The sequence below is a fragment of the Herpailurus yagouaroundi genome, unplaced genomic scaffold (genome assembly GCF_014898765.1).
Source record: "Herpailurus yagouaroundi ecotype Mexico unplaced genomic scaffold, PumYag 197, whole genome shotgun sequence".
Taxonomy (NCBI): Eukaryota; Metazoa; Chordata; class Mammalia; order Carnivora; family Felidae; genus Herpailurus; species Herpailurus yagouaroundi.
Genome location: NW_024412428.1, coordinates 21,109,233 through 21,233,225, shown reverse-complemented (window position 1 = coordinate 21,233,225; position 123,993 = coordinate 21,109,233). Strand labels below are relative to the sequence as shown.

General features: G+C 38.0%; 1 protein-coding gene and 1 long non-coding RNA gene across 2 annotated transcripts in view; both read right to left on the bottom strand.

The window, feature by feature from the left end:
- Positions 1 to 4,977: 4,977 nt before the first annotated feature.
- Positions 4,978 to 106,688, bottom strand: KPNA3 (karyopherin subunit alpha 3). Its single transcript, XM_040448361.1, has 17 exons — positions 106,396 to 106,688; positions 55,577 to 55,621; positions 39,278 to 39,367; positions 39,059 to 39,088; positions 38,920 to 38,972; positions 38,692 to 38,787; positions 35,694 to 35,779; positions 32,397 to 32,483; positions 31,864 to 32,033; positions 30,496 to 30,540; positions 16,221 to 16,352; positions 15,118 to 15,246; positions 12,454 to 12,558; positions 12,286 to 12,357; positions 11,972 to 12,134; positions 10,081 to 10,175; positions 4,978 to 8,353 (listed from the first exon to the last, which is right to left on the bottom strand). Exons 1-17 carry the CDS (start codon positions 106,462 to 106,464, stop codon positions 8,255 to 8,257), a joined length of 1,566 nt encoding a protein of 521 aa, XP_040304295.1. The 5' UTR covers positions 106,465 to 106,688; the 3' UTR covers positions 4,978 to 8,254.
- Positions 106,689 to 122,037: 15,349 nt separating this feature from the next.
- The window catches only part of LOC121012681 (uncharacterized), a 4,462-nt gene continuing 2,506 nt past the window's right edge, over positions 122,038 to 123,993 (bottom strand). The window contains exons 2-3 of the long non-coding RNA XR_005782225.1: positions 123,067 to 123,145; positions 122,038 to 122,347 (exon numbers count right to left, since the gene is read on the bottom strand). This is a non-coding gene — a long non-coding RNA (uncharacterized LOC121012681). The remainder of the gene's footprint in view (positions 122,348 to 123,066; positions 123,146 to 123,993) is intronic.

Below are 123,993 nucleotides of genomic sequence, written 5' to 3'. Positions count from 1 at the left end.
ATGTTTTCCTAGTTAACAAACAGGAAAACAGCCTCATACAAAGTAACTTGTCTAAGGACTCTCAGTGATAGCAGAAGCCAGAACCCATGACTGCATCTGAGGCCTTTGTGTTCTGACCCTGCACGCTGAATTCTTAGAAGGCAATTATAGCCCTCCTCTAATGAAGTGCCACTTTGTCCTGATCACATTAACCTTTTCTCTCTGCTTTTGCTAGCATCTTGTTTGCTTTTAACCTTCTCCCCTCTCCCTTCCTTAGGCCTCTGTTACTTAGAGACTTAGCACTGGAGAAAGGTGTCAGAGTTTAAAAAGACTTTAACTCCTGTTGACCAACCCTGTCTTTTCACTTTTGGATAGCCAGATAAAATACAGATGACCAGATAAACTTGAGTTTCAGATTAAAAAAAAAAAAAAAGAATGTTTAAATACTTAAAGTATCACTAGGGTACCTATGCTAAAAAATTATTCTTGTTTTCAAAGAGGACATTATGCTCAGTGAGATTAAGTCAGTCACAAAAACAGGACGAGTGTTATGATGTCATTTATATCTGGTATCTAAAGTAGTCATATTGCTAGATACAGAAAATAGAAGTTGCCAGAGGCTTGGGGGAGAATGAAAAAGGGGAGTTGTTTAATGGCTAGAGTTCAGTTTTGCCAAGATGAAAAAGTTATGGAGTATGGTTGCACAAAGATGTGAATATACTTAACACTGCTGAACTGTACACTTGAAAATGGTTAAGATGGTAGGGGCACCCGGGTGGCTCAGTCAGTTAAACATCCGACTTGGGCTCAGGTCACGATCTCGCGGTTTGTGGGTTCCAGCCCCACATGGGGCTCTGTGCTGACAGTTCAGAGCCTGGAGGCTGCTTCAGATTCTGAGTCTCCCTCTGTCTCTGCCCCTCCCCCACTCAGACTCTGTCTCTCTTTCTCAAAAATAAACATTAAAAAAATGGTTAAGATGGTAAATTTTATGTTGTGTGTATTTTACCACAATTTAAAAATATGATTTCTGGCACTGAGCACCTTTCTCCCCTAGTCATTCCTTGTATAATGTTTCATATAGCAGCTAACACCAGATAAATTATCTAATTTATTTACACACTTATTGCTAGTCTCTTGCCACTCAAGTATAAGCTCCACACGGCCAGGGACTGCAGGTATCCCTGGCACCTGTCAGAGTCTGGGATATAATAGCTGCTCAATTAAGTAAGTGCTGACTGAAGAAGAGAGTATGGTCCATCCTGTCACCTATGCTTTGGATTCTCTCTTGTAACTTAGAAAACTGACGATCACTCTTCTCATGTATATTCAGCAACTTTCTCAATTGGATTTCCCCTACCAATTTCCCCACTCATCCTTCAATGACCCTGACCTCCCCTTCAGAGCAAAATAAAAACCTGATCAATGTCTCCATACTGTGTCTCTACTCCTCAGTCCTTCCTAGTTTCCACCCTCATTGCCTCAGTGATCCAGCTCTAAGGTGATTGGTGACCTCCCTTATCACTAACCCAAAGGACATTTTCTGTCCTTGCTTTACTTGACTTCTCTACAGCATCAGTGGGCACCAGAATCTCTTTTCCCTCCGTTTTCTGAGGAAACACACAGCATTTTCTTTTTACCTCCCTATCCATACCTTCTGTTCCTTTTGCAAGCTCATCCTCCACTACATGCCCATTAACTCCACAGCACTGCCCTGATCCGTGTTTTCCTTCCAAATGCTGGACCCAGGCAGTCTCATCCTCACCCCCTGCACTAATAACCACCCAAACAGGCAGAGGGTTCAAATCTCTAGCTTAGCTCTCTCCTCTAAGCTCCAGACCAGTATTTCCAATTGCCCTACTTGACAATCATTTAGATGTCTCAACATAACCCAAACTGAACTCATCACCCTCTGTTCGCTATGTCTCAGTGTTCCCTATCTTGTGTTAACTTCCACTCATCAGTTATTGCAACTCAGAAACCTAGAAATCATCCTTGACACTTCCTGCTCCCCAAACTCCAGATCTAAGGCATCACCAACTCCTGTCTATTTTAGCTGCTGAGTATCTCTTGATCCCATCCACTTCATGGACCAAGTTGTTGAGCCTCTCTTGCCTCAGTGCTTCACACTCACTAATGTGACCTCTACACATCACTAACCCCAAGTACGTTTCCTGTCCTTACCTTACTAGGCAATGATTATTACACACGATTCTTCTGTCATCACTCTGTAATGATAATGTGTAATAATAACGATAATGAGTAGTGATTTCCCATTTCTCTTATAATGACTTACCAGCTGTGGGGACTGGCCCTTACCTATCTCTTTAGCCTCTCCCATGCCCCTAGTAATCCTGCTCCCCATCCTCATTTTTGTTCTAGTTATACCTGCTTTCTTTCACTCCCTTTAACTCGCCATGGTGCTTCCTGTATGCCTGAAGACATTGAAAGGACACATATAAATACAGTCTGATGAGGAAAAACTGGGCTGAAATTGGAAATATGGCACTTACACATTTTTTTAAAGTTTACTTATTTTGAGAGAGAGAAAGAGCATGAGCAGGTGGGGGTGCAGAGGGGGAGAGAGAGAAACCTAAGCAGGCTCTGTGCTGTCGGTGCAGAGCCCAGCGTGGGGCTCGATCTCACGACTGTGAGATCATGACCTGAGTTGAAATCAAGAGTTGGACCCTTAACCGAATGAGCCACCCAGGTGCCCCAGCACTTACAAATTCTCATATTTAGGTTTGGAAGTATAAATGCCAACCTACTGAGTCAAAGAGAGCTGATGACAAGGGGAGCTGAGGCTGTTACTTGATGATGTCTAATTATGATGAAGCTGGCAAAATAGAGAATATCTCCACAATAACAGAATTAAGTATCCAGGGGCACCTGGGTGTCTCTGTCAGTTGAGCGTCGGACTCTTGAGTTCAGCTCAGGTCATGATCTTGCGGTTTGTGAGTTCAAGCCCCGCCTCAGCTCTGTGCTAATGGTGCAGACCCTGCTTGGGATTCTGTCTCTCCTTCTCTCTGTTCTTCTGCTTGTGCTCTCTCTCTCTCAAAATAAATAAACTCAAAAAAATTTAGAATTAAGTGTCCAGATAATGGAATGTTCCTATTCCACTGTACCCACAAACTAGTCACATCACAGTGTATTATTGGGGTCTTTGGGATGCACCATGTGACAGGAACCAGTTCCCAGAGTGGCTCTGTAAGCTGTTGCTTGGAATGCATGGGGTGTTCAGGTTGAGGAAGGCAACTGTTGAGAGCAGAGCTGCCTCTTCTGCTAACTAGGAGTAACAGAAAGTTTATTTATAAAGATGGTCATTTACGAGAGGCGCCGTTGGTTCAGTATTAAGAAAAGAGTTGGTAGCAAGTAATGCTACTCGACAGAGTAGAACAGGCTCACTTAGTGTTTCATCATTGCTTCTCCAACTCTCTGATTCCTACTCTTGACGCAATGTTTCCATAAAATGGCCTGCCTCAAAAATCTGATTTTATCTTTAAAACGTTATGCAAAATGTGTCCTTTACTCTGTAACGCTTAGGCTTGTATTACCATAAAACTGCTCTACTTATCATCAAGTAAAACTGCTGTCCCGTGAAGATATGCCTTGTTTGTCTTGTGCAATCACACATTACCTGGCAGAAGGCCACATTTATTTGGGCACCAGAGTTTGAAAAAAGAGATTTACTCGAGAAGGTAGATAGCAGTTTTGTTAGGGTATGGAAGAGGGATGTTGTAGAAGTTCCCTGCAGGGAATACATCCTTTGTAGCATGACTCAACGATAGTTCCGCTGCTTTGATCGTTTTGAATAAACTTGTAAGCTTCCTGATGGGGCCAGTCTCTCACAATGCTTCAAAGAAATGCTTTTCAGAATTATGTATGCTGTGATTTTCTGGTCCAACCCAGCTTTCCTAGAGGACTTAACTATCTCAACTAAAAATGTCTGAAAAACACTGCTACAAAGCAGTGTTGAGAAAACTGTGGGCAATCAACACATTTGCTTTATTTCACACACCTTGTTTTTTTAGCCACAGGATAAATTCAAGGTTAGTAGTTCCTCCATCTTCCCATTTCTCTGTTGCATAAGTCCTATGCAACAGATGGGGCTTAGTATTACCAGGAGTTCCTACAGATGGGTGACAGTGCTGACTCTGATCTCTCCTAAAATGGAGAATGAAGAAAAGGCATGTATTTGTCTCCCCATCTGACACACCTGAGCAAAGTCTAGGACTGTTTATACAACAAAAAGGCATGCTTTAGGCTGTCTCCCTTGAGTGGGGAAGTTTTCTACAGAAATTAATTCAGAGCAGTGGTTTGCACCTGGGCAAATTTGGCCCCCAGGGAACACGCGGCCATTCCTGGAGGCACTTTTGGTTGTCATGACTGGGTAGCATAGAGGTACTTAGTGGGTAGAGCCTAAAGATGTTGGTCAACATCCTGTAACGCACAGGACAGCCCCCAATAGAGCATTAGCCAACCTACGATGTCAATACTGCAGGGTTTGAGAAACCCTAATTTAGGTCAAAGTGAGTGAGTGAGGGGTTTCATGGGCAAATAAGGAGGCTAAGGAGGTGAACAGGCTACATTCTCACGTCCCTTTTCCCAAACACTTCCTTTCAGTATAGTACTGAGCGCCATCTGTACATCTAGGTAGATAAACACGTACACCCCTATTGCGATATAGACGTTTTTGAGAATCATTCTACCACTGATTTTTAGCTATGTAACGAAGTACAAAATTTATACAAAGAGTTCCTCTAGACATACGAGTGGTGGGTTACACAGAGCACTCGCTGGGTTATAGACCTTAAGACTTACAGCCTAATGTACAGAAATTATATTTCCTTTCTCCGAATAGATTAAGATCCCCCAGTACAACTAGAGTCAACAAAAATTCAGAACCATCACTGTAAGACAACTGACATTCATGAATTTTCACTTGCAATAATTAAATAATGAATCCCCGAAAAAGGACAACTGTTCTGAAGGAAATCTTGGCACGGTTACATAGAAGTACTATCACATTTATTTACTTGTACACTGACTTCTTTCAAAAATAATTTGAAGTGGCATTATACTAAAGTAAAAATATTTGTATACTCAAAAGTTCGGTTGCTCTTTTGTTCTTTTAATTAATCCAAGATTTCACTTAGAGCCACCACCTTGATCTCACAGGTTAAAATTTTCCAGTTTACTTCAATTACTATCTTCCACAGTTACTTGTTTTCAAGGATTAGACAGGCCATAAAGTGTGATTTTGTCGTTGTGGTTTCATGAGAGTCACAAGCACACCATTTTCTCACCAGGCCTTTCTAAGTCATGGTATTTGAACCTGAGGTATGCGCAGAGAATGCCACAGGACGATGATGAAAGCAGAGGCTCGAGGGACGCCAAGCACTGCCGGGGACACCAGAAGCCGGGAAGAGACAAAGAGGGGCCTCCCAAGAGCCCACGGACACAGCGCGTTGCACCCGGCAGCTTGATTTCCGACTTCCGGCCTCCGAAACCGTGCAACCAAAGGTTTCTGTTGTTTTAAGCCACCTGTTCTGCTGTACCGTGTGGAAGCTCTGGAAATTAATAAAGATTTAGGTATTTCTTATTTGTCATAAAATACTCTTAAGTCGAGCACTGCTATTGTCCTAGTTTGTTAGAGTGGAAGAGAGATACTAAAATACAACGAAAGAGTAATTCATGATTTGCCTCCACTGTAGTTGATGTTTGAAAAATAGTTCCAAATTTAAATTTAACCACGCAGAAAACAAAACTAGGAAATTAAGAAACTTTTAGAAATAAGTTCTTCAATGTTTTATCGGATTTGATAGCAGCTTTTTTTTATTGGTTACAAAACCTAAGCCCATATACAAAATTAGGAACACATTTAGATGCCTCTTTTGAAAGAACGTTTTAGTCTTTTTTAACTGAGTTTAAAAAAAATAAAAACAATGCGATTTTCAACACTGTTCTGAAAACTTAAAAGTGCAGCAAATATACTTAGTTTCCTTTGTCTAAGAAATGGTGCAATTCCAATTCCAAACTGATAAGGTCACAACAAATTGAATCAAGCAAATGCATACATATGTCTGCACTACTTGATGCTAATGTTCACTTATGTTAGTTTGCACTTAAAACACAAGAGGAAATCGGAATCGGCACAGTAGAGGCCTGATTTAATCTCAATGTGTGCAAAATTTAAAAGGTAACTGTCAGTAAGTAGGATGGAGAGTCCAGAAGAAACTAAACCAGGAGGGGTACAATTCACAATATCAAGAAGATTTGGACTTTAAGGGTTTCACCGAAGTTTGTGACCTTAATTGGCTTTGACTTTGTTATTCCTACTTTTAGTGAACACCACACAGTTTCAGAAATTTAGACTACAGTGTCTGAACAGGATGCAGTTACCATATGAAGCTTTAACTCAAAATTTGGATAAAGAAAAAAAGGCACAATGAACTTCAACTCAATTTTATGTGCACAAGAGTTGAAAAATCTGAGCCACCTTAAAGAGAAATTGATTCTAAAATTTATAAAACCTATAAATAATCAGAGGCCAAACCACTATATTAAAACAGATTCTCTAGCAAGTAAAAATCTTGCAGTTTAAACATACGCTTGTATCCATTTTGGATACAAGACAAAACTCACTCTTTAAAGTGGCTCCACCTTGGCAGATACATGTATTTGTAATGAATGCACACCTGCTATGTGTTGTTTATCAGTGAAAACACCCCAGCTGATTCACAAAGCTCTGATGGCATCGGTCTCATCTTCATCACAGTAAATACACCCCCATCGGATAACTACGTTAGTTTAGATTTTCTATCCCTTCACATCAACGCATTGGGAAATCATACCCAGTAAACAATAGCAACAAAACCATTTCTGTGACAGCACAAATCATTCAGTTTAAACATGTTCAAATCCATATTCTTTCATTAATAACTGGGTCAGATGACAATTTACCAAAAGCAATGACTTTACATAGTAATACCAGATTTTGCTTCAAGATCACTGCAAATCAGGTTTATGTCAAATAACTGCAGATTATTCCTCTACACAGATCCTTGACTGAATCTTTTAATATGTGAATATGCTTTTAGAGTAGGATCTGAATTAACTTTCCCAATACTCAAAGAATGAAGTTGTATAACACTTCTAAATAGTTGCTGGTTTGTTGCCAACCACATTATCAAAAGCACTGGTTACTAAGTAAAAAATATTTTAAGACTAAATTACAGTAAACATGAAGGCTCCACAGTTTAAACCCAATATAAATCAACCATATCCAATTATCAATTTAAAACAAAAAATATTAACTCCTGAAAGCTGAAAGCAAGATTTTTTTTTTTTTTTTTAAACATCACCAATCGGTACGTTAGACCTTTGCTTTTTGTTGTTGTTTTTTATTTGTTTTTTTCTTTGTAGTCAGGGACTCTTGCTTTCAACTTAAACAGAAGTTCAAGTCCGTAACAGGTTGCAGCTCAGGTAAAATACCATGCACAGCATTTGATTACTTCAAAACAGCAGGAACACACAGGCTGAAGTGAGTGGTCAAATAGGGCTTGCTGTTCTCAAAAATTAGGTATAATGGCGAAAGCATTACCATCCATAGCTAAAGTTCTTCCTCCAACCCTGGCTTCTGAGGCAGATAATAAACACATCAATTACTGGTAGATGAAGCACAGTTTTTTTAAAACTTAACTGTTTAATCAATAACCAAGTTTCTTTTTTTAAGTTCCTTTTTTTGTGTGTCAGTTCCACCAATGAAAATCATTTGGCTTGTACTTTAAAATCTATTCTTCCACATAAAGAATATGAAAATATGTTTGTGGAGGACAATGATGGAGGCTCAGATCAGACTGCACCTCTTTAAAGTCTTCCAACGTGTATATGCATCATACCGAAGTGTCTTGATCCACAGCGCACCATTTTCCAAAGGAGTATCAAGTGGGCAGCTGACATGCCACCACTATGGAATATTCTAAACTGGAACTGCAGTTGTCAGCGTGTGGCACCAGGGAACAGGGAAAAATAGGGTAGTCGAGATTGTTAAGGAGAATTCTAAAACAGTTCAGGAAATCATGCATATGCATTTACAGTCCATGTGATAGTAACTTTTGGCAACTGCAAAGTGACTGAGACATGGCTTGCTTTTAGAAGCATCAAAACGAAGAGGCATGTGTGTTTTGGAGCCTTTTGTTGTTCTTCTTCTTGTCATTTGGTAGCCATCTGGTGGTGCTTCGTATTGAATTGGGGAAGATGCTGCACTCAACTGAACTTAAAAATTAAATTCTTTTGTTTGAAGGTTGGCTGTTGGGTCAAAATTGTAAGTACCTCCTTGTGTTGCTTCAGGAATCAGGCTAGGATCTTCATCAATCTATAAAAAGCAAAACAAAAAAAAGGCCTTTGTTAAGATACTACATGTTATGGTATAAGCAGAACTTACTTCTTACAAGAGAATTCTGTACGGATGTTGTAATCGTTCTATATGATGTTTTAATCGATAAATTAAAATATTTAAGTAAATCAGTAACATTAAGAAACTTAACAATTTAATTAAACTGAACACACATTTCAAAATTGTTTTAAGTTCTTTTCTTTTTTTTTTTTAACCCCCTCCCCTGTCCCTGCCCCATTCTTAAGTTTCTGTATCTGTAGATTTATTTTACCTGTTTGAACACACGTACTTTCTTTCGTTTTGTGATGTTTATTTTGAGAGAGAGATCACGTGTGTGGATGAGCTGGGGAGGGGCAGAGAGGGAAGAGAAAGAATCCCAAACAGGCTCCGCACTGTCAGCACAGAGCTTGATGCGGGGCTTGAACTCACGAACCATGAGATCATGACCTGAGCCAAACTCAAGAGTTGGCCGCCCAACTGACTGAGCTACCCAGGTGCCCTTGAACACACATCATTTCTGTAACTGCAGTTGACCCTTGAACAACACGAGCTAGGGGCACCAATCCCACCCCCTGCAGAGTCAAAAATCTGAGTACAACTTCTGACTCCCAAAAACTTTACTAATAACTTACCATTGACTGGAAGCCTTACCAATTACATAAACAGTTGATTAGCACATATTTTGTATGTCATATGTATTATATACTTATTATTACAATGAAGTAGGCTAGAAAAATGAAAATGTTACTAAGAAAATCATAAGGAAGAGAAAACACATTTATAGTACTACACTGTATTGAAAAAAATCTGCGTATAAGTGGGCCCATGTGGTTCAAACCCTTGTTCAAGAGTCAACTGTACTATTTTTTCCCATTTAACAGATTACAAATATAACAAAAAGTGGGTTTTTGTTTGTTTGTTTGTTTGTTTATTTATTTATTTTTAAGTAATCTCTATGCCCAATGTGGGGCTCAAACTCCTAAGCCCAAGATCAAGAGTCACATGCTTTACACCGACTAAGCCAGCCAGGTGCCTCTCAGAGAACTGTTCATACATTTTTTACCTTATAATGAAGTTTCAAACATAGTATTTAATAAAACTGATTGAGGGGTGCCTGGGTGGCTCAGTAGGTTAAGCATCCAACTCTCGATTTTGGTTTAGGTCATGGTCTCACAAATTTGCGAGACTAAGGTCCGTTGGGATTCTGTCTCTCTCCCCCTCCCCTGCTCTCTCAAAATAAAAAGACTTAAAAGAAAAAAATAAAAGAAACTGATTGATGGAAAACAATCACTAATTTTTTAAAATTTAGATTATTAAAAATAAGTGGAAAATGCCACCTCAAAAGTATCTGATAGAAATAGAGGGGTGTCTGGGTGGCTCGGTCGGTTGAGCAACCAACTCGTGATTTCAGCTCAGGTCATGATCTCACGGTTCATCAGTTCAAGCCCTGCACTGGGCTCTACGCATTGGATGGTACAGAGCCTGCTTGGGATTCTCTGTGTCCCACTCTCTCTCTGCCTCTCTCTGCCCCTCCTCAGCTTGCGCATGTGCTCACATTCTCTCTCTCTCAAAAATAAACAACAAAAAAAACAACCAAATACAGTATATACTTGTCATATTAATGATAAAAAAATTCTCAGTGAACTTAACAGTATGTGTAGGTTTTAATGTACATGTAGGCATACCATACTTTAATGGATACTTACATCATCACCAGAGAAATATTGATCTATGATTTCAAATGCTAATTTATATATGTCTTCATTTTCATGTTGCTGTAAAACTTCGATTTTCTCCAAACCTGATAAAAACAAAAAATCAAATAATCAAATGGACATGAATAAAAACTGTGTTCATTCTAGTCATGGAAAATCCTAAAGAACTCGCAACACCCTCCCACCACACCCCGAAAATGACAGTTTGTCTAAAACACAGATAAAACTCTGAGCTGCTCTGATTGGAGGACCAGCATCCCACTAATTTCTTCCTCTCTAGAAACCCTTGACCCCAAGGGTTATCTGACAGATGAGGAAGCTATCGTATAGAGATGTAAAGGGGTTTATTTTAGGTTGAGTGGCAAGTTAGTGACAGAACTTGAACTGAGATCTCCCCAGGCTGCTTTAGTGGAATCGTACTATCTCATATAGTAATTTTTATCTTTCCTTTTGTTTTCAAAATGCTATTACTTTTATATAACAACAAAAACATGTTTTCAGAAACTTCATGATTAACTGATATAAATAGAAGACAAAGCTTTAAATTTTGAAATAATTTCTTTGAAGAAAAAAACAAAGAGGGTGCTTATATCCTATAGCCACAATGAAATTGAAAAATAAGTTTTCAGAACTGTAGAATGTCTTCATTTACATTCCCAATATATTTACTCCATGCATCAGATGCACAAGTCTATAACTTTAAATCCTTAACAATATTCTTCCTTGAAATATCTTTTTAGCTAGGTTATTTTGAAATAGTTGCATTTTTTTTCTTTTTAACAGCAATATAAAAAACCAGAAAAATGGGAATATAAGTGTCACAGATAATGGATGTAGAGTTCTTCACAAAATTATAAAATACTAAGTAAACGTGTATCCTAATTGTGAGTATACTTCCCAGAGACCGAAGCAACTATATTGATTAAAGCTGAAGAGTAACAATTCTGCAGCTCAAACTTTCTGGGGTAAGTTCTGAATTAGACTACAATGCTAATTTCAAATTATCTCAAAATATCTTAAAACCAGAATGAGCAGTGAATTAAGAGTATGAGGATCTACTTCCATGGCCATAGACAAAACTTAACATCTCTAGGATAATTTCTTCTTGTTATTAAGAAGATACTTCCAGTCTGAATATTTTATGATGTGACTACATTTACTTTCTCTTAAAAAAAAAAATGAAAGGGGTAATATAACTGTACATAATAGTCAATAAAATATACAAAATAAAACATGACAATAAGGTTTGGGCAACTTAGTACATACTGAACAGGTATCCTTAAAATATGCCTCATATATCATTATCAGAGAAATATTTAATATTTCAAATAAGTTTTTTTATTAAAATTTCAAAGTAACTTCTGTGGTAATAACTTCAGCAGACAGCTCTAGCAATCACAAGACTGAAATAAAATACCTAGATGACTCCAAAATCATTAACCTTTCCAACAACATGGAATAGTATTTCACAAAGTAAGATCTATAGAATAACGTATCAGGTATAATGTGAAGAAAGTGTTTCACTGTCAAGGATTCTAAGAAATTCTGGATTAAATGAAGCTTATAACTTTCTCTATCATAGCAGTTCCCAAGCTTTTGCTCTCGCGCACTGTGACTTCAAGAGGAGTGTTCATGTCACCTAAAAGGCAATGTGACCCTCTAGGAAGGTCACAGAATGACCTTCACAACCAGTTTTCCCCAAGTACGGACTGATGCCTGCTGGAAAACCCTCATGTAATGCTAACTGGTGAATACAGGACAGCAGCATACTTTGATGATGGAGCAGTGTTTCCTGACAGTTTTCTTTCTACTTAGTTGCCTTGAAAGGAACTGATCTTTCAGCATTCCACTGCTCAACTATTTTTCTTCAATGCACTCTTACCTCCACATTCTTCTATTATTTCAGCTATTGTGCTTGCTTCATCACCAGCCATGATCAGAATGTTTTTCAGACCATCTAGAACCACCTGAACAACTTGAGAATCTTTTACAGACAGTAAATTACAGAATGGTGGTATTACATTCTGCTGTACAAGGTACTCAACCTAGGCAACAAGAGAAAAATGTTTATTTATATAATTATCTTTTACCCAAAAAGAACACACTACAGGGATTATGAACAACCAGCAGCTCCTACACATAAAAGAGTAGTGTACTTTCCGATATTAACAATCCTAACAGTTTTTCCAAACTTACCTGATCTTTTCTGCCACTTATCGTTAAGTTGCTAATTGCCCAGGCAGCTTCTTTTTGTGTTCCAAAGTCTCCCTGAAGGTTAAAAAAGAAATGATTGTATGAATTCTTTATTAAAAAATCTTGGTTATAATATGTTAATGTACACTATAAACTCACAATATGACTGACCTTAGCAAGCTGATGAATAATCATAGGAATTAACCCGGCGTCTATTACAGCTTGAACTTGTTGCTGGTTGCCTGCTGTTATGTTGGAAAGGAACCACACTGCTTCCTATAATTGAACAAAATACAGGGTACCTTTGTTTGAAAGATTAGTTTTAATGCATTTATATTTTTATTTTTATGTAGTTTACATAAACTATAACAAAATCACTTGAGTTGCATTAGGGAAATGCATCTAAAAAGCAATGAGATGACACAGAATGTCTCATTTTAAACCCGTTATAAGGAAACTTCCATCCATAACATGTGGGCCCACTAACCTTGCACTGATCCACCCAATAAAACATATGCCTACATCACCCAGGAACTACTTTATTTTATTTATTTTTTAATGTTTATTTATTTATTTTGAGAGAGAGTGAGAATCCCAAGCAGGCTCCGTGCTGTCAGCACACAGCCCAACACGGGGCTTGATCATACAAACTGTGAGATCATAACTTGAGCCAAAATCAAGAGTCAGATCTTTAATCAAGCCACCCAGATGTCCCTAGGCACTATTGTAGACAATGGTAATATGGCAGTGAACAAAAGAGACAAAAAAATCTTTACTCATGCAGCTTACATTTTTTGGTGCTTAAGCTCCCTCTAAAAGATAATGATAGGGGCGCCTGGGTGGCGCAGTCGGTTAAGCGTCCGACTTCAGCCAGGTCACGATCTCGCGGTCTGGGAGTTCGAGCCCCGCGTCGGGCTCTGGGCTGATGGCTCAGAGCCTGGAGCCTGTTTCCGATTCTGTGTCTCCCTCTCTCTCTGCCCCTCCCCCGTTCATGCTCTGTCTCTCTCTGTCCCAAAAATAAATAAAAATCGTTGAAAAAAAAATAAAAAAAAATAAATAAAAGATAATGATATAAATAAGTAAGAGACTCAATTTCCTAAAAGTTTGTTAAAACTATTTCTAAGAAAGGAGAATTGCTTTCTTGTAAAAATATTTACTTGCAAGATATATTTAGAAATTAAGTGTCCAATTATCTGGGATGGGTCTATATAACAAATTTTGCTGTAACCTTTAAGGATTTACAAGTCACAAACACGCAGGTCTACTGCAATTTTAGTGTCAAGTGCTGTCTCTTCTTCCTCTTCTACAGTGAAAAAAGTTAACTGTAAATTTATTTTGCCCAATTGTGGGAAGAGGTTAACAACTGGTAAGTCAGTGTTCACTCTACCATTCTTACAAATTTCTTGTAGGTTTGAAACGTTTTAAACTAATATGCTGAGGGAATAAACCCAAGTTTGATTCTACCTTGAGGGTCCCATGATGATCCCAAGTCCAAGTAACACAAATGCTCAAGGTGAAAAACTTCTAAGGAGACTAAATGGCTGCTGAGGCTGAGTAAACATCTATGTGAACCCTTTGTCCCCCATGATACCTTCACTCAGAGCATATTGGTCACATGCCAGAACTTCTCTACACCCACTTCTGTCCGGCTTCCTCACTTCTCAGCTCTGTTTCCAATTATGGAATACATTTAGCTATAAAAATCCCAAATTATTGAAATTTCTACAGTAAAAGTAACTGGCCCAGAGGCTAAAAGACTCTGGCTTCTTTCCCTTCACTGGAGCAAATGCATTCATAAAATGCACTTTTTCGACAACATACTTTTCTGTAACAATCCAACTGTCAAATTATAGTTGAGCAACTATATAAATACAGCTATGACACAGAAGAAATGATCAGTTCTGCTGGTTTGGGGGATGGTGGCATTTCAGGCAGATAAAACTACATGCAACTAAATGCGAATCAAATCCATGAGACATCATTTCACACCTACTAGAGTGGCTATAATAATTTTAAAAAAGGAACTGGAACCCTCATACAGTGCTTGTGGGAACGTAAAGTGGTACAGCCACTATGGAAAACAATTTGGCAGCTCCTCAAACAGCTAAACACAGAATTACCATACGACTGGGCAGTTCTACTCCTAGATATATGCCCAAAGGAACTGAAAGCTGTGACTCAAATGGACATCTGCATGCCGATGTTCACTGCAACATTATTCACAACAGCCACCAGTAGAAAAACTCCAAGTGTCCACCAACAAATGACTGGATAAACAAAATGTGGTATGTATGTACTATGGAATATTTATTCAGCTATAAAAGGAAATGAAGTTCTGACACATGCTCCAACATGGATGAACCTTAAAAATTGTATGCAATGTGAAATAAGGCAGATACAAAGAGACTGAAGTACTTAAGTATATTTAACAATTAATAATAAGTTTGTATCTAAAGTTGAAATTTTAAAAAAGACTTTTTTGATCCTTCAATTTAGGCACTGCATCTTTTGGTCCAATCTAATTTCATAGGGAGATTAAATTATGATCTGTTTATAAAAGATACCAGCCATCCAGCGAGAGATTTTGTATGGATTCTCACTTCATGGCTACTAATTTACCGATCCTTGCTACTACCCAATTTATTTAAATAAAAACACTGGTTATAACAAAATAACACTTGTAACAAAATAACTGCAGAGGTGATAGGAAATAATTCTCATCATAACTACAGTGCTTGTGAAGAAAATTATGATCAAACAAACAGCAACAGAAAACAAGGGGACAGTTTATACAGACAGAAAGAAATGCACCAATGAGGCTATTATGTGCCTTACCTTATTTATCTTCTCTTTGGGGTGTGATAAGAGATTGGGGAAGTGTGACAGGACATCACAGTTGAGAACAACCTGGGTCTGCTCATCGGTGCCAGTCACTATGTTGCCAACTGCTCTGAGTGCTGCTGTCTGGGGTGGGGATAAAATACTTTCTATACATTTATTTGTTTATGAGGAAACTGACTCTATAGTTTTCATAATCCTGAGAAAACGTAAAAATGCAAGGGGTGAATGATTAGCACTTACTGTATTCTTAGGCAAAGTACTATGTAGAACTGAGAGGCAATTTTGAATTTTAAACAATAGTCATAAAAAATGGAACTACAGAACTATGGAACTACAGAAAAATGTGTGAAAAACTATCGAAAAAATTTTTCAAAAAATTTAAAAAAAAGAAAAATTAACAGGTAAAGGTTCATTTTAACAGCAGCTATTTCTAATCTATTACTAAATGAGTAGCACAGAAATATTTTAATAAAGGCCTGGAATGGGCACACATTTCCATCTAGAAAGTCACTTTGGTAGAAGTGGAATAATCATCTATCAGCCACCCACACCTAACTAAAGTGAGGAGAAATGAGAGAGGAAAAAAATGCAGTTAGGATGCTGTTCTAATTATTTGGACAGAAAAAAAAATGAGTCTTGAACTAAATCAGTGGCTCTAGATACTTAAGGAGTAGACAGATTCATAAGCTATATAATAAGAATTAACAGAGCTTTGTAAATGGAGGGGAAAAGAAAGGAGGAATCAAGATTTGAAGCTTGGACCATGTGGTCTACTGAAAGGAGATATAGAAAGAGGAGCAGGTTTGGGGAAGAAGACGATACACTTTTTGTCTGGTTAAAATGGCAATAGAATGCTTTAAAGGAGTTCTCAGAGGAGACGTCTAAGGGCTCAAGGACAACTGGGTACTAGGAGTCTGAAACTGTGAAGAATCTGGGTGAGATAAAGATTTGGAAACCAACAAAATCAGGTTCAGTAAAACAGAGGAGAAATATGGAAGATATGTACATATGGACCGAACTGAACCCGGGTTGTTCAAGTTAACAGGTTATAGCAAACACAATTTTAAACAAGTTAGAAAAAATTTTTAAATACTTACTTGGACTTTCACTTCCTGGTGGCTCAAAAGGGGCACAAGAAATGGCACAACCCCTGAATCAATAACCATCTGTATCTGCTCATTACCTCCATCTGTCAGGTATGACAGAGCCCAAACAGTATCTACGAGAATCTACAGGAAGTAAAAAAGAATTACAATTCAGTTATTTTTTTGAATGCTTAAAATACATAACTCAGAGGTGGTAACGTAAGAAGTAATTAAACTATGTTTTAGCTTGGTGGCAAAAGTATCTGCTTACTTGATAAATCTACTAAGCAGCAGAGTACTCTCTCAATGCCTACCTCAGATCAATCACTCTTTACAAAAATGAGACATGGAAGTGTGAGACAACTTCTACCCCAACTTATGCATTTATATATCAGATAAATGAATTTAAAAACAAGCAGAAAAGTTGTTCTCTCTGCCCCGCAAACTGAGTACCTAATAATCACAAGGAAACACTTTATATACAGAACAAGACCATATACCAAGCTGCTTCAAGTCTAGAAGAGCCCAAAAAGATCACCTGTCTATACCAGTGGTTTTCATACATGTTTAGCAATATAATTACTTGTTTAGGCTATTAAAATAAACAGATAAAAGAATTAAGTTGGCATTTTAACCTTAGGAAATTATTTGCAAAGCCCTTGAAAAAGGTCCCCAAATGAAGAGCACAGAACATAAACCATGACCCATAGCCATCTGATTTTGCAAATAACAAAAAACAAAAGAACGACTCAGGTTTATTGACTCTTTCAAAGTCAAAGAGGTTATATGTAAGCACAGATCTTATCTCATGTGAAATCCAGAGATGTTTCTTACTAAGGTATGCAAATTAAAGACATTCTGTTGCTTTTAAAATAATGCCACCAGGGGCACCTGGATGACTCAGGTGGTTAAGCATCCAGCTCGATTTCTGATCCCCAGGGTTGTGAGATCAAGCGCTGAGTAGGGCTCTGCACTGAGCATGGAGCCTGCTTAAGATTCTCTCTCTCCCCTCCCCTGTCCTCCCCCATCCCACACCCTCCACTACTCACACTCATACTCTAAAATAAAAACTAAAAATAAAATAATGCCATCTGAATTAAGTCCATCTACATATCTTTCAAGAAGTATATAGATCAATAAAAAGAGCAAATAAAACCACATTTAACCCACACCTTCAGCATTACTAGAAGTCAGAGACTACAAATTTCAAATTACCTGTAAGAAGAGAAAAAATTAAAGTCTAGCTTTTGTCTGGACCTCCTGCCCCAGGCCTGTGTAAGATTTCAAAGAAGAGGAGTGGTAAGGAGAGTTAAGTGTTTAAAACTACCCCATATTAGTGGGACAGAGACCATGTGGCCCCAAAAGCCTACAATATATACTATCTGTCCTTTTCAGAAAAAGCTGCTGACACCTTCTTCGTTAGATGATGAGCTTCATTCAACTAAGAGATGCTTGAGGAAATAGATCATTACAGATCACAAACAAAAGTGGAAGTAAGAGTAGAAGAAAAACTTATAAATGGTATTTATTCTGAAAAAACAGAAATATTGCAACTTCAAGAATGGGACAGAAGGAAGTTGTGCATGAGAGCCGAGCCCACCTACCATCCCACCCCAGCACTAAGGCCTCCCTACTAAAGGGTATCTGCAGACGTGGTGTGTGTGAACAAAGCCTGTCTACTGCCCAGTGTGGCAATAGCAGGTAACAAGACTTAAATAGAACTTGTAGTCACATAACAGAACACCCAAAATGTGCAGGCTTACAAGTGAAAACAACTTGTCATACCAGTAACATCTCAAACTCAAAAGGGAAAAGACAGTCAACAGATGTCAATGCTGAGATGACAGAGATATTGAAATTCTCTGACAAAGATTTGAAAGTAACTATCATAAAAATACTTCAGCAAACAATTGTGAACATATTTAAAACAACTAAATATAGGAAATCTCAGCAAAGAAACACGCCATAAAGAAGAACCAAACAAATTTTTAAAAAAAGTTTTTGTTTATTTTGAGAGAAAAGAGAGAAAGTACGAGCAGGGGAGGACAGAAAAAGAGGGGAGAGTGAGAATCCCAAGCAGGCTCTGCGTTTCTAGTGCAGAGCCCAACATGAGGTTCAAACTCCCGAGATCATGACTTGAGCCACAGTCAGAGACTTAACCAACTGATCCACCCTCGTGTGCCCCAAACAGAACATTTTAAACTAAAAAATTCAGTAATCCAAATTTAAAACTCACTGGAAATACTCCCTAGTGAAATGGAGAAAGAAAAAAAACAATCAACAAACTCAAAGATCAATACAAATCATCCAATCTGTGTAACAGGAAAACAAACATCAAAAAAGATTGCAAAGAGGGGGCTCCTGGGTGGCTCAGTCAGCTAAGGCTAAGTGTCTGAGTCTTTGTTTCAGCTCAGGTCATGATCTCAGGGGTGGTCGGGTGGTCACTGTGGAATCGAGTCCAGCGTCAGCCTCTCTGTCTCTGCCCTTCCCCCACTAGTGCTCTGTCTTTCTCAAAATAAATAAATATTTAAAAAAGATTGCATAAAACCAATGGAGATACCACCTCACACCAGTCACAGTGGCTAAAATTTACAACTCAGGAAACAACAGACGTTGGTGAGGATGTGGAGAAAGGGGAACCCTCTTGCACTGTTGGTGGGAATGCAAACTGGTGCAGCCGCTCTGGAAAACAGTATAGAGGTTCCTCAAAAAATTAAAAATAGAACTACCCTACGACCCAGCAATAGTACTACTAGGAATTTATCCAAAGGGTACAGGAGTGCTGATTCACAGGGGCCCATGTACCCCAATGTTTATAGCAGTACTTTCAACAACAAATCATGGAAAGAGCCCATATGTCCATCAACTGATGAATGGATAAAGAAGATGTGGTTTATATAGACAATGGAATACTACTTGGCAATGAGAAAGAATGAAATCTTGCCATTTGCAACAGTGTGAATGGAAATGGAGGGTATTATGCTAAGTGAAATATGTCAGTCAAAGAAAGACAAGTATCGTATGTTTTCACTCATATGTGGAACTTGAGAAACTTAACAGAAGACCATGGGGAAGGGAGGGAGAAAAAACAGTTTCAAACAGAGAGGGAGGCAAACCATAAGAGACTCTTTAATACAGAAAACAAACCATAAAGGTCGATAGTGGGGGAGAGGGGAAAACGGGTGATGGGCATTGAGGAGGGCACCTGTTGGGATGAGCACTAGGTGTTGTATGTAATCAGTGAATCACGGGAATTGATTCCTGAAACCAAGAGCATAATGTATACACTCTATGTTAGTTAACTTGACAATAATGTAAATAAAAAAAAAAAAAATCACAGGGGCGCCTGGGTGGCTCAGTTGGTTAAGAATCCGACTTCAGGTCATGATCTCGCAGTCTGTGAGTTTGAGTCCCGCGTTGGGCTCTGTGCTGACAGCTCAGAGCCTGGAGCCTGTTTCGGATTCTATGTCTCCCTCTCTCTGACCCTCCCCCGTTCATGCTCTGTCTCTCTCTGTCTCAAAAATAAATGTTAAAAAAAATTTTTTTAAATCACAAAGAAATACAGAGAGTTTCAGAGATCTGTAGAACAATAACAGAAGATCTAACATTTCTGTCATCAGAGTCGCAGAAGGAGAGTGAAGCTGAAAAAATATTTTAAGAAATAATGGCAGAAAATATCCTAAATTTGGCAAAAGACATGAGCCTAAAGATTCAAAAATGGGAGGATGAGGCAAGACAACAGAGAAAACAGAATAAGCTCATCAATTATTGTATAGGTATTAGATACTAGTCAAAAAATACTATCTGCCAAACCAGATAGTAAAAGAAAAGGGCATTATAAAAGGTATAAATAAAAAGGTAATATTAGAACAAAATGAACCTTCCTAAATAACAAAATAAATGAAAAAAAAAGCACACCAAATAAAAAATAAAACACACACAAAATATCATACAAAATGTGACTGAGCTAAAACCAAACATATCAAACAATGTGAACAAGCTTAACTCACCTATAAACCAGAAAAAGGTTCTTAAATTGGCTCCCAAAACAGAACCGAACTCTCTGCTGTATACAAGAGACACAACTAAAATTAAGTAATTCAACAAGGCTAAAAATTAAAAGAATGAGAAAAAAGAATGTTTACACCAAGTAAACATTCAGAAAACAGAGACTATAATCATGTTAGTAGACCAGAACTTAGGCTAAAAAGCATTACAAAGAACAAATAATGCTGCTTTATAAAGCTAAATCCTACAATTTACAGTAAAGACATAACAGTTATAAAATCTACCCACCAAATAACCCTGCAAACACAATTACAAAGCAGAAACTAAAAGGATGCGAGACAAAAATATAAGAATAAATGAGTAATGTATTTTCACACACGACAGATTTTCAGTATGAGAGAAGTAGATAAAAAATGAGGACACAGATCTTATGAATATATATTGAAATTTATACCTTGCTAATAGATAATATAACATGCATATGGAGCATAAAAATCATGTTAGTTCCAAAGAAAACATCAATAAATTACATAAAGCAGAAATACTATAAAACTATTCCAATACAAAAAGTTAGATAGACATTAATAAAATAAAAACCAAAAAGACTTCTGTTATGGAAATTTAAGAGCCATATAACAAACAACACTTGGATGAAAGAGAAAATACCAAAAAAACTAAATTTTGAAAAAATTACAAGGAAAACACCACATACTAGAAAATAATGGATGTATGTAAAGCAGTGATCAAAGGAAAGTTCATATTCCTACAAATTTACATAACACAACTAAAAGGATGCAAATAAATAAATCCCAAATCAAGAGCTAGAAAAAGAACAGTAAATAGTACATGGAAGTAGAGTTGAAATCTAGATGAAATGAGTAACTTCTTAGGGCAATAGTTAATAAAAACTGATCTCGGAAGACACAGAGAGCTTAAGCAAGTCAATTTCCATAGCAAAGACAGAGAAAATTATCAAGGAACTAACCCCACAAAGTACGAAGACTCAAAAATTTCAAGGGCAAAACTACCAAGTCTTCAAAGATGGGAGAGCCCCCAATGCTATATATATTGTTTCAGAGCATAAAAAATAAAGGAAGCACAATGTTAATACCTAAACTTTACAAAAGCAATAAAAATATAATATTAATACCTAATAAAGATAGCATAAAGTAAAACCACAGACCCAGTATCACTTATGTGAATACTGGTGCAAAAATTCTCAATAAAACATTAGCAAATACGATCCAATACTACACTAAGAAAACAATATATGATAATCAAGTGGAATTATTTAAGAAATAAAAAGAAGGTTCAATTTTAGAAATATCATTTAGATGTTAGATTAATAGAGTTAAGAAAAATCCTGATTATCTCCACAGTCACTGAAAAATTAAACACCCATTCTTAAATTTTTTTTTAATGTTTATTTTTGAGAGAGAGAAGAGAGACTGCGCACGTACATGTGAGTGGGGGAGGGGTAGAGACAGAGCTGGAGACACAGAATCCGAAGCAGGCTCCAGGTTCTGAGCTCAAAGTGGGGCTCGAACTCACGAAGTGTGAGATCATGACCTGAGCCGAAGTCAGTCGCCCAACCGACTGAGCCACGCAGGTGCCCCTAAACACTCATTCTTGATGTCAACACTCAAAATAGGATTTTATGGATATTTCCTTAACATAATAAAAAATTTATTAACTCAGGAAAAGGATTTAGATTCAACAAAAGATTGATAAATCTGATTACATAAAAAATAAGTCTGCATGGCAAAATGTATCAAAGACAAAAAAAAAAGACAAATTAGGAGAATATCTGAAATAATGTTATCACAAAGAGCTAATATCCTTAATATATACAGAACTTTTAAAACCTAAGACAAAAAGACCAAAAATCTGATAGAAAAGCAGGCAATAAATACAAACAGGCTACTTACAAAGACATAAAAATGGCCCTTATATATACAACATAATGTCCAACTTCACTAATTAAAAAAAAGAAAGAAAGAAACAAGTGCAAATTAGGGGCACCTGGGTGGCTCAGCTGGTTAAGCACCCAACTTCAGCTCAGGTCACGATCTCACATTTTGTGAGTTTGGGCCCCACATCAAGCTCTGTGCTGATAGCTCAAAACCTGGAGCCTGCTTCAGATTCCCTGTCTCTCTCTCTCTCTCTCTCTGCACCTCCCCTGCACCCATTCTGTCTGTCTGTCTCTCAAAAATAAGCATTAAAATTTTTTTTTAAAAAAAGAAATGCAAATTAAAACTGACATACATGGGAATGCAAGCTGGTGCAGCCACTCTGGAAAACAGTATGGAGGTTCCTCAAAAAGCTAAAAATAGAACTACCCTACGACCCAGCAATTGCTCTACTAGGCATTTATCCAAGGGATACAGGTGTGATGTTTCGAAGGGACACATGCACCCCCATGTTTATAGCAGCACTATCAACAGTAGCCAAAGTATGGAAAGAGCCTAAATGTCCATCAACTGATGAATGGATAAAGAAATTGTGGTTTATATACACAATGGAGTACTACGTGGCAATGAGAAAGAATGAAATATGGCCCTTTGTAGCAATGTGGATGGAACTGGAGAGTGTGATGCTAAGTGAAATAAGTCATACAGAGAAAGACAGATACCATATGTGTTCACTCTCATGTGGATCCTGAGAAACTTAACAGAAACCCATGGGGGAGGGGAAGGGAAAAAAAAAAAGGGTTAGAGCAGGAGAGAGCCAAAGCATAAGAGACTCTTAAAAACTGAGACAAACTGAGGGTTGATGGGGAGTGGGAGGGAGATGAGGGTGGGTGATGGGTATTGAAGAGGGCATCTTTTGGGATGAGCACTGGGTGTTGTATGGAAACCAATTCGACAATAAATTTCATCTATTAAAAAAAAAAAATAGCCAAAGTATGGAAAGAGCCCAAATGTCCATCGAGGGATGAATGGATAAAGAAGATGTGATACATTGGGGCGCCTGGGTGGCGCAGTCGGTTAAGCGTCCGACTTCAGCCAGGTCACGATCTCGCCGTCCATGAGTTCAAGCCCCGCATCAGGCTCTGGGCTGATGGCTCAGAACCTGGAGCCTGTTTCACATTCTGTGTCTCCCTCTCTCTCTGCCCCTCTCCCGTTCATGCTCTGTCTCTCTCTGTCCCAAAAATAAATAAACGTTGGAAAAAAAAAAATTTAAAAATTAAAAAAAAAAAAGATGTGATATATATATATATATATATATACACACACACACATACATACATACACACACACACACATATATATATATATATACACACACACACATATACACACACACAATGGAGTATTACTCGGCAATCAAAAAGAATGAAATCTTGCCATCTGCAACTACGTGGATGGAACTGGAGGGTATTACGCTAAGTGAAATTAGAGAAAGACAAAAATCATATGACTTCACTCATGAGGACTTTAAGAGACAAAACAGATGAATGTAAGGGAAGGGAAATAAAAATAATATAAAAACAGGGAGGGGGACAAAACATTTTTCTTAAATATGGAGAACAAACTGAAGGTTACTGGAGGGGTTGTGGGAGGGGGGATGGGCTAAATGGGTAAGGGGCACTAAGATATCTACTCCTGAAATCATTGTTGCACTATATGCTAACTAATTTGGATGTAAATTTTAAAAAATAAAAAATAACTTAAAAAAAACCTGACATACAGTTTTTTTACCCATCAGATAGGCAAAATTTTTAAATGTGATAACATATGCTATTGGCAAGGCTATGGAGAAAGTCACTTTCATATGGGTGCTGCTGGAAATACAAAATGGCACAGTCTCTAAGACAAGGAGTTTGGGCAGTATGTAAGAAAATTACAATGCATTCATTCTTTGGCCTAGCAATCCCGCTTCTAGGGATTTACTCAAGGGTATTCCAATAATATGAAAATACACAAGAATATTTACTGCTACGTTATTTATATTTGAAAATTCAGGAAACAGCCTAAATACCTATCCATAATAGTGTGTCTGAATAAACCATGTTCACAAAACAATACTAGTTGAGTTGGTCTGTGTTTTAGGAGGCTGCTAAATAAAATGTAACCTCCCCCCCCCCTCATGTGGCACCCACTACTAGCAGAAAACCACCTTTTTCTACTATACAGAGGTTTAGAAAAATGAAATATTTAAGGCTTCTAAACTGAGGTCAGTGAATAATTTTCAGTGGATCTCCATGACAGTATCTTAAAAACTGGTGGGTTCAGCTAAGTTTTAGGCCTCCTGAAACTGCAGTATCTACTCTCTTTAATTTTGTTTAGTAATATACTGGGTCTTCACTGAAAATTTCATTTGAAAAAAGCTCTAAAAACTTTTAAATTCATAGCACACAATTATCAGGCCATTCTAGCTTCTTCTGTTTTCATCAAAATTTGCTTTTCTCATCTCCATTATCAGGCTAACAGCTGCTCTATGTTTCTGATGTTTATAATTTTACCTTTTGTTAACTCTTCCCATTTGAACTGCTTCTGCTCTTTTATACCTTATCCTTCTGCTATTCTTTTATTCTTTTTTCTTGGGTTTCCCCTTTTCTTGATTTCTATGCCAGGCTACCTGGATCTTACAGCTATTAATAGTCAATGAGTGTACTCTTTTCCTTCTAGCTAATAATCTGATTAATGATGTTCCAACAAAGTCTTCAGCAACCCTGGTGTACTTTAATTATTTTCCACTATTCATTTCTGTTTTTCTCTGCTACAAAGCTTTAAAAGTTTTTTACTTCAGCCAATATTTCAGGTACTTAAAGACTTCCAGGAAGCTCATCTCTAGACACACAACAGAAAGCACAAATGCACCCATGCAAAAGACTGACAACTCTACATGGTTAATGTTCTGAAGAAACAATCTTCTTGAAAACTAGTATATGAGTCAAAGGGCAATCTCTTGCAACACAAAGTCTTCCAACAAGAATATGTTCAGCTCAAAGACCTTCAATGGTCTCCACTCCAATAAATGTGCTAACAAATCATGTCCTGCTAGGTACTGTTACTAAAAATGCTATTAACATATATAGCATTTCCTAGAAGATTAGACGTCTGTGGAATATCTATGAAATGTCAACTTGACACATGCTTCAGAGACAACTAGAGCTGAGTGGAGTTACAAGAGTATACTTACATTTAATCCCTATATGCAATAAAGGGTAACTTAGGAGGCCCGAGGTACTCACATTCTATACATTCCAAAGAAAGGACTGGCCCTTGATCAGCAACTTTGAGATAACCTCTGAGTTCTTGGATTATACTGCCTAATGATGTTGTGTACCTCAGATCTTGGGCAAATAAATAGCTATATAACAATGTGATTTTATGTGAGTACCTCTTTTAGTTTGCTTGAGGTTGTGGGACACACTTGTATCAGTTTGACCTCTGGAAGAGGGTGAAGCCTGAGGTAAGGGCCATTATGCGGGATGTCCATGCCTTTGGGACTGACTCCCAATAAATACCTGCAGACCAAAGTTCAGGAGGTTCCTGGTTAGCAGTATTTCATGTGTTCATATGTGTCACACATGACTGCTGGGAAAATAAAGCACTGTCCTTATAACTCTACTGGGAGAAATAACTGGAAGCTTGCATCTGGTTCCTCCTAAACTCTGCCCTCTGTGCCTTTTGCCTTTGTTGATTTTAATCTTGTGAAATAATAGGAAATATATATTTATATACACATATATATGTGTATATATATATACATATGCGCGCACACACACACACACACACACACACACACACACACACATATGATATGAGTAGTGTATTTATATATAGGTGTCTGTCTGATTCCTGGCACAGAAGTCCTAAAACCCGGTAGTTTTTAAAGTGATAAGAGTACTAGGAGCTTCTCTTGTTCTAGTATTTGCCTTTGACCCTGTCTCTAACACAGAGCTCCTAAACTCTTATAAGCTCCTAAGTGGTAAGAGCACTAGAAACATCTTTTGTTCTACTGAGGCGACTCTGAGTGGGTGCTGGTTGCCAGAAAGACCAAGCCCTAATCAGAAGTTTTGGAGTTTTCAACTCCATGCCTCATCCTCTGGAGAGGGGAGAAGGGCTGGAAATAGAGTTAATAATTGATCATGCCTACATGAGGAAACCTCCATAAAAATTCCAATAGGACAGAGTTCAGTGAGCTTCCAGGTAGGTAAACATGTCCCCACCAGAAGGGTGGTGGACCCTACCTCCACGAGGACAGAGCTCCTGCCCTCAGGGCCCTCCTAGACCTTGCCCTATGTATCTCTCTATCTGGCTGTTCATCTGTATTCTTTATCATCTCCTTTAATAAGCTGGCAATTAAAGTGTTACCCTGGCTTCTGTGAGCCACTCTGACAAATTTGTCTAATTGAACCCAAGGAAGGGGACTTGTCGGAACTTCCAATCTATAGCCAGCCATCATAAGCACAGGTGATAACCTGGGCTTGCAACTGGCATCTGAAGGGTGCGTGTGTTGGGGTAATCTGGAAGAACTGAGCACTTAACCTGTGGGACCTGACACTCTCTCCAGATAGACCATGTCACAATCAAATTAAATTGCAGGAAACCCATCTGGTGTCAGAGACTTGCCTGTTGTTGTGGGGAAAACTCCTACACATCTGGTGACCAGAAGTGTCAAGAAGTAAAGTGTTCTGTGTGAGTAATAAAGGAGACACACAGAGGATAAACACACAGCCAGGAAGAACTAGGTCGTTCCCTATGTAGGGAGGAAAAAACTGAGTTTTTCCTAAATGGATCTGTATCCTTTTGTGGTAATAAACTATAAGCAAAGCAGCTTTTCAGTGATTCTTTCCGTAAATTCACTGAGCCTGAGGGTGGTCTCCGGGATCCCTGACACACTTATCATCAAGTGTCACTAACAATCAAGTCTCTACACATAACCCATCTGCTACAACTGATTAATTTTATTTGTACTAGCAGTAAAAGAAGCTAGATTTATATCAAATGTTAGGGAACACTAAAAATTGTCTAGGCATGTCAAGCCATGAACAACTTCAAAAAGGGCAGGAAAACCAAATGCTACAGAATCGCTGCAACTGCAAATTAACTTTAAGAAGCATAATAGCCAGAAAGCAATAAACACAGACTAACCTGAATCAGTCCAGATTTCTTCTGTAGTCCTAAGGGTGAATATTTAGTTTTTCTTCTAATGTCCACACCCCAACCCAGTTTTTCCAGCATTCTCACTAATAAATTAAGTCATTCCGGCTGTTTCATTCCTCTGCCTGCTACTATTCTTGTTTTCTGTTGTGCCCTATACCCTAAAACCCAAATTAGAAAGCTGGATATTATCCCTGACTTCCTCTTTTCTTACCACCCACGTCAAACCCAGCAAGTTATCATCGAAAAAATTTTCAAGTCTTCTCTTGTCTTCCTAATGTCTGAGCTCTAACACAGGTGCTAATTTTCTCTCATCCATACTACAAAATCACCATTGATTTGTCTTTCCAACCTTACTTTCCCCTAAACTCTACACTCCACTTAATGGTATGAATCATCAATCCAGAACACAAATTAGACCATTATTCTATGGTCTGCCATCAGCTACATAAAAAGGATATATGGCTCTTAAGGTATACGAGATGCTGTGTGATCCAGAAACTGCTAGATTTCTGCCATATTTCCCCCCAACCTTTGCTTTATACTTATTCTTCGATCTCTCTAGTTTTAACAACTCCTTTCCTGGCTCTTTTTCTCTTGCTGCCATTGCTTAAGTGTAGAGAGTTTCTTAGAATTGAATTTTTAGCCCTTTTTCCATATTTTCATGAATCCCTTAAATACGGACAAGTCTCAAATCTGTATTGCGTTTTCCTATTTGGACTACTGCTATGGATGAACAACATGGTTCAAGTAAACCAGAATCAATGTGTCTGCCCTACGATAAACTCATTACCTTCCTCTACTAGTCTCATTCCTTTTGCTTTTTACTCCTTCTGATAGTTATGGCATTATTATCCATGAGGATTGCTAAATTAGAAAACAGTAATTTTTACTTTTCCTTCACTTTGATCCTTTCCTCTCGAAGTCCTACTTATTTTATCTCTTAACGCTCAAATTTTCCCTCTCTTAGCCATTACTGTCTCTAGCTCAGGCCTTCATCAACTTCTTTAGACTTACTATGATAGCAAAATAGGCCTACTTAACATTCATACTTTCCCCAGTCCAAACCTTGCATACCTTTTCTAAGTTATTTGACCATAACAGATATGAGCACATCATTTCTGTTTAAAAATCTTCAAGGACTCAAAAAAAAAAAAAAAAAAAAATTTAAGGCACGCCTGGGTGGCTCAGTCGGGTGGGCGTCCAACTTTGGCTCAGGTCATGTTCTCATGGTTTGTGGTTCGAGCCCCACATTGGGCTCTGTGCTGACAGCTCAGAGCCTGGAGCCTGCTTCTGATTCTGTGTCTCCCTCTCTCTGGCCCTCCCCTGCTCACGCTCTGTTTCACTCTCTCTCAAAAAAAACAAAACATTAAAAAAAAAAATCTTCAAGGACTCTGCACTGATTACAAGATAAAGCCAAACTCCTTAACACAGGATTCAAAACCCTGCAACTTAACTCCCCAGCAAATGTGCTGGGTTATTAATTACCTGTGTTCTCCAAACGTCCTAAGTATTCTCTTAAGTCTTTAATATTTTTCTCCTCATATACCGGAAATGACTTTTCAACTTGACAAAATACTACTCATTTTCCATCTGTATATCATTAGACAGATTAGTTACTTAGATATCTGCCTCTTACCACATTTGTAAGAGAGAGAAGTTTCACTTAATTTTTATGATATTTTGGACTATGTCACAAATGGACAGTTACTTTAGCTGCAAAAGTATTCCATCCTAAGAGCTTAAAGTTCTAAAATGAACTAGAGAAATGTGGTGCAACATTAGCATAGATGTATCTTCTTCACCCCAATGACAAATTACACACATAATTCTGGCATACACACATTCATATTATGTATGTATGTAAACAAACACAGAATTATAAAAACACAAACACGTAACAAATCAGAAAGAGATCTTAGCTGAAACAAGAGATGTCAAATCAACTAGATGAACACTAGAATCAATACCAGATTCACTGAAATTTATTCATTATATTACCCCATGGAAGAGTAACATTTTGCATTACTACATTAAGGAGAGTTTTCAGATTATCTAATAAAAAAATCTGCCAGAATATATATAGGAAATTCTTAAGTAAATCTCAGTAATGACCAAATCATCTAAAAATACCTTTGCATTTAAAATTATACTTGATATTCTTCAATACTATACCTCCAAAGGTTTGGGTCTTCAACACTGTACCTCCAACTGTCTCCTGGGAGACAGTGTGGTTTCAAAGAAACCACACAAGATCTGCCATCAGAAGATCTCAGTTGTGTATATCAACTTTGATCCTTATTAGCCCTGCAACTTTGGATAAGTCACTTAATCTTTCCCTGAGGCCCAGTTTTTTACTCAGTAAAATGGTGACAATATCTATTCTATCATAAGATTAAATGAAGGGCGCCTGGGTAGCTCAGTGGGTTAAAGGTCTGACTCTTGATTTCAGCTCAGGGCATGATCTCATGGTCTGTGGGATCGAGCCCCATGTCAAGCTCTGTGCTAACAGTGAGGAGCCTGCTTGGGATTCTCTCTCTTCCTCTCTCTGCCCCTCCCTGGCTCACGCTCTCTAAATAAATAAATAGACAGACAAACATTAACAAAAACAAAACAAAACAAAAAGAACCAAATGAGATTTAAAGAAATATAGAGGTGCTTTCTAAATTTTTTTAAATGTTTATTTATTTTTGAGAGAGAGCATAAGTGGGGGAGGGGCAGAGAGAGAGGGACACACAGAATTTGAAGCAGGCTCCAGGTTCTGAGCTGTCAGCACAGAGCCTGCTGCACGGTTCAAACTCACAAACTGCAAGACCATGCCCTGAGCCGAAGTCAGACGCTCAACCGACTAAGCCACCTAGGCACCCCATGAAGGTGCTTTCTAAAGATTTCACCTCTTTATAAATACTGACACTTTAAAATACACTAATAATACAGATACATTACACATGCAAATCTTCTCCAAAGTTAGCATTATTGCTGTCTGGATGATTTAAGATATAAATTTAATATAACCTTAACCCTGTTTCTGAAAAATAGTTATACATTGTGGAAGCTTCACAAGTTAATAAAATATATGCTGACACTTACAAAAGTCTAAAAAAATAAATAACCTTTCCAGTTCCATCAAGAACAAAATCCCAAATCTAAGCTTCTGCTTTACTTACATTTATATCCGTATGGTATATGAGGACACATAATGCTGGCAAAATCTGAGGAAAGAAGATAAACAATAAATAACACAGAGTTGATGAATATGTCTTTGTAAACATGAATAACTGTGATACAAAAAACAGTAAATACTATTTGCAGAGCAAGAAAAGACAACGTTAAATTTGCTTCAATCCCTATTAGGAAAATGAAAATCTGATAAATTCAATCTGAAAAACCTAAAACATACTTCAGATATCCGATTAAAACTTCCAAATAAATCTGGCAGAGATTAATGTACCTTAAAAGAAAAAACAGTTGTTTTCAGTAACTTTCTTTATGACATAAAATGTCAAGTGGAAAGAATGGAGATGAAACTATACAGTATAGCTCTCTAAAAAAAAAATCTATTTTTTAAGGATTTTATTTTTTAGTAATCTCTACACCCAATGTGGGGCTCAAACTTACAATCCCAAGATGAAGAGTTGCATGCTCCACCGACTCAGCCAGCCAGGCACGCCTAAAGAAAGCTATTCTGAAAACTGTCGTCTCACTTACCTGCCTATATTTAATAAGCTACTTGAGTCAAATTAAAGTTTCTGGCTCCAGATTTAGTCAAGAAAATAACAACCAGTACAAAGTATACAGTTTGTTGAATTCAGGCCTTACAGATCCTTTTTTTTTTTTTTAAATCTGGGAGGGAAGAGGTAGAATCACACTAAGTACCCTTTCCATAACAGCAAAACGCAGGAGAAGCTGGTGAAAGATATCAATTATAAAGATTCAGAGTTAACATTTTTTGACACAGTTAAGTGGTTAAAGGCTGCATAGAATTTTTAAAAACTTAAAATATTCAGATCCATTTACAGATTAAATGTAAATTAAAAATTTTCTACTTTGTTTTAATTAATAAATTTAATACAAAGCATGTCACACATTTAAGAACACTAATTTTATCAGAAATCTAGGGAAATTTCAATTGGATTTAATGTAAATTCATTCAAGAACATACGAATTTAAGTTCACCAGGTTTTATCTGCAGCGATCCTTTAATTTTTTTAGCAGTAAACCAACAATGCAATGTAGTAACAAAATTTCTGAGATTTGATTTTCTCCTTTTGTATTTTTCTTTTTGAAAGTTTGTTTCCTTTTCGTGAAAACAGTCATTAAAATATAAGAATTAGGGTGGACTAATATTCTTTCAGGTGCCATAAGATACTCAACTTCCATTTCACAGGAGTCAAAAATTAAATATGATATGTTACTTAAAAAATCTCATACCTGCAATGAAATCAGTATATGCATTATTTCATTCCCTGTGAATGAAACTCTAAAGCATAACATAGGGAAAATATACCATCTGGGCTTTGCAATTCTTCATTTACCTCCTGAACTGTCTCCATAGGCGGTGGGGGATCCTTATTCCTGCAGAGATTGACAATGACCCATGTGACGTTCCGAAGGAAGGTGATGGGAATGGAGGGATTGATGAAGGACAGAAGAGGTTTGACAACTCCCAGTGATATGACATAATCTCTACATTGAGGACCATCACCTACAGAAATGAAAATTGTATTTAAAAAAAAATTACATTCAGGATGAGAAAGTCTGAAATGTATGCAATGGCTCATGTTGGGACACTGATGTTCTATGTTTCCTCACCATTAGTCAAGGGCATCAAGCGTTGCTGTTTCTCCAGATTTTGATTTGGAGAACACAAATTTAACCTAAAAATCCTGACAGCAAATTGCATATCTGTTTCAAGAGGTACCATCTTAAGTTTGTACTTATAAGGCAAGAAGATAGTCAACCCACGTTAAAATTAGAGGAAACATAGGATGTAATGGCTATGCCAATGTAGGAAAAAAGTTAATTAAGATTCTTAATTGGTCTCTTTTTAAACCTAAATCCAACTTACCTATAATGTTTCCCAAAGCCCATACTGCTTGTTCACAAACATTCTGATGTGGTGAATGGAGAAGTCTCAAAAAAAGAGGTACGGCATCTATAATAAAGAAAAATACTGGTATTATAAAATGTCGAAGAGTTTATAGATTTCAGTCTAAATACATTGACAAAATATACAGAGCTTGGGGGTGCCTGTGTGACTCTGCTCATTAGGCAACCAACTCGATTTTGGCTCAGGTCATGATCTCATGGTTTGCGGAGTTCAATCTTCACATTGGGCTCTGCACTGGCACAGCAGAGCCTGCTTGGGATTCTCTCTGTCTCTATTTGCCTCTGTCCCGTGCTCTCTTTCTCTCTCTCAAAATAAATAAACATATATATATATATATATATATATATATATATATATATATATACACACACACACACACACACACACACATATATATGTGTATATATATACACATATATATGTGTGTGTGTATATATATATATATATAGAGAGAGAGAGAGAGAGAGAGGGAGGGAGAGAGAGAGAGAGAGAGAGAGACAGAGGGAGAGAGAGAGCCTGGCACACTATAGTTACCCAATTATAGTTCAATGAATGAATAAATGTGGCATATACCCTTACCCTAAAAAAATTTAGTATTTTCCCCTAATTATATTCAATAACACACCTATTGACAATATTTAAAAGTTGTTATATCATTAACTAAAAAAAAAAAAAAAAATGAAATTTTTCCTGTAATGCATTAAAAAAAAAAACCCTAAACATATAAACTTAGAATATAATACTTTAGTCAATATGATCCCAATCGCTGATATGGGATTAATTAAAGAACTGATTATTCCCATATCTGGCTTACCTTGAATAATAGAAGAGATTTATCATTATAATCCTTATGCTTACATAATTTACATGTTAGCTTAAGTTCTGAAACAATGGTATCATACCCATTCCAGCTGGGAAGCTAAAATAAGCTGAATCATTTTTTCTTAAATTTCAGACAACTATGTACTACTTACAGTATTTTTTGCTGTATCTCTCTGCACTACCAACACTTAAAACCAACTCACACTTTTAACAGCTTTATTAAGATATAATTTACCTGCTTAAGTACACAATTCAACGTTTTTTAGCATTTACACAGAGTTGTATAGTTACCATCACAATTTAATTTTAAATTTCCATTACCCCCTAAAGAATGCCACACCCACATAGCAGTCCTACTGCCCATTCAGCTTTAGGCAGCCATTTGCTTTCTATCTCTATAGATTTTCATACCCTGGATATTTCATACAAATGAAAGTATATAATAAGTCGATTTTTTTGTGTTTGGCTTTTTTCAATTAGCATAATGTTTTTGAGGTTCATCCTTATATAGCACATACCAGTAGTTCACCCTTTTTAAAAAAAATTATTTATTTAAATCCAAGTTAGTTAACACATAGTGTAATAATCTTTTCAAGAATAGAATTTAGTGATTCACCACTTACATATAACACTCAGCACTCATCCCAACAAGTGCCCTCCTTATTAATGTCCATCATTCATTTAGCCCATCCCCCTCACCCCCTCCTCTCTCCCCCAACCCTCAGTTTGTTCTCTGTATTTAAGAGTCTCTTATGGTTTGTCTCCCTCTCTGTTTTTATCTTACTTTTCCTTCCCTTCCCCTATGTTCACCTGTTGTGTTTCTTAAATTCCACATATGAGTGAAATCATATGGTATTTGTCTTTCTCTGACTTATTTAGCTTAGCAATTATGCTAGCTTCATTCTAGTTCCATCCACGTTGTTGCAAATGGTAAAATTTCATTCTTTTTCATCGATGAATAATCCATTACACACACACACACACACACACACACACACACACACACCACATCTTTATCCATTTGTCAGTCGATGGACATTTGGGCTCTTTCCATAATCTGGTGATTGTTGATAGTGAGTAGTTCATTCTTTTTTATTGCTGAATAGTATTCTATTATATAACACATTTTGTTTATCTACTTATATCAGTTAATGGATATTGAGATTATTTCCATGTTTGGGCCATTGTGAGTAAATGTACAACATCTGTGTACAAGTCTTTGTGTGGACATGTTTTCATATCTCTTGGTTCCACCTACTAGTAGAACTGCTAGGTCATATGATAACTCTATGATTAACCTTTTGATAAACTATTTTCCAAAGAGGCTACACCATTCTACATTCCCACCAGCAGTGTGTGAGGGTTTCAACTGACTCACATTTGTAATTTAACTGATTTTATTTATCACTTCTGCAAACAGAAGACCAGTATCACTTACCAGTATCACAAATAGAAAGTAACCAAAAGATTAAAAATGCAAACAAAATACTGTTACTAAATTGTAGGTACAATTAATAGGTAGATTGGTAACTAGTAGGTACCTACTAGTCTCTACTGAAAGCCCTAGTCTAAAATCTGCTACCTTTTTGGTACAACTAACATCTAACTGGGAACTTTCTCCTTTGGTATTACCAAAATACCTGAAAGAGAGTAGTATTCTCACTAATTGACACAATGTAACTTATTGCTATATCATATACTACCTAAAATCATTTTCAGTGCCACCTAAAGCCAGTTAAGTGTTACACGTATTAAGAGTACTTGGTGACATCTAGTTTTTTTCAAAGTGCTGTTTTGTCTGTTTGGGTCAACACACTAATAATAGCCCATCCTGAGGTGGGCAAAAATTTAAAAATATAGATGCTCCAAGCAATATAGATGCTCCAAGCTACTCAATACACTGGAGGTACTAGAAATAGAAATTTTAAAACCTGTCATTAGCAGATAGTCTCTGCCCAAAAAGATAAAACTATTCACTTTTTAGTAACCACAATTAAAATTATTTAATGATAGATTAATGATAGCTATGGGAAAGATACCAACCATCAAAATTAACTCCTAAAATTCACTAGTTTAAACATATTGGAAGGTAAAATTCAGTCTTTACAATAAACTCCACATCTTTGCCTTTAAAATTTTTTTTAAATGTTTATTTATTTTTGGAGAGAGAGAGAGAGAGAGAGAGAGAGAGAGAGAGAGAGAGAAATAGAGCGTGAGCAGGGGAGGGGCAGAGAGGGAGACACAGAATCCGAAGCAGGCTCCAGGCTCTGAGCTGTCATCACAGAGCCCAACATGGGGCTCGAACTCACGAACCGTTGAGATCATGACCTGAGTAGAAGTCTGACACTTAACCAACTGAGCCACCCAGGTGCCCCACCTTGCCTTTATTTTTTTTTAAAAAATCCCAGCAAGTAAGGATGTTAATTTACTTACTAGACTGTACAACAGCTTGAGTCTGTGCAGAAGTTCCTGATGCTATATTAGTTAATGCCCAAGCAGCTTCAAACTGTAATGAAGGACTGTAAAACACAATAAAAAAATCTTTAGACACAAAACTATCACTTAAATTTATGACCCGTAGATCTATACAGTTATCCTTTACCCTGTCCTTTAATTTCACCTTGTTATATCCACCTTGGATATCTCCACCTGTCTATCACTGGCTCCCAAAGTCAGTCAATACAAACCTACTTCTTTTTTTTTTTTTTTTCAATATATTAAGTTTATTGTCAAATTGTAAACCTACTTCTTTAAGTCCAGTGACTGATAGCTGCAACATTTGGCCAGTCATTATTGTCCTTGACTCCTTCCTCTCCCATAAACATCTAATATAAAAGTCATGTCAATTTTACCCTCTAAGTATTTCTTATATTTATAGTACCCCTCTTAAGACCACTGTACTAGTTGAGGCCTTCACCCACTTCACTTGAATCACTGCCACAGCCTCTGTCTTAAAGCTGGGTCCCCATCTGACTCTACTACATCATCTGCTTTACACACTGGAGATATTATTACAAGGCTGCATAATTTTACTGAAAAGATGAGATCATTACAATTTGGAATTGTGACAGAACACCTCACAAAGAAAGTAAAAACTAACCTAGCTTTCCAAAGACAGATAAAGAAAGAAAGGCACTGTCAGCTGGAAATACAAATAAAAGTATCACGGGTGGAATGACCACAATGTGTATGGAGGACAAGGAGCAGATCCAGAGAGTAGAAGCTAAGAAAATATGTAAAAACATGTAACAGGGGATGAAACTGGAAGGGTAGGTTATCCAAGTGTGTGTCAGTGGACAGAGAGGAGTAGAACTCAAATCCCAAGCTTCAACACTTGGAATTTATTCTATAGACATACTAAGTATAGAGGGCTCCTACAGAGTATAGAAAATAATGCAGTGCGTCCATGGTATGTAGAATTAGGATAAAAAAGTTAAAGGCTGGTGGACAGACCTGTTGAAAGTAAATTATGTACATCAAGTTAGGATAGATGGCTGTAAGAATATAAATTCCTTTAAATAGAATACCAAGGTGGGAGGAGGTGAGCAAAAACTGAGGAGTGCCAAAGGTTAGGGACTTAGAAGAAAGCTCTATGAATATCGAAGAAAGAAAGTAAGGTTGTAGTACCAAAGGTTAGAAAAATCCAAGAAGGAAAAAGGTTTTAAGGAGAATAAATGTCAGAGATAGAACAAGCAGTGAGGTCACAAAGACGGGCCAGATAAGAAAATGGAGGAGCAGATAAGAACTATGATGAATTTTGGCAAAAGGCAGGGGATAAAGAGTATATTGTAGGCAGAGAAGAAGCAAATGGACAATAAGATCAAAGATGATGAATTTATGTCATTCTAGGCCAGAAGAAGAAGGGGTTATTATATTAAGCCAGCCCTGGTAGCTTGGCAAAATACTAGAAATGCGGGCCTTAAATGAGAAAACAGTGAGATATAAAAAAATAAAATTACAAAGCAGGAAATGTTCTAAGATCTCATTTAAAAAAAAAGGAAGAGAAGACATAGAAAAAGAATGAGTGCAATAAGTAAACAATAAATGAGCATTTATTGTAAGTTTGATACTGTGTAGTGTTTTGTGTATATCATTTCCATTCCTCACAATCACCTGATTTTTGTAGATGAGGTATCTGAGGCTCAAAAGCCACTTGAGTTTGGGTCAGTAGTAAACCTGGATTTAAATCAATGCCTATTTGGCTCCAAGTCTATGGGCTTTTATATGATAACACTATTTCCTATGACCAATCCATAGAATCAGATCCAAACTACTGACAATTTTCTGCTTTTGCTTCAGGTAGTAGTTACAGAGGTCTGTATATATTTTAGCATAATTTTTTGTATATATGCTATTCACAAACACATCCACAAAACGAGGCTATGCCAAAGGCTGGAATATAAAGTTAAAAAAAAAAAAAAAAAGATGAAGAAAGAGAAGATCAAAGGGAAAAAGGGTGTCCCTAAAAGTAGAGGTAGAACAGATTGTTTTTTAAATAGCTGATATAAAACTTACTTTTACTTAAATAAATCTTGTTACAGAAAATATGTATGTATAAAGTGAGTGTTAAGCATTTTTGGAGGAACAGTTGCAGCATATAATGAAAGGAAAAAAGAAGTATTTTTAAATAAAAATCCTTAGTGGCTACATTTATCTAGTCAACTGAAAATTCCTTAAGACAACATTTAGCAAAATACACCAAATTTTAGTCTAAATACTCTCAAATGCAAAACTAGCATTTGTTTTAAAATACTTTGTGAAGTTAAAACTCACATTCTTCGCACTTAATTCAAGCTGATGAGGTGTAAGATACAACACACCAAGATATCTCTGAACACTAACAGAAATGGGGCTGTACCTTAAAAGGTACAAAGTAGTGTTTTTTCCTTTCTATTCTGGAAAAGTATAACCTGATTTTTAATCTACTGCAAATAAAAAGCATGACATTAGACAATTAATCATGGTTGGAGTTCTGTTAAAGACTTCACAGAAGATCAGTGGATTAGCTGGAATATTCCCAGGGTAAGAGCCACTCGGTTCTGGAAACCATTCATGTTGACTCAGTCATGAGGTTAATCTATATATAGACTCATAAGCAAAGAGTGACTCAAACACTATTTGGGTTGTTTTAAAATATTACTAAAAACAAAAACAAAATAAAGACTATAAATAAAATATTTGAGGTAAGTTAGAAGAGGCAATAAACAGAAGCTAATATTTTCCTAGAAAATATACACACACTTCAAATAGTAAAAAAAGAAGCACTCTAGGTCTAGTGAATATGATCACAGAATTAGAAAATTACATAAAAATATATAACAAATGAAAAACGTAATAAATGCAAAACCTAAATGAAGCCATTTGTTAAATAATAATCCTAAATTTTCTGGTAAGTGAAAAAAAGTGAACAGGGACTCAAATCCATACTTACTTATCATCCCTTTCTAGACATTTGACTAGAATTGGTAAAATCCCAGATTTTATTAGGTCATCAATTGGTGGGTTTCTGTCACTGGATAATAGCTTTCTAGAAAAAGAAATGTAAGAAATTAATTGCTATAATTTTCAAACTATGAACAGACACAGCAATGTATTACTTCTAGCAATGTATTACTAAGACACCTATAATAATACTTCCTCTAGACAAATTAGGATTTACCTTGCAGCCTGGACAGCACTTAACTGGACCACTGGGTTATCACTTGTGGCATTCTGTAACAACAAATGTAAATTTTAGAAATTTAAAAAATATCAATTTCCAAATACTTCAAAATGCAAATATTAAATTAATAACATACCTGCAATATAGCTTCTAGTGTTACATTTTGCTTAAAAGAAAAAAAAGACAGTTCAGGGAAGAGTTTATTAGCAAAATCACATTTATTAAATCATCTATTTACTAAAGTTATGAGTTAATATACATTAATTATCATCATAAAATTGATCTTAAATTCAAAATGAAGTTCTCTGATTATAAAATTATTGTAAAAACACTTTACAACACCAAAGTAACTTACTGCTTTAAAATCAGCATCAACATCTGAATCTTCTAAGCTTTCTTCTTGGGGAACATTTCTTTTTTTCAGTAAGTGTTCATCTCTTTTGTTCTGGATAAGGATAACATGAATTAAATGTGTATACTACAAACCATTGACGGGCCACATTCTGGACTTGGTAATGAAATTAACTGGTAACACTACAGCTTTCACACACACACACACACACACACACACACACACACACTTATTAAACATGATAGTTTTGACCAATATCATGCCTCCCCATCTTTAGTAAAGATTCACATTTGGGAATGCAGTATTACTGTAACAGTCTAGCAAATACATTTCAACTAGCATGCTAGCTTTCATCTACTTACTAAAGCAAGAAGTTGCCTAGATGGGAAAGAGTTTAATGCTCAAATGTTAAGGTCTGTATGCTTGTTGGGAATGTGGGGAAAGGGAATTCATTAGCATAAATGCCACCTACTTGCCAACATCTCATATTTAAATTCTTGCTATCTGGCTTTTACAAACAAAAATTCTCTTCTAGCAAATATATTTCTACATTTTATGGGATTTCAATTGTTTGTAATGGCAGCAACATACACCATTTCACATATCACTCTGGATAAATCAATCTTCTTTTAAGTTTTTAGTTTGTTTATATAATTAAGTCTAAATAAATTAAAGTCTGAATGACTTCTAAAATCCTTTTCAATTTATAATTTCAAAGGCTGTACCACCTAGTCTTCAATACAATATTTACAGAAGTGTTTGATTATAACAGAAAGTTACTGAAGAGGTATTAATATTGATGTTAAAATTCAGATCAAATAGAAAGGTAAAACTGGAAATATATGTATATCTGAAGTTTTCTGGATTATCTGTACATCTACTTTTGTCCAATGTAAAAGCAAGCATCTTAAACAAACTGAGGCTTATACATATGCTAATATTAGATTACCTACCAACTTCTATTTATATCACAGCAGCATACTTCTTTAGCAACTACTCAATCAATTCTACATCATTTTTAAATTAATGCATTTCACAAATATTAAAATCCATGCACTGATATTTTATAGTCTCAAGTGGCTCTCCACAAAATACTTATTAATTTATAGTGGAAAAACTTGGCAGACAGCATCTTAACCAAGTGGCAAGGGTTAGCATGAGTAAAGAACAAATCCACATTGTGTGCCTTCTGGTCTGATGCACTGAGAAAACACCACTTGTATGGTATTCCTGACCAAAATCCCCACCACAACCACCACCACCACTGGAGGAAAATGAGACAAACCTAAACCTGCCATTCTACAAAAACTAGTCTGTACTCTTAAAAAACGTGTCATGAAAGATAAAAACTGAAGAACTGCCGGATTGGATGAGATTGAGGAAAAGTGACAAGTGCAACGTCTAATCCTGGACTGGATCTTAGATTCATAAGGACATTATTAGGAATTAGCAAAATATGAATTAGATCTATGAATCAGTAAATATTTATCTGTGTTAATTTGACAAATGCAATGTGGTTCCATAGGAAAGTGTATGTTTTTATGAAATATGAACTGACATATTAAGGGTAATGGGGCATTATGCCTGCAACTTAACTGGTTTAAGAAAAAGTGTGTGTATGTGTGTGTAAATCAGAGAGAGAGAGCGAGAGAATAAGGCAAATATAGAAAAAAGCTAACAAACAAGGAAGCTGGGTGTTGAGTGAAGAGTGCACAGTGTTTTTTGTACTACTGAAAATTTGAATTTCACAATTTAAGTTTGACATTGTTTCAAAACTTAAAAGCATCCATGCATTGTACTTCGTGATTTGTAACATGGTTAATTTTAAAATCTTTTATATGGCAATTTTAACATCTCTTGGAATTTATTTAAAAGTTTCCCTAAGTTCATCCCATTCTATTTTTATTGTTTTCTTCTAATTATTTTCCAGTCTGAATAATGAAGCCTCCAAAGGCCTTTCAGGAATCGTACTCTCTCCATTTCTCCAACTCACAACAGGTATTTCAGGCATAAAAGCAATACAAAGCATAAATATAGCTAAAGCCTCTTATAAACAACAATGCCTAAAGCAGGGATAGCATTTTATCATGACATATGTTTGCAGTCTTTTTTGGGGGGAGAGGGGGGTAAGGAAGCTCATGTCTATACCTAATTTGCTAAGATTTTTTTCTTTTACCTTTTCAGCCACAAATAGGTGCTTCATTTTATTAAACTGTGCTTCTTTTGCATCTATTGATATTGACATACAATTTTCCCCTTTCATCTGTAATGGGGTAAATTAATTGACTTTCTAATGTTAAACTTAGAACCTTGCAATGTAAAATTTATAAGTTTGCAAGACCTGGGATAAGCTGTTCTTGAAATTTTTTTAAATTAAAAAAATGTTTTTAATGTTTATTTTTGAGAGAGGAGAGACAGAGTGCAGGCAGAGGAGGGGCAGAGAGAGACACACACACAGAATCTGAAGCAGGTTCCAGGTTCTGAACTGTCAGCACAGAGCTAGACGTGGGGCTCGAACTCATGGATGGTGAGATCAAGACCTGAGCTGAAGTCAGATACTTAGCAACTGAGCCACTCAGGAGCCCCTCCTGAAAGTTTAAAGAGTTATTCTTTACTGGATTTAATTTACTTTAATTTAAAAAATATTTTATTTCGCATTTTTAAACCTATGTTCATAGGTGAAACTGGCTTATAAGCACCTTTTCTTATGCTGTCTTGGTCACATTCTCAATGTCATGGGTTTGCTAGCTTCACAGAACAAGTTGGGCAGTGTTCCCTCCTTACCTTCTCTAAAATCATTTAATAAGAAATTACCTGTTCTTTGAATGTTTGCTGGAGTTCTGTCTGCAAGATTACCTTTTCTTTTTCAGGAGGTTAGAAGAGGTTAAATATTTTTAGCTACTGAAATAATTTCTTTATTTTTAGAACTATTCAGGTTTTCATTTCTTCTTGAGTTAGCTGGGTATTTTTTTTTTCCAGTAGGAAGTTGGTCATTTCAGCTAAGTTTTCAAATCTATTGGCAAAAAATTACTCGTCATCAAATTGTGGCACATTGTTGGCAAAATGGCTGAAATTCCCCCTTCCAACGCCTCTGGATAGTCTGATCCTGCCCCCGCACTGATTCCAGGTATGGCTGTGTGACTTGCTTTGGCAATGAGACATTACTCAAACGTACTTGAAAACTGCTTACACATCTGAGGATGTCCTCTCTTGCTGCTCTTACAATTCTAAAACCACCATGTGAACACTGTGCTAGCCTGCTACAGGATGAGGCTATGTAGAAGGCAACCAAGGTCTCAGCCAATAACCAGAAAGTTGTGTGAGACCATCTTCAGATCATCTAATCACCAGCTAACCCATCATCAGTGAATGAGGGAACCCGGCAAATATCAGCTGAACTGGCCCAGACTAGAAGAACCACTCTGCCAACCCACAAAATTATTAGTTGAATAAAATGGCTATTGTTTGAAGCTACTTGGTTTTGGATTGGTTTATTACACAGCAAAAACTAAGTGATGTACTAATATTTTAAAACCTATGCCACATATACATTAATATGCCTTTTAAATTCCTATTATTATTTGTTCTATATCTCCACTTACTATAAATTTCTCTTGAGAAGTATTTTTTTAACTGTATTCAACAGGCTCTGACGTAATTATTTTTCCTATCGCTCATTTCTAGGTAATCATAATAGCCACTAGGATTTCTGTGATGGTCAAGGTTAGAAGTCCTTCCTTCCTTCCTTTCCTCCTTCCTCCCTCCCTCCCTCCCTTCCTTCATTTCTTTCTTTTCACACTATGAGGTTTTTGTAATTATCTTATTCCCAGATTTCTAATTTAACTGTATGGTGATCAGAGAATATAGTCTGCACAACACTCTGAAATTAACTGATATTTGCCTTATACCAGATTTTCTTGAAGTTTCTCAGTCCACAGGGTAGGCCAAAGGAAATACCTAAATTTTTTTTTAATGTTTATTTATTATTTTTGAGATAGAGAGACAGCAGGGGAGGGGATGAGAGAAAGGGAGACCGAGAATCCCAAGCAGGCTCTGTAGCTGTCTGTGCAGAGCCCAACATAGGGCTTAAACTCACAAACCCTGAGATCATGACCTGAGCTGAAACTAAGAGTTCAGCATGTAACACATAACGGACTGAGCCACCCAGGTGCACCTAAATATCCTTTCCAAATAGTTAGGTGCAAACAACTTAATAGTCATTGGCAGGGGATGGAGGGGTTGTGGGGTTGGAGATTGTGTGGGGGGGGTAGGGAGGCATATAAATTGAAAGGAAAAAAATTTATTTCACTCTTAAACAAAATATGTGATTAAACAAATGCAGTGAGATCTAATGTCTAAATCATAAACTACCTCAATCAATCCCTAATAGTTCTGTGATATCTAAAAGATGTTAAATGTTGTGATGTTTCCCTTAAAATCTCACAATTTCCCAAATGTCCCTCTGGAGCCCCATGTTGCCTCAGTGCACTTTGGAAATTATAGCTTTATACTATCACAGAGCCATTTTTCAAGGGGTTTTATACATGTTTTTTTTAGAAAACACTTGCAAATTAAGTTATTTAACTTTTCTTTCCCCTATTAATTGGTGTGTTTATTACTGACAAGAAAATCTACCACAATGATTATGTCTTTAAGAAATTCTGCCTTGTAATTTTGTCAATTTTTGCTTTATATGTATTTGGACATACAGCACAACATTGAGTTGTGACTAACTTGTTCTGCGAGTGTTCCACAAGATAAGCAAACATTTCTAATACATTTTAATTTGGTAAATGAGTAGGGTGTGATGCCAAATGTCATGTGGTCACAACTGAGCTAATGGCTCTTCTCACTCTCTCAGTGTGGGATTGTGGGGAGATCATCTCCCATGCTCGGATGCTTGGTCTCAGGCCACGCTGCTTGGCAGAAATCAGTGATTTTTCAGAACGTTGCAAGGTGTCCACAACTGGCACCAGTATATTTTTTGTCACTTCAAAGTACCAATGGACAGTCCTTTGCTTTTCCACCCAAGAGTAAGCTTAGGAATTCTTTGCTTCATTGTAGGTCAGATTGCCTGCAGATATAGGCCCTTCTCTCTGCTGCTTATTGCCAGTTACATTAAGTACAATATATGTATGACAAGAGTTTATTAATACTGTAGTCAACATCCATGAGAACATATATAATAGCCCCCATGCATAAAAGGGTTGAAAAGAAAGGCAGTAAGAAGGAGATGATTACAGTGGAAGTTAAGAATGAAATCATTGAGAAGTACGAAGTATGCGAATGGCCGAAACTGCAAGATTTTATAAGAAGTCTGCATCTGCACCTTGTCTGAAGGGGAGGAGGAGAAAAAGGCGGAGGAAACTCTCACTTCAAATGAGATTAGAGACGTGTAAAATGTGGGAAACAGTGCAAAATTTTGTAGAAAACCACCACCTGAATAAGGCTATATAAAGCGGTGTGAGCAAAGAACCTGTCTAATAACCATGCGATGTCACATTTCTACAAAATCCTGAAAAGGAAGCAAAAGCAAGTGTCATTGGATAGGCTTCTTGTTATAGTTGCATGAAAAGAAAAATATTCCATTGAGCCAATAGATAGTAGTGATTCTGTTACTTGATAGTGAAAGTCATCTACACAAACCCTCCTGTCTCCCTCACACCAGCCACGAAGGTTTTCAAAGGCAAGTGCAAGTTAATTTGTTTTTAAAGTTATTGTAGTTACTTAGTAAATTGTTTCTTTTATCAAAAATAAAGTAATGAATCCCACATTTGAACTGAAAGCATCCTAAGTAAGCCAAAATATCCTAGGGCATGAAAATCATACATTACTCTTAATAAAAACTATGTATAAGCCAAGAAAACATAATCCCTGGGCAGGTTTCTGGTGATTTAATTAAGCATTAAAGGGAGCTTCATCAAACCAGTAACTTAAACTGTCCCTTTACTTGACAATCTAGAGATTTTTACCCTCTAAGACATTGTACTACAATAAATTCAGCATCCATAAAAGGCATCTCTTTCATCAAGTGGGAGAGGAGCTCAAAAGATATGGGAACGACCCTAGTTTCAACACCTACTTTAAGTTCAATCTCTCTCTCTCTCTCACACACACAAACACATGATCCATTTTTAAAGTTCCTTTAAAAACCTATTATTAATCTATTACCCAACTATATATTTAACCTATTTAGACTTTCTGTTTTCTGACTATTAGGGTTGAACTACAGGGAATGGCCACTTTGTATGTTAAAAAGGTTACTTATGGGCAATTTCTTAAGACTTACCTAGTATTTTCTGAGTTAACAAATTGTATACATTGATGTCTATATAAAGTTCTTTTTCACTCCCAAATTTCTCTCTTCATCTTGAAAAAGTACATTCTATATCTAAATTCTATATCTAAATCTGTGGAATAAGCAATCACTTTTTTTTTAAAGTTTATTTTCAGAGAGAGAGAGAGAGAGAGAGAGAGAGAGAGAGAGAGAGAGAATCCCAAGCAAGCTCCACACTGTCAGTACAGAGCCCAATGCATGATTCAAACTCAAACTGCTGGATCATGACCTGAAGCGAAGTCAGACACTTAACTGACTGAGACATCCCCAGCAATCACTTCTTAAACACGTTATGAAAAAAATATCTATCAGCCCCACTTTGAATGCAACAGAATTAAATTTGTTTTTATCCAGCAATACATTCATTGTGTTAAATTCTTATCTAGCTTTAGTTCCTGTAAAATTAAAAATAAAATTACTTTTATTTCACAGAGCAGTAAATGAAGATACAGAGAACCTGGATAAATTAAATTATATACCTAGGAAATATCAGATAAGATTTGAACCCAGGTTGTGGCTGGTTACAGAGCTGTTTCTTAGATATATTTTACTACTTGCTTTATTTATTTATTTATTTATTTATTTTTTATCTAAAGGGTTCTAAAGAAGTAGGAAAAAATGCTCACAAGATAAGGCCTTCTCTTCAATATTAACATTTATGAAATGATACTACTGCTGTGCAGACATAAGGATAGTCACCCACAAGTTTTATATGTTATATTTACATTTTGGCCACTCTGCTCAGTGTATTATACTCTGATTAATTTCTTTTAAACCAAAACACTACTGGTTCATCAATCAGGTAAAAATCTGACAACATAACAAATTATTTTTCCTGAAGGATCACTTAGCTAATCTTATCAAACAACTGCTGCTTTCTTTTGGATTCTCATTTATTAATTCAAAGTTTTACATATATGATCATTTCAACAGACATTGGAAAAGCATTTGACGAAAGTACAACATCCACTCATGACAAAAAAACCTCAACAAAGTAGGTTTAGAGGGAACATAATAAAGTCCATTTATGAAAAACCTACAACTAACATTATCCTTAATAGGAAAAAACTGAGAGCTTTTCCTCTAAGGTCAGGAACAAGACAGGGATGTGTCCACTCTACCCACTTTCATTCAACATAGTGCTGCAAGTCCTAGGCACAGCAATCAGACAACAAAAAGAAATACAAGGCATCCAAACTGGTGAGGAAGAAGTAAAACTCTCACTCTTTGCAGATGAATGATACTCTGTATGGAAAATCTGAAAGATTCTACCAAAAAACTGTGAAAACTGGCAAATGACTCAGTAAAGTGGCAGGATACATAATCAACATACAGAAATCTGTTGCATTTCTATATACGAACAATGAAGCAGCAGAAAGAGAAATTAAGAAAAAACTCTCAGTTATAGCTGCACCCAAAATAACAAGATACCGAGGAACACACCTAACGAAAGAAATGAAACACTGGTACTCTGAAAACTGTAAAAACACTGAAGAAAGAAACTGAAGGCGGGGCACCTGGGTGGCTCAGTCGGTTGAGTGTCCGACTTCAGCTCAGGTCACGATCTCAGAGTTTGTGAGTTTGAGCCCCGCGTCAGGCTCCGTGCTGACAGTTCAGAGCCTGGAGCCTGCTTCGGATTCTTTTTCTTTTTCTCTCTCTCCCTCTCTCTCTCTCTCCCCCCTCACCTGCCAGTGCTCTGTTTCTCTCAAAAATAAATAAACATAAAAAAAAACCAACAAAATACCAATAGCATTTTTCACACAACTAGAACAAACAATTCTAAAATTTGTATGGAACCACAAAAGACCCCAAATAGTCAAAGTAATCTTGAAAAAGAAAAGCAAAGCTGGAGGCATCACAATTCCAGACTTCAAGTTGTATTACAATGCTGTAGTCATCAAGACATTATGGTACTGGCACAAAAATAGACATATAGGTCAACAGAAGAGAATAGAAAACCCAGTAATAAACCCACAACTATATGGTCAATTAATCTTTGACAAGGCAGGAAAGAATATCCAATGGGAAAAGGACAGTCTCTTCAACAAATGGTGCTGGGAAACTTGGACAGTAACATGCAAAAGAAACTGGATCACTTTCTTCACCAAACACAAAAATAATTCAAAATGGGTTAAAGACCTAAATATGAGAACTGAAACCATAAGAATCCTAGAAGAGAACACAGGCAATAACCTCTTTGACATCAGCTATAAAAGCTTTTTTCTAGATATGTCTCCTGAGGCAAGGGAAACAAAAGCAAAAATAAACCTATTGGGCCTACATCAAAATAAAAGCTTCTACATAGTGAAGAAAACAATCAAGACTAAAAGGCAACCTACATACAGAATGGGAGAAGATATTTGTAAATGACATATTCAAAATATACAAAGAATTTACAAAACTCAATACCCCCAAGATAAATAATCCAATTAAAAAATGGGCAGGGGTGCCTGGGTGGCTCAGTAGGTTGAGCGTCCAACTTCGGCTCAGGTCATGATCTCGCACTCTGTGAGTTCAGGCCCCGTGTCGGGCTCTGTGCTGACAGCTCAGGGCCTGGAGCCTACTTCGAATTCTGGGTCTCTTTCTCTCTGCCCCTCCCCCCACTCATGCTCTGTCTCTCTCTCTCTCTCTCCTCTCTGTCAAAAATAAATAAACATTAAGAAAAAAAAATTTTTTTAAATGGGCAGAAGACATAAACAGACATTTCTCCAAAGACATAACTATGGTCAACAGACACACAAAAAGGTGCTTGTCATCATTTATCATCAGGGAAATACAAATCAAAACTTCAATGACATATCACCTCACCCTGTTGGAATGGCTAAAATCAAAAACGCAAAAAGAACAAGTGTTAGTAAGGAGGTGGAGAAAAAGGAACCCTTGTGCACTGTCAATGGGAATGAGAACTGGTATAGCCACTCTGGAAAACAGTATGGAGTTTCCTCAAGAAACTAAAAATAGATCTACCCTATAATCCAGCAATCACGCTAGTGGGTATTTACCTAAAGAATACAAAAACACTAATTCAAAGGGATATGTGGAACTCAATGTTTATCACAGCGTTCTTTACAATAGCCAAGATATGGAAACAGCCCAAATGTCCATTGATTGATGAATGGATAAAGAAGATACAGTATATGTATATATTATTCAGGCCTAAAAAGAATGAAGTCTTCCCATTTACAATGACATGGATGGAGCCAGAGAGTATTATGCTAAGCGAAATAATTCAGAGAAAGACAAATACCATATGATTTCCCTCATATGGTTTCATTTATAAAACAAATGAGCAAGAAGAAAAAAAGGAGACAGAGAGACAAACCAAGAAACAGACTCTTAATTATAGAGAACAAACTGATGGGTGCCAGAGGGGAGGTGGAGAGGTGGAGGGGTTAAATAGGTGATGGGGATTAAGGACTGCGCTTGTGATGAGCATTCAGTTGTATGGAAGTGTTGAACCACTATATTGTACACCTGAAAGTTGTACAGTTTTACAACAGAAAGGTGTACATACACCTGAAAGTTCACTATATGTTAACTGGAATTAAAAGAAAAAAGAAAAAAACTAATTCAGCATTAAAACCAATAACAGCATTTCATTAAGTTTTGATTGAGATAATTGTAAATTTGAATGCAGTTATACAAAACAATGCAGAAATCTCTAGCTCAGGTTCTCTTAATTAACATTTTGCAGAACTATAGTATAATATCACAACCAAGACATTGACACTGATATAATCTCTTGATCTTATTCAGATTTCCTGTCTTACTTGTATTCACTGTATGAACGTTTTAAGTGTATTAAATCTATACAGTTTTATCACCTACACAGGTTCATATATCCATGATTTTAGTCAAAATACTGAACAGTTCCAAAAACAGAAGATGCCTTCCTGTTGCCTTTTTATAAGCAAACAACCTCCCTCTCCCTGTATCTAACCCTTGGCAACCACTAATCTGCCCTTCATTCCTAAAATTTTGTCACTTCAAAAATGTTATATAAACGGAATCACACAGTATATAACCTTTTTGTGATGGGCTTTCTTTTGTCCAGCATAATTCCCTAAATATTTGTATAAGTTGTTGCATCTATTAACAGCTTGTTCCTTTTAATTGCGGAATGGCATTTCATGGCAAAGACATGCTAAAGTTTAACCAATTACCCTTTAAAGACATCTGGGTTGGTACCAGGTTATGGCTATTCCAAAATAAAGCTGTTACAAACATTCATGTATAGGTTTTGTATGAATACCAGTTTTCATATCTGTGGAATAAATGAGTAGGAGTATAACTGGTGGTTATATAGCAGCTACATGTTTTCCAGAGTGATTATACCATTCCACATTCTCATCAGCAACATATGATTTAACCAATTTATCTGCATCTTCACTAGCTTTTCATGTTGTCATTATTGTTTATTTTAGCCATTCTGATAGATGCTTGCTTAGTTGGTTTTAATCCATAGTTCTCTGATGGCTAATCATGTATTAATAATCATCATCATCATAAGTACCATCTGTATATATCCTTCACTGAAATATCTCTTCCATCTTTGCCCATTTTCTAATTAGACTCTTTTTTGTTTTTTGATTTTTTTAATATTAACATTTAAGAGTTCATTATATATGCTAGATACTAGTCCTGTATTGGATGTGTGGTTTTCTTCTTGCCTCTAGTTTTTATTTTCATCTCATCTCCTTCACATGGGTTTTCACAGAATAAAATTTTTTAATTTGCTAAGCTCCAACTTTCTTTTTATGGATTATGCTTTTGTGGTCAACTATAAAAACTCTTCGCCTGGCTCTGGATCCTGAAAATTTCCCTCCATTTATAGTTTTATGTTTTACAGTTAAATCTAGGATCATTTTGTGTTTTTGTATAGGTGTGACAATTAGGTTGAGGTTATTTATTTATTTATTTATTTATTTTTGCTCATGAATTTCCAACTGTTCTAGTACCATTTGCTAAAAACGATATTCTTCCTCCATTGAATTGGTTTCGCACCTGCTAAAAGTAACTTGAGTGTATTTGTGTGGATTTGTTTCTGGGTTTTATCTTCTGTTCCATTGATAAATGTGTCCAAGAGCCTTAATATTGGGTAGAGCAATTGCTTCTATGTTATTCTTTGTCAGGATTGTTTTAGGTTTGTAGAGTCTGTGCCTTTCCATATACATTTCCGAATAAGCTGGTCTAGTCTACAAAAAGACTTTGGTGGGATTTTGATAAAAACTCCATTAAACCAATAGATCAGAGAATAGGCATCTTTACTATGATGAATTTTCCAGTTCATGACCACAGTATACATCTCTCCATTTACTTAAGTCTTACTTGATTTCTTCCATCAGCATTTTATAATATTCACCATACATATCCTATACATGTTTTGTTAATGTATAACAAAGTATTTTATTTTCTTCAGAGTGGCTATAAATGGTATTGTGCTTTTAATTTTGGTTTCTGCATGTTCATTGTTAGCATATATAAGTGATAGACTTTTACATGTTAATCTTGTTTCTGTGACTTTGCTGAACTCAATTATTAATTCTAGGAGCTTTTTTGCAGATTCTATATTAAATAAGAGCAGTAAGAATAGGCATCCTGCCTTGTTCTCAGATCTTAGGGGGAAACCATTCAGTCTTTTCACCATTAAGTATGATGTTAGCTGTAGGTTTTTTTGCAGATGTTCTTTATCAAGTTGATCAAGTTCTAGGGGCACCTGGGTGGCTCAGTCGGTTAAGCATCCAACTTTGGCTCAGGTCATGATCTCATGGTTCATGAGTTTGAACTCCGAGTTGGGCTCTTTGCAGACAGCCTGAAGCCTGGAGCCTGCTTCAGATTCTGTGTCTCCCTCTCTCTCTGCCCTTCCCCAGCTTGTGCTCTCTTTTAAAAATAAAAAATAAAATTGAAAAAAAGCTGAGCAAGTTCTATCTGCAATGTATCAAGAGTTTTATCAAGAATGAGTGTTGGATTTTGTCAAATGCTTTTTCTGTATCAACTGATATGATAATATAAATTTTCTTTATTATCTTGTTAATATAGGGGAATTAGGGTTTTTTTAAAAAAGATATTTTACTAAAAGGTCAAACAAAACAATTATACTGTATCTGATTAGTGAAAGTATGGCATTTTGGTGGTGGTTTTCATTATGTTAAGAACTTAATGTGCCCCACCCCCAGATCTAATGACAATAAAATCCTATGGGATATCTAACTGATAAGTCACCAAGAGAAGATTATATAAAGTTTAATATACTTTGCCAAAGTTAAAAATGCCAGTGATAGGCTTTGGATGGATTTTCAACTCATGAGGCATTATTCACTGAACAAACATTTATATTGAGAGGCATTATAGCATAATGGTTAAGAGCTTTCCCATTTATCAGCTGTGTGATTTTAGGCAAGTTATTTAATTCCTATGTGACCTGTTTACAACATGATCTAAAACAGAAGTACAGACCTCTGTGTAAGTGTTGATGCATAAGTACCTAATTAAATAGGAAAGTAAAATATCAAGGAGGTAAAGGCAAAAAAGTTCAGAGAAAAAAAATTTGAGGCCAGTAAAACACTACATATTAATAACTAGAATTCATCTTTAATCTGACAGAGCAGTATCAATGTTATTCAAAGTATAGTCCTTAGGGGCGCCTGGGTGGCTCAGTCAGTTAAGCATCCGACTTCAGCTCAGGTCATGATCTCACAGTTCGTGGGTTCGAGCCCTGCATCGGGCTCTGTGCTGGCAGCTCAGAGCCTGGAGCCTGTTTCAGATTCTGTGTCTCCCTCTCTCTCTGCCCCTCCCCTGTTCATGCTCTGTCTCTGTCTCAAGAATAAATAAACATAAAAAAAAAAACCAAAAAACAAAGTACAGTCCTTGGACTGGCTAAGATTTTCTCAAACTCTATGTTACAGGTCTGCCCCAAAATATGGAGATTTTGCCAGAAATCGATTGTCAAACTATACACATTGTTTATTTACATTATTTATTTAGGCAGAAGGATTTTTTTGGAAAAGGAAGCAGTCAGTCCCTTGTTTAGTATTTTGACATAAGCTCCCTAACTTGTCACAGATTAGGACTTTTGAGTAGCACTGCTCTGTAGCTATAGTATTTTTTCTTGAAAATTCAAGAAATTATTTAAATACACAGAAAATTTTAACATATCATAATCAATTTCATTCTTGAAAATTAGCATTTAATGAGTATGAACTATTGGTCCAGAATTTGACTAGGCATTTAGGGATGGGCTGGGAGAGAGATTTGGGAGTACTAGCAGTGGGGGAGTGTGGTTATTACCTTCACTTAAGATCATTACAATCTAATAAAAATAGAGCTCATCTATGAAACTCTGGAAACTAGCTTTCTTGTATTAACAAGAATCTCAATGTCATTAACGACAATGCTGTGATTTTCTCCTTAATGGAGCTATAGAGATAGCAAGGCTAGAAGTAGATAGACACTCTGACCATAAAGAATAAAGGAATCTTCTCTTGAAGGGCTCTCCATACCTCTACAGAATGGTATCAAAATCAATTAAGCTTTGTTTGAAGTTTAGGCTTTGTTTCAGGAACTGTTCACATTCTGGGGCTTACTCAGGGAATTCTGAAACGTGAAGTAAGGAAATTTCTTGAGATTTCCTTAATTAATTTCATTTTTGGTCCTTCTATAAGAATTTCTAGGAACTAATTCTAGTAACCGGAAAGGAATAATTCTTTTTTAGGAATGAAAAGAATAAGAGGACTCTAAGGCAAACAAAGTGGATATTAAAAAAGATGTACTGTGACAAGCAAGAAATTTTAATTCTATAAATTAAATACAGAAGACAGTACAACTATAGAAGAAGGAACAAACAACCAAATATTAAGACAAGTGAATAGCTTAAATTAATAAGCATATTTGAAGGACTAAAAAGCTTAAAACAAGAGGAGGATTCTGAATAATACCAGGACCAATATGAAAGTTTTGAGTTGTATTCCAAGCATGAAAATTTAAGGGAAAGTAAAGGCCCACATCTGGGGATAGCTGGTATAATGTTAACAGATGTTTTATTCCTACCATTCCTACTGTCTCTATTAAGAAGAATGATCTTCACATGATGAATGAAAAACCAGACACAAAAGGACACTTACTGTTCTATTTACATAAAGTTCAAACTATGCAAAATAATCTATAATATTAAATATCAGGATAATGGTTACCCTTGGGGAAAAGGAGTAACTTGGAAGGAGCCTTGGAATACAAGTAATGTTCTTTCTTGATCCAGAAGCTTATTATACAGATAACTGTATAACAGTTCACTTTGTGAAAACTCATCAAGCTTAAGATGTGTTGACTTTTTATTAAAAAAATTTTTTTTAATGTTTTATTTATTTTTAAGACAGAGAGAGACAGAGTATGAGTGGGGATAGGGCAGAGAGAGAGGGAGACACAGAATCTAAAGCAGTCTCCAGGCTGTGCGCTGTCAGCACAGAGCCCGATGTGGGGCTCAAACTCACGAACTGTGAGATCATGACCTGAGCCGAAGTCGGACGCTCAACCAACTGAGCCACCCGGGCACCCCTGACTTTTTTCTATGTATGTTATATGCTAATAAAAAGTTTAAAAGAAAAGAAAAAAAAAAAAAAAAGAAGCTAGGTACAAAGTGTTCAGACTGGCAAGGAGCCTACCTCACTCTTTATTTAGCTAGTTGACTTCTCTGGTCCAAATGAACCAAGGACGTGAAAAAACTTGAAAATATAATTGCCAAATCACTGTTGTTAATTGGTAAGTATCTTTGAAGAGGTTAAGGAGTTAAATAACACTGGATTTAGCAAGCATTTTTCAATTGTAATAAAGATTGGGGGGAGGGGTTGCAGGAGAATGAATTTCAGTAACTATATACTATTTATGAGCATAAACCATTGATGCTGGGTAAAAATTCATGACCCAAAATGGGTATTAAATAAATACATATTAAGTACATAAATGCACAGGTCTATTTAGTTTTAGTGACTGGGAGAGTGTTACTCTCAGAATCAAGACCTTCCCTCTCTTTAAAACTGAAAAATTTTAAGATGATAATTTTAATTTAGGAATTTCAGGAGTGAAGAAAAGGATCTAACCTAAAACAAACACAAAGATTTGAATATAAGTTCCAAAAAATATTTTTTTAAATGTACACATAATATAGAGAACTAGTTATGTGTATTCTTTTTTAAGTTTTTATTTTATTTATTTATTTCGAGACCGAGACGGCACAAGTGGGGGAGGGGCAGAGAGAGAGAGAAAGAGAGAGAGAGAAAGAGAGAGAAAGAGAGAGAGAGAGAGAGAGAGAGAGACAGAGAATCCCAAGCAGGCTCCTCATTGTCAGCACAGTGTCCAATGCGGGGCTCATACTCATGAACCTGAGCCAAAACCAAGAGTTGGATGCTTAACCAACTAACCTACCTAGGTGCCCTATTATGTGTATTTTCTTGATTGGCAACTGAAATATTTGCTTCAAATAAAATGTGCTTGCATGAAAACACAGTATCATAAAGGTAACTCTAAAGTCCTCCAAAAAAAATAGATGAAAATACAATAAAGTTTAACAGCAGTTGCATTTAATTGGTAAGATATAAGGTTATTCTACTTTTATTTTTCTAAAGAATCTTGAACAAGTATGTATAACTTTTACACGAAGAAGGTGGAGGAATCTTGTCTGGCACATAGCCTAAAAAAAAGAGGATATTAAGGAAAACCCCACAAGAGTATCTAATTTCATCAGATGTGACAATTTCAATGCTGGCATTAAAGTACTTCACACAGTACATAGCACCTCAATAAATGAAAGCTTTCAATATATACCATTATAAACTATTTAATGATGTATATGCTGTGTGGTTTAGGGGTGATCACTAATTTGCACAGTATTTTCATTATTCAAGTCATACAGAATTTTAAAAATCAGAAAAATCTCCTATTTACTTTCTGTTTCTGTTACTTTACTTTCTTACCTTTCGCAGTTCAACTGTCACTTCATTTCGGTGTCTTCGCATTGTCTAAAAAGAAAAATAAAGAATATTTAAGTACCTAAATACTGACACTGCTAGTAGATACGTTAAGGTCTTAGGCATTTAATATTTAAAAAATTTTTTAGAAGTAATTGCTCTTTGGGGCGCCTGGGTGGCGCAGTCGGTTAAGCGTCCGACTTCAGCCAGGTTACGATCTCGCGGTCCGTGAGTTCGAGCCCCGCGTCAGGCTCTGGGCTGATGGCTCAGAGCCTGGAGCCTGTTTCTGATTCTGTGTCTCCCTCTCTCTCTGCCCCTCCCCCGTTCATGCTCTGTCTCTCTCTGTCGCAAAAATAAATAAACGTTGAAAAAAAAAATTTAAAAAAAATAAAAATAAAAAAAAAGAAGTAATTGCTCTTTAAGGGTTAAGGATTGGTCAGTTTTAGACTTTGAATGAAATACAGGAGGTTAAAAAGCCAAAACTCCTGTCTATTTTACTGGATATCTGTTGGTTAATTTTGGGGGGAACATGAGGTGGGGCTTGGCTGCCTAGAATCCATTCCCCTTTCCTAACTGCACCCAGGTTTCTCTGTGGAATTATATATATTCTGCTGTAGACTGCCCTGATGGAACTGCCTATTAAAGTATCTCACTCTGTCCTCGTTTTGAATAGGGCATGAGACCAAAACCATGCCAGCAGAACTCTCCCTCATAACTCTGAACCCTGAGCAAAGTGGAAAGGAAAAAAAAAAAGAGTAGGTTCTATTCCCAGTCTTAGGTGTTGCTACTCATTCTATGAACTACCCATATGTTTCCAAAAAATTGTTTTTCCTTAAATCAGCCAGAGTTGGTTTTTGTTGTTTACAACCAATTAAATCTATCTCAAATGATTCATGTTTTAAAAAAGTAAAGAACTCATTGTCATGGCCTTAAAACCACATGAAAAGGAAAATAAATTTGGCATAGATATTTTGTATCAAAAGGCAAACAAGTATCCTTTTTTTTTTTAATGTTTATTTGTTTTGAGAGAGAGAGCACACAGACAGGAGAAGGGCAGAGAAAAAGGGAGAGAGAATCCCAAGCAGGCTCCATGCTGACATGGGACTCAATCTCAGAACCATGAGGTCATGACCTGAGACGAAATCAAGAATCGGAATGGATTGAGCCACCCAGGTGCCCCCAAAGAAGTATCCTTCGAAGTTTACTGAGAGGCTCCATCAGCCATGTCTTATCAGGAATGACTGAAATGATTAGATATCCCCTCTCTCCCTTGATATGCTGATACAATGAATTATTTTATTACATATGTAAGTATGTAAAATCCTTATAGTTTAGGAATAAAGGCTACATAAAGGTTACATGGTCATGGTATATTATTATAATATATTGCCAGACTCAGTATGCTACTATTTTATTTGATAATTCTTTTGTATGGTATCGCTGTCAAGTTTTCTTAAATTGCAGTGATAAATTCTCCTTTGGGGAGAAACCCCATGAAAATCAAATTATAAAGTTTGCTAGATATACCGAAATATTAATCTAAACTTATGCTTAAATATAGATATATATTAAATGTAAACAAAACTGCCAAACAAAATTCAAATTAGTAGCATTCATTTAATGTAATGAAATGATGCACTGATAAAATTATTATAACTATTAGGGTTCAACAGTAGAAAGACAGCCTTGAATCTAATTCTATACTATGTTTCTGTGTTTTGACTTTAATAGTATTAATATAGAGACTGCTTAATACACAGACTGCTTCATATATTTATCATAAAGAATGGTAATAAATGTTGAGCAATCTTCAAATACTAATATTAATTTGATAACTCTAAATTGTCTTGATTCACTGAAGATTAGAACTATACTGCTGTTAAAATTTATTTGCCTACATGAATACCTAATTCAACTGTTACTGGAACGGAGAAGAAAAAATCTTTTTTTTTTTTTAATTGGTTTCAGGAGTAGAATTTAGTGATTCATCACTTACATATAACACCTAGTGCTTATCACAAGTGCCCGCCTTAATGCCCATCACCCAATTAGCCTACTTCCCCCTACCTACCTCCTCTCCAGCAACCCTTGTTGTCTATAATTAAGAATGTCTATGGTTTGCCTCCCTGTTTTTATCTTATTTTATTAGAAAAAAATATTTTAATATTTTAATTGCAATAACAACTACACTTGTTTATGAACTGTTATGATAGGAATACAACAAAAAAGATCCAGGCAACATATCCCTTAAAAAATATGATCAAGTTAATGCTATATTGTAATTCACATCAAAATATTTCAGGATCCATAGGAGTAGTGAGTCAACTTCTGAAGTTCCCTAAATTAAGAATCCACACTTCACAGTGGGTTAGCTAGCATTTAAAGCACCCATATCAGAAGTTAGCTCCCAGTTAATAAGTGCTTCGAATACCAACATCTGAATTTAGGGAGTGGTTTGTTAATTAGTATAAAAGAGATATTGGAAATAGCTTTTTATTGCCAAAATGGAATTGTTCAAGATATACAGACTGGTTAGGAATGTTGTGCAGGTGCCTTGATTCTTACTTGTTTGCAGTTTAAGAATCTGGAAAGCCCTGCAGTCTGTCTTCAGAGAGGTTTTTGAATCCCTTTGATCCTATATCCCACACCTTCTAGGAGGATTTTGTCACCTAACCCTAATCAGTTCTTTATGGTGTATGCTTACAGATGAAGTTTTACTGCAAGGTGGTAACTGCTTGCTAATACGTGTTTGTGTAAGTGGCAGAATTCTAAAGCTTGTTTTATTATAACGTAACACACTGGTAGTAAAATTTCTAAGGAAAATACATATATTATCTCACCTATCTCTAATAGTTAAAGGCCTCCTACTCATCCAAAAGAACCATATGTATGTAAAATAGCCAAATGGCTTAGGTCAGTTAGCCATAGGTACTGACTACTATGTACACGATGAAAGTACCATTGAGTTAGTCATGACTTCTTCCGTTCTCTGAATTACAGAGGAGGCTCCACTTTGGGCCTCTTTCTTTCATTCTTCTGAAGTTGATGGCATCTACTCGCATGTCTTCAATTTCTGTTTGATGACCACTCTCAAAATATCTATCTTTAGCTCAACCCCCTTGCCTGAGCTCCAATCTGTAAGAATAATATTCACTCACTCAACAAAAATTTACTGAATTCATCTAAAACACACCAGGCAATATGCCTGCAACTAGGACAAGTATAGAATTTACAGCCTAGTACAGTGGTCAGCAAACTACAGCCTATGGCCCAAATCTGATTGCTGTCTGTTTTTTTGTAGGGCCCGACAGGAATGGTTTTATACTTTTAAGTGGTTATATCATAAATGATACTAAGTATCCACATAATATCTTTATTTTTTTATTTTTAAATTTTTTGTAATGTTTATTTACTTTTGAGAGAAAGCGAGAGACAGAGTATGAGCAGGGGCAGAGAGAGGGAGACACAGAATCCAAAGCAGACTCCAGGCTCTGAGCTGTCAGCACAGACTCCAACACGGGGCTCGAGCCCACGGACCCTGAGATCATGACCTGAGCCAAAGTCAGATGCTTGACCAACTGAGCCACCCAGGTGCCCCATAATATCTTTTTTTTTGTCTCTTGGCTCCCAAAACCTTCAATATTTACCATCTGTCTGTCCTTTTAAGAAAAAGTTTGTGAACAGTTGGTCTAGTAAAAAACACAGGATTAATAAGCAGTAATACAAATGTGTTAAATGTTAAGATAGGAAAGTAAATAAAGTTCTATATCAGAAGGAGACATATCAGAGAATCAGGAAAAAGCTCCCTGAAGAAATTAAATATGTCTGTATGTGTGTTTGGGGGTAGAGGATAGATTGTTGCAAGGCCTCACATCCAAGATGCTTACAAATATCGTAATAGCTGGTCCCTCTTGTCCCTTTACTCCTCACCTCTCAAAAAAAATACCTTCCCCCTAAAAAATTACTCTTCCATGAATATTCCCAATATTAGGAAAAAGTACCATCATCCAAACAGTTGTAAGAACCCCTATCCTGGGAGATCATCCATGTCTACGCAGTCTCTCACTCTTTGTTATCCAACAAGTCACCAAAATAGGATTCAAACCTTCTAGCTCCACTGCCATTATCCTAGACTAAGCCACTATCATCTCACCTGGTTCACCACAATAGCTAGTGTACTTGTGTTGTCCTTCTCTTGAATAAAACTTCTCAATGAAGTTTTTAGTCACCTGCCATCTCCCACCTCACACAAAAAGGGAAAAATGTTACCAGGACAGCCAAACCAAAATCCCAAGGACAAAATCTACAAGATTGGGTGACAGGGTATCCCCTTCAATTCTCAAATACAAGCAGGATCTGGTTAAATCGCCAACTATAGGACTCACATGGTATCAGCATATATATAGAAGGAAACAGAAGGATCGAAGTAATATAATAGGGTAAATGAAGGACTTGAAGCCAGAAAAACCCCAAATCACAAATCACTGGAGTCTCGAAAGGCAATCTGAGAATAGCTACAAATGGAAAAGATCTTTTGTATATACCAATACTATAAAGTAGGAAAGGAAGGCTCTAGATTCAAAAACTAAGGACTGAAATCCCCCTTCTTGGGCGAAGCCCTAAACTGAAAAGAATTTCTGGGAGCAGAATACCAAGTGAGCAACACAGGCACAATGAAGCAAAGAAAAGGAGGGTCCAGATATAAGTGGGTTAATGAAACAGATCTCAGAACACAGGAAGCCAAATACTTCTTATCATTTCATAAAAATCAACAGAGGAAGGGGTACAGATAGGGCGGTAAAGGAGACAAACTATCCTGACCAACCTCTTGCTCCAAAAAGTTCAGGAAAGCCTATTATAAAATGAACAACAGAAAAGGATTGGGGTCAAATCCCATGTCGTAAGAAATGGGAAAATAAGGAGCAGAATGTTGACACTAAAAGCTTGCTACCAAAAAGCCATACCTATAAAACATAAAAATTATATCCAAGATAATGTGAAATAACATTTTATATCAGAATTAGAAAAACTCAGAATTAGAAAAACTTACAAATCAGGAAACAATTTGAAGTAAAAGAAATAAATTATTTCACAAAGGAAACCTAACCAAGAATAATCATGAGATTCAATACACAATAGATAATGCTTAAGAGACAAAGAATGTGCAAATAAATTTTTAAATCAAAAAGAAATGAAGGTGAGGGGTGTGTGGCTGGCTCAGTTGGTAGAGCATGTGACTCTTGATCTTGAGGTTGAAATTTCGATCCCCACATGGGGTGTAGAGATTGCTTAAAAATAAAATCTTAAAAAAAAAAAAAAACAACAAATGAAGGTGAAAATTATTAGAATGAAAGTGACAATAAAGTTAAGCAAAGATCCTAAATACACATAAGGAGTTTTCAAAGAAGAAAACCAAAGCAATGAAATACAGCAAATATTAAAAACTATAATTAAAGGGACGCCTGGATGGCTCAGTCAGTTAAGCATCCGACTTCAGCTCAGGTCATAATTTCAGGGTCCGTGGATTCGAGCCCCGTGTCGGGCTCTGTGCTGACAGCTCAGAGCTTACTTCGAATTCTGTGTTTCCCTCTCTCTCTGCCCCTCTTCTGCTCATGCTCTCTGTCTCAAAAATAAACATTAAAAAAAAAAAAAAAGGGGGGCGCCTGGGTGGCGCAGTCGGTTAAGCGTCCGACTTCAGCCAGGTCACGATCTCGCGGTCCGTGAGTTCCAGCCCCGCGTCAGGCTCTGGGCTGATGGCTCAGAGCCTGGAGCCTGTTTCCGATTCTGTGCCTCCCTCTCTCTCTGCCCCTCCCCCGTTCATGCTCTGTCTCTCTCTGTCCCCCAAAAAATAAATAAAATGTTGAAGAAAAAAAAAATTAAAAAAAAAAAAAACTATAAAGAGAAAAAAGTCCTGCAACTAGATGTCTTGAAATTAAATATTGAAAGAGTACACCAATGCCTGGGAAATCAACTGAGAAAAACCAATACTAAGATATATTACAAAAACAAATGGATTTCCAAAAAGGAGAAAGAAAGAAAGAAAGAAAGAAAGAATGCCTCTGGGCATTAGACCAAAAAAATCTAGCGATTTATAAGGTAGATCTAATAAATCAGTTCAATAAGGTCACAGAATACAACATAAAAACACAAAAATCAATTGTATGTCTATATACTAGGAACGAACACATGGGCACCAAAATTAAAAATACACCCAATATCCTTTATAATCTCTCAAAAAATACTTAAGTATAAACCTAACGATACATGTATAGGACATACATGTGGAAAGCTACACAACACTGATGAAGGAATTCAAAGATCTAAAACAATAGAGAGACATATTGTATTCATGGATTAGTAGACTCAACTTGGAAACACGTCAATTCTCCCCACAATAACATACAGATTTAACCCAATTCCGCTCAAAATCTCAACAACATTCTTTGTAGATACAGAAAACAGTGTTCTAAAATTTATATAGAAAGGCAAAGTAATATGAAGAGCTAAAACAATTTTTAAAATTTTTTTAGTGTTTATTTTATTTTTGAGACCAAGAGAGACAGAGCATGAGTGGGGGAAGGGCAGGGAGAGGGGGAGAGAGAGAGAGAGAGAGAGAGAGAGAGATACAGAATCCAAAGCAGGCTCCAGGCTCTGAGCTGTCAGCACACAGCCTGACACGGGGCTCGAACTTGTCAACCATGAGATCATGACGTGAGCTGAAGTCGGATGCTCATCCAACTGAACCACCCAGGCGCTCCAAACAATTTTTAAAAAGAAGAAAGTGGAAGGGACCAGTCTATCCAATTTCAAGATTACACAGCTCTAGTAAACACTGTGTGATACTGGTGGATCAATGGAACAGGATTAAAAACAAAAACAAAATAGACCTATACAAATATGCTCAAACTGATTTTTGACAAAGGGTAAAAGTAATTCAGTAAAGGAAAGACAGACTTTTCAACAAATGGTGCTGGAACAGGTAGACACTGCTAGACAAAATGTATGAATCTCAACTTAAGTCACATACACTACACAAAAATTAATATAAAATGAGATCACATTTAAGTATAAAACTTAAAGCTGTTAGAAAAAAAATCTCTGGGATCTAGAGCAAGGCAAAGAGTTCTTAAATTTGACCTTAAAAGCATGATGCATAAAGAAATAACTGGTGAATTGGACCTCATCAAAATTAAAACATGTTGCTCTGAGAAAGCCCCCATGTGAAGGGGATAAAAAGCTATAGACTGGGAAAAAAAAAATGGCAAACAACATATCTAATAAAGGGCTAATATCTAGAATATATAGAGAATTCTCAAAGCTAATTAGACAATCAATTAAATTAGAAAATGGGCAGGGGCGCCTGGGTGGCGCTGTCGGTTAAGCGTCCGACTTCAGCCAGGTCACGATCTCGCGGTCTGTGAGTTCGAGCCCCGCGTCAGGCTCTGGGCTGATGGCTCGGAGCCTGGAGCCTGTTTCCGATTCTGTGTCTCCCTCTCTTTCTGCCCCTCCCCCGTTCATGCTCTGTCTCTCTCTGTCCCAAAAATAAATAAAAACGTTGAAAAAAAATTAAAAAAAAATTAGAAAATGGGCAAAAGAAATGAGGAGGGATTTTATCAAAGAGGATATACAGATGGCCAAGAAGCACAAGAAAAGATGTTCAATGTCATTTGCCATTAGGGGAATGCAAATTAAAACCACAATGAGATATTACTATACATCTATCAGAATAGCTAAAATAAACAACTGTGACAACACCAAATGTTAGTGAGTATATGGAAAAACTCATACATTGCTAGTGGAATCATGAAATGGTACAGCTATTAGGAAAACAGTTTCTTAAAAAACTAAACATGAAGATACCACAGTACACAGCAACTGCACTTCTAGATATTTCTCCCAGAGAAATGAAAACTTATGTTCACAAAAAAATCTGTAAATAAATATTTACAACAGCCTTATTCATAAAAAACCCAAACGTGGAAACACCCCAGGTATCCTTCATATAGTTTATATGGAGTTTTGGTTATATAGTTTAACCACACTACATATCATGTAGTATTACCAAACAGTAAAAAGAAATGAACTATTGAGACAAACAACTTGAACGAATCTCCAGGGAATTATGCTAAGAGGAAAAAAAAAGCTAATCCCAAAAGGTTACATACCATATGGTTCCATTTATATAACATTCTTGAAGTAACAAAATTACAGAAAAGGAGATTAGTGGTTGCCAGGGATTAAGGGTGGGGGGCAGGGATGGGAAGAAGGGAGAATGGCTACTAATTGGCAACAAGAGAGAGCCTTGTGATAGAAATGTTTTATATTTTCACTGTATAAATATCAACATTTTACTATAATGTTACAAGATGTTATCACTGGGGGAAACTGGGTACAGGGTACATAGGTATTTCTCTGTATTATGTTTTACAATTGCATGTGAAGCTATAACTATCTCACAATAATGGCCAATTTTTAAAAACTTTTTTAAAAAGGACATACTTGACATCAGATGCTGAGGAAAAGGGAAAGAGGTCACAACCAATGTCAATGCGCATAATAGGGAATCAACAGATAACTGTAACTTAAAAGGGGGGGAGCTAAATGATGCTAACCACTGTAACAAATATACAAACTTTCCAAAATTCCAAAAAGTAAACTAAAAAATTGTAAATAAAACAGATCCCATATAAGTATTTTACACAAAAATAAATGGGACTAGGGAGGAAATAGGGCAAAGAGCTCAAGGAAATGAGGCTACCCTTTGTCTTCACAAGCATATGAAAATGCATCACACACATGTATGAGAAAATTAAACTTAAAGAAAAGCAATTCCTAAAAATAAAAGATTAAAAAAATTAATGAACCTAAATATGTATCCACATGGCGACACAGTTACACTATCCCACATTAACTTTTCAAGATAGTAATTTGTATATGCCCAGTCAACCCTAAAGACGAGGTAAGCACAAAGAAAACTCTACACTTTTTTCAGCAATTCTACTACTGGTTATCGTCTTGAGATTATTCTTATCCTGTTGTGTATGTATCTGGAATAAAGGAAATGAGTAATAATGTGATATTCTAATTCTATCATCCCAGGTATCAAAGGAACTTCAACCTGGGACAAAGGAGTCAAAGTTATATGATAGATGAGGCTTAGTAAAACTCTACCTACTTGAGTTGGAAATACCAATATATGCAGAATACATCTTTTTAAAAACATTCCTAGGTGTGTCCACTTAAAATTCCTAAATCTGTCAAAAACACTCAGGAGCCACCTTGAAGGGGCTCCAATGGGTCAAAGATGACCAATGAAAGTACTAATAAAAATAATAACTATAATGAACAGAAACATACACATGATTCAATTCATGAATTCAGAATATGAAAGAAAAACTAATTGGTCATCACTGGAAGGTGCTAATGAACCACCTCATTGTTCTGAAAACTGATAAATGGAAAGAATCAAGAACTCGTTTTGCCTTTACCTAAACAAATTTTATCATGGGGGTAACCTAAGTGAGGGGAAGCTTCTGTTGAAAATATTATTCCAACTAATGAAGAAGAAAGGACAGAATTAGAGTATCACCATTTACAACTCCTAGTAAATAATAAATTTAGGCAATGTTCCTCAGTGGCTGTCAGCATTACAGAGAGAGACATCAGACACTAAGCGCAGTCCTGATGGAAGAGAAAACCATCACATAGGATGTACTCTTGTCCCCTCTGCCTAAAATAACCTGACCCTTATTCAGACTTCAGATTCAACTATTAATTTATAGGAAATACAGAGGACAGATAAACATGTTAAATGACACCGTAAGAGGCAAAAAAAAAAAAAAAAAGATAGTGAAATTAAAAAAAGACTTCAAACTTAATCACAGTAAGGTTACAGACCTTTATCTGGATGCTAATCCAAACTGTTCAAAAATATGTAACATTTGAGATAATTGGAAATTTAAACACTGACTGGATACTCTGATACTTTTAAAGGCGTTACTGTTAGGGTCAGGTGTGTGTGAGACAGAGAGAGAGAGAGGGAGAGAGGGCGAAATGAGAGAAATGTGGTAACTGTATTTATTTTAAATAGCATACATCTTTCTTAGTAACAAAATACATCAGGGTGCCTGGGTGGCTCAGTTGGTTAAGCGTCCAACTCTTGGTTTCGGCTCAGGTCATGATCTCACCGTTTTGTGAGTTTGAGCCCTAGGTTGGGCTCCACACTGACATGTGGAGCCAGCATGGAATTCTGTGCCTCCTCCTCTCCCTGCCCCTCCCCCACTCGCACTGTCTGTTTTTCTCACAATAAATAAATAAACTTAAAAAAAAAATATGTCACTTCTGGAACACCCCGTGCTTTTGAGAGGTCATCTGTTTCATTAAACCGGACCCCAGCTATAGCAGAAAAAATACTTTTTTAATGCATTGTTAGACTCACGTAAGTAACTCACGTAAGTAAGGGGATAGAGGAGCGAGTGAAGTTAAACCTATGGGGGAAGTCAAGTCATCAAAGGTAAATGTGTGAAAGGCAAAGTATGAGGCTAATAATCTATTTCACACTAGGAACTGAAACTAAGTGCAGACTCTGATGCAGGGTTAGAAAACTAAATTTATTTAGCCAGAACGCTCAAGATGGCCAAAATGAACTGTTTATCAACAGATGCAAACCTTCTCTGTTGAAAAGCAGTTAAATCAGGTTCTCAGGATTAAGTAAACGCCATCAAATATATAAGGAAATAAATCACTTTAAAGGGAGTCAGAACTAGAGTCAATGACAACAGTTAAAAACAAAGGCCACCTTCCTTGGAATTAGAATACTAGAATTAATGTATGAAATATAAAATAACTTCAACAAATATTCAAGGAAAGGAAAAATGCAATGAAAATTATCAGCAAGCAAGAAAAAATGATCAGAAATGAGCAGATTTGAAAAAAAAATACAGAAGTTTGAGATATGAATAATAATTGTTGAAATACAGTATGATAACCAAAATTAAGATATCAACAAATGGGTTTTAGAGTAGATTTGATACAGTTTAACACAGATACAGTGAGCTGTAAGGCAAGCCAAAAAAAATGATCAATTATGAAATGTAAGATGCACAAATTTTATAATTACAGAAGAAAAGCGTAAGCAACATAGAGAATATAGTAAGAAGTTACAAAACAACGTTTATTTGGGTTCCACAAAGATAAGAGGCATTGTGCAGAAGCAGTATCTGAAGCGATACTGGTCGAGAACCTTCCAGAATTGATGAAAAACATCGAACCACGCATTTAAGAAGCCAAACTGTAAGCAGAAAAATAAAAAGAAATCACAGAACTGCAGGACACAAAAGGAAAAAACAGAAAGTAAAGAAATCCTCAAAACAGAAAAAAAAAAAGAAAGAAAGAAAAACAAAGAAATCCTGAAAACAGCCAGAGAAAAACAGACTATCTTTAAAACACAACAGACTGAAAACTGACTTAAGAAAAAAAATCTCTATTGATTTTATTTGCTACAGGTGAGCCCTTATAGAAATGGTTACATTTTGCAGGTCTGTAATTTTACAATGAAATTATAAAGTACACAGTTTTCAATTTTTATTTTTTAAACAGCATATCCCATATTTTTCCTTCATAAATCTTCTCAGTCATAGGATCAATTTCAGAATCACTTTAATAAAAAACACGCAATGGTTTTGGTTTTGACTGTATTTGCATAATTGTCACTTTACTAAAAAATTTTGCTTTGTCAAAACACAGGCCCTGTGTTGTATTGTTGACATGCAATTTCAAGTGATTCTAGGGCCATGAAAAGTCTATGTTGGGGTGCCTGGCTACCTCATTTAGTGGAGCATGTAGCTCTTGATCTTGGGGTTGTGAGTTCGAGTCCCATATTGAGTTGTGGAGATTACTTAAAAATAAAATCTTAAGTAAAAAAAAAAAAAAAGAACCTAAGTCAACCCCAGGTTAAGAATCTATAATAGTAAATAAATAATTGATGTGAGAAACAAAAGCAAAAGAAAAAATCAAATTTCCTTGCTACTTACAGCCCAATGACAAGTCTTTGAAATAGGCAAAGTGACATTCCTCTAGGAACTCAACTGCCTCAGTGTTAATACTTCACTAAGGGGCAAAAGACAATCTTAGCTTAACATTATCCCCAGCTCCAGGATCCTGCAAGTCTACTTTAACATGTAAAAATTCCTTTGGAAACTTCCTCTACTCCCGAATATGCATCAGCAATCATCCTCCAAGTACGTGGCCCACTAATACATATCTGAAGGGTCTCATTTCTGAGTTTTTACTAAACAGTAATAAATGACCTTTTTCTAACAATAGCTAGCCCCTTCAAGGTCCTGGAAACCTTGCTTCCAAATTCCTTAGAAACTTAACGCTATGTCAACCCCCCTCCCAACTTTAAAGTATATAATCAGTCACCCCTCACAACCCCAGTGCAGCTCTTTCTGCCCATGGGTCTTGTCTCTATGCTTTAATAAAACCACCTTTTTGCACTGAAGATGTCTCAAGAATTCTTCCTTGACCATTTGCTTTGAACCCAAGCATTTCCACATCAATGATTTCAGAAAAGGGCAGGATTTGCAGTGATGGAAGTGTTTTACAACTGGATTGAGGAGATGGTTGCACAACTGTAAAAAATTTTTTATCAAACTTTACACTAACAAGTGAATTGATGATATATAAACAATGCCTCAATAAACCTGTTTTTTTTTTTAATCCTCTATAATATGGATATTTATATATTGTTCCCTGGGCTACAAACTGTTTTTCTATGCATACCAACTGAAACAAATGTATATTTTACTTGAGGAGAAGGAGGTAGGAGACTGTATAAGGATACAAAATTGCCTTCTCAAGAGGTGACAGACGTAGAAAACTAGAAAACTATAGCTCTGGAACAAAAACAATCAAACAAAAAGCCCAAAAAGCAAAACCAAAACAAAGCCTAAAGGTTATTGTGCTGATACTCCTTTAGACTGCCACCAACTGGGTATCCATGTTTCAAGGAATATAAGACAAAGCTGGCTTCTGAAAAGCAATGGAAACCACAGGCAGTAAAATGATATCTTCATGTGCCGAAAGAACATTAACCTCAAACCCAAATTCTAATAAAGAAGGCATAATAGAATTCAAATACTACCACTTTACAAGAGTTGATACATTAATGGATCCAGGCAATGATTATCAAGCTTGCTAATATAACAAGAGGTAACATGACATTATGTATTATCTAATAGAAATATAGAATACCCAAGAAACCAAAGAGCCATCTCCTGGGAGAAAGGATTTGTAAAAATCATATTATCTGATAAGGGATTTTTATTGACCCTTTCAATTCAATAGGACAATAAAATTTTAAAAATGGGCAAAGCATCTGAATACAGTTCTCCAAAAATGATAAACAAATGGTTAATAATAAGCACATGAAAAGATGCTCAACATAATTATCCATCAAGGAAATGCAAATCAAAACTACAATGAAGGGGTGCTTGGGTGGCTCAGTTGGTTGAGCATCCCACTCTTGATTTTGGCTCAGGTCCTAATTTCAGGGTTGTAAGATCGAGCCCTGCTTCGGGCTCCGCGCTGAGCATGGAACCTGCTTAAAGATTCTCTCTCTCTCCCTCTTCCCTCACTCCCTTGCTCACATGTTCGCTTGCTCTCTAAAAATGAAAAACTACAGTGAAACACTCACTAGGTTGGATAAAATTTTAAAAGGACAAATAAGTACTGGTGAGGATACACAGAAATTGGAACCCTCACACACTGCTGGAGAGACTGTAAAACGTCATAGCCACTCTGGAAAAGTTTGTCAGCTCCTCAAAAGGTTAAACATCATACTACCATTTGATCCAGCAATTCTACTCCTAGGTAAATACCCAAGAGATATGAAAACATATGTCTGCAGAAAAACTTGTACACGAATGTTCGATGCAACGTATCCACAATAGCCAAAAAGTGTAAACAACCTAAACGTTCAACCGATGAATGGATAAATACAATGTGATATATCCATACAATGGAATACCATTCAGCAATAAAAAGGAAGGAAATACTGACATGTACTAATAACATTTCAACATAACTTGAAAACATCATGCTAAGTAAAAGAAGCCAGTCACAAAAGACCACAGACATGTATTATATGGTTCGACTTATATGAATGTCTTGAATAGGCACATCTGTGGAGACAGAAAGCAGATTCATTGTTGCTTACATCTGGGGAAGGGGGTTGTTTGGGGAGGATACAGAAATGGGAAGTGACTACTAAAGGGCCTAACATTTATTTTTGTGGTGATGAAAATATTTTTTTCTACAATGTTTATTTTTGAGAGAAAGAGAGTGGGGTGGGGCAGACAGAAAAAGAAAAGGAGACAGAGGATCCAAAGTGGGCTCTGTGCTGACAACAGAGAGACTGATGTAGGGCTCGAACTCCCACACTACGACATCATGGCCTGAGGGGAAGTCAGTCAGATGCATAACCGACTAAGCCACCCAGGGTCCCCGAAAATATTCTAAAATTAAGTGTGGATGGTGTGCCTGGCTGGTTCAGTCAGTGGAGGGTGTGACTCTAGATCTCTGGGTTGTGAGTTCGAGCCCCATGCTGGGTGTAGAGATTACTTAAAAATTTAAAAAAAAAAAAAAACTTTATAAATAAATAGATAAAATTGACTGTGGTTATAGTTGTGCGACTATGAATACGCTAAAAACCACTGAGTACACTTTAAATGAGTGAACTGTACAACACATGAATATGCATGTGAATTGTATCTTAATAAAATGTTTAAGTATATGATACTATCTATAAATCAGTCTTAGCAAATGAACAAACAAAAAGCCATATTAAATCTCTATATCTAACAACCAATTTACAGGAAACACAGAGAACAGAAAGACACTACACACTACTGGGATGCAACCAGCCAAATACAGAATAACCCCATTTCTCTAGCAACAGGTAACAAGTCAAAAAAGAGGGAGGAGTGGTTTGGGAAATACAGTAGGAGCCTACAGATTAAAAGATTTAAGAGACATACCAACCAATCACAATAAATGGACCTTATCTGGATACTAATCCAAATAAACTCTAATGTGTTTTATACACACATGCACATGCATATGTTACACATAAAAGTTAACTGGGGAAATTTTAACATTGACTGGATCTTTAATGGTAAATTACTAGTATTAATCATGTTTAGTTGTAATTTCAAAAACAGCAGGGCTCCTGGGTGGCTCATGTCAGTTAAGCATCTGACTCTTGGTTTTGGCTCAGGTCGTAATCTCATGGATCATGGGTTCGAGCCCCACATTGGGCTCTGCCCTCTCTCCCTCTCTCTGTCTCCCACACCCCGTGCTCTCTCCCTAAATAAATAAACTTAAAAAAAGAAAGAGCCCCCAGTAAACCCAAACATATACAGGAATTTGATATGATAGAGATGGCACTGCAGGCCACTGGGAAAAACATACTATCCAGTAAATGGTTCTGAGCCAAATAATTATCCCTTTGGGGGGAAAATGACACTGGATACCAACTGTATCAAAATCAATTCCAGACTGTTTCAATTCTTATAAAAGCAACACCTCTAATTTTTAAAGAAATCTGAGTGGAGAAAAATTTCTTATGGAGAACACAAGAAATGCTAAAACCAAAAGAACAACTCTGTTAAAAATTGAATTTGTTTTTTTGAAAGAAGCCACATAGAACGTAAAAAGACAAGCCAAACTAGAAGGATATCTGAAACATGAACAGTGAAAAATAATTACCCAGAATATATAAAGTATTCATATTCTGGGTGGCTCATTCAGTCGAGTGTCCAACTCTTGATTTCAACTCAGGTCATGATCTCAGGTTGAGCCCCCATCAGTCTCTGCGCTAACAGCATGGACCCTACTTGAGATTCTCTGTCTCCTTCTCTATCTGCCCCTCCTTTGCTCATGTGCTCTGTTTTTCTCAAAAATAAATAAATGTTAGGGGAGCCTGGGTGGCGCAGTCGGTTAAGCGTCCGACTTCAGCCAGGTCATGATCTCGCGGTCTGTGAGTTCGAGCCCCGCGTCGGGCTCTGGGCTGATGGCTCAGAGCCTGGAGCCTGTTTCCGATTCTGTGTCTCCCTCTCTCTGTGCCCCTCCCCCGTTCATGCTCTGTCTCTCTCTGTCCCAAAAAAATAAATAAACGTTAAAAAAAAATTTTAAAAATAAATAAATAAATAAATAAATGTTAAAAAAAAAAAAGAATATTAAAAAAAAAGGACAGTCAACCTTATTAGTCAAAATGCAAACTTAGATCACAATGAGATACCATCCTACCCTTAAGATTGCCAAACATTAGGGGCGCCTGGGTGGCTCAGTCGGTTAAGCGACCGACTTCGGCTCAGGTCATGATCTCACAGTCCGTGAGTTCGAGCCCCACGTTGGGCTCTGTGCTGACAGCTCAGAGCCTGGAGTCTGCTTCAGATTCGGTCTCTCTCTCTCTCTCTCTGACCCTCCCCTGTTCATGCTCTGTCTTTGTCTCAAAAACAAATAAATGTTAAAAAAAATTTTTTTTAAATATTTATTTTGAGAGAGAGACAGAGACAGAGACAGAGACGGCATGAGCAGAGGAACGGCAGAGAGAGAGGGAGACACAGAATCCAAAGCTGTCAGCACAGAGCCTGACAGGCTCAAACTCACAAACCACGAGATCATGACCTGAGCCAAAGTCAGTCACTCAACTGACTGAACCATCCAGGAGCCCCTATTGCTTCAAAATTTGTATGTACATTACCTATTTTTGTATATCGAATATCACATAATTTTTAAATGTTTAAAGTAAAGAAAATAATGCTGCTGATGTGTACCATTTTGAGTGGTCAATAGTAGTGATCCACTGACATTTTGCCTCCCATCTCACTTGCGTCTAGTAGCATCAATATACCAAAATGCAGCCATGCAAAGTATAAACTAATGCTAAATATTTCCCATCAGATTCCAATTCAAAGAACGTGATCCAAAAGACACGGACAATCTCAATACCACCTCCAGTGTCTACTTCAAACTCTCATTTATCTAAAATATCTAAATATCTAAAGTATTTACTTTACTCTGGTTTAGGTTAGTAGTTCTCAAACTTTAGCCGGTGTCAGAATTAACCTAGCTTGTTAAAACAGACTGTTGGACTCCATTCCCAGAATTTGAGCAGCAGGTCTGGAGTAAGGGCCAAGAATTTGTTTCAAGCAAGATCCCAGGTTGATGCTACTGGTTCAAGAACCACATTATTAGGAGCCACAATTTTAGGGTACAACTCTAGGGTAATAAATAAAACATATAGCAAGCAACTCAACTGTCACCAATGAGAAAGCATCAAAGAATTCTACTGAACGATTTTCCTCTAAGCTACTTATAAATAATGTGAATTCATCAATGTACACTGGATACATATATATCAGGCAAATTACATTAGTGCACTGCTGATGGCACAAGTGGTGGTTAGAAACCTCTGCTCAGGAGTCAGCGATCTACATTTGAATCCTGGCTTCCCCACATGCAAACTTTATGATATTTTAGGAATGTTACTGGCCTATCTCAGCTTCTTTATCCATAAAATGAAGATAACAATGCCTTAAAGGGTTACTGAGATAAATAAGTCCAATTCATGCTGACTGTGACAGGGTCAGTGCCTGGCATAGAAAGCCCTTAGTACATGTTAGCTATCTTCACCATCATTATTAATAATGCTTTCCTATTCCACATGTGTCACGGCCAATGTCTCATCTATCTCTATATCACTTCAAGAATACTTCCAAGCAGTTGTGGAAAAGGCTTATACCATCTAATTACATATCCCCCATGTCCATTCTCATTTCTGTCACCATCTCCTTTATATTCACTTAAGACTCTGGCAGCTGACTCAATTTTCTTCCCCCAACCGAGTCTTGACGGCATCCCTAGTGCCTTCAACAACCCTTCAAACAACCCAGTTCAAGAGGCTGGTCAGGGCAGACTGAGGCTCTTCCTTTTTCCTAAATTTTAATTTCACCATGACTCAAGACTGCAGCAATCCTTTCATCAAGAGCCAGCACAGATCTGCCAGTCTAATTAGGATAAATTTTGGATGTTTTACATTTCATTCAAAACCATGAAATGCTCAACATTTTAATATGAAATGAAAATATGAAATTTTAAACAGTATGTACAGTGTTCTCTAATTTGAGGAATCTCTGATTCTAGCAGCAACACTCTCCCTAGATCCAATTAAGACATTAAACAATTTCCCATTAATTAGCCATTCAACAGACTGACCTAGATCCACAAAGATTACCTTAATCCCTTAACTCCTTGAATTTCTCCCAATTTATCAACCCTCTCTGGTTTTTGCTTCCTTCTTACATACTTTATACTTTATTGCCCTGGCAAAAAGCTAACCCTGGGTCACTTCAATTTTCACTCTAAAAGCTGGGCTGCTAAGTGCTGTAAGAGAAAAAAACAAAACAAAACAAAAAAAACAAACTCAACCTCCCTGCATTATGGGTATTACCAATTCTAGGTCTAAGATCTCTATGCTTGCTGTCTGGAAATCTTTCCAGGGTGCTCTAGCTAGATTTTGCACCAAAGGTTACTGCTTTCAAACCCCTTTCTCTATATCCTTTCTTTTAACAGAAGACCAGACCTCCTATTTTATAAAGGCAGTAATCAACAGATAGTAGCAATTCTCTCAAATCTCCTCTCCAATGCCATCCCCAATAACCTGCATCCTCCAACATTCTCTTCTTTCATCCTAACACAAATGACACAGCAAGAGGTGTCTGTCTTTGCTCGCATCTTAGGGGTCTTACTTCATCAGTTATCTCCTCTCTCCCATGGTGCAGCCTCTATTTCCCATCATCATGAGTAACCTCACATCTCTTTCATCTTTTTTTAAGCCTTTCCTCACCCTACATCTTCTTCTACTCCCTAGAGCCAAATTCTTGAAAGAGTGGTCTATACTGTCTTCACTTCCATTCACTTAGCCTGCTCCCAACCAAAGTTCCATTGGCACTGCTATTGCCAAGATGATTCATGGAACACAATCCTTATGTGGCATCTCTGCAGGAAAACACTGTTAGCCATTCATTGTCACCCCCTTAACTTGCATACCATCCTCTACAGTCTTCTTCCTCCATTTATCCATGTTGTTCTTCCCTATGTTCTGTCTACAGCCCTATAGGCCTATTCATGTACTCACTCTACCTAGGATATCACATATATTTCCGTGGCTTCAATTACCAACTACCTATTAATAACTGGATCATCTGGATTTGTTTCCTGATGAATTCTGAAACATGCAATAATGTATAACTTTTCAGTAAGGTTATCAGGTTACATTTAGTTAATCTTTAAATACAGGTAAATATTTATGCCTAGTATTTAAAATAATACTGTACACTGTTTTGTCTACCTGTATATAGTCTACATTGCAATTAGTCAATATAATATATCACAGTGGAACAATTACTCTTTTTTTTTTTGGTATCATAACAGCTTTGAGATATAATTTACACACCATACATTTCACCCATTTGAAGTATACAATAGTTTTTAGGACATTCAGGGTTGTGTAAACATTTCCAAAATCAATTGGAGTTATTTTCATTACTACAAAAAGAAACTACAAAAAAAGTAATTTCATTACTACAAAAAGAAGACTATCCTTTAGTAGTCATCCCCCATCCCCGCCCCAGCTTCTGCCCACCCTCCCATCCCAATGCTACACAACGATTAATATACACTGACTCCATAGATTTGCATCTTCTGAACAGTCATATAAATGGAATCCTACAGTATGTGTCTTCTGTGACTAATTTCTCCTATTTATCCATGTTGTTAGCTTTTAACAGTATTGCATTCCTTTTTATTGTTGAATAATATTCCATTATAAAGATATGCCACATATTATTTATTTATTCATCAGCTGACAGACATTTGGATCGCTTCCATTTTTTGACTACTATGAATAATGCTGCTATGAATAAGTTTTTATGGGGACATACGCTTTTATTTCTTTTGGATACATAACTTGGAATGGAATTAATGGATCATATGGTAACTAAATGTTTAACTTTCTGAGAATGCCAAACTATTTTCCCAAGTGGCTATACCTTTTTATAATCCTACCAACAATGATGAGGGTTTCAATTTCACTATATCCTTACTGACACTTCTTATTATGTTTTTATTATTTAGCCATCCTAGTAGGTTTTGTGAAATGGCAACTCCTTGTGGTTTTTCCCTATGACCAATGACAGTTGGCATTTTCCCACATGCTTATCAGTCAACTGTATATCTTCTTTGGAGAAATGTCTATTCAAGTCCATTGTCCACTTTTGAATTGGGTTGTCTTTTTATTATTGAGTTTTAAGAGTCCTTCAAATATTCTATCCCTATCTGATGTGATTTGCAAATACTTTCCTCCATCCTGTGGGTTTCTTTTTACTATCTTGATAATGTCTTCTGAAACACAAAGATGTTTAACTTTAATGAAGTGCAATTTATCCATTTTTATGTGATCGTTTGTGCTTTTTTGATGTTGTTGCTAAGAAACTACTAATTAATCCAAAATCACAAAGACTTGCACCTAGGTTTTTTTTCCTCCATTTTTTTTAAGAATTAACCCTTACATGTAGGTCTTATATACATTTTGAGTTAATCTTATAGTGTAAGGTAGAGGTCCAACTTCATTCCTGTGCATGAGGATATCCAGTTCAGTTGTCCCAATACCATTTGTTGAAAAGATTTTTTTTTTCCTGGTGAATTCCCGTTTTGTTGTTTCCTGTTTGGGCACCCTTGAAAATCAATTTACTATATATGTAAAAGTTTATTTCTGGACTCTCGGTTCTATTCCATTGATCCACATGCCTATCCTTATGCCAGTATTATACACTCTTGATTTATGAACCATTGCTTTTGATTGGTAAACTGTTAAAACAGTACTACTAACATCTGAAGACTTCATTCAATAAGCCAAGAAAATAGAAAATTAGTTAAAAATAAAATTCAAGAGATTATCCACACCAGATGATAAAAAAAAAAATCTGTGCACAACTAAAAAAAATTTTAAGATGCTACTGTGCACAACTAAAAAAAAAAAATGTTTATGGGGCTACTCATAAAAAAACAAAATATGTAATGGGGGCAGGAAGACGGTGTGTAAGGAAGTTTAGTTTCTGAGAAGAAAAGGTAGCGACACAAATTTCATATGCCAGACTTGAATCATCCACTCAACTGCAGCTCCCTTTAGCCAGCATACTTCAAATAAACTGCTGGATTTGCAAATAAGCAGGTTTGGGCATATTCTGCAAGACCAACACCTTGGGAATGTAAGCAGCTTAAAACTCTCCTGAGCTGAGTGTCTCTGGATCACTCTCAAGAAAACCCCACAAGTCCCTTAACATATTCAAAACTGAGCTCATCATGTCTCTCACTGATCTTGCTTCACCTATTGTTTTTACCCTATCTGTAGATAATAGCACTTTTCAAAAGTAGGATATTAAATTACCTCAAAAAGTGGTTCTGAGAATTAAATGAGATAAACGTTAACAAAAGCACAGTTTGAATCACAGAGTAGGTAGTCATCAATGTGTATTTCCTTTTTCTACAGGTTGTGGTCTGTATTTTCAATTTTAAATCCTATTATTTCTGAACACTGAATTTTTATGGTAGAATACCATTAACAGCCCCTTGCCTGTATATTGAGAACACCTTCCAGGAGGACTGAAGACTGAAAAGGGCTACTTAGCTTTGAACAGGAACCATGAATTCTAGATACACATTTTATCTCACTAAAAGATACTCCACTTTAAAGCAATGACGGCTGCAATTTGTTTTTTAATCTTTTCTTAGCCTTTAAGTATGGGTTACATTGTGTGTGATCATTAGAAGCACCAACTAGTTCTGCCTCAGGGTATTAGAGGAATTTCCCAGAAAAAGATGACATTTCCTAAGTGATTTTTTTTTTCTCAAAGATTCATACTTTATGAACCAACATTGCCCTTTCAAAAACAAAACAAAACAAAACAAAACAAAACCCAGCCCGATGACTTAAAATCTAAATACCAGAATTGCACGTTACCCTTATTACATATAATTTTCCATTCTGAAAATGTTTTCATTATATAATTTGTGCTAATATTAGGTGTACTTTACCTTTTTTCTTTTAATAACAGTTTTATTCAGATACCATAATTCACATACCATAAAATTCACTCCTTTAAAGTATAAATTTAGTGGGTTTTAGTACAGAGTTGTGCTACCATCACCATTACCTAATTTTAGAACAATTTCATCACCATAAAAAGAAACCACATACCCTTTATCATTCATTCTCTATACTTCTCCACAACCCCTGGCAATCACTAATCTATTTTCTGTATCTATAGACTTGACTATCTTGATATTTCATATAAATGGAATCATGTATGTGGCTGGCCTTTTTTTGTCTGGATTCGTAGCACAATGTTTTTAGATTCACCTAGGTTGTAGCATGTATTAGTACTTCACTTCTTTTTATTGCTGAATAGTACTCTATTGTATGAATATTACACATTTTATTTATTCATTCATCAATTGATGGGGACACTGGGTTGTTTCTACATTTGCCTATCACAAATAATGCTACCAAGAACATCTGTGTACATGTTTTCATATCTCCTGAGTATATACCTTACAATCCTACCAGAAGAGTATGAGTGTTCCAATTGCTACATACCGTCCTCAACACCTGCTATTGTCTGTTTGTTTTAGCCATTCTAAAGGGTATGAAGTGATATCTCATTTTCTTTTGATCTGTATTTCTCAGATGACTAATAATGTTGAGAATCTTTTCATGGGCTTATTGGTCATTTGTATAATTTCTTTAGAGACTTTTCTATTCAAGGCCTTTGCCCATTTAAAACTTGGGTTGTCTTTTTACTACTGAGTTCTTTATAATTCTAGGTAAAAACTCCTTATCAGATATATGATTTTCCCCCATCTGTGGGCTGCCTTTTTACTTTCTTGGTATATTTTGAAGCACAAAAGATTTTAATTTTGATGAAGTCCTATTAGATATTTTCTTTTGTCACTGTGTTTTTAGTGTCATACTAAGAAAACATTGCTTAATCTGAGGTTATGAATATCTACACCTGTGTTTTCTCCTGAGACTTTCACAGTTTTATTTCTTACATTTAGATCTTCGGTCAACCTTGAATTAATTTTGTATATGCTGTGAGGCAGAGGTCCAATTCTTATACCAGTACTGCAGTCTTGGCTACTGCAGGTATACAGTAAGTTTTGATATTGCTAAGTTTGAGTCCTCCAACTCTGTTCTTTTTCAAGACTGTTTTGACTACTTTGGAGTCACTTGTATCCACATAAATTCTAGAATCAACTTGTCAAAATCTGTTAAAAAAGAAAAAAAAAAGCAAGCCAGCTTGAACTCTGATAGGAATTGCAGTGAATCTGGAAATCATGTAAGGAATATTTCAGTTTACCGTTATTAACTCTTCTAATCCATTCACATACAGTGTCTTTCCATTTATTCAGGTCTTTTTTGATTTCTTTCAATAAAGTAAATAGTTTTCAGGGTAGAAGTCTTTTATTTTTTATTTTCTTAATGTTAATTTTTGAGAGAGAGAGAGAGTGAGTGAGTTGGGGAGGAGCAGAGAGACAGGGAGACACAGAATCCAAAGCAGATTCCAGCCTCTGAGCTGTCAGCACGGAGCCAGACACAGGGCTCCAACTCAGGAAGGATGAGATCACGACTTGCGCTGAAGTCAGATACTCAACCAACTGAGCCACCCAGGTGCCCCCAGGCACTTTAACAAGACTTTAACAAAGTCTTAAACTTTTGTTAAATTTATTTTCCAGTATTTATTCTTTGTAATGGAACTGTTTTCTTAATTTCATTTTCAGATTGTTCATTGACAGTGTGCTGAAATAAAACTGCTATGTATGTAGTGACCTTATATCCTGAACCTAGCTGAACTCACACATTAGAGTTGCAATAGTTTTTTTAGTGGATTCCTTAGGATTGTCCATATACAAGATTAGGTCATTTTCAAATAGAGGATAGTTTTACTTACTTCCAATCTGAATGCCCTTCCTTCCTTCCTTCCTTCCTTCCTTCCTTCCTTCCTTCCTTCCTTCCTCCCTCCCTCCCTTCCTTCTTTTCTTTCTCTTTCTTCCTTCCTGTCTTCCTTCCCTTCCAATCTGAACATCTTTCCTTCCTTCCTTCCCACCCTTCCTCCTTTTTCTTCCTTCCTTCCTTCTCTTTCTTTTTCTTTCTTTCTTTCTCTCTCTCTCTCTTTCTTTCTTTCTTTCTTATCTGTCTTCCTTCCCTTCCCTTTTTTATCCCTAATCATCCTGCTTAGAACCTCTAGTACAATGTTGAATAGGAAGAACAAGAATACATATCTTTGTCTTATTCCTCATTTCAGGGGTAAAGCTTTCTTTCCATCTTTTACCATTAATATGAAACCAACTGTAGATATTTTGTAGATGCTCTTTATCAGCTTGAGGAGGCTCCCTTCAATTCCTAGTTTGAATATTTTTATCATGAGAGGGTATTACACTTTATCAAATGTTATATCTGCATCTATTATGATGATCATGTGGTTTTGTCCTAATATATACTATGTTGACTGATTTTCATATGTTGAACCAGCTTTGCATTCCAGGAATAAATCTACTAGGTCATGATGTATAGTCATTTTTTTTTTTTTAATATTGCTGAATTCAATTTGCTCCCAGTTTGTTGAGGATATGTGTGTCTATAAGAGACTCTGGTTTGTGTTATTCTTTTCTTGTGATACATATGAGTTGGAAAATGTTACCTCCTCCCTCTAGCCTACGGCTTTTCTTTGTGGGAAGTTTCAGGATTATGGATTTAATCTTTTTACCTGTTACAAATCTATTCAAGATTTTCTATCTCCTCTTGAGTCAGTTTTGGTAGTTTGTGTCTTTTTAGGGATTTTTCCATTTCATCTAGGTTATGTAATTTGTTGGCATATAATTGTTCAAGTATTCCCTTATTATCTGTTTCATTTCTGTAAGATAATTTGAGTCTTTTCTTTCTTCCATCAGTCTAACTAAAGGTTTGTCAATTTTGCTGACATTTTCAAAGAACCAAATTTTGATTTCACCGATTTTCTCTATTGTTTTTCTATTCTCGATTTCACTTTTGTTTTCTCTAATCTTTATTATCTTTTACCTTCTGTTTGCCATAAGTTTAGTTTACACTTTGTTTCTGATGTAGGGATTTACAGCTATACATTTTCCTAGGCATGGCTGAAGCTTTATCCAGTAAGTTTTGACATAATGTGTTTTCTTTTTTTTTTTCTTTTTCTTTTTTTTTTTTTTTGAGACAGAGAGAGACAGAGCATGAGCAGGGGAGGGGCAGAGAGAGAGGGAGACACAGAATCTGAAACAGGCTCCAGGCTCTGAGCTGTAAGCACAGAGCCCAACGCAGGGCTCGAACTCATGGACTGTGAGATCATGACCTGAGCTGAAGTCAGACGCTTAACCGACTGAGCCACCCAGGCGCTCCTTGTGTTTTCATTTTTATTCATCTTCAATTTCTTCCAATCTTCTTCTCCAACTTCTTCATCTTTGACCCAATGGTTATTTAGAAGTATGCTATTTAATTTCCACATCATTTGTGAATTTCCCAATTTCTTTCTGTTACTGATTTCTAATTTTATTCCACTGTGGTCAAGGAACATATTTATGTAATTTTAGTATCTTCTAATTTATTGAGACTTCTTTTATGGCCTAATGTATTATCTACTTTATAGAATGTCCCATGTAAATCTGAAAAGAAATGTATATGTATATTCTAACATTGTTGGGTAAAGTGTTCTACAGATGTTTGTTATGCAGCCAAAACAATCCCAAAAAGTAGGAACAAATTTGGAAGATTACATAAGCTAACTTCAAGACTTAATTATACCCATATTTTCTGTAAAAAATGTTTTCTCAGAACAATGCGCTTATATCAAACATACTGCCTCTTTAAAAAAGACTTACTATAAAGCTAGAGCAATAGACAGTGAGGTAATGGCATAAAGATAGATACACAAATCAACAAAACTGAACAGAGTTCAGAAAGAGACCCATACATATATGATCAACTGATTTTCAACAAAATGCTACAGTAATTGGAAGTGCTGGAAGAGTATCAACCTTTACCTCACAGTACACACAAATATTAATTCAAAATAAACATAAACCTAAATGTCAAAATGAAACTAACAAATTCCAGAAGGAAACAGGGAAAAAAAAATCTTTGCTTATGAAACTTTGAGGTAGATAACTGTTTCACAAAGCATGAACCAACCATAAAAGACAATCGATAAATTGGGCTTCAAGACTCTAAAACTTTTGCTCTTCATAAGACACTGTTAAGAAAATAAAAAGGCAAACAAAAGACTGAGAGAAAAATATTCACAACACACGTATCTGACAAAAAACTTGTATCTAGATTAAAAAACTCAATTTAGTAATTAAAAATAAACCAACCCAACTTTTAAAATGAGCAAAAGAGTCAGACACCACACAAAGAAGATATATGATTAGCCTGTAAGTGTGTAAATAGAACAAAAAAAGCTAGACATCATTAGTCATCAGAAAAATGCATTTTAAAGCCATAATGAGATACTCCCATATACTCACTAAAATGCTAAGAATTAAAAAGACTGCCAATACAAAATATTGGTTAAGATGTGGAATAACTGGGGCGCCTGGGTGGCGCAGTCGGTTAAGCGTCCGACTTCAGCCAGGTCACGATCTCGCGCTCCGTGAGTTCGAGCCCCGCATCAGGCTCTGGGCTGATGGCTCAGAGCCTGGAGCCTGTTTCCGATTCTGTGTCTCCCTCTCTCTCTGCCCCTCCCCCGTTCATGCTCTGTCTCTCTCTGTCCCAAAAATAAATAAACGTTGAAAAAAAAAATTAAAAAAAAAAAGATGTGGAATAACTGGAACTCATACTTATGGTAGGAATATAAAATACTACAACCATTTTGGAAAAGACTTTCAAAGTTTTTTATAAAGCTAAATACACTTATTATAATCCAGCCATTTTACTCCTAGGTATTCATCCAAGAGAAAAAAAAAACACACACAGACTTGTAACAAATATCATAGCAGTTTTACTCATAACTGCCAAAAACTGAAAAGAACCCAAATGTCCAATAACAGATGAATGGATAAGCAAATTGTGATATATTCATACAATGGAACATGCATCAGCAATTAAAAATACTGAACTCCTGGGGCTCCTGGGTGGCGCAGTAGGTTGGGCGTCCGACTTCAGCCAGGTCACGATCTCGCGGTCTGTGAGTTCGAGCCCCGCATCGGGCTCTGGGCTGATGGCTCGGAGCCTGGAGCCTGTTTCCGATTCTGTGTCTCCCTCTCTCTCTGCCCCTCCCCCGTTCATGCTCTGTCTCTCTCTGTCCCAAAAATAAATAAACGCTGAAAAAAAAAAAATTAAAAAAAAAAAAAACATTGAAAAAAAAATTAAAAAAAAAAATACTGAACTCCTACGTAAACAAAAAAATATTAATATTGTATTACAAAAACAGACACAAAAGAGTATGTATTATGATTACCTTTATATGAAATTGTGGAAAAAGCACACTCATCCATAATGACAAAAAGCAGATGAGTATTTGCCTGGGGCTGGAGGAAAAGACTACAAGGGGCAAATATTCTATATCCTGAATGTGATGGTGCTTACAAGGAAGTAACCATTTGTTAAAACTCAAGCTAAATACTTAAAATGGATAAATATATCCCAATAAAGTTTATTAAAAGCAGCTGCTACTTGCATAGAGGTGACAAGTGAGGGTGACATGTTTCATTTTCTCCTTCGAATTTATATTACCAATTATGTGTATTACCTCTGTAATTTAAAACAAGCTCATTATCCTACTGAGTAATGCTCAAATTATTTAAAACCCTTCCTAAATTAATTTGCTTCAAAGATTAATTTTTCTATAACATACAATTACCAATAACATTCTATCTTTTTCTCCTATTAAAACTGTATTATGGGGGCGCCTGGGTGGCGCAGTCGGTTAAGCGTCCGACTTCAGCCAGGTCACGATCTCGCGGTCCGTGAGTTCGAGCCCCGCGTCGGGCTCTGGGCTGATGGCTCAGAGCCTGGAGCCTGTTTCCGATTCTGTGTCTCCCTCTCTCTCTGCCCCTCCCCCGTTCATGCTCTGTCTCTCTCTGTCCCAAAAATAAACAAACGTTGAAAAAAAAAATAATAAAACTACAATGATGTTTACATGACAGTTATTTAATGTTATACTTATTCATTTGATGCAAAAGTTATTTTATTTACAGTACTGTTAAGTAGCCAAACTAACATTATTAAAGTCTATTAGGCAGAAGTGAACAAAAAAGGCAAGAGGATGCCCTATCTTTTCTGAAGACCCCTAAAACACACCGAGACACCAGACACCAGGCATCTTTTACCTCACATCACTCACACACACACACACACACACACACACACACACACACACACACAGTAACCATATTCTGAAAATTTGCAACACCAAAACTGTCTCTTTCTTAGAGTCATCTTAGTGCCCCCTTCAGTGATCGAAGGAAGGTGGAACTCCAATCTCTCCAATACAACTGGGGGTGTAATACACTACCCCAGAATCTATAGCTATAGCCTGAATTCAACACTTGGCAACAGTCACAACTAGGGTGTTCCTATAACACCTAGGCCTGCGTGTCCGGCTCCCTGATTTCTTCAGGGTTGTACATTCAGAACTTTAAAACTAAGTTTTTTTTTTCTGCTTCCTTCTCCCTTTTCTATTCCTAAGAAGGTGTGAGCTCTAGATTTCCTTTCAAGGCTGTCCCTACCCTGCACAGATTTGCTCAACCTCCCTTCCACCCCAGTACCTGTTCTGCTGTGAAGAGTATACATATTTCTCTCAGAAATGGGTCGAGTACTTACTATGTTTACCAAGAGAAAAAACATAAGGAGGGATATTTTGGTCACATTATTTTTAAAGTTTAGTTATGACTCTAAAAGTATCACATCCTCACTTATACAAATAAAATCATGTTCACAAATACAAAATCTTAGAATGAAAGTGAAAAACCTGGCTGGGACCCCTATGAACTGCATGGAGCTAATGTCCAGTTCAGAACTGGAAGACTGAACTGGTAACTAATACAACTTACTCAGATTGTGCTGTTATTATGAAAATTATCTAGATATCTTTGACAAAAGCTAAACAATATATTATATTTAAGAACTTATTACCAGGAGAGAAGTAGTAAGTAATCTAAAATTGTGTTTCCCAGGGCAGATGGGTGGCTCAGCTGGTTAAGCACCAACTTCGGCTCAGGTCATGATCTCACCATGGTTGGCGAGTTCGAGCCCCACATTGGACTCTGTGCTGACAGCTAGGAGCCTGGAGCCTGCTTCAGATTCTGGGTCTCCCCGCGCCCCCTGCCCCTCCCTGCTTGCACTCTGTCTCTCTCTCAAAATAACATTTAAAAAATTTTTTTAATAAAACAATAAATAAAATTGTGTTTCTCAATATCCTTCACAACATGGCACACAAAGAAAATGTTTATACAGCACACTGAGCTTAATGAACAACGCTGCAAGGGTTCCACTACCCAGGTCTTTGGTTGGCTGCGCCTAGGACACCACAGCAAATGGGCAACACAGACTCTCACGCTAATGCTGAGACATTTGCATGCACTGCAACAAACCAAAGGGAAATTCATTATACACAGTCATAATAAATTAGCTTAAGAAAAAAAAATTTGGTTTTTCCTGCTATTATAATTCACATATCTTGTTCAAACCATGAAATGTTCAAGGCCCAGTTCATGTCATCTCTGCTTTAAAGCTCTCCCAAACCTACAAGGCTGGAATTCACCTGTCCTTCTGTATGTTCCCAAACTATGTTTACTTCCTAAAAAAAAAAAAAGTTTATTTATTTTTTGAGAGAGAGAGAGAGAGAGCGAGCAAGCTGGGGAGGGGCAGAGAGACAGGGAGAGAGAAATCTCAAGCAGGCTCCATGATGTCAGCCCAGAGCCCAAAGCAGGGCTCAAACTCACCAACTGTGAGATCATGACCTGAGCCAAAATCAAGAGCCAGACACTTAACCGACAGAGCCACCCAGGTGCCCCTATCTTTACTTTCTTTAAATTTTTTTTTAAATGTACATTTATTTCTTTTTGAGAGACAGAATGAGACAGAGCATGAGCGGAGAAGGGGCAGAGAGAGGGAGACACAGAGTCCGAAGCAGGCTCCAGACTCCAAGCTGTCAGCACAGAGCCCAATGTGGAGCTTGAACTCATGAACTGTGAGATCATGACCCGAGTCGAAGTCAGACACTTAACCAACTGAGCCACCCAGGCGCCCCATTTTCATTAAACAACTGCATTCGGCTTTATAGTTACCTTTAGCTACCTTTACCTTTCGTCTACTATATTAAATGCCCCTTGAGGGCAGGGATCTTGTTTCATTCATTTTTATTTCCCTCTGATCCACAATATCAAAAAAGGGTCGTTTGCACAACCAATGTTAGATCTGAACTTGGGGTGAGTCATATCCAATGACAATGCTGTTTGCACTTTACTGTAATCACAGTATATAGTCTATGTATTTTCTCCCTCTATCTTCCAAATCTAGATTAACTTAGCTCCAACGCTCTCAAATATCCCACTTTCTCAGTTTCAAATGCTCAAAATAGAGAAAAGTATGTTTGCATTAGCCCTACATTCACAAAATTTAGAAAACAAAACCAAACATCCAGCCCTTACAGAACTTTAACATCAAGTATGAATTCCTTTATTTCTAGCAAAAACAACGTTTCCAAAACTCAATGCATAACTGAAAACCACGCTGCTGCCACCAGCCACAGTCCAAACTGTAAACTGTAACTGTAAACTGTCCAAAGGGAGTAAGGAAGCATTTCATTTATTTTTTTAAATATAATTTATTGTCAAATTGGCTAACATACATGAGGAAACATTTTAAACTATTGTCATTCTTACTGAATTTCAGCCAATGAGAATATATTTTCATACGGGAGTAAATTTGCATCTTATCACTAAATAGTGTGATAACACTAATTGGGAGTTACTAATTTATAAACTTTTGCCCTAAAATTTGTGAGTATATCTAAATGCTAAAATTTTCTCATTAGAACCGTGATTTATATTTTCCTCTTCTCTTGCTCTTTAAAATATATTTAATTTTTAAATAAAAGCAGAATAGAAGTATAATAAGTGAATAATTTACTAATATGAATTAGTATACAAATTAATGTTATACAGCATTAATCCCAAAATATTCTATCCACTGCCTATGTTTTTGTTTAAAACACCAAATGCTAAAGTCATTAAAATTTTGCTTTTACGAAGTATTTTTTTGTTTTTTGTTTTGTTTTTACAAAGTATTTTTAAAAAAACCTCAATAAATGTTCCTAATTATACCTTATTCTAAAATCAAGATACATAGGGCACCTGGGTGGTTCAGTTGGTTAAGTGTCCAATTTTGGCTCAGGTCATGATCTCATGGCTCATGAGTTCAAGCCCTGCATAGGGCTCTGTGCTGACAGGTCAGTGCCTGGAGCCTGCTACGGATTCTGTGTCCTCCTCTCTCTCTCTCTCTCTGCCCCTGCCCTGCTCATGCTGTCTCTCTCTCAAAAACAAATGAATACTAAAAAAAGGTTTTTTTAAACCAAGATACATTTGTATGACAGTCATGGAACTAAATTCAAGTTAGCAAAATTAGGTTCAAATTTACAAAAAAGGTACTAACTGTGTAGTCTGTGGCTCTCTGCTGAGATTAACACTGTATAACACTTAGTTTGTAGGTTGTTTCTCTATCACGTGTTTGCATCTCTGCCATCTATAACCCAATACCTAGCTAACGTGGTCATCCTTCTCAGGCTACCTAACTCCTTTTCACTTGCACATTTGAATTCTGAGAGGAAGATGCAGATACTATCCAACCTCTAATTATTTAAATGCCTGTCCAGCTACCTTCCTCCATACTCTGTTCAGCTTTCTACTGGTCTCTCTACTGTTACCTTAAACACAGAAAAATGACAACAGTGTCTACCTTAACACCTTCTGTATACATCATAAAGACATCCAGATCAGCTGGATCTTTACCGGCTTTGCTATTCTGAGATAAGGAATGCAAAGAAAGAATATAGTGTTTCAACATAGGAAGGTCCATCGCACAAATTCATTGCTGTCCCATTTGATCCCTCTATAATTCTAATGCTTCTACATTTAATAATAAAATTTTCTGTTGTGTAAGTTTTCTTAACAGTCAAGGTATAAAAAACTGGAATACATAAAACTGTTTCAAAGACACATACAGTGTTTTAATACCTTTCTAATAATGTATAGCATTCATTAGTCATTTTCATTTTAAAAAGTAAAAGAGGGGTGCCTGGGTGGCTCAGTAGGTTGGGATCTGACTTTGGCTCTGGTCATGATCTCACGGCTCATGAGCTGGAGCCCCACATTGGGCTCTGTACTGACAGCTCGGAGCCCGGAGCCTGCTTCAGATTCTGTGTCGCCCTTTCTCTCTGCCCCACCCCAGCTCATGCTCTGTCTCTCTCTCTCTCTCTCTTTCAAAAATAAACATTAGAAATAATAATAATAATAAAATAAAAAGTGAAAAGAAAAATTACTATCAAAATATTGCAAATATGGAGTCACCTTTATTTCCATAAAGTGTAACAATTTCCACACTATTTTTATAAAACTTAACTACACATTATCACCAACCTATTCTGAGTAAGGTAAGATTATTCTCTTATTTCTTTTTAGCTGGAGAGTAGAGAAGGCAAAATTATTTAAAATATTATTTATTAATTTACTATGTCATACCCAACCCCAAACAACTGCTCAAGAAGGTTCTTTAGGGTCTGTAAATGTGTGGAATAGCAGGTATTTTTACTTTGAAATTTCATATCAAAAGTACATTTTTAGCCTCAGCAATCAGACAACACAAAGGAATAAAAGGCATCCAAATCGGCAAGGAAGAAGTCAAACTTTCACTCTTCACAGATGACATGATACTCTTTACGGAAAACCCAAAAGACGCGACCAAAAACCTCTAGGGCTGATCAATGAATTCAGCAAAGTCGCAGGATATAAAATCAATGCACAGAAATCGGTTGCATTTCAATACACCAACAATGAGGCAACAGAAAGAGAAATCAAGGGGGGCGCCTGGGTGGCTCAGTCGGTTGAGCGTCCGACTTCAGCTCAGGTCACGATCTCGTGGTCCGTGAGTTCAAGCCCCGTGTCGGGCTCTGGGCTGATGGCTCGGAGCCTGGAGCCTGCTTCCGATTCTGTGTCTCCCTCTCTCTCTGCCCCTCCCCCATTCATGCTGTCTCTCTCTGTCTCAAAAATAAATAAACGTAAAAAAAAAAATTTTTTTAAAGAAAGAGAAATCAAGGAATTGATCCCATTTATAATTGCACCAAAAACCATAAAATACCTAGGAATAAACCTAACTAAAGAGGTGAAAAATCTATACACTGAAAACTATAGAAAGCTTGTGGAAGAAATTTGAAGACACAAAAAATGGAAAAATATTCCATGCTCATGGACTGGAAGAACAAATATTGTTAAAATTTCAATACTACCCAAAGCAATCTACATATTCAATGCAATCTCTATCAAAATAACACCAGCATCCTTCACAGAGCTAGAACAAACAGTCTTAAAATTTGTATGGAACCAGAAAAAGACCCTGAATAGCCAAAGTAATCCTGAAAAAGAAAACCAAAGCTGGAGCCATCACAATGCCTGATTTCAAGATATATTACAAAGCTATAATCAGCAAGACAATATGGTACTGGCACAAAAACAGACATTTAGATCAATGGAATGGAATAGAGAACCCAGAAATGGACCCACAAAACGTATGGCCAACTAATCTTTGACAAAGCAGGAAAGAATATCCAATGGAATAAAGACAGTCTCTTCGGTAAGTGGTGCTGGGAAAACTGGACAGCAACATGCAGAAAAATGAACCTGGACCACTTTCTTACACCATACCCCAAAATAAACTCAAAATGGATGAAAGACCTAAATGTAAGACAGGAAGCCATCAAAATCCTCGAGGAGAAAGCAGGCAAAACCAACTTTGACCTTAGCCGCAGCCACTTCTTACTCAACACGTCTTCAGAGGCAAGAAAAACAAAAGCAAAAATGAACTACTGCGACCACATCAAGATAAAAAGATGTGAAGGAAACAATCAGCAAAACTAAAAGGCAACCAATGGAATGGGAGAAGATATATGCAAATGACATACCAGATAAAGGGTTAGTATTCAAAATCTATAAAGAACTTAACAAACTCAACACCCAAAAAACAAATTATCCAGTGATGAAATAGGCAAAAGACATGAATAGGCACTTTTCCAAAGAAGACATCCAGATGGCTAACAGACACATGAAAAAATGCTGAACATCACTCATCATCAGGGAAATACAAATCAAAACCACAATGAGATATCACCTCATACCTGTCAGAATGGCTAAAATTAACAACTCAGGCAACAAAAGATGTTGGCGAGAATGCCGAGAAAGGGGATCTCTTTTGCACTTCTGATGGGAATGCAAACTGGTGCAGCTACTCTGGAAAACAGTAATGAGGTTCCTCAAGAAATTAAAAATAGAGCTACCCTATAACACAGCAATTGCACTACTAGGTATTTATCCAAGGGATCAGGTGTGCTGTTTCGAAAGGGCACATGCACCCCAATATTTACAGCAGCACTATCGACAATAGCCAAAATATGGAAAGAGTCCAAATGTCCAATGACAGACGAATGAAGAAAGAAGATATGGTATATATGTGTGTGTGTGTGTGTGTGTGTGTGTGTGTGTGTGTGTGTATACAATGGAGTGTTTTACTCCGCAATCAAAAAGAATGAAATGTTGCCATTCGCAACTACATGGATGGAACTAGAGGGTATTATGCTAAGCAAAATTAGTCAGAGAAAGACAAATATCACATGCCTTCACTCATATGTAGAATTTAAAAGACAAAAGATGAATATAAGGGAAGGGAAACAAAAATAATATAAAAACAGGGAGGAGGACAAAACATAAGAGACTCAAATACAGAGAAGAAACTAAGGGTTGCTGGAAGGGTTATGGATGGGGGGATGGGCTAAATGAGTAAGGGACATTAAGGAAGGCACCTGCTGGGATGAGCACTGGGTGTTATACATAGGGGATGAATCATTGGAATCTACTCCTGAAATCATTATTGCACTATATATGCTAACCAACTTAGATGTAAATTAAAAACAAAAACAAAAACAAATTGAGATGTGTGATAAGTATAATCATGGATTTAGAAGACTTAGTATAAAAAAAAGAATGTGAAATATTTCATTAATAATCATTTTATATGTATTAGATGTTGAATTGATAAAAGTCTGGATACACTGATTAAATTAAAATAGGCTAATAAAGATTTTAAAAAGTATATTTTTAATGGGTAATGATACAACAAGTATCATTTGGGGGGTTTTAAGTAGTATAATACTACATGTTTTACTATAATATTGTGACTTATAATAAGAAATATATAGTTACTCTTCATCTAGGTGTTCCTGGCACACAGCTCCAAAAACCCTTAGAGTTTACTAAGTGTTGACAAATATAAAGGTGTCTTTTATTATGTTACTGAAGTGACTTTTGTAAAGCCCCCCTAGGTCACCTAAGGACGGGAATTGGTTGCCAGGGGAAACAACTATGTGATTAAAAGGCTGAAACTTTTGGTACCATCCCCACCCCAACCTTCAAAGAGGGGAGAAGGGCTGGAGATTGACATCAGTAACCAATGGCCAATGCTTTAATCAAGCATGCCTCATAAAAACCCAAAATGACCAGTGCAGAGAACTTCCTGGTTGGTGAAAACATGGAGGTAACAGGTAGAGTGGTACTCTCCAAGAGAGAGCATCTCTTCCATCTGGCTGATCCTGAAATATCCTTTTATAATAAACTGGTAATCTAGTAAGTAAAATGTTTCTCTGGGTCTTGTGAGTCACTCCAGCAAATTAAACAGGAGGAAGAGGTTGTAGGAACCACCAATCTATAGCTGGGAGATCAGAAGCAGGGTGGGAGGCAAGAGGTCTTGTAGAAGTAAGCCCTTAACCTATGGAATCTGATGCTACCTCCAGGTATATAACATCAGAATTGAATTGAATTGTAGGACACCCAGCTCGTGTGGGAGAACTGCTTGGTGTGGGGGAAACAAACACTCACAAGTTAGAATCGGTATCAGAATCGACATAACTTTTAGCACATATGTTAAAACACTCACAGATAAAAGATGATGTCTGGAATTTGCTTCAAAAAAATCCAGGGAAAGATGGAAATGGGTAGAGATATAAATGAACAAGACTAGCCATAAATTATAACTGGTTTTAAATGGTACATGGTAGTTCAATATATCATTCTCTGTGCTTTTGTGTATGTTTGTAAGTTTTCTAAAATATAGGGTTTGGCATCTTAAATGTGCTGTGTTAAATAACACAAGTACTGGAATAAAAAAAAATAAAAACTGGTTACCAACTGGTAAGTGGTGAGTGGCCAACATTCATTATTTTTCTATGTCCTCAGTTTCCACATCTGTGGAAAAAAAGTCTGAACTCATTAAATCCTGACATTTCTGCTAGTTCAATTTTTTTTTTATGATTCAATTGAGTATGACCTCTACACTCTGAATTTTGTTTACCAATTCTAACTATAATCTAAAATGCATTTACAGCTAAATTTGATATATATAATCAACTGAAAATTGTCTACAACTGTGACCAAAATAACATTATAGTCTTACCTCAGCTGGGCCAGTGTTCCTAGGCATTATGTTCCCCAAATATTCTGCATTTCCAGAAACACCTTTTCTTCATGTACTCTCTCTTAGACCCCTTTATTCTCTACAACTAATGACGCCAAATAAAATAGGGCCCATTAACCATAATCTGTTCCAGTTTCCCTACACTACTTCAGCCCATCCTCACTCCCGTCGCTTCTCCAAAGTCCTTTCCACCCGATGCCCTTCAAAATCTAACCACAACTTCTATCTCTTACTTCACCTCCCTAACAGCTCTCCACTTACTCTTGGCTCAATCATTTATTCCTTTTCTAGCCAGCTCCTTAACTCTTTTGCTCTGGCTCCTTCCATTTAGCCTACAAACAACAGCCAATTCCATTCTTCTAAACAAATAAAAAACAACAAAATGCCTTCTTTTAACCCTACTTCCTCCTCCTGCTAACCTGTGGCCCCTCCTTCCCATGGCTGCCAAATTTTTAAATTGAGTTTCTACTGACCAGTTCTACTACCTGAACTGCAATTCACTTCTCACTCCATCATAATCTAGCTGCCAGCCTCCTCCACTCTGGGTTTTCCACTTCTGCCTGGCCCCCAATTGCCAAATATAATGAAGGGCTTACTTCAGGTCCTTATACATCTCTTCTCTGCAGCACTGATATTGCAACTACTGCCCCTCCTTCAGGAAACTTTCCCCCCTCCCCTAAGTTTTAATACACTACTTTGTTGTAAGCTTCTTACAGACTCATTCTTCAGTGGCATTTTCACTAGTGCCCTAAAATGATGTACTTCCTTGGGTTCTTCCTTCCCCTAGTTCTTTTTTCTTCTTCTTTTTTAATTTTAGAAAGAGAGAGAGAGAGAGAGAGAAAGAGACAGCAAGGGAGATGGGGGGAGGGAGGGAGGGAGGGAGAGAGAGAAATCCAAGCAGGCACCACCCCTGAGCATGGAGGGGCTTCATCCTATGACTCTGAGCCAAAATCAAGAATCAGAAGCTCCACCGACTGAGTCACCTAGGTGACCCCCTTTTTTGTTCTTATACCTAGGAACTCTCCTCTATATTATCATCTTAATCACTCTAATCATTGCTTGAACTATTTTCCAAATCTTCACTACTGGCCATATCATCCTAGGATAAGGTTAGGCAAACTACACCCAGCCTGCCACCTGATTTTATAAATAAAGCTTCATTGGAACAGTGGCACCCATCTGTTTGCCTAGCGTTTATGGCTGCTTTCATGCTCACAGCAGAGATGAACAGTTGTGACATAAATAGTATGGGCCTCAAAGCATGAAATATTTAACCTTTTGAGAATATTATGACCCTTTACAAAAAAGAAAAAAGTTTGCTAACCTCTGTTCTAGAAGGTAACATATGCCAAATAAGCAAAGCAGTCCTGGTAACTTTTCCTGCCGTTGGACCCCAATGCCAGTGCTGTTAGACCATCCATCTCTGAGTCCCCTGAGTTTTCTAACTGTTCCTTTGAAGCTCCCTTCTCACCCTCATCAATCTATCTCCTATGGTGCAACCAAAGCAACAGTTTTAAATGCACAAAACCCACCTTCCTACTTAAAACATTCCTCATAGGAGAGGTCTTTCACAATCTGGCCCCTGCCTATCCTATCCAACTTTCCAATCACTCCGCCTATAAGAAATACTGATTTACATTATTTCCCAGAACAAGTCATGCTGTCTCTTACCCCTAAGTCCACCTAAGATATAATACCAAAGAAATATCTATACATTTTTCCAGTTTCAGCCTAAGCACAATCTCCATGAAGCCTTCTGATGCTCACCCATGCGGATTCTTTCCCTATGTGTCCACTGTTCTCTCAACATATTTCCACTGTAGTATTTATTTGCTTTAAATCACATCCCTAGTAATCTACACACTCCCTGAGCAGGGACCCCGAGGCAGAGTAGAAAATGGGTATTAAGGGAAGAGAGTTTTAAAGTAGGAAATCTACGACTGAATTCCAGTTCTGCCTCCTCCTAGTTGCATGTTCTTTTTTTTTTTTTAATTTTTTTTCAACGTTTATTTATTTTTGGGACAGAGAGAGACAGAGCATGAACGGGGGAGGGGCAGAGAGAGAGGGAGACACAGAATCGGAAACAGGCTCCAGGCTCTGAGCCATCAGCCCAGAGCCGGACGCGGGGCTCGAACTCACGGACCGCGAGATCGTGACCTGGCTGAAGTCGGACGCTTAACCGACTGCGCCACCCAGGCGCCCCTCCTAGTTGCATGTTCTTAAGCAAATCATTTTCTTCACCTGAATAACAGCAATTGTGAGAGTTACTTAATATTATTCTTAGAAGCACAGTGCCTTGCCCATAGTAAGTGCTCAACAATTATTGGGTATCATTATTTTCACTGTCTTATCTCTCATACTTAGTTCAGAATTCAGATAACTGTTGAGAGAAATAACTGAAGCAAGCTAGTTCTGCACACATTATTTTCAGCTGCATACTGGATATTTCCATCTGAACACCATTTGGTTCCCCAAACTCATTATCTTTAGTCCCAACTGTTTCAATTAGAGTAAAGCGGCCAACTTATGAAGGTCTGCCTAGGATTTTACTGGTTTGAATACTCAAAGTCCTGTGTCCTGAGAACTCCCTCAGTTCTGGGCAAACCAGGATAGTTGATCATCTTAAATTAGTTATGTTGCAAACCATAAAAACAGACTTGAGTTAGTCTGAGAAACAAAGGGAGGGGAGGGGTGCAGGTGAATTTAGTGGAAGAATAAAGAACAATTCACAGAACCAAAGGAAAAGCTGTGGAATCTGATGAAAAACTCAGGATGAAAGCAACGCCACAGATCTAGGTGGCAGGAATTAATGAAAGATTTCTTCACAGTACTTCTGCCAAAATGAATCACTTAGGTCCCAGTGTCAGCTCATTTAAGATTTAAATGCCAGGGACAGCATTTGAATGGCCTTCTTTTTATTAACCAGAAAGATTAAGGCACTTTAATTAACCAAAGGAGGCAGAAGCACTTAGATCAAAAATCTCACCAAAAGACATCCAATGGCAGAAGAGTAGCTTCCAAAGAAAGGTCAATCAGAATGAGGTTTCCAAAAGAAGGGAATGTACGTAAGGTCACCACATCAACTACTGCTTGAACACACCACACCTTTAATACTCTATGACACAGTCACTGTTATTCATGTTATTTTTCTTTTTGTCTTGGCAAACTCCTATTCTTTCTTCAAGACCCAGCTCAAGTATGATCTTCTGTGTAACTTAATTCAATTTTACCAGGTATAGTCACTCGCTTTCTTCATGCTTTCATAGTACTTTGCAAATTATGTACCTATTTCATAGAATGAGCTCTACACTAAGTACAGCTGACCCTTGAATAACATGGGTTTGAACTATGAAGATTTACTCATACACGAATTTTTTACAGTACAGTACTGTAAATGTATTTTCTATTTTTTGTGATTTTATCAATAACATTATCTTTTCTCTAGCTTACTTTATCGTAAGAACACACTAGATAATACATATACAAAATGCATGTTAGTTGACTGTTTATGTTATTGGTCAGGCTTCCAGTTAACAGTACAGTATCTGTAGTTAAGTGTTTGCGGAATCAAAAGTTATATGTGGGCACCCCTAACCCCCATGTTGCTTAAGAGTCCACTGTATATACTTAAGTATCAGTCTCTCACACTAAACTAGCAAGGACAAAGTTATTTATATTTACTGTTTGGGGTATTAACACTGCCTGTCTGGCCCATAGCAAATGCTTCATAAGTGTTTAATACATCTATTATCCAAGTCACTAGGATATATGAAACATTAAATTAAAAAGGAAGAGTGGAGCTACTACAGGTAAACAAGCTGACAAGATCAAAGAGAAAGCTGACAAATTCTGCAAGGGTAGGATAGGCAAAATAATTATGAAGAGCAAAAATTCCATAAGCACAAAAATTAAGGATAAAATTCTGACAAATCTAAGAACCTGAAGGCATTACTTACATAACAGCAAAAACGGATACCCATATGCATAAATGTGATTCTCAAGAAACAAGAAAATAACTAAATTATATTCTATTTAAGAAGGCAGAAAAATGCATAGGCATTTTCAGAAACAGTGACTTTTTGGGGGGCTCCATGCCCAAAGTGGCACTCGAACTCACAACCCTGAGATCAAGAGTCACGTGCTCCACCCACTGAGTCAGACAAGCACCCCAAACACTGACATTTCAAATAAAAGAAAGTTTGGTATGTAAACAAATAAACTTAAAGCCCAGAAAACCCAACCATTTAGAAAGATTAATTCCAAGTAAATACAGTCATGATTTATTTTACCATACTTTAACTCTTTTTTTTTTTTTTAAGGTTTATTCATTTTTCAGAGACAGAGACAGAGCATAAGGTGGGGGAGAGGGGCAGAGAGAGAGAGGGAGGCACAGAATCTGAAGCAGGCTCCAGGATCCCAGCTGTCAGCACAGAGTCCGACACGGGGCTCGAACTCACAGACCATGAGATCATAACCTGAGCTGAAGTCGGACGCTCAAATGACTGAGCCACCCAGGTGCCCCAACCATACTTTAACTCTTAGTGGTGATATCCCAGGCTGTGACAAATTTTTCTTAATAGCAAAAGTGCCACAAAGTACAGCTATATCTTCCCTAGATTTTTACTATTGCTTTATCTTCAAAGTAAAGGAACAGAGGCTTGGAAATGAGAACACAGCGAAACCTTACGCTGAGATATCAAAGTCAAGTTAGGAACAGTGTCAGTCATGGAAAGAGAAAATGCCACTGACTTTGAAGTTAGATTTTCCAAATACATCTTCTAACTCCTTGCTGGATACCAAGAAGTCAGTTTATTCTTTTTCACTTCAAATATTACCCAGTCTATATCACACTTCACCCAAATAAAATTCATTTCACCAAATGCAGTGACTTTGACATTGTAACATTAAACTATTTTTTATCTGAACTATCTTTGTCTATTCTTTATCATCTGAACCTTCTGATCAATCTTACCATCACTACTGGGATATATTCTGAAGTACAGAGCATCACCAATGGAAGTATTTTTTTTTAATCAAAAATGCTTAAACTGAAGATAATCATGCTTCTAAAACTAACCTCCAGTTTACAGAAAATCCAGACGGTGGCAAGAAATGGGAGGAACAAGTTAAGCCAACACCACAAAGAAACAGACAAATCCAGTAATTAGGACATTTTATTAGGCTGAACCATATGTAATTGCTGATACTTGGCTCATACTTTGAACCTCCCAAATGAAAATTTCATGTGGTTCAACTTAATACAAGAAAACTGACCTGATTTCTTCAACAAATTAACAGCATTTATAAAATGGTGGGGGACAACAGCCAAAAAGTAGAAGCCACCATTCATCAATGGGTGAATGGACAAAATATGGTACCTGCATACAACGGAATATTATTCAGCCATAAAAAGAAACAAAATTGTGACACATGCTACAACACAGATGCGCTTCGAAGATATTATGCTGAGAGAAATAAGCCAGTCAAATAAGCCAGACAAATATTGTATGATTCTACTTATACGAGCTTCCTAGAGTAGTCAAATTCATAAAGAAAGACAATATAAGGAAGGTTGCCAAGGGCTGGAGAAAGAGGGAATGCAAAATTATTATTTAATAGGTACAGAGTTTCAGTTACAAAAGATGAAAAGTTCTGAATATAGGGCAGTGATGATTATTACACAACAATGTGAATGTACTTAATGTCACAGAACTATACACTTAAAGTAGTTAAAATAATAAATTTTATGTTATGTTTATTTACTATAAAAAAAATGGTGGGAGAAGCCTATTGTAGATTGAAGGAGATTTAAGAAACATAACCAAACATGATCTGATCTTGTTTAATCCTGACCAAATGACCAAATGTTTAAAAAAAAAAAAAAAATCAGGGACAACTAGGGAAATTTAAATGTGGACTAGATTAGATGTTAATATGTCAGGGTGATACAGTGTTTATGTAAGAATACATTATTTTTTAGAGAAGTAGCCTTAAGTCTTTAGGAGTAAAATGTCATGGTGTCTATTATACATATAGAGGAAAAAGATGAAACCTGACTTATTAAATCTAAGTGATGTGCATATGGGATTAATTATACTATTCTCTCCACTTTCCTAATTATTAGAACACTTCTGGGGCACCTGGGTGGCTCAGTTGGTTAAGCATCCAACTTTGGCTCAGGTCATGATCTCAAGGTTTGTGGGTTCGAGCCCTCCATCAGGCTCTGTGCTGACAGCTCAGAGCCTGGAGCGTGCTTCGGATTCTGTGTCTCCCTCTCTCTCTCTTCCCCTCCCCCACTCGCGCTCTGTCTCTCAAAAATGAACAAACGTTAAAAAAAATTTTTTTTAATTATTAAAAAAAGAACATTTCTATAATTAAAGTAAGAAAAATTTAAAAATTATTTAACTATGCAGGTCTCTCAATCTCCCAACACTTTACCTATCATAATAAAAAGTTTGAACTTGATTTAGAAAGCAACAGGAAAAGGCACAAAAGATTAAAAGTTTCAGTTCAGGGGCGCCTGGGTGGCTCAGTCGGTTGAGCATCCGACTTCGACTCAGGTCATGATCCCGTGGTTCATGAGTTCAAGCTTCACGTAGGGCTCTGTGCCGACAGCTCAGAGCCTGGAGCCTGTTTTGGATTCTGTGCCTCTCTCTCTCTCTGCCCCTTGCCTGCTCACGCTTTGTCTGTCTCAAAACTAAACATTAAAAAAAATAATAAAAAATAAAAAATAAAGGTTTCAGTTCAAAAATGTATTTTAAGAAAATTATTGTGTTCGTAGTACCTAGTATGGATACATTCATTCAAGAAATGTTTTAGTGCTTACTTTGTTCCAGCCACTGCACTAAGATGTAGGCAAAGGAAATATACAGTCTATGTGCTCAGAAAGCTCACAATCTAGTTGGAGAAAGAGATAAAACATAATTGAAATATATTAACCCTAACTGCATATGAGAAAGATATATTCAGGAGTGAAGAATGGTACCTAACTCAACCTGGGAAGAAGGGGGAGATTCAGAAGATTTCTGATAAGAGCTAAACCCAGAGTTGAGCATTTAAAGAGGGGTAGGAATTAGTCAGGCAACAGGAGGCAGGGAAGGATATTCCAGTCAGCAGGATAGCCCTGAGAATAGAAATAGCATTGGCAAGCAGGGGAGGGCGGGATTCCAGATTATGTATAAGCATATAAGACGCTCAGTGTTGCTAGAGCTTGAAGGGGCAGGGAAGGAGAGAGGAAGGAAAAGCTGAACCTGGAAAAAATAATCAGGTATGAGACTCACTGAAAGATCTCATGAACTGGAGAAAGAACATCAATCACTTTGGGGGCAATTCTTAAATTGCCAGATGATAAGTATTAAGGCTTAAAGTCGGCTGGAGGCAGTGAATACAGAGGCAGGGCCAAAATCCAGAAACAGCACAGAGATTCAAGCTACATGACTGGCATCTGACTGAATGTAGAAGATGAGGAAGGAGTCCAAGAAGCCTCTCAAGTTTCAAGTTCAGGTCACAGTGAGGGTGATGATGCCATAAACAGAGAAAAGAAAAAAAAGGCAGAACATAGCTTTAAACACTTTGAGCTTAAGAAGCTGATGTGATGCTCATGTGATTAATTTCCAGCAGATGCCTAAGACAGATTTAAGTCCCCCACACTGAAGTGATAGTTAAAACTAAGGGAGATGCTTGATGTGGGCAAGAAAAGCAGTCAATAGAGAAGAGAGTCACAGACAAAATCCCAAGACGTGCCTACAGTCAATAGGTAGGAAGAAGAGTTGGCAAAATCAACCAAAAAGGAGAAATCATTCAGGCAGAAGGACAAGGGGAGACTGTGCACCCCATTAGTGAATTCAAGAAAAGAGAAGTATAACCTATCTGCTCTATGATATGTCGATTCCTGAAAAACTTCATGTTCTGTAAAATTAAGAAAAAAGAGGGAACTACATCGAGAAGGGTAGGGCAATAAGCACTTAAGACAGAACATAGTTAACCTATGGAGTCTAGAGGCAGAATATGGGGGAAGGGGCAAGGTGCATACTCTCCGACTTGCTGTGTTCAACTGTGTCTGTACTTCACGTGTTTATGTTCGATTGCTGCTACTTGGGAGCGTGAAACAGTTAACATGCTGGTGAAAAATCAACTCCGAAATCAAATATGAACCAACATGAATTCTGCATTAACTAACATCATTCTTCTTTAGCATTCAAGTATGAATTAGTTCATGTTGCAGAAATACATTATAACAGAAGAGGCTGGCAAAGGAGGGCTAGGCAACAGTATCAATGCCATGGTGTCAACACCAGAAGGAATATTGGCATCTTAGGATAATATTGTTAGTTTCACTCCCAAATATAGACGTTTTTCAGATATGCTATCTAGTCTCTCTTCTCAGAATATTCCTTAAATTTTATATACTGGTCACTATGTGACAACTCACAGCCCAAGGTCTTTACCTTCAGTGGGCTTACAGAGCCTACATGCAGAGAACTTGTTGTAGCCACAGCAATTTAACCCAAAGAGGTACAGGAAAATTCACTTAGGAAAGCATTAGAGAGAAGAAAAACCCAAGGGACTGATAGTACTTACCATGTTATTGGTGAGTCAGGAAAGGCCCTATGGAGAACTTCTGAAAGGTTTTTTTTGAAGTAGGATGACATGTGCGGCAGAATTACAATCTTGGTGTTCCAGAGATATATAGAAAGGAGTCTGAGTGAGGAAAGAGTTTGCTAGAGTGAGCCCCAGTAAACAGCAAAAGAAGGTATGTACAGAAGAGAATAACCTGTGCAAAGGCATGGAGAAGAAATCACACTGGTCACTCCACCATCTCAAACATGTGATCACAGCTGGCACAAAAGAGACCTAAGGAACTATGTGTGGCATCTTAAGGACTTTTAATTGTATCCTGAAGGCAATGGCAATGATCTTACCAAGAAAGTAACACAAAAGGATTTCAGAAAGACCAACTCACAAGATACAATGGGAAGGGAAGATATTGGTGACAGGGAAACCAGGTGCACGATCATACTTACACAGGTGAGAATAACAGTGGCCCAAACTAGGGCAGCTGTAGTAAGGTTGGCATCAAAGGCAAAAATAGGAGGGCTCTTCAGATAACTGACTAATAGGAAAAGGGAAGAGAAGGGAGTCCAGGAGATTTTAAGCTTGAGCAATTCGGTAGTAGCACTTACCAATAGAGGCTCCAGAGAGACAGAAGTGAGTTTGGTAATGCTGGTCAAATTTGCGGATGAGAAAATATATATTACCCTCAGTATTAGAAACTTAAACATAAGTTTTAAGTGTTAAGTCCAAGGATATGGGTTATTTTTTGGTGAAACCGACTAACTAGTTCCTCACTAATAAGGAAACTTTGCAAGAGTACAAAGAAAAAAAAAGCAAATAAACTAAATGATAGATAAGATATCAAAAATTTTTATTAGCAAGGTTTTAAAATACCAAATCAGGAATTTCTAGGATATAGTCAAGATTTCCTAAATATTTTCCTCATTAATTAACTTTCAGAGGTTATTTCCTACAATTCAGGTCTGAGGTTCCTTGCAGTGGGAAGACAGTACAGTGAGCAAGAGTTCTCGCTTTCATGTCATCTGCTTCACTGTAAGTCCAGGTCCTGCCACCCCTGATGACTTAGGGCTAGTTACTTACGAATCGTACGTCTCAAGTTTCCTCAGCAGTAAATATGGATAATAATAGTATATACTTCACTGGATCGTTGTGAAAACTAATCCATACAAAATACTTGGTACAGGTAAATTGCAAACAGTAAGTGTTAAGATTTTAAAAATAATTGTTATTAGTTATTGTTACTGATAAAAATATTACATTCTTGAGGTATACAGGAGCAAGAAAAAGCAAAGTGGACTTGAGTGGCATTTACCAGAGTGTTTGATTTATAAGTCCTCATTAAATGGAACGTTTCCATTTCATGCACTTTTCTGTAAGTATATTTGAAAAGTTTTAAATACTTTTTTAAAAGGGAAAAAAAGCCTAAGAACAATGTCTTCTATAAAAAGGTCTGGTATTAAAATACCCATTCCAGGGGCGCCTGGATGGCTCAGTCAGTTGGGCATCTGATTTTGGCTCAGGTCATAATCTCACGGTTGGTGAGTCCCAGCCCCGCATCAGGCTCTGTGCTGACAGCTCACCTGCTTCAGATTCTGTGTCTCCCTCACTCTGCCCCTTCCCTGCTCGTGCTGTCTCTCTCTCTCAAAAGTAAACATTAACAATTTAAAAAAACAACAACAACAACACCCATTCCAGACCAAATGAAGATAAATTAAGTTTCCTTTTCACAATGTACTCCCTAGTTTTAGCTACGAAATCCATTCCCCCTACCCAAGCTCCAAACTGCTATCTGGAATAATTACTCCTCCCCTATCTGAATCTGTAGACCTCAAGATAACTTTCATCACCTTTCTCCACTATGAGCTTTCCACAGAAGAGGAAGAGAAAGGAACAGGAGGAGGAAGTTCAAATCCTCATTCCATCCCCAATCTTGATTTTTTTTAATTTTTTTTTTAATTTTTTTAACCTTTATTTATTTTTGAGACAGAGAGAGACAGAGCATGAACAGGGGAGGGTCAAACAGAGAGGGAGACACAGAATCTGAAATAGGCTCCAGACTCTGAGCTGTCAGCACAGAGCTGGATGAGGGGCTTGAACTCATGGACCGTGAGATCATAACCTGAGCCGAAGTCGGACGCTTAACCAACTGAGCCACCCAGGCGCCCCTGCCAATCTTGATTTTTTTTTTTTTTTTGAAAATTCCTCTTGACATACAGGATAAGAGCATTATTCCTCCAGAACTAATTCTAAATATTACTGCCAGTCATCTTATTCCACTGCTCTAATCATGTTGTACCTTCTCACTTTATTCTGGAATAAACTCCTTCAGATCTCTCTATCAGGAACTGTCCAAGTAACTCTTTGCCGCAAATATAGTCTCAGACCACCATGGGCCATCTGGAAGTCTCATCTGTTCACTCCCTAATCTAACTCCTCTTCTTTCTCACCTGGGTCTTTATTCACTAATTTCTTTTGCTCCCTGTTCAAGTTCAGCACATACTTCCTATAAAATCCACCAACCTCTTTTCTGTAAAGCCATTCCCGACTGAATGACTATGAAATTGCTCTCCTCCTCAGCCCTCTCCCCACTCACAACTTCCTGTTAGTGGAACAGGTATAACTTACTCCCTTAGAAAATGTGTATTTTATACTTGTACCTAGCATCTTATTTGTGTATCAGCTGGTTGTACACTTTACAAAGTTTTATCTTTCATCTATCCTATATGTGAAAAGGTAGGAATATCACATCAGAGCACATCTCACTGTTTTGAAACAGCCTGATAATCACAACTACTTAGTTACAAAGCTAAGTTGTAGTGTAAGTTTCTGATTTAACACAGTTTCTAATGGATAAAACTAAATTAGAACCAGTGTCTAGTGTTGGCTGTACATAAGTCCACAACAAAGGCACTTACCAGGTTTGATCCCTGATCAGTTTACCCTTCAGTCACATCCCCAGCAATTCTACTGCACTCTGTCAGGACTCTTCAACTACTGTTCAACTATTCCTCCCACAAGCCTACAAAGCCCCTTCGTTTTGCCCTCCCTTTTCCTGCATTTTGCCAGGCCAACTTTCCTTCATCTTTCAGGATTAGTTTACTCCAAATCATCCACTATGAATCAACCATAACATCTCCCTTGACTGCTCAGCCTCAAGTTAGAATTTTCCCAAAATATACTTATTGATGTACTGCATTGTAATCATCAGTTTACTTTACCATTATTCCCACTGAACTGTAAACTCCTTGAGGTACAGACTGAATTTTATTCTCTTTTGTATACCCAAGACCTAACATTGTCAGACATCCAACAATTAGTGAAGGAATGCTCATACCCACTTTGTGACCTTGTACACGCTACGTAAGCACTCTCATATTTCCTCATCTAAAGTACTTTCCTCCTGTAAAGTGGGGATAATGCTATAACTAGTTCATATGTCGTTATAAGGAATTAAGTGTCATGAAGCTCCCAGTATAGTGTCTGCCGCATAGACCTATCATTTGAATGTCTGCTATGTCATGCCTTAGTTACTCTAACGTATCCTGGGAAATGTAATATTGTGACCAATATTTTCAGGCTGAAGGCTGAGCAACCATGCCTCTTTTTCATGCATCTGGAAGTCATTAATTACATTCTGATGATCAGCAAATATTTACTGTAAACCTATTATGTGCAGGAGTCCTTACTAGGTAGCACTGAGTTCCCAGATAATAACATAGGCAAAAAAGAAAACAAAAACCTGCACCAATATCCAAGAGAAGAAACAATGTTGTTAGTTCTTCTGTACAAACAACATGGTCATTTTTCAAACTAGTAAGTTTTGCTTTATAATAGTGGTAAGCTTCAAGAAAGATGGAAAAAGTTCAAAATTAACTCCTATCATCAAGTGGACCAATTAAGGAGGCAGTTCCAAAATTTCTTGTTGCTATTCCTAAGTTTCACTTTTGCTTACAAGTATTTCCCACAGAAGAAATTTAACCATGACCAGGGTAGAGATAGATGCCCTTTATTTGTCTTATTCAAACGGGAACTCCACAGAATTTCCTTAGGTTTGTTCCAGTTAGTTTTAATTTTGTAGCTCTGAAAAATGGCCTGAGTTTTGTGTTTCTCTACAAAACAGAACGCTGAATGTTTCCCCACCACGTTCTCTAAGACAGGATAAAAATGCGCACATCTTCCTCACCTTGGCCCTTTATCAAGAATTACAAAACTGCGAATCATGTCCCCTAGTATTAGAAAAGGAGGCTGTGGACTTAAAACCACGTTCTCCCTAACAAATCCAGAGGTCAGAGTTCCAGGGAAGTTTGTGCACTATACTACAATGCTTTCAGTAGCTGCAGAGAGACCTCTAGCGCTGCCTCAGTAAGCCGAGTTTGCAAATAGTACCTGCTAATGTCACCTTAATGAGACAATGGCAACATGCTGTGTAGCAACGAACTAAGTGACCACGATGTTTACAGTTTTGCAACCACTTGGAAATTCTACCAGCTTGAAGCAAGAGAGATATACGAGGCCGTATGAACCTATGTATCCGATTTATTTCTGTAAAGCATGTCAAAGAAATTATTATCCTATGCACAATCCCACTACAAGAAAGGCTAAGAAAACAGGTCCTGTGAGCGGAGGTCGAAACAACGTCTCTTCCAAAGCCTCAACACAATAGATGGTAAACTATTGTCCACCTCCAGCTTGCTCCAAATGCCAGCAGTAAGAGGAGTATGAGCTAGAACAGCTCAGCACGACCGGTCCAAAGGACAGCACTGGAATATGAGAAAATGGTCCTGGCGCATCCTACCCTCCCCCATCCACCACCCTCAAACAAGTCAGTTACCCGGCTGGTCCCCACCCCCCTCTGCGGGCCGCCACCGCCCGCCTGGGCCCCGCTCGCACAAGATATGCGCGGGGACCGGCACAGCGCCGGCTCCATGTGCGGCAGCGCGGGAGGCACCGAGGGGGCCGTGCCGGGAGGGAGGCTGCACGGGCAGCCGGCGCGAGTCGCGGCCGCCCCCTCCGCGGTGCGGTCGACGGACCAGGGTGGCAGCATCCCCGGCCCGCGAGGCGCCGGCCCGCGGACCCCGCCTCAGCTCCACATCCCTTCCTCGCCGACAGCAGGCCGCGCCCGCGTGACGGGGCCGAAAACCCCGGCATTTCCCGGTCCCCGCGCCGGCAGCTCCAGAGGGCGGGTGCAGCCCGGCCCGCGGTCCCGTCGCCCGCTCCGCCCAGCCGGGGCCGCGGTGACTAGAGGCGGCGGCCAACTCCGACCCACCGCGAGCCGGCGAGAACCAGCCCGGCGCCGGCCCCCCGCCCCTCCCCGCCGCCGAGGGGCCGGCGCGGCCAGCCGGGTGAGCCGGGAGGGCCCAGACCGCGGAAGCACACTCACTTCCACATCGCGGCCCTTGTTCTTAAAGCTCTTGATGCGGTGGTTCTCCAAGCCCGGGTTCTCGGCCATGGCTGCGCGCGGCTCCGGCGGCGGCTACTCCTGCGGCTGCGGCGGCGGCTGCGAGTCTCGGCGCGGGAGGGGGAGGTGAGGGAGGGCGGGAGGGGATGGGAGGGGGAGGGGGAGAGGAGAGCACGTTCCGTGACGCCTCCGAGCGCGAGGTGGCAGCAGCGCCGGGGGAGGCGCAGGCCGACTGCCGGGCGGGGCGGGGAGGGAATGGCGGTGAGGAGTCGCGCGCGCCCGGCAAGCTGGGGTCACGTGACCGGGGCGGCCACCAGCCTGGATGCTTGCGGGACCGTTCTGGGGATGATCCCCGCCCCTACCCCCAGCAAGGCCTCTCCACAGCCCCTCGAGGATGCAAGTCATGTGCCAGCAATGGAGCCGATTGAACGGCTTTTACTTCCTCCGACACGCCGGGCTGCGGGCGGAAACTACAGTTCCCAGCATGCCAGGTACAGCGGGGGTAATTCTTCTGGCCTTGACAGAACGGGAAGAATGCCGGGAACCCTATCCGCGCGGCTTTCGGTGCAGCGCGCTCCTTGCGCCTGGGCGTGATGCCCCGCCGCCAAGGCCGCCTCTGGGCGGGCAAGTGGGAGGAGCTCGCCAGGAGATGGCACCTTGCGCCCTATGGGAGGGAGGGGGCGGGGTTTCCTGGGAGGTGCACCTCGAACTCAGCAGCCTAGGAAATTAGAAACCGATCGATGGTTTGTGCTTCGCTTCCTTGAGTCTTCGGGGTCTCCTGGAATAGCAGCCACTCTCATTTGCTGCCCCTTTGCTCTGCTTTGGTTTTATAAATAGCACTTATTTCCATCCGAAACATACATATGGGATGTATGTGTTTACGTGTGTGCTACCTGGCTTACCGCACTGGAATTAAGCTCCATGAGAGCAGGGACTTTTGTTGGTTTACTGCTGAATTCCTCGCTTCAAAACAGGGCTTGACACGTCGTGAATACTCAATAAATACTTGAACAAATTAGCACTTTAGCGTCGTCTTTCGGTTTGTTCATCATCCTCCCAAGCCCAGTTCTGCAACCTTCACTCTGGCACTTGTGCATTTCCGTTTCCCCAGCACCTCTTGTTCCACCGCCACACAATCTTCTCAGCTCTCAGGGAGCCGTCAAATTCTGATCTGCAGACTCTCCTTCAAGCTAGCATCTCCCCTTAGCGTCATCGGAGGAATGATTAAAGGAAATTTGGAAATAACTCTAACAGAAAGTTGCTTTCTGGAGCAGTTGGGTTTCTCTGATTGTATGTGAATTAATCCGTTTCAGAATTAATGGCAGATATTAGCAGATATACGATATTATATTACAATTCAAATGACACTAAGGTCATTCAAAGGTTGGTAGATATATAACCCTAAAGAAATTAAAAGACTTTTTTGAAAGTATAAAGGCCTTAAAGATCCCATGGTCCAGAGGTCATGAATTCAGAAGCCTTACAATGTCCGTGGCATTTGAGCTTTGAGTGGTGGGATGTGGCCCGTTGATAAGCACAGGCCCGTTTAAAGGCTTCAGACCACTGTGGGCCAATCTTGCCAAAGCTTCGGTTTTTCAAGGAAAACTCAAAGGCTGTGTTTTTTCCTTCGTTTTTAAATGTCAAATTGTATTTTTTTAAATGTTTATTTATTTTTGAGAGAGAGACAGAGCGTGAAGGGGGGAGGGGCAGAGAGGGAGGGAGACACAGAATCTGAAGCGGGCTCCGGGCTCTGAGCTGTCAGCACAGAGCCCCGATGCCGGGCTGGAACTCATGAACTGAGAGACCATGACCTGAGCCGAAGTCGGACGCTTAACCGACTGAGCCACCCAGGCGCCCCTTTAATTTGTATTTTTAAATGCACTTCAGTGAATCAATCACTTGAGAATTCCAGGCCCTCACTTTATAGTATCTGATCCTAATGCAACTACTCATCGAAGGGAAACAACAACAAACACCTAAAATTTAGAATGAAAAAACTACTTCAACTCTAGTTCTTAAGGCAATAGATGTGTGTGCTTGCCAGACTCCCTAACTGGAAAAGAAACATCTAGACTGCCATTCTATTTCTATTATGATTTATCAAGACATTTTCTTTGAAGATAACTTTACCCCCTTCCATCATTGCTCTTCACCCTACTTGCTGTCATTAAGTGTGTCTTTCATCATTTTATTTTTCCTAAATGTTTATTTATTTTTGAGAGAGAGAGAAGCAGAGTGTGAGCAGGGGAGGGGCAGAGAGAGAGGGAGATACAGAATCTGAAGAGGGCTTCAGGCTCTGAGGTGTCAGCACAGAGCCCGAAACGGGGCTCGAACTCACAAACTATAAGATCGTGACCTGAGCCGAAGTCAGATGCTTAACCAACTGAGCCACCCAGGCGCCCTAATCTTTCATCATTTTAGAATTTTAAACATGGGTCATGAGCACATACTATGTGTCAGTCATTGCACTAACACCAGGATATATTTGTAAACAAGACAGCCTGGTTCCTGCCTCTACCCAGCTTCATGTCTATCAGAGGAGATGGACAATAAAACAAGTTTTCACCCAAAAAGTGTGGTGGTTGTCAAGAAAGGGGAAGGAAGCTCAAGGCTCACAGCAGAGAGATCTTTATAACCTGCTTATTCTGAAGACTCCTAACATATGAGGGTAGGATCACAAATGGAGGTCTGTATATCACATATCTAAATATTTAGAAGTTATAAGTCAAGCTTACAAACTTATATAAAATAAAATATATTCTAACACTTGATATTGACATGTGCACTTTCTTTACAACCTAGAAGCCTGAATTTAAAGTTTAAACTTAAATTTCTAGACTTCTTGGACTTCTGCTTCAGAATGTGGTGGTGCAAGGTGGGCTGGAAGCCAGCCCCCCACCCAATTTTTGTTTCCCTTCTTTTCCATGTCCTGGCTTCATCCTACACTGGAGCAGACCTTAAGAACATTTGTGCATACCCCTACTCACAAAGTTCAAGTTCTGCCACTCACCCCCAAAGCTTTATTTACATCCCCCTACCTACCTAGAGAGATGGCCCTGGGCTGGAGTGTGCAAAGTAGTGGCATTGTGTACCCACATGAAGGCAGACCCAGGATAGAGGCCTGGGGAGGCCCTGGAAGCAGGTTTGGCCATTTGAGCAGGGAATCCCAGGGACCTGTTTCCCAGGGCTGGATCTAGAAGCACAGGTTCCAGTGAGCATGACCCCTTGGCCCCATGGACGAGGTAGTGCAGGGAGGGGTGCAGAAGAGAGCCAGAGTGAGGTCCTCTAAAAGACAGAGTCCAGAGCAGGGGCCTCTCTTGCCTGGGTCTAACTCAGTCATTTTTACTCTTTGCCATTACCCGTAGCAACTTAAACATCAATACTCTGGCCCCAGAATCTCTCCATATTCTTAATTCCACCAGGTGTCTACCACTTACAGCTCCCACCAGGCCTTGGAGCACTTAATCTCTGGGAAATTACTAGAGCCGGTGACTCAAATTTGGTGCTTCCCATCGCTAGCACTGTCTCCTCTTTTCCCTCACTCTAGTTTTCTCCTTTGCCCTAAAACTTTTCCTGACAAGTCTTCTTTTAAATGATTTTCTTTTCCAAAGGTATTTTGAGTGTTTACCACATAGCAGGCATTGTTGTCATCAGACGCAATAAGGGGGGGGGGGGAGCAGAGCAGACTCAGGAAGGAAGGGCCTCTGCCTGGGTGGTCACTCACACTCTCCTTCCTCTGACTCACCACCCACCTTCTCAGTGGACAGTCAGGTGGCGATACACAGACTGCAACACAAGCACAGCTAATCCGAAAGGGAGCTCATGGTTTTCCCTTCTAAGTCAGCTCCTTCTGCAAATACGCCACCACTGATATAGGCATCACCTTCTTCCAGGGACTCCATTCAAAGCTAAGAGGCATCTTTCCTCCCTGCGTCTCTTTCAACTCCCACACCTAGTCATCATGTTAATACACTAGTCAATGCTTCTTGGATCTGGCTCTTCTTGCCTTGCCTCCCATAAGCCTACCTTAACGCCTCCTAATTGGCCCCCTGCCCCCTCCATCCTCTCCACAATAATCTGACTCACCTCTCCAGATCTTCTTAATTCTTTCTGTATTCAGCACACTCCTTCCCCTCCATCACTTCTGTCAAATCATTTCTAAACTCCTCAGTCTGCTGATTCAGATTGTGTCATCCAGCCACAGTGCAGTGCACTTTTTGTTTTTTAAGTCTCTGACTCCCCTACAAATAGCTAATGGTTCAGCTAACATGTTCTACTCACACTTTCCAAAGTATGTCTCAACATTTCCCGCCTTCATATCTGTGCTGTTTGATTTAACCTAGAAAGCCCTCGCCTTGTCTCCACCTGTCAAAATTGGTCCGCCTTTAAATACTCAGTCCACAAAGTCACCTTCTCCGTGAAGCTTTCCTAGGATGATACAGTGGAGGGATCTTCAGAATCTGAACAGTCAGACCCTAGGGCTGACTTCGTACCAGAGCAAGCATAGGTAAGTCACTCTATTTTCCCTGAACTGTCTTCTCATCTGCAAATGAGGGTTCTGAATCACAGGGTTTTTGTGAGAATCAAGTTCTAAAATGCATGTGGAAGTGCTTTAAAATTGTTACATTAATGTTAGTTGTTACTATCTTTCCAGCCAGGAGTGATATCTTCCTCTCTGAAAGAAGAATTTACCGGCCGTTTTGCATTGCTGTGATTTGTGTAGAGTCTTATCTCTCTCAATCACCTGTAAACCCTTGAAATAGCTTGTACATATCTGTGTCCCCCAGCCTAGAATAATTGAATTTCATGCATGTTTTTAAACGAGTAAATGAATCAGTGAATGATCTTCCTTCCTTCCCTCATAATCACATGACTATTTCACTACTCTGTAAGAGCACCTAAAGCAAAGAGCAAATACAGAAAATTGAAGAAAATGACATTGAAATTCATCAACCCAACCATCTAGCAGTAGTCTTGAAAACTCTGGTGGTAGCGAAATCTAAAATAATAACAAGAGTTTACATTTACTGAACACCTACTACATGCTAGGCATGTTCATAAATCATCTCTAATCCCCCTGAGAACACTGCGTGGTTGAAATGATCATCTCTGTCTCTTTCTGGGGCAGGTGGAGCCTGAGGCTCTGGTTCAAAAGTCAGTAGCAGCAGACACAGCACTGTGGCAGTACATTGAGAAGTCAGAGAGGAAGAACTTGAGAAACTCTCAGAAACAACTGGGGACAACTAGAGGGGGGCTGGTGTCTGGCCAGTGAGCACTCATACATGAAAATGTAGTGACTTCATTTTATAGTAATGGGCCCATAGGCCTAAGACAGACACACTATACTTCCAATATCATTCTCAAATCATCAGAATATAATAAAATAAACTTAATGTTAACATTGTAGTGAGCATATGATAATTATAAAAAGCGTAACTCAACAATTCAGAATATACCTAAGTACCTCATAATGTCTCAAGGTCATGATCCTGGCCCTTAGTTATAAGTTTACAGTATCCTACCTATAGAACCAAATGATACCCTAGAGATGAGCACTGTCTCAGAAGTTTAATGACTTGCTGATTCTCTAAATAACAAGCTGTGTGTCCTTGAGCAAGTTATTTGACATCTCTTAAGTCACAAGTTCTTTACCTGTAAGAGAAGCAGATTGGGGGCACCTGGATGGCTCAATCAGTTAAGCATCCTACTCTTGATTTCGGCTCAGGTGATGACCTCAAGGTTCCTGAGTTTGAGCCCTATGTCTGGCTCTGCACTGATGGTGGGAGGGGATTCTCTCTTCCCCTGCTCACACATGCATGCCCTTTCTCTCTCTCCCTCCCTCTCTCTCTCTCTCTCTCCCTCTCTCTCTCTCTCTCTCTCTCTCTCTCTCTCTCTCTCTCTCTCTCTTTCTCTCCTCCTTCCCCACTTGGGCACTCTCTCAAAATAAATAAATAAACTTTTAAAAAAATTAAAAAAAGAAACAGGTTGGACTGGATGATCTCTAGGGTCCTCGTACAGGCATAGTTCTGAGTCTGTGAGATCATCTATCCAGCCTAGCAGCATCATTTCTATTTCTCATTATTTCACAAATGAGAAATCCAGAGATCGTAAATAATCATAATTGGCAGAGGGACTAGGAGCTGAGTGTTCTGACTTTTTCCATGGGTAGCCAGTTCTTCATAGGCTTTCTGATTTTCTGGAGGCTCCCACTCTGCTCAGCACACCAGCTCTGCTCTCTGTCAAATGCTTTAGGCCCCCAAATCACCCCCGAGCCACAATTTTCACTTTCTCAGTTATCATCTCAGATAAGAAATAGTTCATTCACGTCAGGGTATGAATGACTTTATTAAACCACTGGAACTCCAGTGGATGGAATGTCTGGTATATCTGGCCTATTATTAACATCCATCAGCCCTCCCTCCACCAGAAAACAAAGAACAATTGCGCCAATCCCTGCTGGAAGTTGTTTTGATAAAACAATACTTACTGGAAAGTGACTTCTTTGAATGAATACCACATTTGGGATCTGCTTCTGTGTTATCTTCTCCAGTAAACATGAGCACCTGGAGGAAATGTGTCTCCCTCAACATTCTTTTTTTTTTTTTTAATTTTTTTTTTCAACGTTTATTTATTTTTGGGACAGAGAGAGGCAGAGCATGAACGGGCGAGGGACAGAGAGAGAGGGAGACACAGAATCAGAAACAGGCTCCAGGCTCTGAGCCATCAGCCCAGAGCCTGACGCGGGGCTCGAACTCACGGACCGCGAGATTGTGACCTGGCTGAAGTCGGACGCTTAACCGACTGCGCCACCCAGGCGCCCCTCAACATTCTGTCCCCATCTCTAAGATGGTACCTGGCACATCATGGGGCTTCAATGAAGGTTGGATAGATGAAAAAATACATAAACTTGAGTAGAGAAAAAACATGAAACTGACCAACTAGAGGGGAATCCATAAAACCTTTGGTGTAATAAAACTGAAGAGTGTATTTCTTCATGTTATAAAAAAGTCACATTACCTTAAGGAAGGGGATTATGGTCATTAAAGAATAATGATAACCAATAATTATAACAATCAATAATCATTGAGTGGACACATGTTCCAGGAACCATGCTAAGCCCTTACTCAGATTATTTTCATTTAATTCTCACAACACTATTATCAGATAGAAACTATTTTTATCCTGTTTTATAGATGAAGAGTGTGAGGCCAAAAAATGTTAAGTAACTCTTGCTTGGCCAGGAGGAGATCGGGTCCAGGCAATCTGATTCTGGTGCCCACATTCGTAATCTGTTTTTCTGAGGGTAGGCACACAGAGAGATGGGGGCCAGGAGTAGTTCCAACCTCAGGTTAGGGCATCTGCAAGGTCTGGTCAGTTTACCCGTCTGCTGCAGGACCCAGCGTTGCTGAGAGCCATGTTCCCCGTTCTGGCCCCCCTGGATTTCCACAGCAGTAAACAAAGAGATTTCCACAGGACAGTGAAGTTGCAATCAACTGAAAGAGAAAGAAGAAAAGTCTAGGTAGACTGGCGACTAAGAAAGAATTAAACTAGTGCAAGAAAACTGGTCTCTACTGAAAAGAGACTTTACAGTCAAATTAGCCAGTCTGGGAGACAGCCTAGCCTGACGAACCATAAATCCAGAGGTCAGACAAGGAAGGGCTATCATCTAGAGTTCTATTAAGTAGGCATTTATGTTTTGTTTTCATATCACTGTTTGTTGGAGGCATAGGCTGTTTATGAATATCGAACACTAAAGACTCCAGTTTGTAAATATTCAGCTCTAAAGCCATTTATGAAAAACCAGATGACTGGAGGCAGGAGACACCTGAAAGTAGAAATCAAAACAGTTTTGTTAATTAGTTTGATTATAAACATACTCCTGTGTCCCTGCTACTCAGGGAATTTGTGATTCCCTAGATTGGAAAATGCCTAGAGAACTGAATCTGGCAGTAAGAGTACAGTTCCAGGAACAAATTTTTCCCTTTTTCAAATTGCTCTGCCCCTTATAATCAACATTGCCAATATATTAATAATCACCAAGTAAAGCATACAATAGAAATTTTCCAAGTTTGGTATATGCGCTGCTGAAGTGAGCACAATAGAAATTTTCCAAAAGAAGTTTTTCCTACCTAAATTTTATGAGTCATTTAACTTTGAGGTCCACATCCCTTTGAATTCTGCAATTTAAGTGACTTTGCTTTGGTCAAATCTACCCAAATAAAAAAATTTTAAATAATAATAATAAATGACTTTGATTTCCATGACATTTTTTTTTCTCCAACTACATCTTTATATTTGATGTCTTTGAGATCTAAATGGACTACACATAAGATCATAGTAGTTCGAGTGCTTATAGACCAGACAATGTGATGTCTGGTGCAGCCACTACATGTGGCTACTAAAGTTTAATTTTAGGCATACCTGGGTAGCTCAGTAGATTAAGCAGTCGGCTCTTGATATCAGCTCAGGTGGTGATCTTGCAGTCATGGGAATGAGCCCTGCATCAGGCTCCGTGCTGAGGAGAGCCTGCTTGGGATTCTCTGTCTCCCTCACACTCTCTGCCCCTCCTCCGCTTGCACACACACTCTCTCAAAACAAATAAATAAAACTTTAAAATAAATAAATAAAGTTTAGTTTTAATTAAAATTAAATAAAATAAAAAACTGATTTCCTCAGTTACACTAGTCTCACTTCAAACGCTCAATAGCCACAATGTGGCTGTCACATTGGACCACAGAGGTATAGAACATCATCACAGAAAGTTCTATGGGACAGCACTGCCTTAGAAAGAACACAGATTTAGGGGCAGATTTAGGTGGCTCAGTTGGTTGAGCATCTGACTCTTAATTTGGCTCAAGTCTTGATCCCAGGGTTGTGGCTCTGTGCTGAGCATGGAGCCTGCTTGGGATCCTCTCTGTTTCTTTCTCTCCATCTCTTTCTCTGCCCTGCTCCACTGCTTACTCTCTCTTCCCACACCCCCCCACCCCCACCAAAAAGAACATAGATTAACAACAGACAGATTCCCATATTTCACTAGACTTGTAACCACAGGAGAGTTTCTTAAACTTTCAAAGTTTCAGTTAGTTAAATTATAAAGCAGAGATACAAATACCTACACCATTAAAGTAAGCAGTACAATGCCCAGCACATTTTAATTGCTTAATAAAACTATTATAATGAACTATTATAATTATTATAATTAAGTATTACAATTAATTTAGGGATCCAAAATGCAAGCTTTTGAGACTCAAATTAGACATCAATATTTTCTTCATACTCTGAGTACTCAATAAATCTTGCTGGCTACCCAAAAATATTAAATTGAATTAAAATTCAGAGCGTCATAGGACACTTAACATTATTTTATTTCTTCATCTAGGACATCAAACTTCTGTAGGCAAAAAACAACTTGAATTTCCCTGGAGAAACCTTAGACTCAGGTAGCTATTTAGATCTATAAAGTATGACCCAGGAGGTTTCTGATTCCCAAGCCATCCCTGAAATTTGATTCAAGAATATGTCCAGCAAATGTTTGTATTTGTACAAGAAATCTATTGGCTAACTAAAGCTGACTTGGAGAACAATCAGGTGAAATTCACATAACCCTCCCCACCACTCTTTAGCCTAGAGATAAAACCCATGGAAGTTACACATCCCAACACTTTTGAGGGTATTCCAAGTTATTGGGGGCGCCTGGGTGGCTCAGTCCGTTAAGTGTCTGACTCTTGATCTCAGCTCAGGTCATGATCTCGTGGTTCATGGGTTAGAGCTCTGCATCGGGTTCTGCACTGATGGTGCAGAGCGTGCTTGGAATTCTCTCTCCCTCTCTCTCTGCCCCTACCCCACTCGTGCTCTCTCTCTCTCTCTCTCCCTCTCTCTCTCTCTGTCTGTCTGTCTCAAAATAAATAAACTTGAATATATATTTAAAGAAGTAGTTCAAGTCATCTAAGTGTCTCCCCAGCCCTATCCACTCTCCCCTCCCCCTTTCAGGTCAATATGAAGCCTTATGTAACAACATCCAAAACAGAGAGAGAAAGCTGTGGATAATGTGCCCACAGAGCTTAATCCCTGCTACTCTCACAGAGGGACACATTGCAGTTAGGAATGCAGGCAGCCAGAGCCAAGATAATTCCAGACTCAAGAACAATTGTTCTATCAACTGCAACTACACAAAACAACCCAAACAAAAATAGACAGGAGAAGCTGAGTAACCTATGAATTGCTAATATCACACTTACTTTGAAATTTCCATTTTCTAAGCTTCTCAAAAAAAAAAAATGAAGATTATGTAATAAGATGGTAAAAAGATAGAGGACAATATTCTGCCCTTACTATTCAGCGCTGGATTGCAAAATGTACAGTAGTTTTCAAAAACCTTTATTTTGTCCCCTTTTAGGCCTTTAATTGAACTTTACTTAGGTTTGAAAGGTTTCCTTTCATACCAAAGAGGTACAAATAAAGGGGAGGTATCTCTCTTGGAAGGTATCTACAGTCCAGTAATTGATGGGACCATGGCTGGGGCCAGTGTAAATACACAGCAAAATTCTGTCAGGATGTTTTCTGACACATAATATGAGCAGGTACAGTTCCAGTCACTCACTGCCAAGAGATAAATCTAAACCAGGTCAACACCTGCCATCTAAAATGGTCATAATTCTGAAAAAAAAGTCTACATTAGTGGTCATTTGTTTACAGTAGAAATGAGAATAATAATGAACATTTATCAAGCACTTAGCATGCTCTAAACACTCTTATAAGTGATTTGCATGTGTTATTAACAACAACCCTTTAAGGTATGTAAATAATGCCATTTCCCATTTCACAGATGAGTGAACTGAGACACTGAGTGGTTAAATGACTTGCCCAAGGTTACACAGCTAATGAGTGTGGGAGTCAGGATCCAAACTCAAGCAATCTGAATTCGTTTTACAATCGTGTCTCTGCAGACAGTTGGAACAATGATGAACTTAAACACCAACTCTTCACTACACATTAACCTATGACCATACACCAAGACCAAGATCATAGCTGTGTTGGTTTGCAGAAAGTGATTAAAAGGACGAACCCCATATATTTGATTGGAACCTGTTATCCTCAAACCCATTGAAACCTGTGATCATCAAACCCACCTTTCCTTGGCTTTCAAAATCCCCAGTAACAAGTGTCTCGACTGGTGGTAATTTTGAAAAGTCAAGAGGTGAATTCTGGTGATGTTCTTTTAGCTCTAAATTAAACTGCACCTAAAGTTGAAACAGTCCATGAATTTTTCTCTCTTTTTAGTTATATGAATTAATAAATTCCCCTCTTAAAAAACTGTTTGAAGGGCGCCTGGGTGACTCAGTTGGTTAAGCATCTGACTCTTTGATTTCAGCTCAGGTCATGATCCCAGGGTCATGGGATTGAGTCCCACATCTGGCTCTGTGCTGAGTGTGGAGCCTGCTTAAGATTCTCTCTCTCTCCCTTGGCCCCTCTCCCTCACTCATTCTCTGTCTCTAAAAAAAATTTTTTTTAAATTAAAACCTGAGTTTTAACAGAAGGAGCCATAACCAATATACTCTCTTCTCTAGCCCCCACCATTTCCACTCATCCAAAGGGATTTTCTTGGGGGTGGACCTATGACCCCAGCCAGTCTATTCAAAGTGGATCTCAAAACTTTTGTAGCATGATCAGGAAAGAAGATTTTTCTACTGGACTTGAAATAGGGAAGACATAAAAACCGAGAGGTACTATACCCAAGGTCACTGGAATCCTCTGTGCAGAGTCCAGGGAATCACTCAACTAAGGGAAGGTAGAGCCAAGAGATACAGAGAAACTGAACCCTGTGACATCATTTTAGTTCTGAATCCTTTTCAGTACCTTAACCCAATAAATTCCACTTTTTGGTTAAGTTCTACCATTAGTGACTGAAAAGAGTTCTAAACCACCTCTTTAATACTTCTCAGTTCATCTTCTCCTCTCATCTGACCTTGCCTTGGTTCAGGTTGACATTCTTTCCTTACAGGATGCCCCAGCTATCTATTATTATCTTACAAGGACCCTAACATGTAGTAGCTTAAAACAACAATGACTTATGATTTCCCCTGATTCTGTGCATTGGCAATGGGCGATTGCCCAGATTTATTAGTCAGTTTTACCACAGTGACACATGACTCCTTGAGTTGGCTCGTAACAACCAATGTCCTTCACTCTGCCATTACATGTTCACCACCACATCAGTGAAGGCTCTGCTTCTGCTCCCCATGTGTTTTCACATTCTGGGACCAAGGCTGCAGGGGTAGCTCCTATTGGAAACACTCCATTCCTATGGCAGAATGGAAAAGAGCAAGGAAGCAGGCGGAAACACACACAATGGCCCATCCTGTCACACCTCACTGATCAAAGCAAGACCCTGGTTTTGAGGGCTCCCCATAGCTGTCAGGGTAAATTAGGTTGGCACTCAAGGCACGTTATGAGAGGGTAAGTAAGATAAGGAGATACACGTACACACATAAACAGAAAGAGGAGATTTTATGTGTAGATGTGTATGCACACACACAGGATGTATACTACTCTCGAGACTCACACACACACATATACACAGTATGTTTAAAACTCGACTTATACATGGAAGGTGGAGAACCAGTCTCAGTCTGGGTCTGGGACCTATCCTTTTCTAATCAGGGAAAATTCAGGAAGGCCCACCCAAAAAAGCAGGCTCCTGTTGAGCCTGTTATGTGTTATGATTGCAGGCCTTAGTCCTAGTAATTCGTAGTAAGAAACAAAAAAGATAAAATTACCATCTTAGCCATTTTTAAGTCGATAGCACAGTAGTGTTATATGCACATTGCTGTACAACAGATCTCCTGAACGTCTTCATCTTGCATAACTGAAACTCTATGCCCATGGAACAAATTCCCATTTCCCTCTCCCTCCAGCCCCTGGTCCAGCCATTTGCTCCATCTGCAGGATCATCATAGCTCTGCTAGATGCCCCTGGTGCCAACTGCCCACCTTCCAGGCCTGCAGCCAAGTGATGCTTGGCCCCATGCTGTCTTCCTACAGCCTTCATCACAGAACTTCTTCTCAAAGCCTACTGCTGGGTCTGCCCCCAAGTACAGGCTTACCCATAAGCATCTAATTTCTACCTCCTTGCTGGCTACCAATCAGGAGCTGAGATAATAATACTGGTGATGTAAAATAATAATAGCATTTATCATTTATTGCATGATTCTAAGCACCATGGTAGATGCCTGACAGATATGATCTCTAACCCTTACATAACGTAGAAGTACTGCTACTCCCAGGTCTGTCTCTGTTTTCATCAGGCATCATTCTCGATGTAGATCTCAACCTTTGTTCAAATCCCCTAGAACGATCCACTAGCCCCAAAAGTATTTGTAAGCACTGTGGAATTTACTGGAGCTTCCCAGAGTGGAGTAGAGGCTTACGCTGCCCATCCAATAAAAGTTAAAATCCTCAACAGAAGTGGCTTTTGTCTAATGTCCTCTTTTGCTGTGCTATCATCAAGCCTCCTCCTCCTCCCACCTCCAAGGTTTAGCCTCCCTAATTTTATGCTGAATATACAATAAGGAAACAGGTAACAGAATATGTAACTAAATATCGCTTAAACAATAGTGTTTATTATGTCTGGAGGTATCATTTTCAGGCTTGGTTAATTCAGAGGCACAACAATGTCATCAAGCACCCAACTCAGGCACTTTCTTTCTGCCTTTCCTCTTTGCCATCCATAGCCTGTAGGTTTTTCATTGTCAGAGTTGTCCCTCATGGTCACATGATGGCTGCCATAGCTCCAGGAATATTATCTGCAGACAATTATAAGTAAAGATAAAAAGAGGAGCATTTCTCCTCATTCCCTGCCCACCCAACTGCCTCCCCCCCCCCAACATCAGAAATGAAAACGTTTCCCAGAAATATTTCAGAAGATTTACCTTTAAATTCATCCACCAGGATTGAGTTACAAACTTGTACCTTAATAATAAAAGCTAATATTCTTTATTCTATAGATTTGGAAAGTGGGTTCTGGACACAAGGGTGAAGTATGGGGAGAGAATGGTTGTTGAGAAGTAACCACCAGTCTCAGTCATACAGAACAGCTTGGTATCTGCTCACCTCTGTGTTCTGCAAAGAAAGCTGCCTGATTGTTAATAGGTCATGCTCCCTGCAAGTCAGGTTCACGGCCATCTAATACTGCTCAGAGAAGCTTCTTAGAGTCCCACCCCTGTCCCTAACCCCAGTGCAATTATCAAAGCACACGTTATCAAAACTCTTCCCTAAGAGGACATCTTGAAATACCTCTGCTGTCATTTCCATACACATAGCAAATCTGCATGCTGAGTGTTATTACCCCATTTTACAGATTTGGAAACTGAGCAGAGAATTGAAGTGCCTCAGCCAAATTAAAACAGCTATCAAATTGTAGATCAGAGTTTGAACTCAGGGCTGTCTGGCTCCCATGTACTTGCTGCCAATGAAAGCAGAACAGAGCACCAAAGAAGAAGGAATGGGCTACAATTGACCAGAAGGGTAAATAACCTCTTGCCCCAGTAGTAATTGAAAACCATTGCATGGTTCTAAGGAGGAACGCAATTTCTGTCCTTGGCTATCTCTAAGAGATAAAATAGAGCCGAGCTTTTAGCCCTTGGCTGAGGATACAGAGGCATTTTAAAGTGTCTGAATGAAGGAACACAAGCCTTGCTTCTGAGTTCCTGACACCCAACCCTTTAAGTGGGGCCTGGGGAGATCTTTATTCAACAGCAAACACTTACTCAGGACCTGGCCCCTGCCCTTGGAAAGGAGGTAAACAGATATTTTGCCTCTGTGTGGTAAGTGCTATTATGGAAGTGTGCACAGAGGCTGTGGGAGTGCTCGGGGGGGGTGGGGCGGGGGGATGGATATTAGAAACCCCAGAGATCATCATCCCCCTGACTGAGGTCATCTTGTGTTCCAGGACAGTGCAGTCACTCATGTTCAAAACAAGGACCCTGAGTCATGAGGAAAGACCTAAACTGGATTAGGTACACACCATTACACAAGGTGGGGGTGAGAAATGTTTTGGAAAGATTTCCTTTCAAAATGGTTTACTGGAAAACATTTTAGCAATTCTGAATGTAAATTTCAGGGTTTTGTTTGTTTTGAAGCTTGGTTTATGGAGCACTTCCCATGGCTTATGTATGTTACTTTATGAATGTACTAAGTAATTTGCATACATTATCTTGTTTAAAGCTTACAATAATCCTGTAAGGTACATAGTCCTATTTTCCCACTTAAAAATTAAAAAAAATTGGGGGGGGGGCTCCTCCACCCCACTCTTTTAGGTGCAGAAACTAAGGATGAGAGAGGTTAAGCAACTTGTCCAAGGTCTCTCAGTTCCTAATCGGCAGAGCCCAATTCAGACCCTCCCTGCCACAGGGCCAAGGTGCCTTCTAGAAACTTCACTCCCAGTTAACACATTTCACAGGAGAGGTAATTATAGGTTAGTACACTGGATCCAAATAGAGAGTAGATGTCCTGTAGAAAATCAGCAAAAGTAGTGATCAAGGTTGGACCATATGTCAGTAGGAAGGAGAGGAGAATCATTTTTTTAAACGGATACTGTACAATGCTCTATTCTCACATCTTTTCTGTAACGAAGTATTTATTAAGGAATGCAGTTTTAAGGAGAACAATTTTGCCACTTTGCTCATCTGTTCAGACTGTATTTTCTATATAACTTGGGCAAATTTACAAATATGTTTTGAAATGGAAATGGTTGAACAACATTGAATCTAGACACTTGCTGCTCAGAGAGTGGCCCATCCCCTTACTGCTTTTCCAAAATGCAGATCCTTGGGCCCTTCCCCAGGATCCCCGCCTCCACCAGGGTCCCCAGTGGTTTGTATGCGCTTAAAACTTGAGGAGGGTGCTGCTCCCACCTTCGTGGACAATGTTCTATGAGCCTATGAAAATCAAACACATAAGTAGGTCATGCTGTGGGCTCTACAAGGCAAACTTTACATCAAGGCAACGTTTGCTATCTTTTAACTGGATTTGTTTTTACTTTATTTAATCTAACAGCTCCTTCTGAATAGGTTTTTAGAGAGATCTATGGTTGTACAAGAGGAGGGGGAAAATAATGAGGAAAAGGAAGTGATAGGGAAGGAAAACGAGGGTGTTGTGGTTTCCCAAATGGCACAGACTGATCATGCCAACCCCTTGATGTGTTATTGAATATCTACCTGGGTCAGGTGCAAGCCCATTACCTGAGGTGCCTGCTGGGTGGTCTGGATTGTGAGCCACGGCCCCTCCCATCCAGAAGCCTTTGCTATTTTGCAAATGTTTCAATGTGTCTGCTGAAAGCAGTGAAACAACAGCTGGTGAGTCATCCCCTTCTGTATTAATAGAGCAGTGTTGACCCATCGAGGCCCCTCAGGACTTTATAGAACAGAGCATCCTTTCTTTCTCAGGGCAAGGAAGGGAAGTCTTAGCCACTGTGCACTCTAGGACAAGTAGGCGCACCGGAGAATACACACCTATCCACCGGGCACTAAGCGCCCTTTCCTCATTGCACTCTTTCAGATGAAAATGAAGACAGAGCTCATTGCACTCTTTCAGATGAAAATGAAGTTAGGGTAAGGAGGATGGGAGAGAATACCTGCATTAAACCACCAGACTTTACCTATGCGAAGAAACAGCCACAAAGGAAGACGTTTCTTGCCCCAGCCCTGCACCTCAGTTTTCTTTATGTGAAGCTCTGTCTGGAAAAGCAAGGTAGAGATGTCAAAGCTAGGTGACAACCTTGAAAGATAAATCTGGGCTATTTTTAATACGAGGGCTAGCTGGTGGCTTAATATTAGTGGAGTCAAACAAAACAGAATGTGACAACGCCACCAGTTAATCAACGTTCCTGCCTGCACCAGCAGCGTTTTCAACACTGTAGAGAATGGCAAAGGGATAAAGTATAATCTGCGATTTCAAGGACTTCATTTGGCTGGAGGGTTTATTCAAGACAAACAACTAGAGGCAAGGATGGAAGATAGAAACATTAAAGAGACACACCTTAGGCAATCACATATACTATCATTGGCATACCCAGGTGGGAAGGCCAAAATATTTGCATTAAGCAACATTTCCGGAGATTTTGTCAAAACTTTCCTTTTTTTCCAGGAGAAAACTAATGCTTTCTTTAACATTATTTAACATTTACTAAAACTGGACTGGGAATTCCTGCCCCAATTCTTTCAGTGTGGAATAGATGGAAGTTGCTAGAAGGGAGTTGTTAGGCAGATTTTCCACATGTCACCAAAATAAGTAAGCTATTCTAGGGCCAGGCACAGAAACTGGGTGATCATGGAAGCTTGACTATAGAGAAGGAAGGAGGATGGTGGAAGTATCTTAGAATATACTAGAATGTAGTTACTAGTCTCTACCTCTTTTGGGGGGGTGGGTCAAGATTCCTGTGATGGTTAATTTTATTCATCAAACTGGCTGGGTCATGGTGCCCAGATAGGTGCTCAAACGTTATTCTGGATGTTTCTGGGAGGGTGCTTTTGAATGAGATTAACATTTAAATAGGTGGACTTTGAGTAAAACAGATTGCCCTCCA

Bases quoted from the DNA above. Each gene is read 5' to 3' on its own strand.
- KPNA3 (XM_040448361.1), bottom strand. From the start codon at position 106,464: ATGGCCGAGAACCCGGGCTTGGAGAACCACCGCATCAAGAGCTTTAAG. The intron at 16,353-30,495 runs GTAAGTAAAGCA...TACTTCCTGTAG, and splicing joins TATACCATACGGATATAAAT to ATTCTCGTAGATACTGTTTG. The intron at 10,176-11,971 runs GTAAGAGTGCAT...TGTTTTTATCAG, and splicing joins AATAATAGAAGAATGTGGAG to GTTTGGAGAAAATCGAAGTT.